Source organism: Lepidochelys kempii, chromosome 6 (assembly GCF_965140265.1).
Source record: "Lepidochelys kempii isolate rLepKem1 chromosome 6, rLepKem1.hap2, whole genome shotgun sequence".
NCBI lineage: Eukaryota > Metazoa > Chordata > Testudines > Cheloniidae > Lepidochelys > Lepidochelys kempii.
In genome coordinates, this window is record NC_133261.1 from 74,158,280 (window position 1) to 74,301,999 (window position 143,720).

Sequence of the window (143,720 nt, forward strand, 5' to 3'; positions counted from 1 at the left end):
CCTCAGGGGTCTGTCCTTGGTTCCCTTCTCTTCTCCCTCTACGCCTTAACTCTGAGTAATCTCATCCACAAAAACCAATTCAACTACCATCTCTATGCTGACAACAGACAGATCTATTCTCTCTACTCCAAATTTGTCTCCTTCCATGCTAAGATTTTGGCCTGTGTCTCTGACATTTTGTGGATGTCTACCCATCGATTCAAACTTAACATGGCTAAAACTTCCCCCTATGCCCTCACTGCTACCTGCTTTCGCAATCACAGAGGACAACAGCATCATCCTTCCTGGCACTCAGGCCCTAACCCAGCTGCAGGCTGAATAGATTTAAATCCCAGTGATTTAAATCACCAATTTTAATTATGATTTAAATCAGCAAGCAGGAAACCTTAGTTTAAACAATCAATTTTAACTGTGTTTTCATGGGTACTTTTTTTAGTTATATTCCTAAACGTAAGTTGATTCTCATTGGTTGGTAATCATTAAAACATGTTGATTTGCAACTAAATAGAGCCTTTACACTAAATTTGGTGCTTCTTTTGGATAACCAGGCAGATTCACTCTAGCTGTACACATTTATATAAGTGATTATTATATAACTTAATTTACATTTATTCACAGTTTTAATTTTTGCATTTTATTGTTCGAAAATGAATGATACACTTCTTATTTACTAGAGGATTATTAATTCTTTACTTCAGACTTGTGTCATGCTCAATTTGATGAAAATTCAAATTCAATTAACAATGCACAAAACAGCATTTTAAAATGGCTTTTTATTAGTTAAATAAAATCCAAAATGTGCTGGAGACATATGAAAAGACGTTTATCAGTAAGTTTATCAAAACATGTTTTGCATTTAAAACTAATTTATCAAACAAAGGAAGTATTATCCATAATTAATTAATTGTAGATGTCACCCTCTCACACCGAGTTTTTATTCATTAATTGGAAGAGGAAAACAAGCTTTTCTGCATTTTCAGCTCTCATTGGTCTTTTTATCGTTGAATAAGTTAGTAATTGAACTGGGGAAGTCCTATGGCTTGTGTCAGACAGGAGGCCAAACTAAATGATCACAAGGCCCCATCTGACCTTGGAATCTATGAGTAAACTGACATGAAGAAAATATTCTCTCTGTGCCTGCAGAAGAGGCTACTGCTGTCAGAAGCTGGCTCCAGGTGCTTTGCCCACGACTTCCAGCAGTTTAGAGGGTTGCCTTTCTTTAAAACTTGGCAGTCAACATGTACTGCTTAATATGTTTTTAATTTACTTTAAATTATTTTAATAGATTATACTAAGATTAGATCTTGACTCTTGACATAGGTTGTCATAATTTCAAATTTAATTTTAAATAGGTTTATTTAAAAAAATAAAGCTGTATTTCATTTAAATTACAAAACCCATTTGTTTTTATTTAAAAGAAAAATCATTGCTTTTTAGCCATCCTGCCAGGGTGTCATCATCTGCTGAGAGATCTTTTTAGGTCTTCACATCCAGGCTCTGTCTAAATCTTGCCAATTCTTTCTGCAGAACATCTCTACATTATGGGCTTTCCTATCCATCCACAGAGCTAAAACTCTCATCATCTCGCATCTTGATTACTGCCACATCTTCCTCTGTAGTGTTGACAAATGCAGTTTTGCCCTGCTCATATCCAAGCAGAATGCTGCTGTAAAGGTCATTTTCTGAGCCCATTGTTGTGACCATGTGTGATGCATGGCTAGAAAGGGTTAAACATCCTGCAAAATAAATAACCCTCATAAGACTGGGGAGATAATGTTTGTGTTTTTGTATATTTACATATGTATGAGTAGGGTCAACAATGTAATCAATAGTCCCTGTCTAAGCTGTATTCTGATAATTCAGAGGTCACAGAGAGAACATCCTATCATTTAAATTAATTGTAAACACGGGATATCTCGGTAGTCATCTCTCTTTGAAATGTACTGGGAATGGTGGAGGAACAAGCAAATGGCCTTATGTTAATTTGTATAGCCAAGTACTGGTGATGGACCTCCTTCAGTCACCCTAATTACCTTTTGTTCCCCGAGGAAATCCCAACTTGTCAAAGAGAACATGAAATTGTATAAAAGATCCTTGGGTCCTGATTCTTGTCATCTCAGATCTGCTTAGGCTTCATCAGGGGAAGTTTGAGTCACAAGACTGAGGTCCCAGTTATGCTGGTATGCCCTGAATATGATATTTGGACATTGGACTATAACCTATGAACTATTTCTGAAAGAACTCTTTGCAACTACAAAGCTCACCATCTATACTATGAATCCGAACCTCAATGAATCGAACTCATGTCTGTATGTATATTGATCTTTTAACCATACTCTCTCTCTTTTGTTTTTTAATAAATTTTAGTTTAGTTAATAAGAATTGACTGTAGCGTGTATTTGGGTAAGATCTGAAACATTCATTAACTTGGGAGGTAATGTGTCCGATCCTTTGGGATTGGTAAATCCTTTTCTTTTATATGATGAAATAAGATTTACAGAAATTTTCATCATATTTGACGTGGTTACCTGGATGGAGTCCTGAGGCTGGATCACTTTAAGGGAAGTGGTTTCAGAGTGGTAGCCGTGTTAGTCTGTATCAGCAAAAATAACAAGGAGTTCTTGTGGCACCTTAGAGACTAACAAATTTATTTGGGCATAAGCTTTTGTGGGCTAGAATCCACTTCAACTTCTGAGTACCCGTAAGGCAATAAAGAAGCTGTTTTATGCTGGATTGGTGAATTTAAGTATTGGAATATGCACCAGCCGTATGGGGATGTCTGCCCCATTCTTTGCAGTCCCACTTGGACCCCGGTCACACCACATGACCCCTCTCTTTTCATCCCTCCACTGGCTCTCCCTTCTCCATCACATCAGACATAAGCTGCTTGTCTTCACTTTCAAGGCCCTTTATGCCTATCCCACCCTACCAATTATCTTTCATTTGCTATCAAGATGTCAACTACCACTTCATGCCAGCCACCATCACCCTCTTGTTAAATTTTCAAACAATGCCTTCATGCTTTCTCCCATGTTGCCCCTCACACTTGGGAGAAACTGCCCATAAACATCTGCAAAACTTACCTCTTAATCCTCTGTAAAACTCTCCTCTGCCATGATGCCTACAAAAAAAAATTGACAAGCGGCTGCTGCTGTGCTGAGACCACTGCCAGTCATGCTGATCAGTAGTGTCTCATTGTTTCCTTGTGCTCCATCTGTCTGCAGTCATCTGTTGTCTCTTGTCTTATGCTTAGATTGTAGGCTTCTTGGGGCAGGGACTGTCTTTTAGTTTTTTGTTTGTACAGCACCTAGCACAATGGGTCCTGCTCCATGACTAGGGCTCCTAGGTGCTATGGTAATACAAATAGTAATAATAATAGCCAAGTCTGGCATTTTTTGTGTATATTTAGTAAACATGGTGATTTGGGAATCAGCTGTGCTCCTGTGGTTTCTTTGCTTTTGTTGTGTAAAGAGCAAAACACACAACACCCATTACAACATAGGGCTTTCTTGAGCACCCATGACAACCTGTCTCTCTATGCACATGTGATGGCAATCAGGTTGGCCAGAAACACAGGGGACTGAACCAGGGACTTCCAGAGCTAAATGCTTAAGTCAAGTCTTTACAATTTTCACTGAAAAGCCATGCTCTCAAGCAGCGGTAAAAGACCCACACCCTCTGTGGATCAGGCACAGATGGAGATACGTAACACTGTACACATGCTCACCAGGGGGTTACACACACCCTTCAGTGGCCTCACTTTACAGTGGAGATGAGGAACTGGGTATTGGCTTGCTTGTTTTTTGCATATTTTTGTATGGCACTGTTTTTCTTTAAGTGGGTGATAGGAACCCTTGAGTTCAGGAGGAGGAAAAAAAGAAAGGAGTGAGGGGTGGGCACACAGCTTTGGTTAGGAATGAATTCATCACTCGTTTGATGCTAATTATAAAGGCAATGCATGCAGTTTCCTAGTAAATCCACTAGAGGTCAATATTTCATATCACAAAACATAATTATAAAGGGACAATTCTGATAGTGATTTGTTATTGACTTCAGTGAAGTTTTGCCTGCTTTAACCAGGGCTGAATTTGTTTCTGTATTGCCACATGACCTCCTGGAGTATAGAAGATGTTCAGTCAGTAGTTTAATAGACAGGATGGCTTAAAACCATTGCCTTCATACCCTGTCATGCAAAATCTCCAAAGGTTAAGTACTGCCCATTTTGTGTATTAAAATCTGTATACATGGCAAGGCAGAGGTTGACCAGCAGGACAGGGGGAGGACAGGCATAAAGATGAGGTCACTGACAGGGACTAGAAAAGTTTTAGAGACATGGGCTCTTACAAAGGAGGAACAGGTGTGAAGAGAAGGGCCCCGACACAGAGAAGCAAAGGCATGGGGATTTCGAATGATATGGGTAAGGGATGGGCACAGACAGAAAGAGGGATCTTGCAGTAGAATGACCGACATGGGCATGGAAACACTGTAAAATTGTTCTTTAAAACAGTTTAGTTCATAGCAGATTTGATGGATTCAGACATTTTGTGTTTCAGTCCTTTATAAATATCTAGCCTCTCTGAGCTTTACAACAGAGCAGCCATTCCACTGAGACCAGGCAAGAAAGGGGAAACATCCCCAGAAATCCTCTAGGAGCTGAAAGGGGGTTGTGTACCATAAAGAAGATTTCACAAGGGTGAAACTCACCCCTGGGCAGAGTTCCAGAGAGCCTCAGTGGAACTGACGTGCTGCATAGGGTGATGCTGGCACGCTGCATGGAGTCAGGGAATTTCACCACAAAGGAGCAAAAGCTAGTAGGACATGAGTGCTTCGGCTAAAATAAGAAAACTTTCCCCCAAACTCAAACCAAACCCTGCTTGCGGCTAGAAGGTCTGTTGATTTTCCTTCAGCCTCTGCACTTCCTTCTTCTGCTACAACAGGGAAATGACAAAGCATCTTGTGAGCGCCTGTTCCCATGCAACCAGTGGAGCAGAGATTTGGAATGGCTGAGCAATCTAACACATGGGTGTACTAGGGAAAGCTACCCATTTGTCTGCGGGAATGTGTTGTGTCCCTCCCCCTCGAAGGCCCATGTGCAGCACAGTGTCAACATTAATGATTCTAAATCTCTTCATTTACTCCAGGCACTCACACCAAGGATTCCCTTCTGGCTCTGTTCCAACTCCTGCTTCTAGTCCTGTCTTGTTTACTGCTCCCCTCCTCCTGTCTGTGAACTCACACTTCCTTCCGGGATTTTGTGTTCTTTTGTTTCCTTGTGTTACTTTTTTCTCAGGCCAGGGCTACACTTTCATTTAAATTGGTATAGCTATGTTGCTCAACAGTGTGAAAAGTTATACACCCTTGAGTGACGTATCTGTGCTGGCCTAACCCTGATGTAGATGCAGCTGTGTCAGTGGAAGCATTCTTCCCTCAACCTAGCTACCTCCGCTCAGGGAGGTGGAGTTACTAAAGCAATGGGAAAACCCCTTCCATTGCTTTAGTGTGTGTAAGTACATAAGAACAACCATACTGGGTCAGACCAATGGTCCATCCAGCTCTGTATCCTGTCTTCCGACAGTGGCCAATGCCAGGTGCCCCAGAGAGAATGAACAGAACAAGTAATCATCAAGTGATCCATACCCTCTCACCCATTTCCAGCTTCTGGCAAACAGCTAATAGCCATCGATGACCTATCCTCCAGGAACTTATCTAGTTCTTTTTTGAACCCTGTTATAGTCTTGACCTTCACAACATCCTCCGGTGAAGAGTTTCACAGTTGACTGGGCATTGTGTGAAGAAATACTTCCTTCACTATGGGGTTACTGCAGCCACTGTAGTGTAGACAAGCCCTCCGTCTGTTGTTCCTCACTCAAGCTGAGCTTACTGCAAGTCGGTGCTGCCCCAGGCTGGAAAGATTTTTGAAATGTTTCCTTTTCCTCTTTCTTTCACCTTTCCTGTAACATCTCCTTATCCTAATTCTCTGCTCCCTCTCTCCCCATCTTGTTTCCAATAACCGAGAGACTGGGGCACCCTCTCAAAGTCAGGGCCTTCTACCAGCCAATACAGACCTCCCTTTAGCATTAGCCAGTAGTGCTCCTAGTCAGGTGTCTCTACTGAATGAGACAAGGCACAGTCTGGAGGGAGCAGAGTGTGTCACTCTCCCAGTGCATCCACTCCTCAGGAGCTAGCCCAGAAAGCCAGAGATCAAGTCTTGAGATTTGAACTTGAGTCTCTTCTTTGGCTTTTTATTTTGTAACCACAGCAGGCCCACCCTACAGGAACATACTCTGTGAACCATAACAGAGGAAAGGAAGTTTGGGGTAAATTATGCTCGAAAGACAACTACTGAGCTGTTGAAACAGGCCTTTTGCTTTAGTTTGCCACTGATCCATCAGCCATGTTTTCATGCAAGGGGAAGGAAGGCTCCATGTACAACAGGGAGTGCGAAACTAAAGATAAGATTTGGGTTTTGCAAGAGGAAGTGAGGCTAGAGTTTCTGGTCATCTCCACACAGATGGGGATTTTAGCAGAAAGCAGGTTGAACGGCTAACACGTAATACATCCTCCTAAGATAGTTTCCAACTCAGTCACATTTTTTATTCGGCAAGAAAAACTGAAACACTATGGGGTGTTCTCACATTATGTTGGGGCAGTCATAGCACAGTGAAAGAGAGGAGATGCTTGGGGCAAGGTCTTTGGGGAGAATGGAACTATCTGGCTGGCAGCAGGAAAAGGTGCTCTCACTAGGGTAGGTGGAGAGTGGTGCATGGACAGGACAGAGGGAAAGCAGCCACATCTCTAGGGTTAAGTGTGTAGAGGATGGAAGTGTCTTTGGCACTAGCAAGAGGCAGACACTCTCACAGTGAGGCACCCTCACTGCACAGGACATAGATGTTGCCAGAACTATGAATGGGATGAAAAATTGGAACTGCCTTTTTGCATGCAGAAGGTCTCCAGCTGCAAGCCCCCAGCTTTTCACTGCCTGTAGGTGGCAAAGCTAATCTCAGTTTTCCTTTTTTTGAAAAGTATGGATCAGCTCTTCAAACCTTGCCCCTGTCGTTTAGCACTCCTTCCACTGCACAACGGGCAGCCGGGGGGATTCCCAGGGAATCCCACCTCCTTCCAAACCTTCCGTCATAACACACTGTGCTCCGGAAAATCTGATCAGGTAAAATGCCCCTTAAGGAGCCATTACTGCCAGCATAAGCTACAGCAGCCCTGAGACCGCTCTGACTTATGCAGGTGATCAGGTGAGAGCAAGAAGGACTTTAAGCCATCATTGCATCCCTCCCACTGCTCCTGCCCTTAGCATAGCTCACCTAGACCTAAAGATCTGGTCCTGTGTTTCTAGCCTCTTGCAAGGTTAGCCTTGAAAATGTAACCCCAATCACTAGTGCTGAATGTTTGTTACTGTGATTTTTCCCTAAAAGTCCCAGGTTGTTAATGATGTCCCTTATACTCATCCGATTCTGGCCTTTGGGATCTGTGCAGTCACAGGTGTCTTGATTTGGGAGAGGATGACACTGCACTAGTAAAGGAAACGCTGCCTAAACTGGTTTCAGAGTAACAGCCGTGTTAGTCTGTATTCGCAAAAAGAAAAGGAGTACTTGTGGCACCTTAGAGACTAACCAATTTATTTGAGCATGAGCTTTCGATGAAGTGAGCTGTAGCTCACGAAAGCTCATGCTCAAATAAATTGGTTAGTCTCTAAGGTGCCACAAGTACTCCTTTTCTTTTTGCTGCCTAAACTGTTGCCAGTGGGGCCAGGAACATCACAAGTTGCTTCCCAGGTGGCTGCCTGAAGCTCAGCAGCTAGTGTGACCTCTGAACATAATGTGGGAGAAGCTCAGTAGCATGACAGACTGAGTGGGCTACTTACGGGGCCAGAAGTGAGGGACTGCTGTGATCTAACCCCAGCTCTGACATGCGAATACAGACTAACACGGCTGTTACTCTGAGCTCTGACATGGAGGATCTCGATAGCTCTGGCAAGTCACATCATTTCCCTGCCTTAGTTTCCCCAGCTGTACAACAGGGATAATAACAGGCATCTTGGCTGACTAATTAAAGGAATGTTTGGAAAGCACTATGTACAGCTAAAATGTACTAGAATATGCTCAAAGCCCAGTTGTGGCTGGAGGTCTAGACTCCCAACTTGCAGGAAGAGTTGACCCTTGGAACGTGCTTTTAAAAGATGTTAACTTTGTTCAGACTGCTCTGCTTTCACTGTGGGAACCTGTCTGAATATTGCTCCCATCCTTGCTTTTCATTATAGCTGGAGCACTAGCTACAGCTCAAATTAATGGCACCTAACAGTTTCCAGAAAAAATGAATCAGCAAAACGTGAGCATGCCCCACAGAAATGTCCGACTGACCTTCCCCAGAATTTTCGTCTGGCTCTGTGCATAGTGGCGGGATGACCAGGTAGGGGTAGGTTAGGTTTGGGAAGGCAGAGACGAAAATTTTGCATCAGGCCCACTTCAAAATGCTGAGGCTGCCTCCGTGACCAACAGGAATGTCAACATAGCCATTTTTATCACCTACCCTTTTCAGAGAAACTTTACTTCCTTTTATATTCTTCTCTTCTGCCCTTCCGTGAACAATTTCCGTGAACAATGGCTGTGCTAGGTATAGCTCACAACCACAATTGCTACAGCTTGATTTTCATAGAAGGGAACTGTTATGAAATCCCAGCTCACATATGGAAATCCTGTTAGATGGGGAGTCTGTTGCAGTAAACCTGCCATTTATTTGATTCAAAAAAGGCTAAATGCCTTCAGTCCCATCTATTTCAATCTGTGTGCCCGTCTCCTCAGCCGCCAATGCTTCTGCACCTGCCCAGGGAGATGTCCCTCCTTGCCTGCAATTAGCAAACAGACAGTTCTGCCCTCTGTGCACTCAACTGTGTTTGGGGGTGGCGGGCTCCTTTTGTACAATGGTGTCAATGTACTTGTACCCCAGTCTGGTGAGAGCAGCCCCTGCCGTTAACAGAAAGAGTGTTATCTTTACCCCCTGTCTTATGTATCTCCCAGACACAGCGCTCTTCTCTGGAGCCACGAGAAACTTGGAGGTTTTGCCTTTTAGACGCTCTGGCAGATCTTTCCTTTGGTTTCGATCTATGGTGTTTGCATCTACTCTATAAATCTTGCTCTAAGCTTAAAGTTCAAAAACCCCTCAAAACACAAAGTAAAACTCCATGAAAGTTGTCTTGCTGTCCCTGATTCTGCATCAAACCCATGAATTTCACATGCTTTGGATTCAAATCTGGGGCCCAGGTCGGCATGAAAGGTTAATGAACCTTAATGAATCTTCCACTCAACCTGCTCTGAGGTTTTGTCTATACTTGGGATTCAGCCATTGGTGACCAGAAGCTGGGGCAACTGCAATGGTGCAGCCCCCCTAGTATAGATAAAGAAAGTTGGGATTTGCACCAGTGACACTTATCCCTGCTTGAAAGTGAAGTAACCTGAACTAGGGAAGGATGACCTAGAGAATAAGGGTCATCCTAAGGACTCAGATGAGTTTAATTCCTGGTTCAACCACAGATTTCCTATATGACCTTGGCAAGTCATTAAATGTAACCTGTCTCAGGTTCCTCCCTCTGTAAAATGGGTATAATATTTCTTTACATCACGGGGATATTGTGGGGATAATTCCATTAAAGATTTGAAGTGTTCAGATGCTCCAGTGATGTGGACTATATAGGTAGAATATGCACTGTAAAATAAATGCATTCCTTGTAGATGGTAGATGGTTCTGTAGTGTTGAGGGGGCTGATCATGTGTGGCCAGGCTCACTGGTGTTTTGTGCTGGTGTCTGTTGAAATTGATAAATGACTGGGTGGTTCACTGGCAGATACTGCACTTGTTCTAAAGAAAAAAATTTAAGGAAGTTCTGTCCGGAAGTGTCTGCTGAACATTGCACTTCAGTAGTGCAGAGTTCTAAGGAGTAGATCTCTCCTAGAGTGTGTGCATGCGTGTGTTTCTCTCAGCCCATCCCAGGCTTTCCTCTTGCATAAGCTTCATCTTCTCCTCCCTGTGCTGGGACCCACCTGCTTGTTTGGAGAACCACTGATTTACAATGCAGATGAGCGGCTCCTCACTTGTCTGTGCTAGTCGTCCCTAATTTTACCTGGCATATAAGAGGTTGTTTGGTGCCTGATGCCAAGGGCAGCAGTGGCAGAGAACACCATGTGAGAGGCAGAGATCAAGAAGAGGGGGGCCAAGAAAGAGTGAGCCCTGCAGCTGCCCTGTTGGCTGAGGGGCAGATCTGTGGGACAGAATGTCGATGTTCACACCCATCCTGACGCCCCCCGAGGTGAAGGAGTATCTCTCCAAGGGCGAGCGCTTCATCAAGTGGGACGATGTGAGTACCTGGGCTTTCACTGCATGTGCTGGGGGCACGGAGGAGGCCGAAGTCCTGCTGGAGGGCTGGGAGTGCTTGCTCATGTGTGCATGTGTGTGTGGGCAGCCTGTATGTGAGAAAGTAGGAGAGGGCAATGGGAAAATGTATGTCTGCTGTATGTGTGGGCACCTGATGCATGGAGAGGGATGGGTGGATGAGGGGGATGCTGAGCGAGTGCATGTGTGTATGGATATGAGGGGTGGGTGATGTGGGCCTGCGTGTGTGTGTGAGGTGATGGCAATGCACTCTGACCCCCACGGGCGCAGGCAGTTGTGTCCTAGTTCCATGAAAGAGTTCTCTGGTGGCATGATCAGGGCCCCCCTTCTGTCCCATGGGTCAGCCTAGGGAAAGATGGAGAGTCAGTGCAGCTCCCCTCCTCCTCCCCAAGACAAAGGAAATGTGTCCTTGATGCTGTAGGTCTCCCGGAGCCGACAGGGTCACTCCCTGCACTCAGAGATCTCCAGCGAGGTTGGGCAGGATATGGGTCTCAAGCAGAAGGGCTCTTCAGTTTTGCAGAGGGAGGGGAAAAAAATCAGATCAGAAGTTGCTTCCCCTTCTGGACCCATTGCTGGAGGGAGTAAGGGGTGTGGCGGTGAGCTGTTTGTTTCCTTCTCTCCCAGCCCTGTTCGCAAACAGGGAAGATGTGGTTAGCCTGTGAGCTACAGAACTTGCATGGGATATAGGGGCCCAAGCAGCTGCTCAGTTCATGCTTTCACCAGTGTTAGGAAGGTGGCTCAGGTACAGGCTTATTTTCCCACCATTCTGGGTTGGGCTCAAGGGCCTGCTTTGGTTGGTTTTTAGCTGAGGACTGTGAAGAGCTGCTCGCTCATCCTTCTTCTTGTGTCTGCAAAGTGACTGGTTTGAGTTATCCATTGAGTATCCATCACAGGCCAGGAGAAGGGGTTTGGAACAGGAGCAAAGGAGGAAATTCATTTGCTAAATATTCCTTTGAATCTAAGAATCTGTGCTCTTGTCTCCCAGGAAGGCCTCCAGCATTCCCCCAAGCAGGGATATGGGGCAGCTGTCCATCTCTTTATTTTAGAGCCAGATCTCTGTGCCTTTTAAGATTTACTCATCACCAGAGGTAAGAGTCAATAGACCAGAGGGGAGCTATGGATATATGATAGTTTGCCTGGATCTGGGGGAAGCTTTTACACAATATGGCAAAAGAGACACATTTTAAAGGTCCATAAGTGGCTACGTAGTGGGTGGCTGTGAGCTACTCAAGTGGATGCAGAACTAGTTTGAAGACAAAGGGCCCTCCTTTGTAGAAGCAGTATGGGACGAAGGAGGCGACTGGGGACATGCAGTAATCAATGATCTGCGAGGATAATCTAGCAGCGTTCAAGCCAGTAGGTGATGTAGCGTGCAGATAGCAGAAATGGATGGCGCTAAGTAATACAGGTCAAAATGACACTGGTAGCTCAGCAACATGGGCAGATGCTCCTCCTGACTTGTATAATTCTCTGTAGAAAATAAGTGAATGAGGCCAGAGCTAAGTGGAACACAGATATATCTATCTTTAATCATGATTGCTGCTAACAGGGTTCTAATGTGGCTTTCTTGGTATTTTGTTTCTGAGAACAATGTTGGCCAAACACGCATAGTCTAAAGCCGGCATTTTCGTGTGGCCACCGATTTTCTGTCCCTGTTTTTGGGTGCCCACCTTAAGACAACTTGAATCTGATTTTTAAAGGCCTTCCCTTGGAAATACTGGGTGCTCAGAACCTCTAAAATCCAAGATGTCTCAAACTGATCATCTAAGAATTAAACCCTCCCCTCTCCCCCCAAAAAATACTGGCCACTGCTGAAAATGCTGGCCTTAGTCCTTAGGTAGTCGACAGCATGCTCTCCAGCAAAACATATCCCTAATCAGGATTTGGTTATTCCATTCACATTTCTCCATCTTGTCAGGCTTCCTGTCCCACGTGTGTGGGGTGGGGGGAGGGGCAGGAGCGGCAGGCAGGGGTGCTGCAAAGGGAAATGGTGAGACATCCTGGGCTGCAGTGTTATCAGTGGGCTGGCAAGACTCGGCTCTTCTTTTCCCTCTCATTGAATTGGATTTTGGGATCCCTCTGCTTTCTCAGCACCTGACCAGATTTGGATCCTGAAGAAAGCTAGCTGCTTTAAACGGTATCCAGATTAGGTGCTGTTGGCGGGCAGGGGGAAACGTTTTGATGAAATGAAGGAGATTACGTCTGCTTCCTCTGGCAAGGGGTATTTCCTTTGCAGTCTCAGAGTTGTACTGGAACCACCACTGTTTTTGGATTCCCAGGGAGCAGCAGTGGCCTACCAGGCCTTTTAGCACCTTCAGCTGGCCTAGCAATTGGAGCTTTCCCTCTAACGGAGGACATACTACTCTAGGCTGACTTATATTAATGTATTTTATTTAATTAGATTGCAACTTCTATGGGGCAGGGATCATCTTTACTCTGTGTTTGTACAGTGCCCAGTTCAAAGGAGGTGCCATCCAAAATAGGGAGTCTGAGTGTTACTGTAATACAGATGATACCTAATCATTATAGCCACTTTGAAGTCCACTCCAAAGCCTCAGCTAATGCAGAATGTGCTTGGCCATCTCTTAAGTGTGGCAAGCAGATGTGAATATAACAAGTGGGATATATTACCCACCACCTGACCAGGATGGTGATAGTGACTGTGAAATGCTCAGGGAGATTAGAGAGGCTATACAAATAAAAAAACTTCAATAATAATGGGGGATTTCAACTATCCCCATATTGACTGGGTACATGTCACCTCAGGATGGGATGCAGAGATAAAGTTTCTTGACACCTTAAATAACTCCTTCTTGGAGCAGCTAGTCCTGGAACCCACAAGAGGAGAGACAATTCTTGATTTAGTCCTAAGTGGAGCACAGGATCTGGTTCAAGAGATGAATATAACTGGACTGCTTGGTAACAGTGACCATAATATAATTAAATTTAACATCCCTGGGGCAGGGAAAACACCACAGCAGTCCAACACTGTAACATTTAATTTCAGAGAGGGGGACTATACAAAAATAAGGAAGTTAGTTAAACAGAAATTAAAAGGTACAGTGCCAAAAATGACATCCCTGCAAGCCACATGGAAACTTTTAAAAGACATTATAATAGAGGCTCAACTTAAATGTGTACCCCAAATTAAAAAACAGAGTCAGAGAACCTAAAAAGTCCCACCGTGGCTAAACAACAAGGTAAAAGAAGCAGTGAGAGGCAAAAAGGCATCTTTTAAAAAGTGGAAGTTAAATCCTAGTGAGGAAAATGGAAAGGAGCATAAAGTCTGGCAAATGAAGTGTAAAAATATAATTAGGAAGGCCAAAAAAGAATTTGAAGAACAGCTAGACAAAGACTCAAAAAGTAATAGCAAAAAAATTTTTTAAGTACATCAGAAGCAAGAAGCCTGCTAAACAACCAGTAGGGCCACTGGACGATCAAGATGCTAAAGGAGCACTCAAAGACGATAAGGCCATAGAGGAGAAGCTAAATGAATTCTTTGCATCGGTCTTCACAGCTGAGGATATGAGAAAGATTCCCACACCTGAGCCATTCATTTTAGATGACAAATATGAGAAGCTGTCCCAGATTGAGGTGTCATTAGAGGAGGTTTTGGAACAAATTGATAAACTAAACAGTAATAAGTTACCAGGACCAGATGGTATTCACCCAAGAGTTCTGAAGGAATTCAAATGTGAAATTGCAGAACTACTAACTCTAGTCTGTAACTTATTGTTTAATTCAGCTTCTGTACCAAATGATTGGAGGATAGCTAATGTGATGCCAATTTTTAAAAAGGGCTCCAGAGGTGATCCCAGCAATTACAGGCTGGTAAGCCTGACTTCAGTACCAGGGGAACTGGTTGAAACTATGGTAAAGAACAAAATTGTCAGACATATAGATGAACATAATTTGTTGGGAAAGCGTCAACATGGTTTTTGTAAAGGGAAATCATGCCTCACTAATCTACTAGAATTCTTTGAGAGGGTCAACAAACATGTGGACAAGGGGAATCCAGTGGATATAGTGTACTTAGATTTCCAGAAAGCCTTTGACACGTTCCCTCACCAAAGGCGCTTACGTAAATTAAGTTGTCATGGGATAAGAGGGAAAATCCTTTCATGGATTGGTAACTGGTTAAAAGACAGGGAACAAAGGGTAGGAATAAATGGTAAATTTTCAGAATGGAGAGAGGTAAATAGTGGTGTTCCCCAGGGATCTGTTCTGGGCCCAGTCTCATTTAACATATTCATAAATGATCTAGAAAAAGGGGTAAACAGTGAGGTGGCAAAGTTTGTTGACAATACTAAACTGCTCAAGATAGTTAAGACAAAAGCAGACTGTGAAGAATGTCAAAAAGATCTCACAAAACTAAGTGATTGGGCAACAAAATGGCAAATGAAATTTAATGTGGATAAAAGTAAAGTAATGCACATTAGAAAAAATAACCCCAGCTATACATACAATATGATGGGGGCTAATTTAGCTAATCAGGAACTATAAACAACGAATCAGGAAAGAGATCTTGGAGTCATCATGGATAGTTCTCTAAAGGTGGCCACGCAGTTTGCAGCGGCAGTCAAAAAAGCGAACAGGACGTTAAGAATCATTAAAAAAGGGATAGAGAATAACACGGAGAATATCTTATTGCCCTTATATAAATCCATGGTATGCCCACATCTTGAATACTGCATACAGATGTGGTCTCCTCATCTCTAAAAAGATATACTGGCATTAGAAAAGGTTCACAGAGGGGCAACTAAAAGAATTAGGGGTTTGGAATGGTTCCCATATAAGGAGAGATTAAAGAGACTAGGACTTTTCATCTTGGAAAAGAGGAGACTAAGGGAGGATATGATAGAGGTATATAAAATCATGAGTGGTGTGGAGAAAGTGAACAAGGAAAAGTTATTTACTTGTTCCATAATATAAGAACTCGGGGCCACCAAATGAAATTAATGGGCAGCAGGTTTAAAAGAAATAACAGGAAGTTCTTCTTCACACAGCACACAGTCAACCTGTGGAACTCCTTGCCTGAGGAGATTGTGAAGGCTAAGACTAAAACAGGGTTTAAAAGAGAGCTAGATAAATTCATGGAGGTTAAGTCCATTAATTGCTATTAGCCAGGATGGGTAAGGAATGGTGTCCCTAGCCTCTGTTTGTCAGAGGGTGGAGATGGATGGCAGGAGAGAGACCACTTGATCATTACCTGTTAGGTTCACTCCCTCTGGGGCACCTGGCAATGGCCTCTGTCGGCAGACAGGATACTGAGCTGGATGGATCTTTGGTCTGACCCAGTATGGCCATTCTTATGTTCTTATGTTATGTTCTTCTCATAACACAAGAACTCAGTGTCACCAAATGAAATTAATAGGCAGTGGGTTTAAAACAAACAAAAGGAAGTATTTCTTCACACAACACACAAGCAGTCTGTGGAACGCTTTGCCAGAGGATGTTGTGAAGGCCAAGACTATAACAGGGTTCAAAAAAGAACTAGATAAGTTCATAGAGGAGAGGTCCATTGATGGCTATTAGCCAGGATGGGCAGGGATAGTGTCGCTAGTCTCTGTTTGCCAGAAACTGGGAATGGGCGACAGGGGATGGATCACTTGATGGTAACCTGTCCTGATCATTCCCTCTGGGGCATCTGGCATTGGCCACTGTCAGAAGACAGGATGGACTAGATGGACCTAGATGGACCTTTGGTCTGGGCTAGATGGACCTTTGGTCTGACCCAGAATGGTCGTTCTTATCTTCTAAATGTGGCCCGATTCAGTTTTAAACATATTTCTACTGAGAACAAATTATAAGCATCTTGAATGTACAATCCTTACTGTCTTTGGCAAGTTCACGCAAGTAGCTCCATTCACTTTAGCACATTGTGACCCATGGAACATACGTAAGAGGTCATAAAGCCCCTGTGTGGGCTACTCCCATCGCAGACCACAGTGCAGGGATTAAATAGCCTTCATGGAGCCACATATTGTGTCTTGGAGTGTGCAGGGCCTTAACTCCTTCCATACAAAGCAGCAGCCAGCCAGCACAGAGTGTAAAGTAAGCTGTGCCAAGTAAAGGGATAGAACAAGTTACTTTCTCCCTGGAGCAATGAAAAACCAGACACCAAACTGTGACTCTCTACATCACAATTATGTCCCAGGGCCGGTGCAGAGCAGCAAAGCTACAAGCTGTCCCTTACAGAAGGGAACTCCTCAATTGATCCCTAAGTGATTATTGGAAATGGATCCCTTGAACAGGAAATAGGATTTCGTAATCTTCGAAGGTGAAATTCTGGCCCCCTTGGAGTCAATAAGAGTTTTGCTATTGATTTCAGTAGGGTCAGAAATTCACCCCAGTGATGTTTTGATTTTTGCATTTCTCTGCATATATTAGGGGGCAAAGTTAAGGGGGAGGCAGTATGAGTCAAGGGAAGTCATGGTGAATGAGAAAGGGTTATTCAACAAAGGAGAACAGCCTGGCTCCCCTAGCTGTTCATTTCCAGACATTTTGGGATTTGGGGTTTCTTCTTATTTAAAGTATTGAATTTTTGCAAAGAAAGTACTATAGGTTTGGGGTGTGAGATTAAATTAATTGAAACATACTTGTAATTTATGATCACAAACCTTATATAATCCGTGCTCTGCACTGGCTCCCAATCCACCCCTTTGTTATCATCTACAAAGCTCTGAATGGCCTGGGTTCCCACATCCATCTCATCTGCTATGCCACATTGCAGCAGTTGTGTTCCACAAGACAGCTCTTGCTCTCAGTCCTTGGAGTTGAACTCCAGGGCATGGGCAGCAGGACATTCTGATGAAGAATCCTCATCTCTGGAATTCACTCCCTCCTGCAGTCTCTCATAGGCCAGCCTTGTTGCATGTGTTTTAGGATGCGTGTGCTCAGTCTGTCTTTTTCTTCATGTGGGCCTATAGCCAAAGGGGAGAAGCTGTTAAGAAAAGAAGGAGATAAAGAGATGATCATGGTTTGTGCCACTTTTTAGTAAGAGTTCATGATAATTTATGCAACATCTAAGATCTCACAATGTTGGGTGGTTGAATAAACTCTGTTTGAACCCAGTTGTAGCTAGCATGGATCTGTTCCTCATATGGACAGGTAGGAAAGAGGTCCTTCTGGGCTTTTCCACACTGAAGACTCTGCTTGGTTTTAAAAAGCTTGGTTTGATGGGAGAGTGTGGGAAATCTAGAAATGTGGTCAATGGGGTCCTCATTTGCACATCAATGTCCAGAATGCTCTTCTAGCTCACAGCAGTGAGCTCAGGGAACTACCTGAGAACTATGGGGACATGGGTAGGCATATGTGTCTTCATGAGCTTTCTGCCTATTGCAGAAGAGGAGAGAGTGGGAGTGAAAGGAGGGAGTGGAATGATGAGAGGGAGAGCATGGCAGACAGATGGTTATTGTAGTGTTCAGTGCTCATGGAAGGCGCCAACCCTGGAGATTAAAGTCCCTTGGATACTCATAGGGGAGGTAAAGGACACAGTGACAGCATATCCTTCCTTAACACTTCGCTGCCAATGTGTCTTGGCTCAGCATTGATCTGGAGGCAGGACCCACCATTAGGGGTAGCAGCAGTATAGGTTAGCCTCCATAACCCTTGGCTCTCACTTGCTGGAGCTGAACTCAAACTAACCAACTGCTTTATACAGACCACAGAATAGTCAGAAGGTGATTCACCAAGTCTGGGCTGCAGGGGAAATTACATTCCCTTACAGATTCTCCAACGCTTTAAACCTTCTTTCTCCTGGTTTTGTCAGGACACAACGAATGCTTCGCCTGTGATTCTCCGGGTAGATCCAAAGGGCTTTTACTTATATTGGACATATCAGAATAAGGTAAGTGTTGAGCTTCCCAGCCGTGTCTCTGAATTGGAGTTTGTAAAAGTACCCAGAGCAAAGAGGCTTGGTCAGCCGCTAGACAGCAGCTAGAACACATCCCATCTTAGAAGAAAGCACCACACAAGGGCCTGGGGACTGCCACTTGTTCAGTGACAGGTGCCCCTACAGGAATTTCCTGGGCAATTCCAGGAAAAAGCAGGGAGTCAGAGGAACTAGACTACATGTGCCGATGGGAAATGAGCACTTCCTTTTTTGTCACAGGTTTTGTTTGCACTGTATAGCTCGTTAGTTCCATGCCTCTCCGAGCACTTCACAAAGGTGAGCAAGCATTAATAGTCCCATTTACCAGACAGGCTGAGTGAATTGTCCAGAATGAGCAAATGGCAGAGCTGGAGCTACACCCCAGGACTGGCGAGCGAGAGCCCCCTGCACAGCCTACTAAGCCAAAAGCTACAACTCTTACATGTCTCAAACAGGAATGGACTATGCTTGTAGCTAAGTAGTGTGCTGATGTTTCCAGGAGCTATGTATGAAGTTTATCCAGGTGTGAGCTGAAAAAAGGGAGGAAGGAAGAAGGTGGAAGACAGCACACCTCAGGTCCAGAGGGAGATATTGGTTCCTCCAGTGCTAAGCTGGAACACACAGTTGTATATCTACATTTGAGCTGGGCAGTGTGATTCCCAGCTTGCCTAGATGTGCGTGCACTAACTTGCTAAAAATAGCAGTGTCGCCAGGGTAGCATGGGGAGCGGCTCATGCTAGCCGCCCAAGTACATAGCCACTTGGATCCCTGGGTACGTACTTGGGTGGCTAGCCCAAGCAGCTGCCTCTGCGCCCTTGACACATTGCTATTTTTAATGTGCTTGCTTAAGCATAGCTAGTGCAGGTCCACACAAGCTGGGAATCACACCTCCCAGCTCAAATGTAGACGTACCCAGCAAGGGATAGGCAGACTGGAGCATGCAGGCTGGAGTGAGGGGTGGAGAGGAGCAGGGGTGCTGGAACAGTTTGTGTAGTGGGGTTGCTGAGAGCCATTGAACCAAACTGTAAACCCTGCATATAATGGAAACCACTTCAAGCCCAGGTATGAGGCAGTATCCCTAGTTCCAGCATCTATGCAGGGGAGACGCAGTGGGAAAGGAGAAAAAATCCAGTTCCCCAAGAGGCAGAGAGTGCTGGGAGATGGCAGGTGGGAGGCTGGGCCTACATACTTCCGCTTTCTAGTCCACTGTGGTTCAGCTTCACTTCCTCCTCATGACCCACATACTGACGCATGGCAGATAAAGAGACAGCAGCAGTACATTGCACAGTAGTACTAGCTGGGACTATTTGGGCGCTATTAGTGACATCTTCGCAATGACTGTTTCCTCGTAACAGTGATTGCCAGTGCCAGCTGGGGCTCCAGCATGGTGAACTCCCTCACAGCGGTGCCACAATAACGCTTGTCGGCACAGCAGTGGTGTGAGATAAGGAGCTGTTAGCAGCAGCATCTTATGCCCAGTATATTCCCCTGAAATGTCTGCATTCCCTTCAGCTGTGTGTCTCCTCCTGAAACATTTGGCATTCTGCTCAAGGGCGCTCCAGATCTACTCCTCATGGTTGCGGGTTTGGAGCTATAGGGAACGCAAGAGGGTGTCTGCTTCCTCCTGCAACACAGCAGAACAAGTGGGCAGCTCTGTGGGCAGGAGAAACACTGTTTTTTGTAAACCTGACAGACACTGTGACCGCCCCCTCCCTTCTCCCTAAAGTAGCAGATGTTCAGGGTATGTAACTGGTGCAAGGGGTTCAGAGCTGGGGAAGGAAATGGGGACAAGACCTGCTGCTCTTTGGGCAAAGAATGCTGATTCTGCGGAAGGGTGTTAGCAGCAGGCCTGGTACTGGAATTGTGGTGTTGTGGGGAGCAGGCCTGCTGCTGTAGGAGGAGACATAGGTCAGTGCCTAGTTATACTGGGAAATGCAGTACTAGTTGATTAGCACCTAGTACAAACTGTAAGCAAATCTGAGAGCCACATGGCGCATCTGCTGGCTTTACATCCTGGGAGAAGTTTCAGAGTAGCAGCCGTGTTAGTCTGTATTCACAAAAAGAAAAGGAGGATTTGTGGCACCTTAGAGACTAACCAATTTATTTGAGCAAAAGCTTTCGTGAGCTACAGCTCACTTCATCAGATGCATTCATTTGTCTGGCACCTTTCCCACTCTGAGAGAGTCTCTGGGCGTTGAGTGAGCTGACAACAGCTGCTGGGTGTAGCTGATAGGCAGGCTGCTGGCTGCTGGCAGTATGGGTTGGCATGGGCCATGGGTTGGCCAGTCTGGAGAGTGTGGCCATGGCAACGAGTGGGCGGATGCAGCCACAGAACAGGCAGACCACAGTAGATTATGCGGGTGACATGGGTGATTAGCAAAATGACACTGCTGGGGGCAATAGGCAGGTTGATGACATGGGTAACAGGTGAGGGACTGGGGTGAACTGTGGACTGTCACAGGCTACTTTCCGTGGCTGGGCTGGTAGCTGATTCAGTTGCATTGCACGCACACCATATTGCTGATCCCAGGTCCAGTGATAACTGCTTGGCCCTGACAGGCCTTGAGGGCACCCGTATGGGAGCAACATGTTATGTTATTAGGAGAGGAGTTGTGTTAATTATTGTATTAAACCTTTCAGTCTGCCATTGTGAACTAGATGTTTCCGCAAGTGTGAGCAGACTTGGCCGGAGCTGAGTGCTTGTTCAGTTGGTATAAGTGCTGTTCCCTTCCCTCCTGAGCGCTTACTAAGCATTACACATCCTGCCAGATGTTTCCAGGATTCTATGCAGAGTCCCTGTTTTCACTTCAGAGATACCACCCTGTCTGATTAATTGGGCTTTACTGAACAGCAATCCACCCTTGCTACAACCTCTCGCCCGCCTCCTTCTTAGTGCAAGTTTGTGGCATGCCCTTTGATGGGTGTGCAAGGTGCTCTCCCACAGGGCAGGAGCTTGACGGAATTGCAGCCCTTGTGCTCTGTTGCCCCCAGAAACTGTTCCCTGCCAGGACCTCCACCCCAAAAAGGAAGGAGGTGGAACCACATATCACTGTCCCTCTGCACTGGCCAGGGGAGCAGTCGGCTTACACAATGTTGCAGCAAAAAGAAAAGGAGTACTTGTGGCAGCTTAGAGACTAACCAATTTATTTGAGCATAAGCTTTCGTGAGCTACAGCTCACTTCATCGTATGCATCCGATGAAGTGAGTTGTAGCTCACGAAAGCTTATGCTCAGATAAATTGGTTAGTCTCTAAGGTGCCACAAGTACTCCTTTTCTTTTTGCGAATACAGACTAACACGGCTGTTACTCTGAAACCTGAAGAATGTTGCAGCAGGTGCTGTCTCTGTGTGGCTGGGAGTTGTGCCATTGTTCCTGCTCTGGAAGTGCAGCTCCACACTGACCCCAATGCAGGGCTGTGAGTGAGAGCCACCAGAGAGCCTTGCCATTCCCTTTCTAACCCTTCACTCTCTTGCTGTCCTTGCCCTTCCTCCTCCAAGTGCCACCCTCCTCCCTATTTTTATTCTTTTTCAGGAAATGGAATTTTTGGATATAACCAGCATCCGAGACACCCGAGTAGGAAAATTTGCCAAAATCCCCAAGGTGAGTCTGTGGCCCTTTTCTGTCCACGGTTGAGTCCTTGCTTGAGCCACGTGTTTGCATAGATGGTGTCTTTCATACTGCCCTCAAGGTATCTCAGAGCACTACACAGAGCTCTCTCTAACCAATGGATTAGAAACTAGCAAAGCAGTGACTGTGGAACCAGTATCGCACTTCTCATGCAGGTAACCAAACATCTCAGATGAAGAGTGCCATATCTTAACAGTCCTAATGCTACGTTGCATATGAGCACAAACCTTGGACTAGGACTTGAACCACCTGTCATTTTCAGGCTTGGAAACAAGAGTGCTACCACACTGGGCTGTATGGGCACTTGTATATGGGAGAGGGTGAGAAGCAAGCATGGGTCCATAGCCTGTAAATTCATGCAGGCTTAAATTGCTGAATGAGAGATTTAGGTTAGACATTAGGAAAAAAATTTTTAACTGTGCGAGTAGTTACGTACTGGAACAAATTACCTAGGGAGACTGTGGAATCTCTGTCGTAGGTATTTAAGAACAAGATAGACAAACACCTGTTAGGGATGATCTAGATGATACTTAGTCCTGCCTCAGTGCAGGGGACTGCTCTAGATGACCTATTGAGGTCCTTTCCAGTCCTACAGTTCTGTGATTTCCAAATACTAGGGGAGGAAGCAGGCAGGGAAAGGCTCAGTGCTTGGTGGGGGTGGCTGTTTGGCACCCTGGGGCACAAAGCTGTCTGGTCCCCACTCCTGTAATGGTTAGTTTTATTTAGGAATTGAATTTTATACTAAAATGGCTAAAATTACTGGGGGCAATGGGGCAGAATCCTCCATTAAAATCCGTAAATTCTAGTTTGGCCACACATCAGGAAGGTGTGCCCCATTCATCTGTATCCCACTGTGTTCCCAACTCCCCCATGGTCCAAGTGACTCTTTCCCATGGGCAACAGCAAGAGCCGAGGGAACTTCATTTGGATAACTCCTCTCCCCCAATTCCCTGGTAGCTACCTGTGCTGCTCAGAGTGATGGGGTCTTAAATCTTGTGAGGATTGGGTGCTGTGGAGCCCTCCATGCACATGTCAGCAGAATGGCCCTCACCATCATGAGACTTAGAGAATTCTCAGCAGTAAGCCGTCCCAATGTCGAGGGATAGGGCAAGGCTAATAAGAAAGTGAGCGTTACATCTTACTATTGGGCTTAGATTTTCCTTAGACATGTTCAGCGAACATACTCGCTGCCATATTATGGAGCTGCTGCCTTATAACTACTCCATCATGTTGCCAGCATGTAGCACTGGAGTAAAAGCTGATTACCATTCAGTTGCCACAGCTTTGTGATGTTGGCATTGCGTTTGAGGGTGAGGAAAGGCTGCTTTCTCTCCAACTCTAGCAGTCTGCATGGTTCTTTGCCTATATTTGCATAAGAGAGTTTGTTTCCCTGGCTTCTGACTCTGGTTTGTTCAAGTGAGGCTACTAGGGAAATCAGGGAAGTGGGAAAAGAGTGGAGAGCTGAGATTAAAGCTGAATCACTGGGTTGCTGGTTTATAAAGTTCCATTTTGGCTGGGGCATGAATTATAGGGCTGGGGCATGAATTAACCTCTCCTGCTTTTTAATGATATCATACCTGTTTTTACCTGGCAATCTCATGTAAAATGGCACTGTGTCTGATTGTGTTGTGAAATTGCAGCATGATGTGAGGAAACTGTCATGATATAATAAGGGACTGTGGTCTGAGCTTTAGGCTGGGAGCTAGAATTCGTGGGTTCTATCTGCAGCTCTGACTCTGTGGGGTGGTGCAAACAACCTTTATGTATGGCAACCATTTGGCCTCCTTCACCACAGTATCTGAGCACCTCACAAACATGATTGAATTTATCCTCACAACACCCCCCTGAGTACGGTCATTCCCATTTAACAGATAAGAAATGGAGGCACACAGAGAGTATGTGACTTGTCCAAGGTCACATGTGAAGTCTATGTCTGGGAGATAAAGCCAGTCCAGGGCCTTAACTGAAAGACCGTCCTTCTTCCCTATTTAAAGCTTTTCCGTGCCTCAATTTCCCTATCTGTGAAATGGGGATAACAATTAATTTTACTGGAGTGTTGTGAGGCTTACTTAGTTCATGTTTATAAAGTGCTTTGAGGATAAAAAGCTGCAAACATGATGTTATGTCATGGTGAGATGACAGTATCAAGATATTGCCAGTACTGAATTTGATGAGTTTGTCTAGCAGAACAAACTCAAAGGTAGCAGTTCTAGATGACAGCTTTCAGACTGTCAAGACTCAACTGTGAACAACAAAGGGACTTACCTGCATGATAAGCAACACCAAATAACAGAAAAGGAAGGGGAGGAGGAGACAGCTTCTAACAAATACAGGAAACTTCTTCAACATAAACCACAATTTCTCTATTGTCTCAGTTTCATGGTATAGTATGTGGGAGGTAAATAATTTGGACAACAGCCAGCAGGTCTGTAGCATGAAGTTAAATTCAAGACTAAAATCATATGACATGAAGGCTTTTGTAATGAGGATCAGTAGGGTTGCCAACTTTCTAATCACACAAAACTGAACACCCCTTTCCTGAGGCCCTGACCCTTCTCTGAGGCCCCGCCCCCACTCATTCCATCCCCCCTCTCTCCAACACTTGCTCTCCCCCACCCTCACTCATTTTCACTGGGCTGGGCAGGGGGTTGGGTTGAGGGCTCCAGTCGGGCGGTGCTTACCTCAGGCGACTCCCAGTCGGCAGCACAGCAGGGCTAAGGCAGGCTCCGTGCCTGCCTAGCTCCAAACGGCTCCCGGAAGCAGCCGGCATGTCCGGCTTCTAGGCGGAGGAGGGGCCAAGGGACTCTGCGCACTGCCCACACCCGCAGGTGCTGCCCCCGCAGCTCCCATTAGCCGTGGTTCCCAGCCAATGGGAGCTGCAGTGGATGCGCTGTGGAGGTGGGGGCAGCTTGCGGAGCTTCCCTGATTGCCACTCTGCCTAGGGGCCGCAGGGACATGCTGGCCGCTTCTGGGAGCCGTGCAGAGCCTTGGGAGGCAGGGAGCCTGCCTTCGTCCCACTGCGTCACTGACCAGACTTTTAACAGCGACCGGAGCCGCCAGGTTCCCTTTTTGACCGGGCATTCCGGTCGAAAACCAGACTCCTGGCAACACTAAGGATCAGTGAAGTCTGACCTGATCATACCAAGGGCCTTGCTGCATAGGCAGAGGCAGAAAGGGAAGTATGTACTATACACATACTATACACATACAATTTTTTTAAAAGTCTCTGTTCCAGTCTTTCCCCTCCCCTCCCCATATTTCAAATGCATTCATGTTATGTTGGCTGTTGGAATCACCCTATGGGAGAAGGCACTTTGCTCTTGGAAGACACAGATGCTAGTTTGATAGTCTTGGGGTGGTATCTACCTTTTCCTAAAGGTAGATGTTTATCACAGACTCAACTAGCATTGAACTCTATAAAAATATAATAGAAAATGCCTGAAAAATAAAACCTTATAATTTACAGCATGCCTTTGGGTGTCCATTGCATTTTACAAGCACATAAGAAGTTCTGGGTGCTGAGCTGTTTTGAAAATCTGGCCATTTACAATCCAAATGTGACCAGAAAACTCAATGACAGGAAAGGAAGAGCTGGGATTTGAATTGTAATAGAATACAAGCATGTATTTGCATGTGTTTAACAAGGATATATCTTTACTGCAGAGTTAGCCCAGCTGATAACCCAGGTGTTGCCCGTGCTCCCTTTCTCTCCACGTGTAAGGGTACTGTTGGCCCCATACTAAAACTTAGTGGGGGTTTTTGGTTGGCCATCTCCCAGTACTAAAAGGGGAAGGGTCGATGAGAAATCAGGACTCTGAGACTGACAGTCCGCAAGAACAATGGGGAGAGGCCAATGCTCCAGGTCAGCCTGATTGGCAGGTGGGCAGGCTAATGAGGGAACAGACTACAGACAGAGTGGGGCTGAGCTAAGGAGAAAGCAGGAGCCTGAGCTGAGCTGGGGGGCAGGGTCATGCTGGCCAGAGAGAACCAGAGAAGCAGCCCCGAGAGCAGACCTGTGTTGGGAGGAGATCTGCAGCAACCAGAGCCAGAGGGGCCAGAGAAGCAGCCCAGGGGGCGGGAGGCAGAGTGGAGCTGGGGCTGGGGCTGGAGCAGTCCGGAGCCGGGTGCGGGGAGCAGCTTGGAGTGGTGAGCGGGCAGCGGGATCAGCGCAGGGAGGTGCCCCAGCTAAGAGGCCTTGCGGGCCGGACTTGGAGGGGGATCATAACCCCAACAGGGGGGCTGGCTCTGGGAAGAAAGGTCCTGCCACCTAGAGCCTGAAGGTGTGTGGCCACCGCCAGAGCATGTCTGACCTGCAGCATCCCTGCAGCACAACCAGGGCCTGGGCAGGAGGCCTGGGACGTGTGAGGAACAGACTGTGAACTTCCCTTACATTCCAGAGATGCTAGTTCTAATGTTCCCGTCCCTCAGAGTGGGGTTATGTGTTTTCCTTAACCATTTTCCTTATTTTTTCAAAATTAATTGCTGTTTAATAAATTGTATTTGCTTTGGACTGTGTGGAATGATCAGTAGATCAGGGAAGCATCCAGAGCAGAGAGAGCACCCCAGAGTGGGGACATGCTAGACCCTGACCTAAGTGACCACAACAAGGTTGGGGGTTTGAGCCCCAGAAATCCTGGGCCCAGCCTTGTTGGGGTTACGAGGACTCTGCCACACAGGAGAGTGGAAGGGGAGCCCTCTGGATAAAAGAGGTGGGAGCAAGGACTCAGATCCTTTCGCTAGCCCGTTTTACCAGGGTAGTGTATAAGCCAGGAAGGTTCCCCACAATAGCGGGACCATTCCCCTGCTTACACACGCACAAAAATCTCTAACCCTGGTTAAGAAGGTGCTTTAAGCCTGAGCTAGCAAGCACAGCTGAGGGCATAGTCTTGATCTTGGGTTTTGCTTCAGCCTGGGCCAGCAGCCCACCCTACTTTGTGGTGAAAAGGCAGGATAATCAAGCACTGGTGCTGGTAGACCTCCAATCCTATCCCACAGCTCTACCTGGGATGTACTTTCTGGTCTAACTTCTCTCTTCTTCTGCACTGGCTTTTTGACCTCCTGTTTGCCTGCTTCATTTCTGCTGCACTTACACAGCATTTGAATGGAGGTGCTGTCCAAGAAGCCCTCCTCTTGGGCTGCCAGTTGGCCAGAAGGTGTGATGTCTGTAAGACCCATAATTTGGGGGAATTTGTATGCTTAGTGGACAAGAAAGAGAGAGAGAAAGAGCAGTCCCAGTCAGTTGCACTACAAATCACTTTGAGGTTTGCAGACTGAATTCCTTAATGACATTCTCATTAAAAATTCTTGCAGCCAAATGCTGTTTTCTTTTGTCTTCAGAGCTGTCTGCAGTAATAAGGAGTATTTCCCCTTGGAAATTATTTACCTAAAGCATTGTTCTCATGTTCTTCCTACAGACAGCAGCTCCATGCTAGGTAAGAGAGAGCACCAGGCAAATGAATTAATAGAGTGGTCCAGTTTAATGCATCACTAAGAACTATAGGATAGCACCCCAGAAATTCATCCCAGCACGTAGGCTAGTACAGCACCAGTGTGGATGCAATTACTTGGGTAGCACTTAGCATGGATGGAGCATCCCCACTGCAAAGCTACCTACACCAGGCTAGGCTAGCTTGGGCTTACTGTGAGTTGAAGACATAGAATCATAGAATCATAGGACTGGAAGGGACCTCGAGAGGTCATCTAGTCCAGTCCCCTGCATTCATGGCAGGACTAAGTATTATCTAGACCACACCTGACAGGTGTTTGTCTAACCTGCTCTTAAAAATCTCCAATGATGGAGATTCCACAACCTCCTAGGCAATTTATTCCAGTGCTTAACCACCCTGACAGTTAGGAAGTTTTTCCTAATGTCCAACCTAAACCTCCCTTGCTGCAATTTAAACCCAATGCTTCTCGTCCTATCCTCAGAGGTTAAGAAGAACAATTCTTCTCCCTCTTCCTTTTAACAACCTTTTATGTACTTGGAAACTGTTATCATGTCCCCTCTTAGTCTTCTCTTTTCCAGACTAAACAAACCCAATTTTCTCAATCTTCCCTCATAGGTCATGTTTTCTAGACCTTTAATCATTTTTGTTGCTCTTCTCTGGACTTTCTCCAGTTTGTCCACATCTTTCCTGAAATGTGGCACCCAGAACTGGACACAATACTCCAGCTGAGGCCTAATCAGCATGGAATACAGCGGAAGAATTACCTCTCATGTCTTGCTTACAACACTCCTGTTAATACATCCCAGAATGATGCTAGCTTTTTTTGTAACAGTGTTACACTGTTGACTCATATTTAGCTTGTGGTCCACTATGACCCCCAGATCCCTTTCCGCAGTACTCTTTCCTAGGCAGTCACTTCCCATTTTGTATGTGAGCAACTGATTGTACTTTACTTGGGCCAAATTCAGAGGTGAGTGAAAGAGATTCTAAGAGACTGCCACTCACACTTTCCTCAACTTGTAAGTTACACTACTGTAGACTCAGTCTCCCTTGTACCTACACCCACTAGACATCACCTCTGAATCTGGGCCACTACGTTTATGGTAGCAGTTTAGAACTTTAGCTGCACATATGCAGCTAGAAGTCGGGCCTGCTTCTGCTCCCACCGAAGTCAATGGCAATTTTGCTATTGACTTCAAGAGGGGCAGGATCAGGCCGTTCGTTTGGTTTTGGCTGGAGGATTACATTTATATAGTGAATTTAATGCACTTCTTTCATGATTTGTGAATGTTACTTATTTCATTGTAAATTGTGGTGCCCTGCACCGCAGCACCTTACATTTGGGAGATTTTACGTGGTGATGAAGAAAATTAATGAAAAATAATTCTACAAAGATTCTGTAAAAATTGACATGTATTATCCTTAACGTGATCCAGTAATGAAATACATATTACACTAATCAGAGAAGGTCTGTACTTGTCCAACTCAGGCTCTGGCGGGTCACAAATGTGAGGTGGGATGGAGGGGAGACAGGTTCCAGAAGTGAGGGGCTCTGACACTCATTTTACAGAGGGACCAACTCCAGGAACTGGCAGCAAGCATGACTCAAGCGATCACAACTACTGGCACAAGACACAGGGAGAGAGTCCATCTCTCAGATAACCGGGTCCTAGACCATGGAGGGCTTTAAAGATCATAACTAACACTCCAACTGCATTGGGAAGAGATAATGTTATGGTGATGTTGGAGTAAGGAGTACTGCAGTAATCCAGCCTTAAGACTATTGTGTGATGCTGATAAACAGCTTGTTTGTAATAAACTCAGGAACCCTGCTTCAGTAGTGTCTGTCACCTTATTCCATACATTACAATATCGGCAACGTCAGCAAATTTGGACTGGAGATAGGGTTGCCAGGGGTTCGGTTTTCGATTGGAACACCCAGTCAAAAAGGGACCCTGGCAGCTCCAGTCAGCACTGCTGACCGGGCCGTTAAAAGTCCAGTTGGCGTGGGGCTGGCAGGCTCCCTACCCAGCTCCACATGGCTCCCAGGAAGCAGTCAGCATGTCCCTCTGGCTCCTAGGCATAGGGGCAGCCACGGGGACTCCGCGCACTGCCCCTGCCCTGAGCACTGGCTCCGCAGCTCCCGTTGGCCAGGAACCACGGCCAATGGGAGCTGCCAGGGTGGTACCTGTGGGCAGGGGCAGCGCACAGAGACGCTTGGCCGTGCCTTCACCTAGGAGCTGGAGAGACATGCCAGCTGCTTCCCCAGAGCTGCCTGAGCTAAGCACCGCCTGGAGCCCACACCCTGAATTCCCTCCTGCACCCGAACCCCCTGCCCCAGCCCTGAGCACCCTCCCGCACCCAAACTCCCTCCCAGAGCCCATGCACTGAACCCCCTCCTGCACTTCAAACCTGTGCCCCAGCCCTGAGCCTCCTCCCACACTCCAAACCCCTCATTTCTGGCTCCACCCCAGAGCCCGCACTCCCAGCCAAGAGCCTGTACCCCCTCCCACATCCCAGCCCCCTGCCTCAGCCTGGAGCCCCCTCCCACACCCCAAACCCATAATCCCAGGCTCCACCCCAGAGTCTACACCCCCAGCCAGAGCCCTCACTCCCACCCTCTGCACCCCAACCTCCAGCCCAGAGCCCCCTCCTACACCCCAAATCCATCATCCCTGGCCCCACCCCAGAGCCCACATCCCCAGCTGGCGCCCTCACCCTTCCTGCACCCCAGCCCTCTGCCCCAGCCCAGGGCCCCCTCCCGCACCCTGAACCCCTCATTTCTGGCTCCACCCCAGAGCCTGCACCCCCAACCCAGAGTCTGTATCCCCTCCCGCACCCCAACCCCCTGCCCCAGCTTGGTGAAAATGAGCAAGTGAGGGTGGGGGAGAGCAAGCGATGGAGGGAGGCGGGATAAAATTAGCAGGGGCGGGGGAGCGGGAGGGGTAGGGTTTTGGGGAAGGGGTGAGGCAAGACTGTTTAGTTTTTTGAGATTAGACAATTGGCAACCGTCACTGGAGATCTCTCAAGAAGAAAGTTTCTTCTGAGATCTCTTGGTCAGATCAGAAATGCCAGGCTGCTCTAGTACCTCTTCACATTCCCACTGGACCCAGGAAGTACAGAGGCCCACAGTGAAAATGAATAATATAAAAAGTTTTCTAAAAACTTTTTCCAGCTTCCATAAGGGTTCAGTGCAAATTTGGGTAAAGGTTTGGGTTGGGTCTTGTTTTCTGGTGTCAGTTTACCCATCCCCCTTCATTTTTACCTTGTTTCCCTTTGCAGAGCCAGAAGCTCCGAGAGGTTTTTAACTTAGATTTCCCAGACAACAACTTCCTGCTCAAGACTCTGACTGTTGTGACCGGCCCCGATATGGTGGATCTCACTTTCCACAACTTTGTCTCCTACAAAGAGAGTGTTGGCAAGGTATCTGAGACCTCAGGGGAATGGACCACCAGGGATGTCCAGGAATGGTAGTATTAGTGGAAAGTGGGAGGGTGGGAATTCTAAATCCCCTGTTTCTTGAGCATGACTGACAAGCTTGCCAGCTGCAAGGGACAGGAATCCCGTTCCAAAAGAGAGGGGGGTACAGTGCCCTTGAGCTCCAGCCTGGAGCCCCTGCAAGCAGAAGGAAGGAATTAATGTGCTGCTGCTGTTCACTTCATCATCCTCCTTCCTGCAGTTAAAGTGGACAAAGCAAAGGATAGGAGGGTAAGTTCAAGGTCCTACTGTAAGCAGGTGTAGAAACAGGGGCTCAAGACTAGGCAGGTGGCAGGGACCAGAGGGTGCGCACTGCTCCTCAGGCTGTGAGGACGGGATGGGAGGTCAGCACCATTCAGAGTGCAGATGCCATGTCCTGATTGGTGCCATTTTTCTAACCTCTGATTGCATTTGTTTTGTTGCCAGAGCTGGGCTGAGGATATCATGGCCATCGTTAGAAATCCACTGACATCCAATGCATCTCGCTACACCTTCCTGGAGAAAATGTAAGTGGCTTCCAATTAATGTTACTCTTTAAAACTCCAACCCATTGCTCTTCCTGCCTGTCTCCGTAGAGAATGATGCCAGGGTGGGCTCCTTGGGAGCAAAGGGCTTCTGCAATTCAGCAACAAACCTTGTTTGAACTCAGTTGCCCATAACAACAGGTGCAATGTGGTATCTAGGCTGTATGTCACTTTGGGTGCATGTACACTGTACCCTTCTTTTGGCGGCATGTAGGGTGTATACCGGCGTAGTCTCCGTAGAATGGGTATAAATAACAGTGTAAACGGTGAAGCCTGGCTTAGACGAGCACAGTAAAGACATGCTTGAAGGGTGTGGGACATACCTGAGTACATGCCCTAGACAGTTCTCTACTCACCCAAGCCATGCCTACCCATTTACACTGCTAATTTTTAGCAATGTAGCATCCTGCTGCCTCCCCATTTCTGGAGCCCTTCCCCACACTGAAGGAAAGACTCTGGCAATGGTGAAAGGGTGTCCATTACTTGCAATGATTGGTTGTGGTCAGTTTGGAATCCTTGAGTCGTCTTCTTTTGCTTGTGCATCTGCCATCTGTAGTTTGCTCTGTTGATTGTTCTTTCTGAGAAACAAGCTGTAGATGTTGATGGTTTCTGTTGAAGTCTCCACTGTTGGTCTCAATCACATATGATCTGGGTGCTGAATTCTTTTTCTTTATGGCAGCTGGCATTATCCATTCTTTTTCCTCATCCAGTTTGACGTGAACATAGTCTCTAGACCTGGCAGTTTTCTAACTGAGTGACATCTGTTGTAAAAGTGTTCATAAGCTTTGTTAGCCTTTTTATCCCATTTGGCTATTCTCTTCATTCCTGGCCACTTTGGAAATAGATTCTTTTCCAAAGATGGAATAGTAGTTCTGAGTTGTCTTCCCATCAGGATTTGTGCTGAACTATATCCAGTAGCTGCTATTGGTGTTGATCTGTAACACAGAAGAGCAAGGAAAGGATCTTCCTACTGTAAGATTTTCTTAGCCTTCTCTACAGCTCTTTCAGCCTCTCCATTTGCTTCTGGGTAAAAGGGGCTGCTAGTAAATATGGTCAAAATCATATTTTGTTTGGAATGACTTAAATTCTGCTGCAGTGAATTGTGGTCCGTTGCCCATCAGTAGTTGTTCTGGAATACCAAACTGAGCAAAAATGGACTTCAGTTTCTCAATAACACTGTGGCATATTATGTCTTTCAAATACACTATTTCTTCGTATGTGGAAAAATAGTCCATGAAGACCAGGTAATGATGGCCTCTGAATTCACATAAATCTTCAGTGAGTCTCTTCCAAGGTCCGTCTGGTAGAGGTGCTGTTATTAAGGGTTCCTTGTGTTGTGTTGGTCTGTTAGTTCTGCAATGTTCATGTGCAGATGCTTTATTCTTTATCTCCTTGCTGATGCCTGGCCACCTGGTTGGCCCGTTCACAGCATTTAATTAATCCTTGATGTCCTTCATGGATGAGGTTTAGGATTTCTCCACTCATTTGTCTGGAATTACGATGCAAATTGCCTTTAATCACAAGTCCATTTGACTCATTCAATTGTCCACGCACCACAAAGTAGTCTCTTATCACTTCCTTAGTGTCCTTTAGATACTCGAGTCAGCCGCCTCAAATGTAACTTGAACTTCTTGAAGTTGAGTGTCTGTCAAGGTTGGGTTTTTTTAGCTGGAGGAATCCCTTTTCTGACACTGGTCTGTATGCAGCCACAGTATCCACATTTGCCATTATGTCATCTTCAAGCTCACAGGTAGCTGAGTGTGATGCTGGGCTCTGTGATAGAGTGTCTGCTATCACCAGATTTTTCCTAGGAACATATTTAGCAACTGGGTTAAATTTCATTAACCTTAGCAGTAGATGTTGGCATCTGAGCAGTGCTTGATCCAGGTCTTTTCCACTGATGAGGTTTACAAGCTATTTATTGTCTGTTACCAGTCCACACAGATCTCTGTAGAAGTTCTCACATGCCCATATGCTTGCCAGGCACTCTTTTTCAATCTATGCATATCAGTTTTGTGCTCCTGTAAGGGAGCAAGAGCTAAATGCAACTGGCCCCCACTCAGAGCCATGTTGTTGCAACAATGCCCCACCTAGGTTATGCTCCTTACATCTGCACTGACCCTTGTGGGTTTGTTCACATTACAGTACTGGAGAAATGGAGCAGCTGAGATCAATCCTTTTACCTTTTTGAAGAAAATGTCTTGATTTGGGCCCCATAGCCAAGATGTGTTCGACTTTAAGGGTATGTCTACACTGCAACTAAACACCTGTAGCTGGCCTGTGACAGCTGACTCAGACGCAGGCTGCGGGGTTGTTTAAGCAATGTAGACATTTGGGCTTGGGCTGGAGCCTGGGCTCTGGGACCCTCTCCCCTCACGGGGTCGCAGAGTCTGGTCTTCAGCCTGTGCCTGAATATCTACACAACAATTTAACAGCCATGCAGCCCAAGCTCCATGAGCCCAAGTCAGGTGACATGGGCCAGCCATGGGTATTTAGTTGCACTGTAGATATACTCCAACAATTCATTCAGTGGTTTTATCACTGTAGAAAGGTCTTGTAGGCATTGACCAAGGTAATTTACTAGCTCAGTATATATGTATCAGTTCTGACAGGTTTCAGAGTAGCAGCCGTGTTAGTCTGTATTCGCAAAAAGAAAAGGAGTACTTGTGGCATCTTAGAGACTAACCAATTTATTTGAGCATAAGCTTTCGTGAGCAACAGCTCACTTCATCGGATGCATAAAAGTGGAAAATGCAGTGAGGATATTTTTATACACACAGACCATGAAAAAATGGGTGTTTATCACTTCAAAAGGTTTTCTCTCCCCCCACCCCACTCTCCTGCTGATAATAGCTTATCTAAAGTGATCACTCTCCTTACAATGTGTATGATAATCAAGGTGGGCCATTTCCAGCACAAATCCAGGTTTTCTCTCCCCCCACTCCACTCTCATGCTGGTAATAGCTTATCTACGGTGATCACTCTCCTTACAATGTGTATGATAATCAAGGTGGGCCATTTCCAGCATAAATCCAGGGTTTAACAAGAACTTCTGAGGAATTGGGGGGTAGGGGGAATAAGGAAAAAACAAGGGGAAATAGGTTACCTTGCATAATGACTTAGCCACTCCCAGTCTCTATTCAAGCCTCCCCCCCCCCCCCCGTTCCTCAGACATTCTTGTTAAACCCTGGATTTATGCTGGAAATGGCCCACCTTGATTATCATACACATTGTAAGGAGAGTGATCACTTTAGATAAGCTATTACCAGCAGGAGAGTGGGGTGGGGGGAGAGAAAACCTTTTGAAGTGATAAAAACCCATTTTTTCATGGTCTGTGTGTATAAAAATGTCCTCACTGCATTTTCCACTTTTATGCATCCGATGAAGTGAGCTGTAGCTCACGAAAGCTTATGCTCAAATAAATTGGTTAGTCTCTAAGGTGCCACAAGTACTCCTATATCAGTTCTGGTTCATTAGTTGGTGCATTCCATTCTCAAATTGCTTTTACTTTCTCAGGGCTAGGACTGATTCCATCTCTGTTTATGGTCTGTCTCAAAAACAAAATTTGGGGTAGGCGGAAATGCATTTTTCCTTGTTTAGCATCAGTCCAGACTGATTAGGCTTAGGACTTCATTGAGTGGTTTGTTGTGTTGAAGAACCATATATCAGAATATCATCTACGAAAACTATAACTTCATTTGTGCTCATTAACAATTCTGCCATCTTTCTTTGGATAACTTCAGGTGCACTGGTAATCCCAAAAGGTAATCTTTGAAAGCAAAATCTCCCAAAGGGTGTGATAAATGTAGCACTTGCTTTAGCTAAAGAAATTGTTTAGATATCCGGCTGAGGCATCCCTTTCACTTTGGGGAGGAAGTCTTCCAGTGTTGGGAGGATATATTTTTCTCTCACAACTGCTTCATATAGTCTTTTAAGATCTACAGAGTCACATTTTTCCATTTTTCTTTATAACTGGTACTATTGGCACACACCAGGCTGTTGGCTCAGAAATTTTCTTCTAATATGTGAATCCACTCCCTTCTCTTTAACTCGGTTTCCACTTTATGATGTAATGAGGTAGGAATCCTTCGAGGTGTATGTATGTATGGTTCAGTATTGTCTCTTAAGGTTATTTGTACTGGATTGCCTTTCAGAAGTCCAATATGACCTAATATTCCATCAAGTTCTTCCACTTGTCTCACTAGGCCCATCGTGGCTGCCACACTGCAGCTGAGAAGGCTGTTGGTCTGTAGCCCATAGATCACATACAAAGACAAAAGCGATGCATCCAGATCGTAAGTTATTTCTGTAGTGGACTGGCCCATGCAGGTCAGAATACTGTCAGAGCTGTCTCAGGTAACTTCAGCTTTGGAAAGGGTTGAAGGTGATTGTAAGTCCTTCTGAGATGACTGTGAGGTCAACTCCTGAGTCAATTATAAAGGCAATAGTCTTTCCATGTTTCAGAGGAACAGCCGTGTTAGTCTGTATTCGCAAAAAGAAAAGGAGTACTTGTGGCACCTTAGAGACTAACCAATTTATTTGAGCATGAGCTTTCGTGAGCTACAGCTCACTTCATCAGATGTTTACCGTGGAAACTGCAGCAGACTTTATATACACACAGAAATCATGAAACAATACCTCCTCCCACCCCACTGTCCTGCTGGTAATAGCTTATCTAAAGTGATCAACAGGTGGTTGATCCATGAATATTCAGTTTCACTCTCCAGGAAGGCTCTCTGTCATCACAAGTGATAGATCCCAGAAATAATGGCTCTTGATTGTCTGTAATGTGAGTCAACTCCCTGATTGTTTTGGTGCAGCAAACAGCTGCAAAATGTCCATATTTCATGCACACATTATGCTGTTTGCCTGTGACTGGACATGCAGCACCCACTGTGCATGTAGGCTGGAATTTGTCTCTCAGGGTATGTCTCCACTGCCCATGTTACAGTGTGGCCACGGCAGCGCTGTAACATGGGCAATGTAGACACGCTTTATCGCCGGGGGTGAGCTCTCCTGGCGATAAAAAAGCCCCACCCCGAATGAGCGGTGGCAGCTTTATTACTGGGAGTGCTGTCTATACTGGCGCTTTTCAGCGCTAAAACTTTGTCGTGCGGGGGGTGGGGGGTTCACACCCCTGAACAACTAAAGTTTTAGCGCTGAAAGTGACAGTGTAGACACAGCTTTAGCCTCAGAGTTCTTTCTCCTTGCCTCAGGGGTTTTATGACAATGACTTTTAACACTCAAGTGTCTGTTTATAGCTTAGTGAGTTTCAGTTTTAGTGAGCTCTCTTTCAAATTGCTCCTGCCTTTTGTTATATTGTTTGACTAATTCTGACTCTTTTGCTATCTGCATAGCTGTCGCTAGTGTTAAACCTCTCTTCAGTTGTAGCTGCTGTGAAAGGTTTTTATCTGCTAACCCACTAACTACTAGCCTGTCTCTGATGCTTTCATGATTTGCATTGCCAAAAATCAGTTTTCAGCCAATGTATGCAGAGCTCTTATAAAACATTCATTATTTTCCCCCTGGTTCTTGAAGTCTCTGGTGAAAACATGCTCTTTCATAAACCACATTTCTGAGCTATAAAGAATGCATCTAACATAGCCAGAACCCTTTCATAGTGATCTCCATGACTTTCTTCAGTAAAGTCAAAGGATTTAAAGATATGCTCTGCCAACTTCCCCATAGCATATATTAGCGAAGATCGCTGTATATCTCCAGTTTCTTTGTGGAGTTTTTTGCAATTCAAAATCTTGCAAAATACTGCTTTCTTTCTGTCCACTGGAAAGGTTTGTCAAAGCTGAAGTTCTCTGGGGCACTGAAGAGTGGCATATTGATGAGATCCTGCAACCTTTGTTGCTGTTCCTTTTGTCTGCAACATCTGTTGCTGTTTTCCTTTTGTGTCTGTTCTTAATTTACTACTGACACCATGTCATGCTCCTGTACCAGATGTGGACTGGTCCCAGAACTTGCTTATACATACCAGCTATGTTCATCATAAGATCCTTTAATGCTCTGCGTGGTGTGATTGAGGGTTGTTAAAAAAGGGATTTTTATGCGCAGTGCCACCTAGTGGCTGAACGGCATAACACAATTTAATTTAGCATGCCCATTACAGCGGGGAAAGGCTCTGCCCATTTACTGGCAGCGGGGAAAGGCTCCAGCAGCAGGGAAAGACTCAGATGTGGTGTGCTTTTCACTGCAACATGCAACTACACCTACACAACATGCCACTGCCAGTGGTGTGTAGTGTAGACATAGCCATAATGAGAATGACTGAAACCAAAGTACACAGTGAGCCAGTTAAGCATATGCTTGGTATTATACAAAAGCAATTAAATCAAGAGCCCCAAGAGTTATATCCAGGGAAGATTCCCTCCAGGATCACATTAGCCCTGACACATACTGAGTCTTTCTTTCCAGGACTGTGTCATATTATTTAACTGACCACAGGGATCATGGTAGAGCAACAAATAAAACCACCTCTCTTAGGTGTTTCTCATTTCTCACTGTGGTACAGAAGTATTTATATACTGTGCTGACTACCTATCTTTGTCTGCCTCCTTCCCAAAGAGTAGGACCAAACCTCTACTGGTGGGTAGCATCTCAAAATCTGCCAGACCTAAAGAAGAGCTCTGTGTAGCTTGAAAGCGTGTCTCTCTCACAAAACAGAATTTGGTCTAATCAAAGATATGACCACCTCACCCACCTTGTCTCTCTCATATCCTGGGACCAATGCGACTACAGCAATGCCGCAGACAGGACTCTATTTGGCAGTTAACATCTGAGTTTCTTTCCCTCTCCCTGAATCCTGGTATGTGGGGTCTGGAAAGGTTATACAAGCATGTTCTTGTCTAATCTGCTCTTTTTCACAGCCTGGTGAAGCTGAAGATGCAACTCAATGCTGAAGGAAAAATTCCTGTCAGGAAGTGAGTACAGGCATTTATATCTCATTGTGCACCCAGTCAGGCTGAAAACAGAGCAGGTGGGTGAAGGGACGAGAACCCAACCTGGCTTTGTCTGCCTTGCTGCACCCGGAGGAAGACATTACCTCTTAGGGATTCTGGTCCTTCCCCCAAGAAGAGGGAAAGGGACTTCTGTCTCTTCTGGCTGTCCCCAGAAGGGGGTTAGGCCATGGGGGGATATGCCTTGGGAGATCCCACTAGCAGGGGCTACCCTTTAATGCAGTAAGAAGAACCCTGGGATTAGCCCTCTGATCTCAATTAGAGTAGAGATCAACAACCAGGTCTGGTCTGGGTTGTATAAAGCCTCATTTGTTGGGGTTTTGTTTTGCAAAACCAAGGCTGGGTAAGATCCAAATCTCATTTTAACCACCCTCCAGAAGCTTAAGGGGTTCTGGTCCTGGTCCATCTCTAAATGAGCTGTCTGCTGGCTGGCAGCAGTGCTGGGACGCCTGTGTTTCTTACTGCCCTCTGGGAATTCTGAGCTGATGTGTTCTTTAATTGCTTTCCCGTTATCTGTGTATAAAATCTTTGGGCCTTCTCCCCAGTTTATCCCAGTTTAATACCAGTGTATCTCCACTGATTTCAGCAGTTACTCTGGATTTACGCCAATGCAAGTGAGAGCAGAATCGGGCTTGAGGCCCTGTTCCCCCCGTGTCTGAGCTTGTGCTGGTGCAGTGACGGAGGAGGTGGTTCGCACTGCCCTTCTCCAGAGCAGGGCTACTTTAGCTCCTGGTGCACACCTGGGCAGCCATTGCAGTAGTGTAGAAATGCTGGGACACAGGACTCTCCTGACTGTGCCCCCAACCCCTCCGTGGCTCCCTTTACACGCTTCAATGGGCCCTCTGCCTCTTAGAAAGGGTCTCTTATGCTAGAGATATTCCTCGCGGGCCTGATGACCCCTTTGTATTGGTTTAACTGGTGCAATGTAAAGGGGCTCTAACACAGGGTTGATTTTCCCCAATGATGTATAAATTCTCTTCTATATTAAGAGTAAGGGGCCTCATGGACACTTTCTAAGAAGTTTAAAACTGCCCTGAATGTACAACTGGGGCAGGGTGTTGGGGTGTGGGAAGGATTGTGGGGTGTGGGAGGGGATGCAGTGTGCAGGAAGGGGCTCAGGGCAAGGGTTTGGAGTGCAGGAGGGGTGCGGGGTACAGGAGGGGGCTCAGGGCAGCGGGCTGGGGTGCGGGGTGCAGGAAGAGTGCGGCCGGGAGTTCAGGGCAGGTGGCTAGGGGGTTCAGGGCAGTGGGTTGGGGTGCGGGGTGCAGGAGAGGTTCGGGGTACGGGCTCCGGCCTGGTGCCGCTTACCTCGACGGGCTCCAGGGTGGCAGTGATGCGCAGCAGGGCTAAGGCAGGCTCCCTGCCTGCCCTGGCCCTTGCCACTCCCGAAAATGGCTGGCATGTCCGGCAGTGGCTCCTGGATGTGGGGTGGGGCAGGAGGCTCCACCACGCACTGCCCTCGACTGTGGGTACCACCCCCAAAGCTCCCATTGGCTGCGGTTCCCCATTCCCGGCCAATGGGAGCTGCGGTGGGCTGTGCACGGAACCCTCTGTCCCCCCTCCCCCAGGGGCCTCAGGGACGTGATGCTCCCCTGGGAGCGGCACAGGGCTAGGGCAGGCAGGGATTAGCCCCGCTATGCCATGGGGCTGGCAATCCCGTGGGCCGGATTGAAAGCCTTGACGGGCCAGATCGAACCCATGGGCTGTAGTTTGCCCTCCCTTGTCCTATAGGGTCCCCAGCAGAAACTAAAGTTGGCCTTGGTTGGGGAAACCTCTGAATTGAAGCAGCAGTGGAAATACCTCCTGTAAAATATTAAGTCCAGGTCCTCATAGGTATTTATGTATTGATATCAATGGGAGTTAGGCCCCTAAATACCTTTAAGCATTTTGTACATAACATCTCACCATGTATCTATTCTTTTTCTCTCTGTGAACCAGTTTTACATTTACCCTTTTGTCCCTCTCTCTGATTGTAGCTCCCCACTACCCCACCCCATCTTATCCCACCCTCTGACTGCACCTGCCAGCAGCCCCAACCTCTGCTCTCTCTCACGGCTCTTCACAAATTGTCATTTTGCAGGCTCTAACTGCCCTTCTCTCTCTCAGTATTTTTCAGATGTTTCCTGCAGACAGGAAGAGGGTAGAAGCTGCATTACATGCTTGTCACCTTCCAAAGGGCAAGGTGAGTGACTTCTTGGCATATTCAGAGGTATCCAGAGCTACAGGACAATACCTTCCCTGGCCCTGACCTCTTGACCATGATGTTGCTATCCCTAAAACAGCCCCAAAGAGGTAGACTTCCCAGACCAACACTCTAAATTACTGTGAAACTCTATAGTCTGTACCATGTTGTAGCTTTACCCCGTCCCCAGCCATGATGACATCAATTATTATTATTTCTATTACAGTGTCACTGAGGGCCCCAAAGAGCTGACAGTCTCAATAGATAAGGTAGACAAAAGGGAAAAAGAGGCACAGAGACTTGGCCAAAGTCACTCAGCAAGTCAATAGTGGAGTCAAGAATATACCCCAGATATTCTGAATCCCAGGCCACTGCTTTATCCACGCAACAACTGCGCCTTCCCAAGGGACACCAGGGACAACTCACAAACTACCCCATTGAAATAGCTTCCCCCAATCCATCACAAATTACTTGCCCTGTTCCTCTAAGCAACGTCTGATGCTCTGTGTGCTAATTCACATGACCACAAACAGGGATACTCCAGGTACTATGGAGCAGGGCAATAGGAATATGGGCAACTGGCTCTAATAAGGAAGTGACGGCAGACATGGGTTTGCAATACTTGCGAGCTGCGGTTTCATTTTCAGAATGATGCGATCAATCCAGAGGACTTCCCTGAGAAAGTGTATAAAACCTTCCTGATGAACCTGTGCCCCCGTCCGGAGATCGATGAGATATTCACCTCTCTGTGAGTCTTCCTCATGCTCCAGGGGCAGGCTTTGTTTCATGAGGGGAAAAGACAGGCAAATGGGGGACAATAAAGGAGGAAGATACAGTACAACTGAAGCAAGATGACTGGGGTGTATGAAGTGACTTCATTCTCAGTCCTGCTCCTAATGTGCAGGTGTCCGCGTCACCAATGGAATTGACATGCTTACTGACAGCCTCAAAAGAGAGGGCAAGGCCTGGCAGGGGTATGGAGACTGATCTACCCTCTTCATTGCTAGAGGTGGTCACAGGTCAAGGCTGAATCAAATGGGTGGGAAGTGTGCACTGCCAGTTTCTGCACTTGAACCTGTGCAGTGGACAGGTAAAGAACTTTAGACCATGATTTTCAGAAGTGACCAATGATTTTGGGTCCCTCTGTGTGCAGGTGGCCAAGCTGGTGAAGGCTTAAATGGGTTTGATTTTCAAAGGTAAGTGCTCAGCTCTTCTGAAAATCAGGCCCCTTGATAGTTTCTCAAGTTGGGCACCCAAAACTTGAGGCACCAAAAACCATTGATCACTTCTGAAAACCTTGGCCTTGGTCTCCAATCTGTGTAACCTTTAACCAGCACTAAATACGCATAGTACAGAAATAAGATACAAAGAAGAGGAAAGGGTGCTGCAAGGTAGAGGAAGTGAGAGAGAGCTGGAGCCTTCAGAGAAAAGAAGGCCTTCTAGGAAATGGTGGGAGTCCAGAGAGATGGGCATGCACAGCCAGCTGCAGGAAGGGTTAGCTTGCGTCTCACTGCTGTAAAAGAGGTTTTCCAGTAATACTTAAATACATTCCCTCTTCCATTCCTCTCTGATTCTCTGCCCTTAGCCATTCGAAAGCCAAGCCCTACATGACCAAAGAGCACTTGGCAAAGTTTATCAACAAGAAACAGCGAGATTCCCGCCTCAATGACATGCTTTTCCCTCCTGCCAAACCAGAGCAGGTGCAGGGCCTGATAGAGAAGTACGAACCTAGTGGGATTAACATCCAGAGAGGTGAGTCTTGTTCAGCACACTGCCTCTCTATCATTCCAGTGCTATGGAATCATCTCACACTGCACATTACACTGATGCTTAGCAGAGTGTCTGGAGCAGCCAGTCTAACTCCTGCAGGCCCCTGTGTTTCAGCATTACCCACCTGCAAGGGAGCCAGGCCTCTTCGTTTCACTTCTGTTTATAGCAGAGGTGGGCAAACTATGGCCCGCGGGCCGACCATCCTGCCCGGCCCTTGAGCTCCTGGCTGGGGAGGCTAGCTCCTGGCCTCTCCCTGCTGTCCTGCCTCCCCCCACAGCGATGCCGCCTTGTGGTCAGCAGGGCTGCAAGCTCCTGCCGCTCTGAGTGGCATGGTAAGGGGGTGGCAGTGGCGCACGTGCGGCAGTGGGGGGTTGGGTAGGGGGTCTTGGGGGGCAGTCAGGGGACAGGGAGCGGTTGGATGGGGCGGAGGTTCTGGGGCGGTCGGGGAACGGGGGGGTTGGATAGCGCGTGGGAGTCCCGGGGGGGCCTGTCGGGTGGACAAGGGGTGAATAGGGCCAGGGGGGCAGTCAGGGGATAGGGAGCAGGGGGGGTTGGATGGGGGTGGGGTCCCAGGGGGTGGGTTTGGAGCAGGGGGTCCTGGGAGGGGGCGGTCAGGGGATAAGGAGCAGGGGGGATTGGATGGGTTGGGAATTCTGAGGGGGGCAGTCAGGGGGCAGGAAGTGGGAGGGGGCAGATAGGGGTTGGGGGCCAGGCTGTTTCGGGGGCACAGCCTTCCCTACCTTGCCCTCCATACAGTTTTGTAGCCCGATGTGGCCCTTGGGCCAAAAAGTTTGCCAACCCCTGGTTTATAGCTTTGTTTTCCCTGCAGGGCAGTTGTCGCCAGAGGGGATGGTCTGGTTCCTCTGTGGCCCTGAAAACAATATTGTATCACTGGACAAAGTGGTGCTGTACCAGGACATGACCCAGCCACTCTCACATTACTTCATCAACTCATCACACAACACCTACTTGACAGGTATCTCTCCACTGGATGAAACACCTATACCAGGGATCTTCCCCTAGCTTCAAAGCAGGTGTGTTGCACCAAGCACATGTACCGACACTGAAGATGGGTTTTGCCCCATGTGCCATGTATGCTGGGCAGCAATCGGGCAGTTTGTAAGGAATCGACCCATTGGTAGGGATTTGAAAAGAAAAAGCATACTCTGCTCTTCCGTAGAAAGGGCAGGCCTGGGTGACGCCAAGCAAGGCAAAAGTACTAGGGAGATCAGCGTAAACACTCAAGCCAGTGAGTCACAGTCTCCTTGTGTCTGATGGATTCTTTTTTGGGATGGCCTGTAGCTGGGGTGTGATAGGGCACGTATAACATTTCCAGTGTAGGAAGGGTGAGCAATTCTTTGTCCTCAAGCTCATAGCCAGGGTCTTTTCCCATCACCAACTCCATCTCAGTGCAAGGTTGTGGCTTCATCATCTGTCCATATAGACAGGCACGGGTATTCTTGGGATGTGAGGGCAGGTTCCTGTCTCTCCTAAACATCTGGCCAGGTGTGTGTCTCTCTCAGGAGTCCCTAGGCTGAGCAGATGTGTGCCACTCTTCACTGGTTGGGCATGTGCCTATCTTTGGGTGGAGGTATTACCCTACAAGGCAGGTATATATGCTTTAAGATTTCAAGGAGAAGCAGGTGTCCTGCCTAAGCAGCCGAGCAGATGTATAACCCCATAGACTTGAAGGCAGATCCATACCCCTTCCCAACAGCTGGGCAGGTGTAGATCCCTCAGGAATTCAAGAGCAGGTAGTTGTGTGTCCCTCCCAACTGACTGGGCAGGTGTCTCCCCGGGGGGTTGGTGGTAGGTGGATACCGTCACACCTCATCCCTCAATGTGCAAACGGTAAACACACTGGTATAGGCCATGCTTTGAGGGAGGAAGAAGTGTTAGGTAGGGCTCCACTGCCCACTTACCTAAAATCTCTCTGACGTGTGGAGTGCATGCTTGCCCCGGGTGTGCACAGAGCTGTTTCCCCTTCTTATTGCTCTCCATGCAGAATGCACTCACATGAATAAGTGGCAAACCAGAGTCTCTTCTTCTCCTCCTGCCCCTCTCCAGCTGGCCAGTTTTCTGGCATCTCATCTCCTGAAATGTATCGTCAGAGCCTGCTATCTGGCTGCCGTTGTGTGGAGCTGGACTGCTGGAAGGGTCGTCCCCCAGATGAGGAGCCCATCATCACCCATGGATTCACCATGACAACTGAGATTCTCTTCAAAGTGAGGGATTGTCTCCACAGATTAATTGTCCTGATTTTGTACTTATTTCTGTGTACCGAGAGTGAATAGATGAAGAATGGGCAGGGGGACACAGGTGTATGGATAGACGAGCTTATATTCAACAGGGTGGCCCGATGTGTAGGTTAATTGGGGGAAAGTAGATAGATAAGGGGAAAGTAGCGGGGCTGTTGTATGGATGGGTCTGAATAGATGAGGTGAAATATTTGTGAATTGTCAGATAGGGAATCAGAGAGGTGGCTGGGGGGATGGAGAGGTGTATGGTTGAATGGATGAGTGCCTAGTGGTTGGAGGGTTGTGTAGGTGGATGGATGTGTGTGTGAATGAATAGCTGTGTGAGTTCAGACAAATGACAAGCACCAGGCATCTTTTCAGAAGTCCACGAGGGTTAAGAGAGAGCCTTTTTGTCTTCTACAGGTTGATGTCTACAGCAGGTTTGTAATGTTAAATATTGGCACTGTGGGGGTAATTCCTTTTGTCACGACCATGCCATGGGAGTACACGATATGCATCCAGCAGAGCAGCAGCCATCTGGGATGTTGGTCGTACAGCTTCCCTGACTATTCACTCAAAGGCTCTACGGGGAAAAAGAGCCAGCCCAGGGTCATGCTCCATTGCCTGGTGAACTTGCTGTTCACGCTGAAGGATTTTGTTTTAGTGTATTTAACCGCATAAATTACAAAAACGGTGCATGGTAAAAGTCACAAGACTACACTCACTTCCCCTCAGTCCACTCGGGCAAAGCCCAGATCCCACCAGACAGAAGCCAATTGTTAACAGCTCTCTTGTACTTAGTCTGTGTTTCCCCCACTCCCACACCCCGCATTCCTGCACTTCATTATTACCAAGACATATGAAAAAAAAAACTTTCTCCTTCACTGCTCAGGTACCTTGACCTGTCTGTAATAGTTAGTGCTGGCAATTTCCCAGGCTACCTCTTTTGGTATCATGGGGTTGCTTTTGCATAGCAGTTCACTACAGATAGGGCAAATAATAGCACAATTATGTATTATGGAAGCTATAATTGCACAGAGGGGTTCTGCTAAACCATGTGAATGAACCTTAAATTGGAATTATAGCCTGTTAACACAGCATGAGCCCAGTTTTTAGTTTATATAATACACAGATCCCCCATCTCCAACCCCGTCCGTCTAATAGCATCTTTTGCACCCTCTCCTCCTCTGAACTTGTAGCAGCTGCCTTTGAAATGCCGCTTAAGTGGCCCCCTGAAGTGGCACTGGAGCCGCCTTCCTTAGAGAGAAACCGCTTGTTGAATCAGGGTTTTGGGGTTGCGGGGCAGGGGTTGCATAGATTGAAGTCATTGGGCCATATTCATCCCTGGCATTATGCCACTGTCTTCCTGAAGCTTACACCAGAGCTGAATTTGGCCCAGTGGAATGAACTCTGCAGTCCATGTACTATAATGCGGTATACAATGGATTGTATGATATCACTGAATGAATGGAGCAGGAGTAAGTGCGGGCAGATAATTACAAAGGAAAAAAACTATGCTCCTGGAACCTGCCAGTTAGCAACAATGGGAAAGAAAATAGAGAAAAGTTCATGGCAGTTTAATAGGGGCCTGGGGAAAATATTATTTTAAAAAAGAAATCAATATTGTTGAGAACAGTTCCATGGCAACAGCATCTGGAATGTTAGTTACTGCTGGTTGCTGAACATTTCCATTTGCTGTGCTTTTAGTCAGGATCAAGAAGGATTTTACAGGTAAGTAAAATGACAGACAAATGGACAAATTCAGAGGAAGTATGTGTTGCAGTATCCCCCTCAGTGAATCTTACACCAAATTTAGTCTCCCTTTAGATATATTTACTTTTAATCATACCCATGTAACAAGATCTACACTGGCCCTCCTATGCCTTCTGCATCACCTCTGAATGTGAAGTATTGAGTATAAAAGAAGGGAATCCAGGTTGTACGTCACATGCTGAGAGACCGGACGAGAGGAGTGTGTGAAAAGGAAGTTTAGTCATGCCTGGAAGAGTTGCTGGAAGAGATCAACTCAGAGATGTGAAAGCTGGGTGACTACCTGTCTCAGGACACTATAGTAATGCTCTGTCTGTCTGTCTCTTCTTGTTTAGGATGTCATTGAGGCCATTGCAGAAAGTGCTTTCAAAACCTCTCTCTACCCGGTTATCCTGTCCTTTGAGAACCATGTTGACTCGTGAGTATCCAGTAGTTGCTGGTGGGCTCACATCTGGGGAACTCATGTGAAAGAATTAACTTTTTGCTGTCTGAGAGGGGAGGTAGAAGCAAGCACAACCTCTCCAGCTGCCTTACACATAGTTGTGATTTCCTGGGTGTCTGAGCCTGGGGGTAGCAAGGTGAAGCATTGGAGTTGCAGTGTTAGAAGTTTTTCTTGGAGGGATCAGAGGTGGTTGATGCCGAAAGATGAGATGATCAAACCAGTGAATCCCATCTTGCCACTCCCATTCAACCTCCCCCAAAATGCCTAATGCTGGGGAGGTGATAGAGCAGGGCAGATGCTGTTAGTCCTGGACAGGGGTTTCAGAGAGCCTGTGTGAGAGATCAGGATGAGGGGAAGTTAGGGTTAACTCTTTGGGCGGGGTAGCAGGGGTGGGTTTTGGGGGAAGGTGCATGGTGGAGGAGGGTTGCTTATGCTCTTTTCCAGACTCCATAGGTTCATGTCTCTTGTTTTATTGCATTATTCTTTAGGCCCAGACAGCAGGCTAAGATGGCTGAGTACTGCAGGACCATATTTGGGGACACGCTTCTGACAGAGCCGCTAGAAAAATATCCAGTAAGTGGAAGATGGGGGAGAACTTTTATTGGGGAGAGGGCATCATACACACAGGGATCACTCCTTGGTGCTGCCTGGTTCTGCCACCTGTGTGGTAATTTGGGGGATCCTTTGTGGCAAGTGGGAGGAGGCTTATAAAGGCATTACAGTCAGTGAGCCTGGAGACAGAGGCAGTGAGGGCAGACAGCTGGAAATGGGGCTGGGTGCTGAGCAACTTGGAGAATGAAGGGTGAACTTTTCAACTTCAGGGCCAGATTTTTTGAAACTAGAGGCCTGATTCTGCTCTAAGTTACACCTATGTGACTCCTTCGACTTTAGAATCAGACCCCATATGAGTTGTGCATGTGAAATACATATGTACAGGCATAGTCAGATAAGTAACATATGCAGCTGCATGCACTGAACAGTAGATAAGTGATTGCACATGCAGCCCCCCAGTTTGCATGTACAAATGCATATTACCTTTGTGTAACCCCCATGCACATTACTACTGCTGTGCCATAGATATACATGGTGTTTTGCAGAAAAATAAAAAGACAACATCGATCTGCCAAAGTGCTTACAGACCACAGTACATCAAGGAATAATAAAGGATGGCATGTGGGGTGTTGGAGGATGGACAAGGTTTACAGCAATAGACAGGTTTCAGAGGAGCAGCTGTGTTAGTCTGTATCCGTAAAAAGAAAAGGAGTACTTGTGGCACCTTAGAGACTAACAAATTTATTAGAGCATAAGCTTTCGTGAGCTACAGCTCACTTCATCGGATGGATGAAGAGAGTGATTAGGAAAGGTGAGCTATTACCAGCAGGAGAGCGGGGGTAATAGCTCACCTTTCCTTATCACTCTTGCTACAGTCTGTATGGTAACACCCATTGTTTCATGTTCTCTGTGTATATAAAATTTCCCCAAGATATTTTCCACTGTATCCATCCAATGAAGTAAGCTGTAGCTCACGAAAGCTTATGCTCTAATAAATTGGTTAGTCTCTAAGGTGCCACAAGTCCTCCTTTTCTTTTTACAGCAATAGAAACACACACACATGCAGTGCCTCCTGGGAAGAATCATGGTAGGCAGACAAGGTAGAGCACCTGAAAACCATATGTTAGTTGGATGGATACAGAAGGATATTTGGGTGGTCCTTTGAATGGTGCTGGATGTAGGCAGATGTGTGGCTGGAAACACAGCATGGCACAAGCAGGCACAAAGGTGGAAAAAGTGTGGGCTGTAGATAGAGAAAGATATAAAAATAGTGTAGGATGCCAATGTAAAATTGGCAGCCAGATGGCCGGGATACAGGATGTGGATGGCACTGTAAGCAGACAGGTGGTTACAGGTACAGCCAGGTGGATGGAGATGTTGAAGGATGCAGATGGTGCAGTGTGAAGGCAGACATGTGGATGGAGATGTTCACAGATACAGATGGACAGCTGAGTGTATGAGCTCTGACTCTTTGTAGGGAAAATTCAATAAGGACTTTTCTCTGTTGCAGCTGAAACCAGGTGTTCCCTTGCCAAGCCCTCAGGATCTCTTAGGGAAAATTCTGATTAAGAACAAAAAGAAACAATCTGCATCTGAAGAGAGGCAGGACTCTCTGAAGAAAGAGAGGAATGAAGCTACTGACCAGCCTTTCACTGTGGATGGTATTGATACTGGTACAATACGGAGTTGGGGAGGGCACTCATTCCACTCAGATGGGGTGGCCTGGCCCTTTGGAGAAAGTCCAAACTGGCCTGGTGTTATTTAAGATCTAATATACATAAGTTCAGGCACTTCAGAGTGGAGGATGAGGGGGATCAGCTTTTCAGAATAGAATTGTTTTCAGACACTTTATAGCAGTAATAGTGATACCAGAGCCTTAAAAGATCATGTTCCCAATACATTGCCTGGTTATCTGCCAACCATTCTGCTTCTCCTGAGATGCACTGCTGCATATACTGGCTGTTGATCTGATGTGTGCATGGATAGGCTATATTGCCCTTGATTCCTGTCCTGCATTGTCACTGAGTAGCTCCATGGCATCCAACAAATACATCATGACGTATTTCCTAACCATAAACGTTTTGAAGGCCTGTACAACGTGCAGCTCCCCCAGATCTTTCATCTCTTTTGCATCTTACATTTGGAGACCCCAAGACAGAACAAGAGAGATTTCAGCCCATGGACCCCAAGACAGAACAAGTGAGATTTCAGCCCTATATCCTAATAAGGAGGAAAGGATGGAAAATGATAAAATACAGGGAGGATCTGATGAGAAACAGTCAATTATGTTGAAAAAAAAGTCCCATTCAATTATGTCATGCAATAGGGGACAGCCAAAAAATGACAAGTTTTTAAAATGCTTATATACCAATGCTAGAAGTCTAAATAATAAGATGGGTGAACTAGAGTGCCTAGTATTAAATGAGGATATTGATATAATACACATCACAGAAACCTGGTGGAATGACGATAATCAATGGGACACAGTAATACCAGGGTACAAAATATATCGGAAGGACAGAACAGGTCGTGCTGGTGGGGGAGTGGCACTATATATGAAAGAAAGCATAGAATCAAATGAAGTAAAAATCTTAAATGAACTAAAATTGTACTATAGAATCTCTTTGGATAGTAATTCCATGCTTGAAAAATAAGAATATAGCAGTAAGGCTATATTACAGACCACCTGACCAGGATGGTGTTAGTGACTCTGAAATGCTCAGGAAGATTAGAGATGTTATTAAAATAAAAAACTCAATAACAATAATGGGGGATTTCAACTACCCCCATATTGACTGGGTACATGTCACCTCAGGATGGGATGCAGAGAAATAAAGTTTCTTGACCCCTTAAATGACTGCTTCTTGGAGCAGCTGGTCCTGGAACCCACAAGAGGAGAGACAATTCTTGATTTAGTCCTAACTGGAGCACAGGATCAGGTCCAAGAGGTGAATATAGCTGGACTGCTTGGTAATAGTGACCATAATATAATTAAATTTAACATCCCTGTGATGGGGAAAACTCCACAGCAGCCCAACACTCTAGCATTTAATTTCAGAAAGGGGAACTACATAAAAATGAGGAGGTTAGTGAAACAGAAATTAAAAGGTACAGGACCAAAAGTAAAATCCCTGCAAGCTGCGTGGAAACTTTTTAAAGACACCATAATAGAGGCTCAACTTAAATGTATACCCCAACTTAAAAAACATAGAGAACCAAAAAAGAGCCACCGGGGTTAAACAACAAAGTAAAAGAAGCAGTAAGAGGCAAAAAGGCATCCTTTAAAAAGTGGAAGATAAATCCTAATGAGGAAAATAGAAAAGGGCATTTGGCAAATGAAGTGTAAAAATATAATTAGGAAGGCCAAAAAAGAATTTGAAGAACAGCTAGACAAAGACTCAAAAAGTAATAGCAAAAAAATGTGTAAGTACGTCAGAAGCAAGAAGCCTGCTAAACAACCAGTGGGGCCACTGGACTATCGAGATGCTAAAGGAGCACTCAAAGACGATAAGGCCATAGCGGAGAAGCTAAAAGAATTCTTTGCATTGGTCTTCACAGCTGAGGATGTGAGGGAGATTCCCACACCTGAGCAATTCTTTTTAGATGACAAATATGAGAAGCTGTCCCAGATTGAGGTGTCATTAGAGGAGGTTTTGGAACAAATTGATAAACTAAACAGTAATAAGTTACAAGGACCAGATGGTATTCACCCAAGAGTTCTGAAGGAATTCAAATGTGAAATTGCAGAACTACTAACTCTAGTCTGTAACTTATCGTTTAAATCAGCTTCTCTACCAAACAATTGGAGGATAGCTAATGTGACGCCAATTTTTAAAGAGGGCTCCAGGGGTGATCCCAGCAGTTACAGGCCGGTAAGCCTGACTTCAGTACCAGGGGAACTGGTTGAAACTATGGTAAAGAACAAAATTGTCAGACACATAGATGAACATAATTTGTTGGGAAAGAGTCAACATGGTTTTTGTAAAGGGAAATCATGCCTCACCAATCTACTAGAATTCTTTGAGAGGGTCAACAAGTATGTGGACAAAGGTGATCCAGTGTATTTAGATTTTCAGAAAGCCTTTGACAAGGTCCCTCACCAAAGGCTCTTAAGCAAAATAAGCAGTCATGGGATAAGAGGGAAGGTTCTCTCATGGATTGGTAATTGGTTAAAAGATAGGAAACAAAGGGTAGGAATAAATGGTAAGTTTTCAGAATGGAGAGAGGTAAATAGTGGTGTCCCCCAGGGATCTGTTCTGGGCCCAGTCCCATTTAACATATTCATAAACGATCTGGAAAAAGGGGTAAACAGTGAGGTGGTAAAATTTACAGATGATACAAAACTACTCAAGATAGTTAAGTCCCAGGCAGACTGTGAAGAGCCAGAAAAGGATCTCACAAAACTGTGTGATTGGGCAACAGAATGGCAGATGAAATTTAATGTTGGTAAATGCAAAGTAATGCACATTGGAAAACATAATCCTAACTAGACATATACAATGATGAGGGTCTAAATTAGCTTTGTTACCACTCAAGAAAGAGATCTTGGAGTCACTGTGAATAGTTCTCTGAAATCATCCACTCAATGTGCAGTGGTGGTCAAAAAAGCGTACAGAATGTTGGGAATCATCAAGAAAGGGAGAGATAATAAGACAGAAAATATCATATTCCCTCTATATAAATCCATGGTACGCCCATACCTTGAATAGTGCGTGCAGATGTGGTCGCCCCATCTCAAAAAAGATATATTGGAATTGGAAAAGGTTCAGAAAAGGGCAACAAAAATTATTAGGGGTATAAAACGGCTTCCGTATGAGGAGAGATTAATACTTTTCATCTTGGAAAAGAGGCGACTAAGGGGGGATATGATAGAGGTCTATAAAATCATGAGTGGTATAGAGAAAGTAAATAAGGAAGTGTTATTTACTCCTTCTCATAATACAAGAACAAGGGGCCACCAAATGAAGTTAATAGGTAGCAGGTTTAAAACAAACACAAGAAAGTATTTTTTTCACGCAATGCACTGTCAACCTCTGGAACTCCTTGCCATAGGGTGTTGTGAAGGCCAATACTATAACGGGGTTCAAAAGGGAGCTAGATAGATTCCTGGAAGATATGGCCATCAATGGCTATTAGCCAGGATGGGCAGGAATGGTGTCCCTAGCCTCTGTTTGCCAGAAGCTGGGACTGGGTGACAGGGCATGGATCAGTTGATAATAACCTGTCTGTTCATTGCCTTTGGGACACCTGCCAAGGCCACTGTCAGAGGACAGGATATGGGGCTTGATGGACGTTTGGTCTGACCCAGTACGGCCGTTCTTATTTTCTTATGGAGTCTCCATGCTCCTGTCACAGAAGGCACACAGAGCGCTATGAGAATGCAGGAACAGCTCCTCTGTAAAATAGCCAGGAATCAGGATCTAAAGTAAATCCACTCCCAGATTTGTCCCATTAGGTATGACCCTTGGTGGGGGAAGTGGGCCTACAGCCCACTCCTCATGGGAGAAGCCTATGAAGGGAGGCTGGAGGCTTTGGGGATACAGCAAACTTAGAGCCTGTTACTGTATTTGGGGCTTAGGACACTGGCAAAAGGAAGAACTGAATTACTTGAGTGCACCAGCCCAGAGCGGTGCCTCTCCATATTTGGATGCAGCCATTAGAGCAATATCGTACCCCTTTCGTGTTCCCACATTTACACTGGGAGGGATTTCAATTCAGATAAGTGGCATGTTTCCCTTGCTAGTGGAGGAGCATTAGAGGACATGTCGGCAATCCTTCATGCTGTCCTGTCTAAATGTGCTGCTGGTGCACACTGTGTATGCTTAGTCTGGGCAGGTGATGTGACCGAAGAGGACCCAGAGGAAGAGGAGGAGGAATCTGGAAACTTGGATGAAGAACAGATTAAAAAGATGCAGTCAGATGAGGTAATGCGCTGCCCTTTCCTCTCTTGGCCCATTTGCTTCTTCTGGACAGTGATCCTATCACAGCTTGTTATGGGGTCCCATCGTTCTATTTAATCTAAAGCCCCCTCTCCTCTGTCCCCCCCCCAGGCTTGAGCGCCCAAGCTCTACCCCAAGCCGCAACCTCAAAGCAACATCTACAGAGCTATTCTTAACGTACTTGTGTGAGCCCTGCTAGCACAAGTCTAGACCCGGACTGGGACGCTTGCTTCCAGATCTAGTGTAGCCTTAGAGACCCAACTGTGAGTGTGTTGTTTTTTTGGGGTGTCTCTTCATCTGTCCAGTCTCGTTTTGCTTAGGGCACTGCTGGCTTGGAAGTGACAGCTTACGAGGAAATGTCCAGCCTGGTTAATTACATCCAGCCCATCAAACTTGACTCCTTTGATATCTCAACAGGTAGGAAGAATTCTTGTCTTTTCACTATTCTAAATGTTTTCATTGAAACAGCTGGTATGAACTTGCACGTATTGACACTCTCCAGCTATTCTGACTGCAGCTGTATTTGCAGATACTCTGTTGCCCCATGCCATCTTCTTTTACCCTCCTTGCTCTCTCTTACAATAGCAAACATGGACATCCCTCTTTGTAGTCACTGGGTCAAATTCTGATATCATTTATACTAGTGAAAATCAGCAATACCACCACTGCAATCCATGGAGTTATTCTGGTCTTACACTGGTGTAAATGAGAGCAGAATTTAGCCCAGCCTGACTGGTCTTTTTCTTCAGTAGGGATTCCCCCTGCTGGGTGATGGAGAAAGCTGTACACCTGTAACCAAGTGAAATGCACCTGCTTTCATCAAACACACCAAGTTCATCAGATTCTCAAACCTGGGCCAATTTTCAGTGAACTGGGTTGATGCATGGTGTCAGTGAAAAACCTGGTAAAATGCAGAACTTTTCATTGAGCTTTGCTGTCAGTGTTTGGGTTCACTTGAACCTACAACTCAAACTAAGGGGAAACAAGACAACTCCTGCACTGACACCAAAGAAACAATTTACGTTGCACACATCACTGCCATGTGAGCCCTTCTCTGTCTGTGAGATTATAATGTATGGTTTGGAACAAAATGAAGGGCTGTAACTGTTGCTATATGTTTTCTATAAAAGAAAAGGTGAACTTCACACACACACACACACACACACCTCTCTTTGCAAGCTGATCCTCTGGATGTGTTCATTTGCCTGTCCCAGGTAAACCCAACGCAAATCCCAACAGCTCAAATAAACCTTTATGAGTCCTCCTCCAATCCCATTTCAGAGGGCCAAGCAAAATGTCTTGATCTGATCATGGGGTCCGTAGGGAAAGAAACAGGCTGGGTGTTGGTCTGAGGCCCAGCATGAATGTGTCATGCTTTGATCATGGCACTTGGCAGAGTATGAGATGGGTGCTGGGCATGCCTGTCTTTTAAACATTTCCCTCTTCCGTATTCCCAGAGCAGAACCGAAGTTATGTCATCTCCTCCTTTACCGAAATGAAGGCTTATGATCTACTGACCAAATCCCCTGTGCAGTTTGTAGAGTATCCTTTTTGCTAGATGAACTCTTACGCAGCATTGTCCTGTGTACCTGGGTGATGCATTTTAAGTGGAATATGAAAGCATTACTCCCTGTCATATAGTATAATTCTGGTAAACTGTACAACAATGCACAGTCCTGTGAGTATTTGCATGGCTCCTGGGGTAAGGTAAAGACAGCACAACTTGCTTCGGGTGGTCAGAACCTTATTAGCTCCTACTCACAATCCATGAAAAGTACCAAGTACACAGAGGACTCAGACAAGGTACTATTATCTGGGGAACATGTAGGTCATACTGGTCACAGGGCTTCCTGATAGGATGCCTGTTGTCCTCTAGCAGGTGCAGTCAGGACTACCAAATGCTTGTTGCTAAGCATGGAGCACATCATGTTATATAGGGATGCAGGAAATGGGTCTCGCTTTGATACCGTATCTTACAGCCTCTGGTGTTTATAACATAGGATGTTACCAAGCATCCAGCAGCCATTTCAGACCTAAAGAAGCTCATATAATCTGGAACTGGGAGCTAGTCCCAGGGCACATATGCAGCAATAGGCCACTCCAGACCTGTTTCCTATGGAGTATCTGCAGATATAACAAGCGACAGATGAGCCGGATTTACCCTAAGGGCACCCGGATGGACTCATCCAACTACTTGCCTCAGATGTTCTGGAACGTCGGCTGTCAAATGGTGGCCTTAAACTTCCAGACAATGGGTGAGTTGCAGGCTGTCCCATGCTTCTCAATGGGTGGGGTTGTGTTCACACCCGCGCTTATTTCCCCTCTTTCCCTCACTGGGATTTTCTGGTATTACCAGGTGCCGCTGAACATGTGTGCTGTTTGCTTTGCCCTTGTCTTGTCAGAGTTTATCTACCCATGGATATCTCTCGGTCTCCTACTGAGCCTCTCTCTCTCTCGCAAACCGAGCCTTTCTCAGCAGCACGGACAGGGTTAGCCCTGCATGACTATACCTTTGAACTCCATCCTCCCACATACTATCTCTACAGTCCAGCATCCACAGAAATCATCTTAGGCCAGCCTAATTTCATTCTTCAGATGGTGTGGAGAGTGTAGGGGTTAACACAGGCTGTTGAGAAGCATGGTTACACCTAAGCCACACATGCTGTTGTAGGCAGCATGCACAATGAGGCACCTGCCATGCAGAGGAGCTTCTCTCCACCGCACTCTAGCACTTTCCCTCCCCACTATTGTTTCCAGTGTTGCTGATCTGGGGTGGGCAGAAAGGGGCTCCAGGGCTCCCCCTTCCCATGTCCACTTCAGGTACTGCATGCCCAGAGTGAGAAGGCGGGGAAGAAAGGCCTTGTCTCTCTCACACACACGTGCGTGTGAGTGTAGAAGAGATAGAGGCTGGAAGTTGAAGCTAGACAAATTCAGACCGGAAATAAAGTGCAGATTTAGAACAGTGAGGATAATTAACCCTTGGAACTGTTTACCAAGGGTTCAGGTGGATTCTCCATCACTCGCAAATGTTCATGATTAGGTGTTTTTTCTAAAAGATGCGCTGTGGTTGAAACAAATTATTTGGGAGAAGGTCTCTGGCCTGTGTTGTACAGGAGGTTGGACTAGATAATCACAATGGTCCCTTCTGGCCTTGGAATTGATAGGTGGGCTGGGGAGAGGGAAAGTGGGAGAGAGGGGAAGGAAAAGTGAAAATCGGAGAGACTGGTGGAGAGGGGATTGTATTGTATATGGGGCATAGAAAGAATAAGGAGCAAAGTGAGTGAATGGCGAAGGAAGGAGGAGAGGGCAAACATTAATAGCGGAGCAGACAAATTGAGAAGGGCTAGAGCAGTGGTCTCCAACCTTTTTACGCACGAGATCACTTTTTGAATTTAAGATCAACCCAGGATTTACCCCGCCCCTTCCCCAAGACCCCACTCACTCCATTCCCCCCTCCCTCCGTCGCTCGCTCTCCACAATTCTCACTCACTTTCACCAGGCTGGCGCAGAGGGTTGGAGTGCAGGAGGGGGTGCAGTCTCTGGGCTGGGGCCGAGGGGCTCGGAATGTGGGAGGGGGCTCCGGGCTGAGCCTGGGGCAGGGTGTTGGGGTGCAGGAGTGAGGGGGTGCGAGCTTTGGGAGGGAGTTTGGGTGCAGGGATCATATGGTTACACTGCACCTAATCTCATAGAATCCACTGGACATTTCATGAATTTTACTTTTTATTAGTGTCGTTTCTGGTTTAGAGATCCAAAACCCTTTAGGGATTGTCACAAATCAGTGTAACATTCTCAACTGCGGGGTGTGCATTGGCTGAACCTGGGGCAGGAGGTTGGGGTGCAGGAGTGCGGGCTGCAAGCTCTGGAGTTGAGTTTCGGTGCAGGAGGGGGCTCCAGGATGGGACAGAGTGTTGGGGTGCAAGAAGGAGTGAGGGGTTTGGGAGGGAGTTGGGTGCAGGAGAGGGCTCCGGGCTGGGGCAAGGGGTTGGGGTGCAGGAGGGGGTGAGGGGTCTGGGAGGGAGTTTGGGTGCAGGAGGAGGCTCCGGGCTGGGGCAGGGGGTTGGGGTGCAGGAGGGGGTGAGGGGTCTGGGAGGGAGTTTGGGTGCAGGAGGGGCTCTGGGCTGGGGCAGGGGTGCAGGAGGGGTGTGAGGGGTCTGGGAGGGAGTTTGGGTGCAGGAGGGGCTCTGGGCTGGGGCAGGGGTGCAGGAGGGGTGTGAGGGGTCTGGGAGGGAGTTTGGGTGCAGGAGGGGCTCCGGGCTGGGGCAGGGGTGCAGGAGCGGGTGAGGGGTCTGGGAGGGAGTTTGGGTGCAGGAGGGGCTCCGGGCTGGGGCAGGGGTGCAGGAGCGGGTGAGGGGTCTGGGAGGGAGTTTGGGTGCAGGAGGGGCTCCGGGCTGGGGCAGGGGGTTGTGGTGCAGGAGCGGGTGAGGGGTCTGGGAGGGAGTTTGGGTGCAGGAGGGGCTCCGGGCTGGGGCAGGGGTGCAGGAGGGGTGTGAGGTGCAGGCTACAGAAGTTCAGTCACTACAGCTCCTTGATACGTACAGACCTTGCTGCTGCACTCTCGCAAAAGTTCCTGTCTCTGTGTCCCGCTGTCTCTCTCCCTCAGATGTCCCCATGCAACAGAATATGGCCCTCTTTGAGTTCAACGGCCAGAGCGGCTACCTTCTGAAACACGAATTCATGCGGCGTCCAGACAAGCAGTTCGACCCTTTCTCTGTGGACTGCATTGATGTGGTGGTAGCAAGCACCCTCTCAATAACGGCAAGTACAAGCCCCTGTGCTGTTTCTCTCCTGACAGAGCTGCACACTCGCACCAGGGAGATAACTGGCACCTACAGCGCCTCTATTTACCACCCAGGAGGGCTCTGAATGGCAAATGAACCCGTAACTTCCTGCCGGAGAGTGTTACTATGGCAACTCGCAGGCCTTTCAGTGTTTAAAATTAATCATATTCATATGAAAATAGAAAATTAGCATCTGCCACATGGAATAATCCCTGGCTCTGGTGAGGGGGAGGGAAGATGACGGGGGAAACACTAAAGCAAGGAGCACAGGGGAAGGGAAAGAGGAATGAGACAGGCATGTTATAGGGAATGAATGGGCTGGATGACAGCAGTGACCAAGTCAAGAGAGGAGATGGGCAACAGAAGAAGTGGCTTGGGTGTTATACCAATAAAATAAAAACCAGCAGGATCTTATTAAAGGGGAAAAGGCAAAATACCACATTTATTGTGAATATAGAAAGAATCATAGTAAGCAGTTAGTTACAGTTATAACATTCCATTCAATCTCATATTTATTCACACATTCATTCATACACACACATACAGGTTCTGCAAGGTTGTTATTATAGTTACCAGCCTTAGAGTTGCTCATGCCAAGCCACTGGCCAGGTGGCCTGGACATGAGGAGGGAGCAGGGCCTTGTCAGATGCTCATCGGATGCTCCTGGAAGTTGGTTTGCAGAATCAGACCCCAAAGTTCTCACTTTCTAGAGTCTATTTTTATAGGAATTTCTTCCTATGCCAGTCTATGGGAATTGCTTCATCATGCTGTTGCTGAATCAATCAGCAGATGGCACATTCCTGACGGCTCCATGCTGCCAGATGTTATCCTGTTCTTTGGTTCTCCCATTCTTGAGGCTGTTGGGTGGATTCCAGTCTGCCCTCTGGGGGTCCTCTGGTTGTTTACACTTGACGCCTTCTTCAGCCGATGAGCTGTAGCTCACGAAAGCTCATGCTCAAATAAATTGGTTAGTCTCTAAGGTGCCACAAGTACTCCTTTTCTTTTTGGATTCTTAGGCTGGCACTTCCCTGATCATTCAGTTATTATCCACACCAAGCATCCATCCACATACATCCTCTATCTCTATTTTAATCACAATTGTTAATACAACAAAAGGGCGGGGAGTCTCTGGGTGCTGTTTCTGTTGTTACAGAGTATTGCTTTGAGTCTCTCTCTGTGTGAATTGCTTTGAGAACAGACTCTGTCTTAGAATGTACTAACGCAATTAGCAGCTTGCAAGTTTCACACACAGAGGGAGAGAAACAGTACCAAAAACCAAGAGACCTCTTAATTAGTAATACCCTGGAATTTAAACTATGGGGAATCAAACTCATTTGTAATTTTAATACAGAACTTCTTTAATATGATCCAACATCGGGGCAAGAGAGGACTTTACTAGCTGTTACTAGTTTTGTTTCTATTTGTTCTTAGATCCTTTCTGGCCAGTTCCTCTCGGAGCGCAGCGTGAAGTCGTATGTAGAAGTGGAACTGTTTGGTTTGCCAGGGGACCCAAAACGTAAATACAGAACCAAGCTGACATCAAGTGCCAATTCCCTCAACCCTGTATGGAAGGAGGAGGCTTTTGTTTTTGAAAAGGTAACAACACTTCACGGTAACTCAGATAAAGGGCCCCTAAAGAGCTCAGTGCCTATGGGCATTTTCCTTGGGGATTCCAGGGCCTCATGAAAGACTCCTTAGACCCATAAAGATCTTTTGTGGGGATTCCAAGGGCCAGAGATTCGAACAACCACAAGTTCCTCTATTGGTGAAGGATCATTGGGGACCCTTTCTGGACATCCCAGAGACCAAAACACTCCTCTCTGAGCATTTCAAACTGAATGTGCTAATCAAATGAGCCTTGGGAATCTCCAGCCATGAGGAAGCAGAAAAGATGAGAGTAAATTTACCCATGTGGTTGTGTCACGGAGTCCCTGGGCAATGCTCTGGAACTGCTCCCCATGAAGCTAGTCAGGACTCTGGGGAGGTCTCCTTTCTGTGAGCAGCCTATCTTCAGGACACACAGCTCACACAGCTTCCACCTTCCTGGGTCTGACCTCGGAGCATTCAGCATCCTCTGCCCCTCCGTGCGCTTCCCCCAGCAAGTCCGCCCAGGAGGGGTCTTGGGGAAGCCAGAGGGTCCTGCACCCCAACTCCGCAGTCAGACGTGACTCTCAGCCAGCCAGTAAAACAGAGGTTTATTAGACGACAGGAACATGGTCTAACACAGAGCTTGTAGGTGCAGAGAACAGGACCCCTCAGCTGGGTCCATTTTGGGGGGCAGTGAGCCAGACAACCATGTCTGCACTTCACTTCTCGTCCCCAGCCAGCTCCAAACTGAAACTCTCTCCAGCCCCTCCTCCTCTGGGCTTTGTCCCTTTCCTGGGCCAGGAGGTCACCTGATTCCTTCATTCTCCAACCCTTTAGCTCTCACCTTGCAGGGGGGAGGGGCCAGGCCATCAGCTGCCAGGAAACAGGGTGTTGGCCATTCTCTGGGTCCAGACCCCTGCAACACCTGCCCTCTAGGGCTCTGCAGCGATCATACACCCTTATCCCACCACCTATATACTTAAGAACTGCATAGGGGAAACTGAGGCACCCCCACAATATTCAGAGGAAACATTAAGAACAGTCCCGCTTCGTCACAGGTTGCATTACAGAATGAGAGGCGCTGTTTTAAGGAGAAATGGTAGAATAGTGAGAAAGGCTCATGTGAGTCAGATCATAGGATCGAAGAACTGATTTGCTTGTTGCTACTATTCCAGGTGTGGGGCTAGGGGACATAACAGCAACAGAATAATAATGCTTAGCACTTATATACTGCTTTACATGTTCACATTCACAACACTCTTGGGAAAGCAGGGGAAGCTTTCACCAGCTCATGAGGTGATGTGGGTATTATCTCCATTTTAGATAATGGTTCTGAAACACAGACATGTGTAGTGACTAGCCCAAACCCAGGGTTAAACCTCAGAAATGCCTGATTCCCAACCTGGAGCTCATTCTTGTAAACTTTGGGGTCACAAAGCAGCTCTTACTGGGCAGCGTGTGGGGGGGAAGATTTTCTTCTTGGGTTTACATTTTTAATTAGTGACACCAATACCCTGTTAGGAGTCATAGTAAGGCACCTGGGGCTTGAGCTCTTACGTTTTTCTCTCCAGATTATGATGCCAGAGTTGGCTTCTCTCAGAATTGTGGCTTTGGAGGAAGGAGGAAAGTTCATTGGTCAACGTATCATTCCCGTTATTGCTGTGCATTCAGGTAAAGTCAGGCCTTTCTGTGGAAGCTCCGTCTGTGTCCTTCATTGCTGTCCTTTGCTGTCCTGTGATCAGTTTGCTGTGCAGTACAATCTTAACCTGAGCTATGCTAGGGGTTGGTGTTAAGGAGGTGACCCCATGTGCTGATGCGAGTAGTAGTGCTAGAAACTGCGGTCCAAAGTGCAGTGGTGCTCTCTCTGGGGACGAGGGGAGATGTCGTGTTGTCCTCTCTTGAGCACAGGAGATCAGTCATTGTTGCATTCCTTTGTGTTGTGTTTGAGGGATTCAAGCAGCAGAGACCCTCCAAACTCATTGCAATGGAACCTTTGTGTAACCCACAATGCCCGAATATGAGTGCCTTCCCTTTCTCCTCCACGTCACTCACAGACTGCTGTGTTTCCTGTTGGGACATTGGGGGGGGCGGATGCCTTCACTCATTCTCTCCTGTTTTCTGTCATCAGGCTATCACCACGTTTGCCTTCGCAGTGAGAGTAATATGCCACTCACTATGCCCTCCCTCTTTGTGTACCTGGAGATGAAGGACTATGTCCCTGACACTTGGGCAGGTAATGTACTTGGAGTGCCTGACGTGGAATGTCCTTCCCTGACTCTAAACTGCTGGTATACTGAAATGGCCAGAAAAGATGAGCTACTCTCTCTGTCTGTGGGTTGGGATGGTTTTATTTACCAAGGAGAAAATTACCCTAGTGTGTGAGGCTGGAAATCTCACCCAGTGAGGTGATGGTGGGGCTCTCCTCAGTTTAGAGGTGAATTGCACACAGAGCACAGAAGAGGAGTGTGACTGGCAGTCTCTCCAAGCACACCTTCTATTTGTCTGCCGTTCTGGTTCCGCCACAGCCTACAGATCCCACCAGTCACTACTTAAGCAGTTGTTTCAATTCAAAATACCACCTACCCCAGTCAGGGTGCTTTTATTGGTCCTTTTATCAGCCTTAGTCTGAGCATCATATTTGGGAACGTCACATGGTTTTTCACCTCATTGCCAACATTTTGCACAGCTCTAGTTAGGGCTGAGGTACAGTGAGAGACAAGTGGGAAAACAGCATTCCCAGGAACAGAGTAGGCAGAATGGCAGTGTCTCCCTGTAACTTGTCGGGTGTGCTCTCACCAAGATGAGGTTGAGATGAAAAGACAGTGGGGTGGGAGAGGACCCATCCGAGAGAGGGCTGATGGCAGGGAGAATGGAAACGCATTCTAATACTAGGAAAGGGAGCAAGGGATTTATTCAGGCTGCAGTACATCCCTCAGGCAGTTAGTGTGGAGAATGGCTATTCCCAGAAATAAAATCTGAGTGGCAGGGAAAGGGGAAATCTGATGAGTCCACTGATAATCTGGATCTGCTCTTTGTTTCCAGATCTGACTGTTGCTCTCTCCAACCCCATTAAGTTCTTTAATAATCAGGACAAGAGATCAGTGAAGCTCAAGCAAGGCTCTGCAGAGGTGAGTGTTTCTACACATTCTGCAACATGCTTTGTGGGTTCAGTCTGAAATTATGCAGGGTGCTTGTCCTGATGCTTCCTCACCCTGCCAGGAGCAAGGACAGTGTAGCAGTAGCTCAGTCTTTGAAGGGTAAGTGGGGATTCAGTGTCTATTTCAGAAAGCCTTGTCTAATTCCTTGAGGCTGTGGATAACTCCTGGTTCAGTGACTGTATAGATAACAAAAACCACCAAAGGGGAGCCTGCCTGGTGTCTGGAAAGTCATGCCCACAGATTGCAAAATTAAGCAGACAATGGTGTTAAGCTCTTGGGAGACTCCATTGTCTCAAATGGGAAAGCATTGTACTGTTTCCCTCACTGGCTTTGCTAGGATTTATGCTTATATTGATTGGTCTATCGGTCGCCACATATATTTCTTGGGTCTGTTTTGCTATAGCGTTGATTCACGTCTGATCTTTGTTTTAGAAGCCTGACATGCAGAAGAAGCTTACAGCAGCTCAAACCAACGGGATACCAAATTCCACCAGGACCTTTAGTTTCCATTCTTCAAATGGACCTGCAGGTAAAGCTGTAGATGTGAGTGGGACTAAAAGAATGAGGAGGAAGAAGTACATTGCTCAAACAGTGAAAGAAGGGGGTGTTGGATAGCCCTAGAGATTAGTAATGGGACAGGAGCCTTTCACCTCTAGGTCACTTGCTTAAATTCTGGCCTCGTTCAATACTGAACAAAAGTTGTTACCATCCAGTTACTCTTTAGGTGTGTGTGTGAATGAGTGGGTGATTTCACTCCATTTCCAAGGGTACAACATTATAAAAATCACCATCACAATTAGCACAGTTGATAATCTCAGTAGATAAACCAAAGGTTCAATGAGCATGGAAACAGAACTATCTTCTTACCCCTAGAGGTGGTTGCTCCAGGTCAGAGTTGGGACATAATAGGTGCAGCAGTATGGATGAAGATTACATTGCCATTGCTTACGCTGAACTGTTCCTGTCCTGTGGATAAATAGGGGAGGTCACTTCCCAACATTGACAATGCAGCACCTTTCACCAGCACTAAAGTCACAAGAATATAACATTTTGGAAAGGAGCAGAGATATGGTTAAAAGAGAAACACATAACTGAGGGTGAGATAGTTCATGTTGTAAATTACCAGCAGGCGCTAAAGAAATTTCTGTAAATTAACAAATTGAGCACCAGCCTTCATACCCTTTCCTCCTTACAGTCAGACATCCAGACCTGGGGAAGGGTCTCCAGATTAAAGCTATTTCTTTATAACTTCAAGCCTATGGCACCAGAATTTGTGTGCCATGTGCCATGGATGTATAGGTCCCAACCCCAGTCATCTAAAATGATGAGTCCCACAATGACCGAATCAATACAAGGATGTAGAATCTTTTTCTCTCAGAAATATATACACACTAAGCTAATTCTCTCCTTTCCTCTATTTTCACATTGGTCTAAGAAGCCCACTGACTTCAACTGGATTACTCCTGATTATGCTAGTGGTATGAGGGGAGGTCAAGGCTATCCAAATCCTCACCAACTTTGGAGGCAGGAAATGTAGCTTGATGGATTTAGTGGATGACTTGGTTCTCATCAATAACATCTCACTGTTCCTTACCTATATCTTATTTTTCTAAGCCTAATTTTGTGAGGTCCTGATTGTCTCTTTCAAAATTCTGGGTCCCTCAAATCCCATTGAAGCCACGTTGAAGGCAGTCCACACCTGGCAAGTCTGATCTTACTGAAGTTCTGTTCCATTGTATCTGTTGAGTGCTGATGAATGTTAGACACTCTGTTGGTCAGCTGAGCTGATCCCTGAGTTCCTTCTGAGACTTGTTGCAGCTTCTGGGTATAATGTTTCTCCCCAAACAGCAAAAATGGCAGCAAGGGTATTTGATGCAGGAATATATACACAGCATCCCTTACACCAGCGTAACCACCTCAGCAAGAGTGGGAATGTAGCGAAGCCCCAGCTCTCCATTCTCCACTGCTCCATTTTCAGCCCAGAGGTAGGGTATGAACAAGAATCTCTTCTGTGGTTTTAGGAGCTATGATCCTGGAGAAGGAAGAAACTATAAAAGAAGTTGCAAAAGAAGTTGCAGGTAATTACACTGATATTACTCTAAAGGGCTCAGGGAGAAGGGATACAAAGATAGCTTTAAGCCACCTTTGTGACTCCCCTATCCTGAGCCAAATGGGGCCCATTTAGCCATCCTGCATAATTTAGAGTAGCTTCAGGACTGCTCTAATTTGTGCTCTGCTGCCTGTGGCCCCAAGGGGACATTGCAGCAGCTGTGAATGTGCACAGCAGCACTTTAGCCATGTTCTAATGCCTCCCAGCTTGCCCTCAACACACACACTGTACCAGGGCCTCCTGTAGGAGGCAGCAGAGAGCCAGCATCGCCAGTAACCCAGCCAGAGAATCTCCTATGTTAAAGAAATTCCACAGTGGCCAGATCTGCTGGCTTTAAGGCCCCTTTACACTGTCAGAAGCAGTACGAAGAGGGCAACGGGGCAGCTTAAGCCCCCCAGAGGACTGAGCCCTCCATCTGTTGATTTAAATAATTTATTATTTGCCTATTTGTCTGCATCATAATGCTGTGTGATAAAACCATTACACAACATTAACATCAAAATAAAAATCCAACATGCCGGAATATACCACCCACCAAACAGGGCACAAGGATGAATCCACCTGCCCTCAGTCAAACTACCCCACTGGGATCAATTGCCAAATAACTGCCATCCATCTGCTGCAAATTTGCACACATCACAGTTATGAATATATTACTCAACAAATAAAGGATATTCATAAATTAAAAAAAACATTGTTAGGATGGAGTTATGGTTGTATAAAGATAGTTGTTAATATAGCAAGTATCTGAGTCATTACATTAGAAGGTGATAGTTCAAAAAGCCTAATTTCCTGACTCAAACATTTGTGTTTGCACTTTCTCCCTGAATTTCCTCACTTTCATATGTTCACTAGAACTAAAGTTCGGTACATTCTTACAGATTCCCAAGCACAAACCATTATTTTCCTTAGCACCCCAATAACCTTTTAACCACAGATACCAGTGACTTGCTAGTGACTTGTTGCCCAAAGATAATGGAGTCTCTGTAACATTTCCCTTGCACCCTTCCCCATAATCCTTCATCTCCCCTAAAAGCCACTAGAAAACTCTTTCCTGACACCGTGGAAGGGATGTCATATATTAGAACTAGAGGCCATTATTCCCCAGACAAGAGTATACTGATCATAATTAGGGCCCTACCAAATTCATGGTCCATTTTGGTCAATATCATGGTCATAGAATGTTAAAAATAGTAAATTTCATGATTGCAGCTATTTCAATCTGAAATGTCACCGTGGTGTAATTGTTGGGGTCCTGACCCAAAAAGGAGTTGGGGGGGGTCCGCAAGGTTATTGTACAGGGGGGTTGCTGTGCTGCAACAAGTCTCAGCAGTTGCCCTCTACCTGCCCAGCTCTCAAGTCAGCACAGAAGTAAGGGTGGCAATACTGGGACCCCCCCCTAAAATAACTTTGCGACTCTATCCATATATTTTCCAACTAAAATTTGTCCTGGCTTTTGGGACGCTTAATTTTGTGAATTTGTCTTGTGCCTCACGACATCCCGATGTGTCCCAACTCAATTAGGTTGACCATCAGAACAAACTACAGAAAACTGGCAGCTCCCACGGGCATGTACCCAGACCATGAATCAACCTGTTGCTTATTGACCTTGCAGTTACCCCGATGAAAGGGAGGAGGTGCTGGAGGCAGTGCTGAAAAACAGCCGGAAACAAAAGGGAATTAGAGTATGGCAAGAATGTCTGCATGAGAGAGAGGTAGGTAGGTGGGTTAGACAGACAGACAGGACTCTTTTTATACTGTATTTTAGAGCTCCAAACGGCCAGCCTTGAGGAGCTGCAGAAGATGAAGCTTTTTATGAAGCTGCTGAAGAAACAGGAGAAGGAGCTGAAGGAGCTGGAACGAAAGGGAAGCAAGCGCAGGGAAGAGCTGCTGCAGAGATATTCAGCCCTGTTCTCCGAGTTGGTCACCCAGTGTGGCAGGAAGAAGATCACATGCCCTCGGAAAACCCAGAAAAAGAAAAGGTAAAATACAGCATAAGAAATCTCCAGATGTGCTGCACAGCACTCAGGAGGCCTTGTTGCCTGCACGCACAAGCGGCGCTAAGTGCTTCCCTCAGAGAAACACACATGAGCCACACACTTCCCTGTCTTCATGCCCATCCTCCAAAAAAGAGGCATGAAGGGGGTTGCCTATCACATATTTCCATAGCTGTGCACGGAGCTGCACATTCCTTTCTAAGAGGTGTACGGAAGGACGCTTTGATATGGTGCAGTAGGTGGAATGGATTATCTTCTGTGCTGCAGTAAGCATTCCTCCTGTATTCCTCCTGTTAACAGCAGTTTGACTGTAGAGGAGGTCATTGCAGGAGGGAATCCAGCAGAGATGGCAGAGAATGCTGACAGCCGAGTCTTGGAGCTGAAGGAGAAGCTGGAAATGCACCTGATGCAACTGTGGGAAGAGCAGTATGATGGGATTCGGAAAAAGAAAAAGCAGCATGCCACAGAGGTATGGACTGCATGTGTACTCCACCTGGGCACTCACAGACTGGGGGTGACCCACAGAAAGTGTCACCAGCCAGGTTACACCTTCACTGACTGCTACCATTAGAGCATTGCAGATGCAGCCAGGCACAGGAATGCCCACCAACACAGCCCTAGTCACCAACATTGCTGTATCCTTGCAGATGACATGTTGGACTAAAGCCGCTCCAGCAGATTTCATGCCAGCCATAATCAAAGCAATGCATATAGATGCAATGCCCACACACAGCATGTCCCCCAGGCTGAGAGCTACTCACGGGGCCTGATCTTGTTCCTGTTGGAATCAGCATATTTTCTGCATCTGACTTCAGTGGAACGAAGATCAGGTCTATATACATGGTGCCATCAGACACAACATATCCCACTGAATGCCTTTGGTAGACACAGTGCCCTCGGTAGACACAGTGCCCTCAGATGCATCACCACTCACAGGGAGAGTGACAGCCAGAGAGACAATACCTGAAGATAGGTCACTGCCCAAATCTAGTAATAGCCAAGGAGTCACCCAGCTCAGTGACTGCCCACCAGTACAGTGCAACCCAAAGCCCCAGTGTAACCGAGGCACTTGTATCTGCCCACACAAACTAAAGGGTAGGAACATACACACATGGTATACCCTACAAATATATGCTATGACCCAAAGGGACAGCTCCACCAATGGTGACCTGATGCAATCTACCAACACAGCTTGGCCCACATACACAAATCACAATTTTCAGACACAGTGTCATATTTCCAAACCCATGTAGATTAATTGACTGTTGTAAGTAAATGGAGGATGAGGTCAATGGCAGGAGAGAGAAACCTGAATCAGTTAGATCCTGACTGTGTACTCTTGTTTGGGTTGTTTTTTTTGTTGTTGTTTTTTTGGATCCCTTCAACAGCAAATTGCCAGACTAATAGAAGTAGCAAGGGAGAAGCAGGCAGCTGAGCTGAAGGCACTGAAAGAATCGTCAGAAAGGTAAATTCTGATCATTTGAATAACAAAGTAATACTAGTATAGCACTTCATTGGTAGATCACAACGTGCTGCACTGAGCTGGGTAAGCATCACTCTCTATCATACAAATAGGCGAACTGTGTGACTTACCCAAGGTCGTGCTATGAGTCAGTGGCAGAGATGAGAGGACAACTCTGGTCCCCTGACTTCCAGAATGGCGCTCTATGTTGCACCTCAGAGCACAGTAGCAATGAAGTTAGAGCTGATCTAGCTGGCCAACACCCTATTTTATATGGATAGCAGCTTGGAATATTGTACAGCAGGTAAAATTGTTTGTAAGATGATTGCAGTTTGTGGATCTAGGCATATGTGCATTGCCATACCGGACCAGACCAGTGACCTCCTAGTCGAGTGTTCTTTCTCTGACAGTGTCCAGTGTCAAATGCATGAGAGGAAGATGCAGGAAATGCTACAATGGACATTTATAATTTTTAACTGTGAGGGTAATTAACCATTAGAACAATTTGCCAAGGGTTGTGATGGATTCTCCATTATTGGCAATTTTTAAATCTAGATTAAAAAGATCTGCTTTACTTCAGAATGAATTATTTTGGGAAGTCCTCTGGCCTGTGTTATACATGACATCTGACTAGATGATCACAATGGTCCCTTCTGGCCTTGAGATCTATGAATTTATGGAGTAAGATGCTCTGAGGGGAAATTTCTTCCTACCCCAGGCAGGCTTATGTCCTGAAACATGAAGATTTATAGACCTTATATTTTATCCTGTTTAGTGTAATTGACAATATTTTCATTGTCAATATAAATGTCTGACTCCTACTAAGTTCTTAGCTAGGATAGTATCTTGTAGAAATGAATTTCATAGGTTGATAATTACATGCTGTGTAAAAAGTGTTTTTATTTATTGGGTTTAAATTTACTGCCTTTACGTTTCACAGAAAGATATCCAGATCTTTTTCCTGAGTGGTTATGGTTAAATTAGAACCCAATAATGTGTACGAGTAATTCAAATGATTACTTCCACTGTGCATTATCTCACGTTTTTCAACACTAAACTGTATTTGCTCTCTGAAGTTCTTTAGTCTTTTTTAATTTTGACTAATACATCATTTTGTGTCATGTGCAAATGTTGCCAACTAACTATTCAACATATTTTCCAGATCATTAATAAATATATTAAACAACATTCATTCTAGTACAGAACATTGGGGCACCCAATTCTTAATCTTTTGCCATGTTGAACATTAACTGTTTATTCTTGTTATTTTCTATCTCTTAGTTAGTTTCTAATTCAGTTGCCTCTCACCCTATAACTACACCGTTTCTTTAATAGTCTTTTTGAGTGACTTTGTTAAAGCTTTTCGAAAGTTCAAATAATATCAACCAGTTCTCCTTTATCCACTATTTTGCTGACATACTAAAAGAATTCTAGTAAATTAGAGAACAGTTTTCCTATGCAGTAGCCATGTACATCTAGATGTTTTATATTTCTGCTTTTAATTAAACTTTCCAATTAATTTTCCTAGAACTAAAGTAATGCTCACTGGCCTCTAATTCCCAACATCACCCCCGTGCTTTTTTAAAAGATGGGCATGCTATTTGTTATCCTCAAGACCTCCAATATAGTAGCTGAGTTTAATGGGAAATTGCATCTTTTTGTGACTAGCTCAGCCATTTCATTCATTTTAAAGGTCCTTTGTCCCTCTTGGACAAATACCATCCTGACCTGGAGAATTTCTGCTTTTTTAGCAATTTATTCCCTAGTGGGCCTGCTAGACCCATCGATTCACGTGCATGTTTCCTATTTCTGATATACTTAAAGAATTTCCTGTTATTTGTTTTTGTCTTTGCTATTTGCTCTTAAATTCCCTAAGGCTTCCTAATTTCCATTTCATATGTTATCTGCTATAGGTTGCACTCCTTTCTATTAACTTCATATGGGCTGGATTTCTGTTTTTTCATGAACACTGGTTTGGCTCAAATATCCTCTTTTAACTTTCCCATGTAATCATACAAAGCCTTCCTGCTTCTTTTTACTTAGGGTTATGAGTACTTTCTGTGTCTCTTATCAATAGTCTAGCGGAGACAAGTGTAGCAAAGTGTTAAGAGTGTTCAGAATGGATTTGCATGATGTAACCCAAGTATAATGTCCATGTGTATTTTGTCCTAGCTCCTAGGATCACTCACCTCAGGTAAGGAACATTTTAAATCCAGTAAACAAAGGGTCTTATTTTAGATCTCTTCTGAAATTTTCCCTTGCTACCAGGTTTGCCATTCTTGTATGAAAAGCTCTCCAAGACAGGTGTTTAAAGAAACCAGTTGTTCATATATAGTGTCTGAGGGTTGTTGGTCCTGTCATTCATGACATCTTCATCTCTGCAGTGATACTAAAGAGATAAAGAAGAAGCTGGAGGCAAAGAGACTGGACCGAATCCAAGCCATGACCAAGAGTACCATTGACAAGACTGCTCAGGAGAGGTACTGGTTGGACAGCCTAGGGCTTGGTCTGCACAGAACAGAGAACGATCCCAGGCAGGGAACTCCATTGCACTGTGGTCTTCATCACCACTAGGCAGTTAGTAACCGTCACCAAATTGGACATGGAAGGCAAACCCATATACCTCACTCCCTTATCAGCCTAATTTCAGGTACCCTCAAAGGATGGTATTGCTCCAGCTTTGGTCTGTCTTCCTGTGGGCTGGATTTCCATCCCTCCCCCTGTTGCCATCACCATCTGGTAAACAGGCACATATGCTCTGAGAGGCCAAATTTCTAGACACAGTAGTAAGGGCACTGCTCTGCAGTGCCTTCCATACACATAGTGTTATAGGGGAAGATCAGCTCCACGTAGTACAACCTTAAATGGTTTGATCCTGAAAGGAGCTGACCACCTGCAATTCCCTTTGAAGTTAGCAGGAGCTGTGAGTGCTCAACATCTCTCAGAATCAGACCCAAAGAGTCCGTATGAAAACCCCCTGAGGTCATTACAAATGGATGAAGGCGTTCTGCTGTAGTTCTTAAGGCTAGATCAGTGTGCTTGCATGGAGAAGAATCTCCCTGTGGGACTTACCACAAGTTGGTATGGTCGGTACCTTCGTTTTGGTGTTTTCCACTATCCTAGAGGCTCTGCTCTCTTGTTTATCTTAGTCTCTTACTCATGAAGGTAGCAAAGAAGCCTCAATATCTTCCAGCCATTTCAATTTTTCAGATGAAGGCTGGGAATGCAGCCTTTTCCTAACACTCCTTACCTACACTACACCTTGGTGGAGATGGATCTCAGATTAAGCTAAAAAGAAGCTCCTCCATAAAGCCTCTCTTTAGAGACTATTTATGAGCATCTATTATTAGCCTCAGTTAAGATCCAAATACAACTTTTGAGACTCGTAACCTTAGTAAGGTACTTTGGATGCTTATTAGCTTGGAACATATAATGTTATATGCCACCTTCCTTTGTACTGTATATCAGGGGTCGGCAACCTTTCAGAAGTGGTGTGCCGAGTCTTCATTTATTCACTCTAATTTAAGGTTTCGCGTGCCAAAGTAATACATTTTAACATTTCTAGAAGGTCTCTTTCCACAAGTCTATCATATCTAACTAAACTATTGTTGTATGTAAAGTAAATAAGGTTTTTAAAATGTTTAAGAAGGTTCATTTAAAATTAAATTAAAATGCCGAGCCCTCTGCACCGGTGGCCAGGACCCGGGCAGTGTGAGTGCCACTGAAAATCAGCTCCCGTGCCGCCTTCGGCATGCGTGCCATAGGTTGTCTACCCCTGCTGTACATGTTACAATAATTTTCTATGTTTTTTTATTTGCCCGTGCCTCAAATTGGTACTTCCATTAGCACATTTATATACAATGTAATATCCTTCCTGGTTATAAATGCAGTTCGGTCTTTCTGTATGGACACGAGCAGCCCTAGCTTAAGCATGAGAATTTGTGGTAATTTTACTGACATTTGGCTAACTGGTGACTTGGATAAAGATAATAGATAAACAGGATTTATTTTTAATAATAGCTGCTGTGGTTGTGTTTTTAAAGATTAAAGAGAGAAATTAATCATTCACACATTCAGGAAGTGGTGCAGATGATCAAACTGGTAAGTGTCTCTATGGAAACCTTCTGCAGCATCTTTGTTCTCACCCAGGTGGTGTTGTCTTGTGTATGTACTGTGTGCGCTTCACTGTTTTGTGCAAACATTGAGTTCTCTTAGGTATATAGTCCTACTGCACTGGATCCTCAAGATATATGCAGATCCAAATCTTTAGTGACTATGCTTTCTGTGATAGTGTGAAGACAGCTACAATCTTGCTAAGGATTGTAGGTCCTGCCAGCTGGAGATAAAAGAGATTTCTCCAGGTTTCTGCAAATCCACCTAGCAGGCTGCTGCAGGGAAAGAATTTTCTAGCATGGCTATTCAGCGACATGGCTTTATGTCCCACTATCACTGCGATTATTCATGTGCTTAAAGTTAAGCATGTATGAAAATCTTTGCAAACATGGGGCCCTACTGAGCACAGTTTCTACAGTACGTGGAGGAGCCACTGTTGTGATGAGCAGATGCAGCCATGGTATACATTGTGTGTTCATGCAATGATCTCCCCATCACTATAGGTAATCACCAGCTTTTGAACACAGCACCTTGAACACTAAAGGAGTAACTCCATTAGCTGGCAGAAATAGTAGGGCTAGAGGGGGATGTGACACGCACTTTATAAGCATGTTACATACAGCTTTGGCCATACAGAACTTTCTCTGCAATGTTTATACAGCTCTGTTGAAAAATGTCTCTTTTAAAACTTAAATTTGTTTTTTTTATTCCTTGAAGGTGACAGAAAAGATGGCCAAGTACCAAGAGAAACTGGAAGAGAAGCAGGCAGATTGTTTAGAAAAGATCAAGGAGAAAGAAAGCCAGGTAAAGGCAAAGAAGAATCCAGGATTTAATGTGGTTACTCAGTACAGTAAATCCAGGACTTAATGTGAGAGCCAGTCCTCTTTATGAACTCTCTTCTGATAACACCACCCTATATAGTCGCAATTCCACGTACACATATCGCATATGATTAGTTCCCACTTCAGACACATCCCATACAAGTTACACAGAAATGGTATGATTTGGAGAACATGGAGCTCATCTCTAGGTCACTGCATCAACTCCAACCTATACAAGTTGATAGAGACCAAAAATTGTTACCATCTGGAATGCTTCTTGATGGCCTATGTGAAATGAGTTAGTGATCACAGTTCAATCTTCAACAGACTATGGTACAAATATAAAAAATACAATTAACTGGCACCCCTATTACAGTCCTCACCAGAGAAGCCAAGGTTGCCTCAGCTATGGACAATAAATTGCCCTCTCCCCTCATGAGATGAGCCTCCCAAAACAGGATTGAGACATGGTGGGGTTCTGATGAGAAGTTTACACGGTCACTGCCTTGATGTATGTGTTCTGTGGGTAAAGAATTTCAGCCTCCACTGCTAAAACCCAGTCCTTTCACCAGCACTAAATTCACTTTTCAAATTAAGAATTCTATAAAAACCCAGTTTGGAATGAACTTTACATTGCTTCTCCTGTGTTCTGAGAGTGACACCAGGACACACGCCTCTCATTTACTAAGTGACTGATTTTTTTCCCTATTTGCAGCTCCAGAAGGAGGCCTTGGCAGAGTATGAGGAGAAAGTGAAAACCCTTAGCATGGAGGTACAAGATTTGGCAAGGAACTGTGTGAAAATCTGCTTCCCTCTGGAGGCTAATATCAAGAAGGAAGAAGCCCTGAATGCCAGCAGTGAAGGAAAACAAGGGTCTAAGGACCAACCAGAAGGAAAGATACCTGGAGCTGAGATATCATGGCTTGAGACATCCATGGCTGAGACCTCCATAGCTCAGACTCAAAAAGTTGAGTTGTCTGAACAAAATCAGGAAAGCAGATTATGAGAGATGCTTCTCCTAATCCTTATTCTGCTTCTGGAAGCTCATTTCAAACAATTAATAGGGTCTACAGTAAAGTTACGCACATGAAATAAACTTAATCTACTCAGAAGACCATCCTTCCCAGCCAGGGAGTTGTATGGGTTGCTGAAGTTCACCAGAAACTTCCTACTTTCTTCTCTGTCCTTCAGAATGTGGAAGAGAAGAGATTTTAGGGGATCACCTGTAGCTGAGAGGTTTGGTCTGTAGGAAACACCTTTTCTTCCACTCCGGCTTAGCAGCAGGTATTTCAGGAGCATGAGTGACTTCATGACTGGCAATTCTGACACAACTAGCTTGTCTTCATTATCTCAGACTTCATCCAATTTATTCTGTTTATAGAAGACCCTTCCACAGACTAGAAGAGAGATGGAATGTCACTTTAAGGAACCTCATGCCATCAGTGCACCATTTTCCCTCTCTCAAACAGAATAGTGCTGGCTCCATGGATTTCTCCTATTGGTGGAGGAAAAAAGAATCTCAAAGAGAATTATGCTGGTGTTCACACACCATTTTAGATAAATTGCAGTGGAAAAAAAAACCCTAGGAAATGGAAGGAGAGTACTCTATGATCAGTTTCCTAGATTATTTTTTTTAAATGTCTTCTTTTTCCTAGTGACTGTTTTTCATTTCTGCTGTATCTTTTGGAAGCTAGTGGTTCTACAGACAGATTTTGTGGGACCAATTTAGACTTGGGTTGACCCCTCATAAAATGTATAGACAGAAAATCTGTAAGGGCTCTCTAATACTCACCTGTAGAAATTATGCAGAGAAATGAGCCATTTCTCCCACCTATTACTGCAAAGTAATCTAGAGAACTCCTGTGGACATTCCATAAAGTTTTCTAAAGAACTCCATCAAGATTCTCCAATGAAGCCATGATAACTCCACATTTAGGGCCCTTTTGGAAGCATACAGTCACAATTTTGAAAACTTTTAATTTATTTTAAGGGTAAATAAACATAGTTTCCTTAAATGTTCCTCATACTGTAAGGACACCTGTTTGATTGGCTTGCCTACCAAAAAGTACAGCAATTTGTTTCAAAACCTGCCTCAAAATGCTTTGCGCAAGCTAAAACCTCCTATTCACTATGCTTCTGTATCAATTTATTACAACAAAAGATCAGCAAATTCTCCAGCAGGCGGTGCAGTCTGAAGAAGTACAGTGTGGGAGGAATCAGGGAAGAGACGCTCCTTCAGTACATACGCTACACAGGAGGTTTGTGGCGTTTATCTCAGCTTGCTAGGGGCTCAAGGAGGTTTGTATGCAGTTTACCCTTTGGCACACATGCTGCCATGCAGTGTGTGTAACAGAGCAGTACGTAGCCTCTTCCCTACAGTATATTCAGATTTCTGACTGCCTCAGTAGTTATTTCTAGCTGTAATTGCAGACTGACGGGCATAATACACATGTTCAATTACACAGCTTAGTTTTGAGGTACGTTAGTCCTGACCTTAAGCCTTTCTGCATGTTTTGACTGCAGATGGGAGGATGTGACCCTTAGATTGTCTGAGACCTGGTGTCCATTTGCTGCTACTGCTGCTCTTGGGTAAGACAAAGCTTTCTAGCGTAAGGTGAACAAAACCAAATATCAGGGGGCAATATTCCTAGTTACTCATTTCTGCACGTGGGGCAGGAAGAGAGTGGGGTGTGTGTGTGTGTGGAAAGTGACGTTGTGGGGGGATGTGTGGAAAGTGACCTTTGCATGCCCTATATTCTACGATTGTTCAAGGCTCTGCCTGGTCCCCAGTGTAAATTCTAGCAATCTCCTCAGCCTCTGGAAGCTGGAAAGCAGAGAATAGCACAGTTCAGGTCACTCTGGTTGTGCCCCCTCTTTGCCCTGACACAGCCCCTACACCAGGGACTGGGACAGGCTTAGCAAATAACCCTAATGCCAGTTCTACAATGGCTGTTTCCAGGACTTTTGCATGCTTGTCCGCAACTCTTTTCCTGGTCAGTACAGCAATGAATTGGGATTTATGCACTGATTTGCTGATTTGATACACGTTAACTTGTGCAAGCAGTGCAGTTAATATTATTGGAAGCAATAATCTTTACATTATTACATGATAACATGTGTTAATGCTATTGCATTTCTCTCTCGATAAATCATTCAGCCCTGTGAGTCATTCATTTGGAAACAGCGAGACTTAATGAAAGGAAGTGGGACAAGCATGCACTTTGGCATACTGTTTCTGTAGGACTGCATGATAACGACACCATTCAAAGATCCAGTCTCAGCATGAAATAGAGCAACCTTACCACTGCTATAATATATGCCCATTCCCAATAGCCCCAAAGGGCCATGCCAGCAGCGAAGCATTCCCTGGGTTGAGGGAATCCTCCCGTGCTTGGATCTGCCAGCTTTGTGGTGCTGGAGCCATGGCACACTGGAGAATTGGGGTCATTATCTCTGTAAAAGTTTTATCCTCTTTAAACTCCCTTTAGCATATTCTAGTAATAGAGGAACTAGTGAGAGAGTGTGATTTACAGTGCGATTTGAAATGCTTCTTTTATCCTCTGATTATTGGAGCCTTTGACCTTAACTTGATAGACAACACTAGAGCAAAGGAAGAGGTGTTCCTGACCAGAAAGATGCTACTTTTCCCCATGTTCTGTTTTTTTATGACACCAAGCGCCACCCCCCAACAAAGTATTCACCGTTGTAGAAATGTTCTCTACGGGTCTGTATCTTGTTTGGAGCGGCAGGGAGCAGCAGGCTTAGTTTTAGTGGTTCTACAAAAAATGGTGGTTATTATACTGGATACTACCGTGATGAATGCATTACAAAATGTAGATAGACATGAAATTAGCTCAGGTTTGATACTACAGAGAAGTCTTAAATCTGGTTTAATGGCTGGGTAAAGGAGATAATGTACCTCCTCTGTAGCATTGCATTTGCATGAGATATGCATTGATTTTATTAAAATACAGGAGTGGGATTGTGTATTGTAAATTTGTGACATATTTATTTCTGGAAAATAAAACACATTTCTATAAAACTTCTGACACACTTCTTTCTTGAGTGTGGGGCAGGCTAGTGGGAATGGAATAGACTACAGTACAGGTGTGTGACAACAAGAACATTAAGCTTCCATTGTTCTGAGTTATCTATGTTCTCAGCTCTGTTACTTTCCATAGTGCTGGCTGCAGATGTTGACCCCACTGTGCATTTCTTAAATAAAGTTTTAGTTAGGTGAAATGATATTCTTAATGTAGTATGTTTCTCACGCATGTACAGTAACTCCTCACTTAACGTTGTAGTTATATTCCTGAAAAATGCGACTTTAAGCAAAACGAGGTTAAGCAAATCCAATTTCCCCATAAGAATTAATGTCAATGGGGGGCGGGGTAGGGGTTAGGTTCCAGAGAATTTTTTTTTGCCAGACAAAACACTCTCTCTCTCTCTCTCTCTATATATATACACACACACACAGTATAAGTTTTAAACAAATTTAATACTGTACACAGCGATGATAATTGTGAAGCTTGGTTGAGGTGGTGGAGTCAGGGGGTGGGATATTTCCCAGGGAATGGCTTACTGCTAAATGATGAACTAGCAATTGGCTGAGCCCTCAAGGGTTAACTCATTGATGTTACTGTAGCCTCACACTCTACAGGGCAGCAGGAATGGAGGGAGGGGAGACAGCATGGCAGACAGAGACAGGCACACACAGTCTGTGTGTGAGAGAGAGAGATGCGCATTTCCCCTTCAAGTATGCTGACCCCACTCAGTGTACCCCAAGTACACTACCTTCTTAAGTTAATCAGCAAGCTGAGACCACAGCAGCTGCTGCCAGGAAGCTCCCTCCGTCCTGAGCCCTGTCCTGTGTCCCCCTACTCTATGGAGATGGGGTAAGCAGGGTGCAGGAGCAGCACACGGCAGTGGGCGGAGGGACAGCTGAACTGCCAGCAATTGATAGCCTGCTGGGCGACTGCTGCACAAGGAACTTAGGGGAGTTGATAGGGGGCTGCCGGTCCACCCTGGTTCCAAGCCCTCACTGGCTCGCTGCAACGGGCTGCTCTTCCTGCAAGCAGTGGACAAAGCAGATGGCTACCAAACGACATTATAAGCGAGCATGTTCTCTAATTGATCAGCAATGTAACAACGGTAAGTGAGGAGTTACTGTACTCCTTCCCAGATAGCAGTGCTCCACTGACTTACATATTCTATTGATAATTCTGTTTACATCAAAGCAATTTATACCACTAGAATGTCATTCCTGACCCTTAAATCAAGGGTACAGGGTTATCCTCACCTACTCTTTTTCAGTGTGGTGCCTTCTTCCTTCCTTCTCATGAGCCTGAGTTATGAGAGAATTCCAACAAAGACACACAGTTCCATTTAATTTAAAAATGCAGTTCCAGCTGGAGAGGGCATCCCAGAATTTGGAGGATTTTCATTATCTGGATCCAAATTATGTCTCTTGGGTTCATCTCTAGTTATACCAAAAAAAGGGAGTCCCAAGAGACAGAAGGATGTTTCTGTTGATATGCCTACAGAAATGACTGGCAGCAATATTAATCATGGGTGAATCTGGAAATGTGCTGCAGTTGGCCAATACCAAAGCCTAACAAAATTGAACTCCGTTTACTTCGTCACAGTTTGTGTCAAACAGAAGTAGACTGAAGGAGTTAGAAAAAAAGTTGGCATAAACTATGCTGAAATCACCCCTGTTTCCCATGTTCACTACCAGCTACTTGATGTATGTGTGCGCGTTATGTACATGTACAGCTACCATCAGCTCAGCAGTAGCAAAAACCAACCCTTGTTTACAGTCTTCGTAGTCCCTTCCCTGGATCACAGCCAGGCCTGCTCAGAACCAGCTCCCATGCACATGCAGGAACTGCCCCTAACTGAAATCACCTAAAAATGCAGCTGCATCTCTGGCCAAAATCATCCTTTTTTTAAACACTAAATCGTGCTAGACTGCAAATATGTCCATTGCATGGTCCAGTTCATGAACTGCAACAGCCCTCAAGCCAAAGTGGACTGTGGAAGGCAGATTTTTTTGGTTTGCAGGACCAAATATGTAGAAAAAAATTGTCTGGTCTATTAAAACAGGCTTTGTGCCATAGCGAAACATCTCAGCCAACTAATATAATTGCACCACTCTAAGACTTCACTGTACTGATATTTTGAATAAACCAATTAAATTAATTCTGACTTACTTTATTGGCTTGTAAAGATGCCATAATTATTGTTCTTTCTTGCATCAGCTTCTCTTAGCTAATGTAGCCTTAGTTTCAGAATGGAAGTCTTCTAACAGAATTATAATTAATAAACAGTTTAATAAATCATGAGATAGGTTATCCATAAAAGTTATGGGTATTAAAAAAATTATACTTATGTCAATAACAGAGACATGGCTACTTTTAAATCAGATACACTGACAAAATCTGCAATGTGCACAAACCCCAAACCTTCCTACCCTTTTTCCAATAGTAATAGGTATTTGTTAGTAGCATCTCATTTACATGTATATATTTTAACTTATAATACTAATTGCTGGCTGCTCATTAGATCTATATACTAAATGTGTAAGTCAACATGTAATTGTAAACTTGTGCTTACTTTTTAAAAATGTTTTCAAATAAAAACAACCAGGCCCCAACATTGTCTGATTTTTAAGAAACTCTTTATTTATTAACCAAAGGAGTTTTGTCATTATGACTACAACTTACATATGACTAACCAGCGTTTTCTGTTGTCTTAAATCGATGGTCCTGCATTGCACTGTTAGATATCAAAATATGGTGCGGTGGGGCATTCTCAAAATGTGCATCTTATTCAGCTATCCAAACGAACAAAGTTTTAAATACTTTTATACACGTTAAACTGCGCACCCCCTAACTAATATACATACACTCTGGGGGTAACAAGAAGTTCTGAGGGGCTAAGATAACTGAGGCCTATTCTCTGACAGCGTGTGTGAGAGAGGGGCCTCCTGTTCTCTCAAATGTAATAATTGCACAGCTAAACACAGGTATGTTGAAGCTAAATGAAGTGGCAGATCCTACTATGCTAACCCCAGTCTGTGTCTTCCTATACTTCATACACATACAAATACAATTCATAGACTAACCTTCTTTGGGAATACTAAAAACAGATTGCTCTTTTATGCTGATTGGAGCACTCCAGAGAACTGCGCCAATAAAACATTGACCTGGTGAAGATGAATTTTCTATCAGAATGAGCATTGGGAATCCACCTATGACTGCATTGTCATAGGGAGCTGTGCACCTGGGTCACAGCTATTCAGTAAGGGAGTTCCCAAAAGACACGTTTTCGCTGATTCTTTATATTGGAACATTGATTATCAACACTGTGCCAATAAACTCAGTATTTTTACTCCATTTTCTCTGCTTTACCCTAACATTCTCTGCATCACTAGTTCAGAGGAATAGCTGCTGGGAAAGACTGGAATTGGATTTTTCTGTTGCTGCCTTCCCACTCATCTCCCCTTGAATTACAAAGCACATCTGATGCCAGTGTAGGTATGTAACACATATTTGTCATCCTTTCATGCTTCATCATATTGACTTAGCAGACTCTGCCATCCGAGTGGACCTCCAGGCACTACTGCAATACAAGTAATAATAATAATAGCTCTACCTCTCCTGAGACCAGTGCTTTACACAGTCCATGTTTGATACCTCATGTTAATATAAAGAAAGCAGTAACATCCTCATTGCTTTCCAGTCAGACCAATTCCTTTGCTTGTCTGGAACAATTTCCCTCTCATCCGCTGGAATTTAACTCAAATTAAACTGATGGAGCTGATTTAAAATTTAACTGATGCCTGAGGACCTAAAACACCTCAGTGGGGTGGAGCTAGAATCAGGAAGCAGTTTATTGTTTTCACTCAAAAATCAGCTCAATCTGAGAGCATCAGTTGTTTTGCAATTAGGAACATGTTAATTAGTCCTCTGCCCTCTACACCTGGGACTAGACATGGAGATGGAGAATCGCATCGATAAACAATGGGACTGCCACAAGAGAGAGGCCAGCTTTACTAAGGATGCCACAGATTAGCAGTTTTACTTCAGAGCTCTCTCTCCTGTACCATTCATGAGATGGAAGAACAGAGGATAATAAATCCACATCTATAGACACACACGAGTGAGAAGCCAGGACTGGGACATTGGCCCTTCAATTGCCAAAACACAGGCTTCTACCCCATGAGCTAAAGGAGAACTAATTGCTGAGCTAGCAGAAGCAATAGGTCACTTGTCCTCTGTATGGGCCAATATCACTCACATACACAAAGAGCCAGGACTAGTATAGGAGAGGCAGAAACTCTTCTTTTTTGTCTTCCAAGACAAAAGCGGATAAAACAAAACAGAACTACCTGCTGGTCCCTGAGAGACTTTCCATTCTCTTCACCATCAGTCCCAGGGATCTTTCCAACTATGCTGACAGTGTTCCCCAACCACATCTTATCATTAGTACTGTTCCCACAATACTATTCACATGGAGCCCTGAAATTGGCTGCAAGATTTCTGAGGGTAAAGTTGCATGGTCAAAACATGTAGCTCATACTCTCCTCTGCTTTTCTTTTAGTTCCATTAGCCATCATCTCCAAGTTGCTTATTAATTCCTTGTCAAGTTGACACAAGGCTGGAGATGACATTCTGTTGGGGTGGCTACACTAGGGAAAATGACAAATGTTCTTTGGTGTTATTCCACTCCTTGCCACACCCTGTCTCACTGAGGTTTCTTGAAGGAGGAGCTATCTGCCTTTCCAAACAATCAAGGCTGAACGAGGACGTGCCTGCTCAGTGATATTTGAGAAAGTAATTTTAGGACTTATGATTAATGTTATGGGATACAAATAGCACTTTTTAAAAGCAGAGAAAAAACAAGAACATGACTCATGTCACGGCACTGCATACGTTTCTACTATGCAGCTTCTGTCATAAAATGAAGCAGCAGCATTGTTTCCCTGACAGCCTATACAGAGAGCTGGACGAAACACAGGGAATGCGTTTAACGTACAGTTGCACCCCTCTTCCAAAAAGATCCAAATGCGCTTTGCAGACTGTATATATTAGGCTCACTCGCTGACTATTAAAATGAAACTACAGCTGAGGCAGAATGCAAATACACTCTGCATCAGCAACACCATATAACAGTTCTTAGGGAGAAAAGTAAAGCAACCTAGCTACCATAGTGACGAGCCATTTATAATATTCTATCTGGGAATGTGTCTCCAGTTGAAATTAGATGGAATTTAGGCAGCATGTAATTAGCCAAAGTGGGATGCAACCAGGACACGGGCTAATAGATCTACTCACGCAAATAGTGCTATGCAAGCTTTAATGATTACAAGTGAGAAGGAATTTTCTTTTATGCCCTCTCTGAGAGGTGATACTGTTAGCAGCACAGGGTCCCATAACATCACACCAGGACACTGTTTCAAAAGATTCTGTGGAAAGAATACCACCTTCTGAATTGCTAGCATCACTTATTCCTGCAGCATTCTTGCAGCTCTAGCCAAGTATACTGACCAGCCCAGACCCTGCATAGTGTACACAGGATCTCAGGACACTTTTTTGGTGCCCTCAAAGTGTGGCCACCAACTTTTGCTGATGGCCACTCTCCCACTTTTTCCTAAAATATGTAATTAGCTTTAGGAAAAACAAATAAATATGCACAGGTCCAAACCATTGTAACTGATTTATTGCTAGCTAGTAAGTCTGTTGTGAAAGTGATATTAACAAACACACAAGTATCATTTTTCACAGCAGACTTACTCAGCCCTGCCAAGACTGGAGACAAATTAAGCCCTGGATGGGAGGTCAGGGGAGGCAGCGGGGGTCTGGAGCCCAAAGCCCTTCAGCCAAAGCCCAAAGCTCTGCAGCTAGAGCCTGTGCCCCGCCACCCCAGGGCTGAAGCCCAAAGCCTGAGCCCCACCATCCCTGGGAAGGTGGGGAACGCACTGGCTGCCTGCTCCTCAAGGTTGTGCCCCATGTGTCTCCAGAGAGGGGTAGGGCCCAACCCTTGCTGGCGGACTCAGCAATCAACACTAAGCTGGAGCATCCATGAGCAAGGGAAAGGAGGACAGGTGACTACTTCCTCTCCCCCTCGCCCGCCATCACAGCCCAGATTGCTGTGGCGGCAAGAAAAGCCCCTGGTGCCCACATTTGAGAAATGCTGGTGTAAGATATCTGATGAGATTATAACACAAGGTAGAATGGCAAATGGCTTTCTTGAGGCTGGTAATGGAAAAAGAAAAATTAATGATAACCAAGATAAGCCTATTTTACATAGTATATGGCGGGTCTTTATCTTTAGAAAAACTTTAGATTCTCTCCATGCTCACATTCTTTTGCTACTCTGTGCAAGGGACCAGAATATGGACTTTTTCAAAAGGAGACTTCTAAACAAGTGATACAGTGTGGGGGCTTGTCTCCGAGTCTCCAGTTTTCCTATGCAGGCTCCCTAGTGGCAGTTCAGCATTGACGTGCAGGAGAAAACTGCCCAATAAGGATGACTCCTTCAGGTGGGAGGCTTGGCCCAAGATCCGTCTTTCCCTGTACTCTGTTCAGAGAAGGAGCTAGAGGTTGGTCGGCGCCTTCCTTTCCCACCCAAGAGCTGGCTGGGAAGGAGCAGCACCCCTTGCAGTGCACTGGTATTGTTATCTTTATTATCTGCACTGCCACTTCACATTTTCAAAACACTTTACAGACATTAGCTAGAAGCTTGAAGCTAATCAGCTTCCTTTAGCAACAACCATCACTGTGATAAAGAAAAGGAGTACTTGTGGCACCTTAGAGACTAACCAATTTATTTGAGCATGAGCTTTCATGAGCTACAGCTCACTTCATCGGATGCATCCGATGAAGTGAGCTGTAGCTCACGAAAGCTCATGCTCAAATAAATTGGTTAGTCTCTAAGGTGCCACAAGTACTCCTTTTCTTTTTGCGAATACAGACTAACACGGCTGTTACTCTGAAACCTGTGATAAAGAGATACACATACTTATGCATATGCAGTCAATCAAGCATACTGAAGCAAATACTGAAAAAATGCATGTAATTTGCTGATTTAGCCTTATTTCTGTTGTCATTCTCTATTATTGTCAACTCGGTGTTAAAAGAATGTTTTGCTTTAATACTTGAATTACATTAATACCTCACATTATTACACATACAATGCCAAATATGACGCTAACTTAGTTGCTTACAACCTCAAACCTTACTCCCAATACACATTCCAATAAATTTTATTCTGTAAAAACAATACATTTTTTGTTTTGTTTTTTACAGTAAACTTGTCAACTACAAACCTTGAATACGCAAAAGATGTTCCAAGGACAAGCATAACAAGGATTGATAAAACCAGACTAAATATGTTTTCACAATAAAAGCTGGCATAAAAATAAATAAAATTCTCTATTATCACAATAGCAACAATAATGTACACAGAATAATGGTTTTGGAATGCTTACTCCCTAGTCTAGATCTATTTCCAAAATTAAAAACAAAAAACAAAAACAGAAGAATGACAGGATCCTTTTTTTAAGCCTTTCAATAGTGAAAATTCGATGTTTTGGTTTGGTTTCATAAGGTTTCTGTATCACAATAAGCTTAGAAATGGAAAGCATTCTCTAAGCAGGCAGTGACTTATTGAAAACTGCCCACGGATAACTAGGCCGAGAAATCCTGCTCTCTGTACCCTTTTGTGCAATTATTTGTATGCAAAATGTTGCCTTCAGGATTCAGTGACTATGTCCATCCCCATATTGGCAGAAGTCAGCTCTAAAAGAAGCTACAAACTAGGTTCAGTTGAGAGCCAAAATTTCATAGGCTTTTTCCAGCAATAGCTGAACCATCCAAACCTCCTAAGTCTGCATCATTGGGTTGGAAATCTTAATACCACAGCCTCTCAGCAAAAAGTTCTCCTCTCAGGCATGCCAGAATAGATCAGGAGGAACTCCACTGAAGGCAACAGTCACTCTGGTATAAGGATCAGGCCCAAGGTATGCAGCATTGTGGGCTTAGCAGAAGGGCCAGCAACGCTAGGCAAACATCCTTTATCATAGTATTTCTGCACTGGGGGATTGGCTCCCCAGCTGGATGACTTCTCTGAACATTTCAGAGCCTCACAGGCTACGTCTACACATTTCCGAGAGGGGGAAGAACAGGGGTTACTTTACCTATATGAGTTGGCCCATCCCTGCTGCACAGGCCAAGCCCCAACTGGAGTGGGCAGCACAGGGTGCATCCCCCAGTACTGGGATGGGGAGATCAGTCCCAAGAATCAGTTTCCCTTCAGTTCCCATTGGAAGGACCCGCTCCTGGCAGATCAGGCAGAGGGGGGCACAGGAGTGAGTCGGGCTGAGGTAGGGTTGCCAAGCCTCCAGGATTGTCCTGGAGTCTCCAGAAATTAAAGATTAATTTTAATTAAAGATTTACACAATGCACAGTCAACCTGTGGAATGCCTTGCCAGAGGATGTTGTGAAGGCCAAGACTCACAGGGCTCAAAAAAGAACTAGATAAATTCATGGAGGATAGGTCCATCAATCGCTTTTAACCAAGATGGGCAGGGATGGTGTCCCTACCCTCTGTTTGCCAGAAGCTGGGATGGGCAATGGGATGGATCACTTGATGATTACCTGTTCATTCCCTCTAGGGCACCTGGCATTGGCCACTGCCAGAAGTTGCAGTGGGGGAGGTTTAGGTTGGATATTAGGAAAAACTTTTTCACTATGAGGGTGGTGAAACACTGGAATGCGTTACCTAGGGAGGTGGTAGAATCTCCTTCCTTAGAGGTTTTTAAGGTCAGGCTTGACAAAGCCCTGGCTGGGATGATTTAACTGGGAATTGGTCCTGCTTCGAGCAGGGGGTTGGACTAGATGACCTTCTGGGGTCCCTTCCAACCCTGATATTCTATGATTCTATGACAGGCTACTGGGCTAGATGGACCTTTGGTCTGACCCAGTATGGCCGTTCTTATGTTCTTATTATGTCATGTAATGAAACCTCCAGGAATATGTCCAACCAAAATTGGCAACCCTAGGCTCTGGGGGTTGGAGGCATAAGCTAAGCATAAGCAAACTAAGCAATTGCTTACAGTCCCAAGCAGCTCCATGGACCACGGTTCCCTCTAAGCTGTGCGCATGTGCACGCGCACACAGATCCTAAACCCCACACACACAGCAAAACACCGCACACACAAAAATTTGCACAGAAGCACAACAATTTGCACAGAAGAAATTTTTTGCGCACACAACCTGTCAAAAATTTGCACAGAAAATTTTTTTTGCATGCTCAGCCTGTCAAAAATTAGAGGGAACATTGCCATGGACCCCCTATTAATTATTAGTATGTGGTATGTGTGGTGGGGGGAGAGGGGGCAAAATATCCTTCTTTAGGGCCCCCAGTGGGCTAGCACCAGCACTGGTCAGAGGGACTCCTGGGTGGCTGAGCTAGGGGAAGGTGTGGGGGGGAGGGCGGGACTCCTGGCAGGGTCAGTTCCCAGGGGGATGGTAGGACTTTGGCCTGGCATCACCCACCCAGGGAACAGGATTACCATACTTCATGTTCCCCAAAAGAGGACACTGGGTAGAAGGGAGCAGGGAGGCGCTGGAAGGGTGTGTACTACTGGGAGGATTACCGGGGGGAGGGGGTCCTGTATGGTACCTGTGGTGGGGATACTCACTGGAGGTGAGGGGCAGTGTCACTCCCTCTCACAGTGGCACGCACAAGCCAAGGACCCAGTGCCAGCCGTCCGTCAGTGCCTCCCTGCGGGACCCCCTTCCCAGGATTGGAACCGGGGTTGCAGGGGAATGGACCAATCGGCTGCTGCAGACGCAGGGGAGGGACCAATCGGGGCTCTTTCTGAGCTGCAACTGTCTGCTGCAAAAAAAGGAGTGGAGCTCGCTTTTAAATTGTTGTGATTCTCAGAACGCTGGGCGCAACTGACTGCGGGAGGAATCACGCGGAGCCTAAAACCAGCCCCTTGACCTATTCAGCCAGCCCCGCCCACTCTCTAGCTGCAGGGCAGGCCAGGCCAGGCAGCCAGAGCGAGAGGATGGAAGCTGGAGAGAGAGCCGGGAAAAGGCAAGTCTCCTTGGGCAAGGCAGCCTGCATCCTCACTGGGGCATCCCGGGGCTTCGGCCGGTGCCTGGCACTGCTGCTGGCCCCGCGGCTGGAGACTGGCTCCGTCCTGATCCCAGTGGCCCGATCCCAGGGGGGCTTGGCCGAGCTGGAGGCTGAGCTGCGGTCCACTTTCCCCAGCTTGAACGTGCATTCCGTGCAGGCCGACCTGAGCACGGAGGACGGGCTACAGCTGGTGCTCCGAGCAGTCCAGGACAAGCTGCCTGCAGTGGCTAATCTGGAGCGGCTCCTCATCATCAACAATGCAGGATCACTTGGAGACATTTCCAAATCCTTTGTGGACTTCACCAGCCCAGCCGAAGTCAACAGCTACTTTGCCCTCAATGTCACCTCGGCTCTCTGCCTCACATCCTCCATCCTGAAGGCCTTCCCAGGGCACCCTGGCTTGTGCAAGACTGTTGTGAACATCTCTTCACTGTGTGCCCTGAAGCCCTTCAAGAGCTGGACGTTGTACTGCACGGGGAAGGCCTCGCGGGACATGATGTTCCAGGTGCTGGCACTTGAGAAGCCGGACGTCCGCGTTCTCAGCTATGCCCCAGGGCCTCTGGACACGGAAATGCAGCAGCTGGCCCGCACGAAGTCCGGAGACCCGGAAGTGCGGGAGCAGTTCCTCCGCATGAAGCAGGGCGGGCAGCTGCTGGACTGCAGCGTGTCCGCCCGAAAGCTAGTGACGCTGCTGCTGGAGGACACCTTCGCCTCTGGGGCGCACCTGGACTTCTATGAAGTCTAACCCGCCACGCTTCCCCCCACCCCACACACGCCTCCGCGTCCGCGGCTGTGACCGAGCTGCCTATAAAATGGCCGCGGCTTGTGACTCTCCGTTCTACGCCCACCGGGCGGAGAGCGGACCGCCAGGAAGAGGGGCCCTGCCCGGGGAGCTGTGGGAGCCCTGGGGTTGCCGAGCCGGCACTCCCCGGACAGGTCACAGGGGCAGCAGCCAGGCCGGCCTGGAAGAAGCAGAGGGGGCAGCAGCACGGGCTGGGGGGGGCCCACAAACCGCGCGGCCACCCTGGCAACCCCCGCCGCCCAGGGCGCCCCCAACTCTCAGCTGCCGGCCGGGCCGCGCGTCTCCGCCGCCTACGCGGCTCGGGCCCCGGGCTGCCCCTCCCCCATCCACCTCACCCCGCGCCGTTGCCCCCTCCCCGTGGCTCGCCGCGCGCCGGGAAGGCAGTTGCCGCCGATGGTACCGCGCATGCTCCAGTGTCCGGCCTCTGCCCGCCCCAGTCGCGGCGAGGTGGCTCATCCCCGGGGCGGGGGGTTGAGGTGCCCCAGGGTCTCGGGCGTGGCGGCCGCCGGTAGCGCGGGGCAGGGCCCTCCCGAGGCCGCAGCGCTCCTCAGGCCGGGCCTCCGCCGCGGTGACCGCTGAGCCACCCCCCAGCCCGCTAAGGCGTTGGCTCGCCTTGGCAGAGCCCGGGGTCCCCCCCGCCCCCCGGGACCGGCTTTCCCTCCCCGGGCGCCCCCCTCGGACTCCGCCATGGGGCCCGGCCCGGCCCCTGACTCTGCTCTCCCGCCTCAGTGCTCCTCTCGGGGCGGGCCGCGGCTCGGCAGCGCGCACGTGGGAGCAGGAGCCGTTCCGCCTCCAGCAGGGACACTGGCCGCAAGGAGAAGTCGTGAAATCAAAGTAACAGGAGTTCCCTTAATACACCGGCCAGTGATGGCAGGGGCTGGCAGGACAGTTAAGGGCAGCCTTGCAAAACGTTTCACCCACTTCCTCAGAAAGAGGAGTTGTTTAAAGGGGCAAGTGAAATGTCATTATTAATTATTGTTATTTTATCAATCATTATGGTAAAGGATGAGCAAGTATGTTTTTATGGCTGGGCTGGGCAATTTTCATGACCGTATGCAGGTCTGGTTAACCCTGAAGCATTTTTAAGAAGGTGGAAAGTTGACTGTCCATTCCTGTGACATCAACTTTGTACATCTTTGAAACAGGACACACCCCAGGACTCTGAGGCTTGCAAGTGAATACCTGCTAAAAGATATACATATGGTATAAGCCACAAAATTGTGTTTCTTCTGGCTAAGCTATTACCCATTCCTTAGACTGTTATTGCTGTTCAGGGTAGGGACTATATGTTATGTTTGTACATCACCCAGCCCACAATGAAGCTAGAGCATGTAGATGCTTCTGCAATACAAATTTAGTAAGTCTGCTTATCATGGAGGTGGGGGGTGCTTGGTCCTTCGGGCTTGATGCCTTATTCCTGGGAAAATTGGTATTATACCCAGAGACTATGATTTTAAGTTTTTACAAACTGGAATAGAATTTTGAAATTATATTGTGCTTCTCATATTCCTAGTATCTCACCTACTTTACAAAGCAATGAATGGGATGCATATGTGCAAGAACAGTGTAAATAAACAAGAATCAGATGCTCACAGTGCCTTGAGTATTGGAACTTGTGGTTTTGTTGTGTTTTAGGAAGGAAACTGGAATTTGTCTTTTCAAATAGTGCAATGAGTGCTTTGATTTCATGTCCCATCAAAGTGTGGCCCTACTAAGGGTATGTCTACACTACGAAATTAGATCGATCTTATAGAAGTCAATTTTTAGGAATCGATTTTATACAGTTGATTGCGTATATCCAGACTAAGCGCATTAAGTCAGCAGAGTGCATCCTCGCTACCGTGGCTAGCATAGACTTTCGGAGCATTGCACGGTGGGTAGCTATCCCACAGTCTCCGCTGCCCACTGGAATTCTGGGTTGAGCTCCCAGTACCTGTCTGGGGAAAAAACATAGTCGTGGGTGGTTTTAGATACATGTAGTCTGTCTCCCTCCGTGAAAGCAGCAGCAGAGAATCGTTTCATGCCTTTTTTCCGTGAAGACGCCATACTGCTGTCAGCACACAGTGCAGTAGGACTGCTAATAATCATAGTCATCCACAGCTTCCGCTGCAACTCTGCTCTCACGCAGATGCCATACTATGGCAAACATGGAGCCCACTCAGCTCACCGCTGCTGTTGTGAGCACTGCAAACTCCTCCTGCATTATCTTGCAGTATGTGCAGAACCTGCAAAAGCAAGCGAGGAGGCAACGACAGCACGATCACCATAGTGATGAAGACATGAACAGAGACTTCTTTCAAAGCACAGGCCCTGGCAATTTGGACATCATGGTGGTAATGGAGCAGGTTCCTGCTATGAAATGCCGATTCTGGGCCCGGGAAACAAGCACAGACTGGTGGGACTGCATAGTGTTCCAGGTATGGGATGATTCCCAGTGGCTGTGAGACTTTCACATGCGTAAGGGCACTTTCATGGAACTTTGACTTGCTTTCCCCTGCCCTGAAGCATAAGAATACCAAGATAAGAGCAGCCCTCACAGTTCACAAGCGAGTGGCGATAGCCCTCTGGAAGCTCGCAACGCCAGACAGCTACTGGTCAGTCAGGAATCAATTTGGAGTGGAAAGAAAAGGAGTACTAGTGGCACCTTAGAGACTAACCAATTTATTTGAGCATAAGCTTTTGTGAGCTACAGCTCACTTCATCGGATGCAACTGTGGTGGGATGGAAGGCATATCCCTATCTTGGGACCAGACCACCTTGGCAGCCAGTACGTAAACCACTAGGGGTACTCTTCAGTGGTGCTGAAAGCACTGGTGGATCACAAGGGATGTTCTACCAACATCAGTGTGGGATGGCTGGAAGGGTGCATGATGCTCGCATCTTCAGGATCTGTGGTCTGTTTGAACAACTGCAGGAAGGAACTTACTTCCCAGACCAGAAAATTACCATTGGGGATGTTGAAATGCCTGTAGTCATCCTTGGGGACCCAGCCTACCCCTTAATGCCATGGCTCATGAAGCCATACACAAGCACCCTGGACAGTAGTAAGGAGCAGTTCAACTATAGGCTGAGCAAGTGCAGAATGCTGGTAGAATGCGCATTTGGACGTTTAAAAGCTTGCTGGCACAGTTTACTGACTAGGTTAGACCTCAGCAAAACCAATATTCTGTAGCTCACGAAAGCTCATGCTCAAATAAATTGGTTAGTCTCTAAGGTGCCACAAGTACTCCTTTTCTTTTTGCGAATACAGACTAACACGGCTGTTACTCTGAAATATTCTCATTGTTATTGCTGCTTGCTGTGCACTCCACAATATCTGTGAGAGTAAGGGGGAGACATTTATGGCAGGGTGGGAGGTTGAGGCAAATCGCCTGGCGGCTGATTACGCAGAGCCAGACACCAGGGCAATTAGAATAAGACAGCTGGGCGCCCTGTGCATCAGAGAAGCTTTGAAAACCAGTTTGATGACTGGCCAGGCTACAGTGTGACAGTTCTGTTTGTTTCTCCTTGATGAAAACCCACTGCCTTGGTTGACTCTACTTCCCTGTAAGCCAACCAGCCTCCCCCCTTCGATCACCGCTTTCAGAGGCAATAAAGTCATTATTGTTTCAAAATCATGCATTCTTTATTAATTCATCACACAAATTGCGGGAAAACTCACAAGGTAGCCCGGGAGGGGTGGGTGAGGAGGGAAGCACCGAGTGGGGTGCTGGATGAGGGGAGGCAGGAAGGACAAGGCCACACTACAGTTGAAAACTTATTGAATGCCAGCCTGCTGTTGCTTGGGCAATCCTCTGGGGTGGAGTGGCTGGGTGCCCGTAGCCTCTCCCCCACCCCCCATTTTCTTGGGAGTCTGGGTGAGGGGGATATGGAACTTGGGGAAGAGGGCAGGTGGTTATACAGGGGCTGCAGTGGCGTTGTGCTCCTGTTGCCTTTCCTGCAGCTCCACCAGACGCCTGCGCATGTCACTTTGCTCCCCCATTAGCCTCAGCATTGCATCCTGCCTCCTCTCATCGCGCTCCTCCCTCCTCTCATCACGTTCATTTAATGCTTTCCTGGACTCTGCCATTGTTTGCCTCCACACGTTCTGCTGAGCTCTTTCAGTGCAGAAGGACTGCATAAGCTCTGAGAACATTTCATTGCGAGAGAGTTTTTTTCACCTTCTAATCTGTGCTCGCCTCTGGGACGGAGATGATGGGGGAGTGTAGAAACATTTTCAGCTGCGGGAGGAAAAAAAGGGAGAGTAGTATTTGAAAAGATCCCTTTGTTCTCTAAAATGTAAGACTATTTCACACTGAATCAAGCGATTCACATTGCATAGCACATGTGCTTTTGGTACAAGGTCGCATTTTGTCTCTTATACTGAGTGCCTGCCGGTTTGGTGTGAGACATCACACACACTCGGTTGGGCAACAGAATTCGGCTTGCAGGCAGCCATGGTAAGGCAAAGAGTTTCAGCTTCTTCAACCTTCATAACGTGTGGGAACGGTTTCAAACAGCAGTGCCCTCCTTTCCCATACCAAGCAAAACCCTTGGGTTGGCCATTTAAAAGGAGGGGCTGTGGTTTTAGGGTGAATGTGCAGCACAACCCAACCCAACCCCCCCACCACCACCACCCAATTCTCTGGGATGATCGCCTCACCACCACATGGCTAGTATCAGGGAAGATCCCTGTCAGCCAAACACGAACAGCTGCGGGACTCCCCACACCATGTGGCTAACAGCAGGGATGATTTCTTTTCAGCCAAAGGCAAACGGCCCAGCAGGAACAGGCACCTCTGAATGTCCCCTTAAACAGATTTGCTGTATTGCATCCAGGTGACCATGAATGTTATCAGTCTCCTGAGGCTAACACAGAGAGTACCTCCAGGAGATCTTCATGGAGATGTCCCTGAAGGATTTCCACTCCGTCCCCAGACACGTTAACAGGCTTTTCCAGTAGCTATACTTGCTGTGAATGCATCCCAAGTCTTCAGGGCAAATTAACTATTATATTAATTAATAATTATATTAATCATTAAACACACTTGCTTTTAAACCCTGTATTATATTTACAAAGGTACACTCACCAGAGGTGCCTTCTCCAGCTTCATGGTTCGGGAGCCCGCCTTGGGAGGGTTGGGAGGATATTGGCTCCAGGATGATGAACAGTTCCTGGCTGCCGGGGAAAAGGGATTCTCCGCTTGCCTGCTGTGCACTATCCTCAACCACCTCCTCCTCCTCCTCCTCATCCATAAAATCCTAATCCCTGTTGCGTGAGACTCCTCCCTTGCAGGTGTCCATGGACAGTGGTGGGGAAGTGGTAGGGGCTCCTCCTAGAATTGCATGCAGCTCATCATAGAAGCGGCGTATATAGGGCTCTGACCCAGAGCGACCGTTTGCATCCTTTGTTTTTTGGTAGGCTTGCCTCAGCTCCTTTACTTTCACAGGACACTGCAGTGTGTCCCTGTTGTAGCCTCTGTCCATCATGCCCTTGGAGATTTTGGCAAATATATTGGCATTTTGTCTTTTGGAACGGAGTTCTGCCTGCACAGATTCTTCTCCCCAATACAGCGATCAGATCCAGTATCTCCCGTTCAGTCCATGCTGGAGCTCTTTTTCAATTCTGGGACTCCATGGTCACCTGTGCTGATGAGCTCTGCATAGTCACCTGTGCTGATGAGCTCGCCACACTGGCCAAACAGGAAATGAAATTCAAAAGTTCCTGGAACTTTTCCTGTCTACCTGGTCAGTGCATCTGAGTTGAGAGTGCTGTCCAGAGCGGTCATAATGCAGCACTCTGGGATAGCTCTTGGAGGCCAATACCATCGAATTGCATCCACACTACCCCAAATTCAACCCAGCAAGGTTGATTTTAGCGCTACTCCCCTCGCCAGGGAGGAGTACAGAAATCAATTTTAAGAGCCCTTTAAGTTGACAAAACAGGCTTGGTCGTGTAGACAGATGCAGGGTTAAATCGACCCTATGCTGCTAAATTCGACCTAAATTCGTAGTATAGACCAGGGCTCAGAGTTTAGCCTCCCTTCCCCTCTACCTTTTTTAGACAGCATTGGGCTGAAGCTCAAATCCTACTGTTGAATTTGAACTCTCCAACCTGTGTCCAATCAAGCCCTCCTTTCAAGGTTCAGTTTTCTTGCTGTGGTACCCCTAGTTATGAAATCATCCCCTCTGAAGTAGGTGAGTGTATTAGAACAGACTTGTGGCTCGCTCACTTACCCACTTCCTTCCATCTCAAAACTGTAACCACATTTTAAAAGATCTCAAAAGTGCAACTGCTTAATGAATAGATCAAGATCTACTTTAATTTAAAACACAAGTGCAACCAATTCACAAACAGACAGTGTTTCAAATTATAGGCCTCTTTAAAAAGGCTCTGCTCTTTTGCATAAAAAGACAGGATACTTGGAAATACAGAAATTTTTTGCATCAAAGTTTCATCCAGGCGGCTAGATGATTTCATGTTATTTATTACAGCTAAAAGTCTATTGCAAAATCTGTAACAGGGAAGGTGGTAGAGGGAAAGAGGAGGATAAAAAACATCCTAAAGAAAATTCAATAATTAGGTTTTTTTTTTGGGTAGTTGGGGTGCCCTAAAAAAATCCAAATTTCTATGATCTTTATAATTTGGCTGCAAAATGATATCCCAGTTTCACAGATAAGACTAAGTTCCAGATATCTGCATGACTTTAAACACATTACTGTACATGTTAAAACCTGACCTAGGAGTCAAAGTGACCATGACTATCTCACTGATCAATGAGCTTGTACAAAAACTCTAAATTTACTTTAAAAAAGATTGAAGCAGCTCCTTACACAAACAGAAACCTTCAGACATTTCAAGGATGGTGGACATGCCAATTACAAACTACACACAACCGCTCCCTCCCCTCATCACCCTTCACTGTAACAAAACATGGGAGGTGGAAGCCAAACTTTCTCACCAAGAAAACAAACATCTTCCAATGGGATAGACAGGACATCTTCAATTTTTTATTGAGCCTGTTACAGAATTCACAATGGTACAAAGTCCTACCTAACAGCTGTTTCAAGGCAGCATTTCTTGATATAAATCCAATGTACCCAGGGGGATCTAGATCCTGGGACAAGCTTTCTTAAAACCTTCCTGCTGAGAACACCATTTTGCCTCCCATTCAAGTCAGTGTTGGAAAAGGTAGTGGTGTCACATGTTATGAAGCTTCAGCCATAGGATTCTGGTGGCAGGCAGTACTTTCTCTATAGAGCAGAGAGAGAGAGAGACACTTAGAGAAGGCCTTTGCCAAGGATCATCATCCCTCCACATATCTAAGATCATGCGGTCGAGTCAAGACAGACCACCTTTTTGTCTTGTTAAACCACATATATTCTCCATAGAAATGAAGCAGTTTGATGCAAAGGAGGAAGTTGGAAAGCAACCAAACATATATTACATCTGCCCTCCAGGTAGCTCTTTTCCAGGCCCAATGATGTTCACACTTGTGGAATGAGATAAAATAATAAGAGAAAAGTCTCAAAAAAGTGTTGAAATCCTTGTGCATTGTTTAAGATAGGATTTTTTAGAACGTTGGTGCCTCAAAATGCATCTCTTTTGGGTCAGCTCAGGACTCGGTGTACAACTAGCATTAAAAAACAAAGATCACATTTTTGTTTGGGGAATACAGTTCCAATTTGATAGCCAGGAGTTAAAATTTTCCAGAGTTTGCAGACACTTCAATATACAAATTCAAACATCTTTAAAATGCCATTCTTGTAAGAGAAATACAAGATTCCAGAAGCCATGTCATGCCTCTGTTTTGTTCTTGAAAGATATTGGGTCTGACTTGATTGTCTTCAGCAAAAGGGAAGCAGCTAAAGGTCTTGGGGGAATTTTCACATTCATCCTTTAAAAAAAAAAAAAAATACTGACAAGTTCTAAGCACTGTTCGCAGAGTGACACTGCTTGAGTTCTTGGTCAAGTACAACCAGTGTTTCCAGAAGAGAACTTGAATTTCCAGTGCTGGGATACTGGCTTTTCCCCATGCTCAGAGTCAGCAGGTGGAGGTGCGCTTCCTGTACTGCTGAATAAGGGGGACCAGGCACTCTGGAAGTCCAGTCTGGAGCAAGAAGGGGTGATCCAGAAGCTCTTGTGCTGTTGCTCTTTCTAGGGGATCTCGTGTCAACATCCGTTCCAAGAAGTCTCTCAGAACTGGAGAAGTCTGTGGAAAAAGAACCAATCAGGTCAAGCAACTTATGGAATCAGGTCTAAGTTTACATAATAGTGGGTTTAAAAAAAAAAAGAAGATTCCTGCATCTGATTAACTCTAGGTGAAAAATCAGGTGTTCCCAAACAAAAATTTAAGAGGGGAAGGATCCCTTATGGATATTCTGCAGTACTTCATGTTAACACTAGGTGCTATATTTTCACATTTGTGTAGGTCATGATTTTTATGGAGTTGGCAAATGGGGAGTATGGGATTGTCTCTCATTGTCCCCAGATTTATGTTAGTTTTTGCCCCTCTGTTCTTTGCTCTATTGTGTGTGGATTGCAAGGAAAAACTCATTAGAACTCTTGTTTTCTGAAGTGACAATATATATCCCTTCAGAAATTAGGATTTTAGTAAATTAAGCCTTGTTCCTGCTGGTCACAGAGAGGAACTGGGGGAAATGGCACAAGATAGCAAATTTGAAAACAATTCAGAATCTGGAGTGGAAATCTGATACAGCTGGTATTTGAAGATGAATACATCTGCACACACTTAAAAACATTAGATCTGAACACCATTGCAATGTTTTAATCATTTCTAATAGGGGGACATGTTGATATGTACAATTCCCATTAACAACAGGAGCTGGATGTCTAATGTCACATGTTGGACATTTACTTCTCTATATCAACATCAAAAGTAGGTAACAAGTAATCACAACTTACACATCTATTTTAATGTCACTAATTAAATTTGTTTTCATATAGGGATACGTTTTCACAGTTTGAGTTCACTTACAGCCAGATTCTGCCAACCCTGTTCGCATTAAGTAGTACTTTACTGCATGAGTAATTTCACGGACTTAATTGGGGCTACTTGAGGGGTGAGGCATTACTTAACTAAATACGGGTGGCAAAATCTGGCCCTTAGTACTTAGTCTATAAAGCTGTCTGTTTTGAAAGAAGAGGTGAATTCTGCTTAATCTGGTCAACTCAGTACTGCACTAGTTGATCATAGTAACAATTAATTGTAGTAATGGCAGGTTTCAGAGTAACAGCCGTGTTAGTCTGTATTCGCAAAAAGAAAAGGAGTACTTGTGGCACCTTAGAGACTAACCAATTTATTTGAGCATAAGCTTCCGTGAGCTACAGCTCACTTCATCTGATGAAGTGAGGTGTAGCTCACGACAGCTTATGCTCAAATAAATTGGTTAGTCTCTAAGGTGCCACAAGTACTCCTTTTCTTTTTGTAGTAATGGAGCACTGAATCCTCAGTTACAACTGAGCTCCACTCACATGGCTGGAGGGAGTCCTGATCATAGGTATTTTTATGGTCCGCGTTTTGGTCCCAAGGTCTCCTGTAAATCAGTTCACTCCCCTGTCCCAAGACAATTTAGAGAACTCAAAGGCTATAAATTGTGCTGGTTGGTAATTGCCCCCAAGGGGTCACTCTTGAGGGAGAAGTGCGTGCACAGAGGGAGGAGGCCAGAACTGGCTGTATGTCACCTAAGGATTCTCTGATGCCAAAATCTGGTCCTGATTTTTTAATATTAGTGTTGCAAAGGCAAAAAACTAACACAGCAATTTAACTCGTGACTGAAGAGGAAATCACTATTTCTGAACATTAGTGCTAATTTTCTATAAGTAATGATCAAGTTAGGTTAATTATCAGAGTGGCTGCAGTTCATTGCATGAGCCATCATTTACCTAGAACCATTCCTTTCTTTTAAACATGAGGTGGCTTTACAGCTGAGAGTGCCATTAAAATGGAAGATTTCAAAACACCAGGTGCAAGGACCCTCACATTCGCTACTGTGATGACTTGGCCCTGTTGAATTCAGCAGTATTTTGCTCTTGACTTTGCCAGGACCAGGATTTGATCTAATCATATAAGGCAAGCAGCGTTACAGTAACCAAAGGTATTTTACTAGGGATAGGTTTCAGAGTGGTAGCCGTGTTAATCTGTATCAGCAAAAAAGGAGTCCTTGAGGCACCTTAGAGACTTCCCAAATAAATTCCTTAGTCTCTAAGGTGCCACAAGGACTCCTCGTTGTTTTTACTAGGGGTAGTAGTCACTAGGTGTCAGTGTCACTAGGTGTCACTACTTACCATGGCATTGAGATCTGAAAGAGACCGTTGAGTAGTGTCTATTGAGCTGGGCAGAAGCACGGAGATAAATCCATCAGCCTGTGGCCTCCATCGAACAGGAATGAAAGTGCCTCCCAAGAAACAATGTCCTGGTGGGATTGGGATTCCATAGCCAGATGTGATATATTAATAAACAGTCTATCTGGACCTCAGCTACTCAGTCCCCACATGGCAATCAGGGATTTATCAGATTGCAAAGTGCCTGCAGACATACTGACCTTGTGAGAATTTTTCAGTTTGGGAGGAGAACTGTCACGGAGTCTCTTCATTGCTTGGACTGGGGAGTCACTGAAATAGGGGGGTTCTCCATCCACCATCTCTATCACCATGATCCCTAGAGACCAGATATCCACCTGCAGCAGCAGAGTATTACATCTGTGAACACAGTCAATAACAACAGCCTACTCTCTATTCTTGATCTCTTTGCGGGTGAAGAAAAGGTTGTATCTCTAAAGCAAGTGCTATAACATCTCAGACAGCTCTCTGATCTTATTGAAAAAGTGAAATATTAACTCAGATTAGCACTAACTGGACCCCTTGCATACTGTTTTAGCATAGATTGTTAAGACTGAATGGACTATGGAGACTGGCCCTCCCAAGAGGCTGCTCCTCCCAGGCTGGGACTGAGCCACAATGATGATGTAGTTTGGAGATAACTGCATAGTCATTGCTCAGACTATCTGTTCCATGGATAAATAACGGCTTATCAGTTTGGAATCTGTCACCTGCAGTGCTGTTTCATAAAACATGCGTGTGCATGTTTGTGCATGTTCCCTTTCCCTCATCTCTCCTGGAAAATAGGATAAATTAATTCAGTGATTCCAATTCATGTCCCAAGCTTCTCCTTGCTAGAGTCTGTCCACACATGCAGGGTTGTAGCAAGTTTCAGTAACAGTTAAAATTTAGTTACACCCTGTTTACATTACCAGACTGAACTATGTTTTAACCATGTCAGGGAATAACTATGTTGTAACCAAGTTTTCTGTCATAGTTGTTTATGTTGGTATGGGCCCTAACTGTCTCCTGAGAAGAGGAATAGATTGTTATCTCAGGTTTCAAAGTAGCAGCCGTGTTAGTCTGTATTCGCAAAAAGAAAAGGAGTACTTGTGGCACCTTAGATGGCATCCGATGAAGTGAGCTGTAGCTCACGAAAGCTTATGCTCAAATAAATTTGTTAGTCTCTAAGGTGCCACAAGTACTCCTTTTCTTATTGTTATCTCAGTGAGTCCCTGTAATATCTCAGACTGTTATTTACTAGCTCTTGCATTAGGAAAGCGGTAGATTACCTCAGTAGTGTATGGAGCCCTTGAAATAACCTCTGGAGCCATCCAGTATGGAGTTCCTACCAAGGACTTCCTTTTTGGTACATCTTTACTGATCTGAGCACAGAAGCCAAAATCTGAGAGTTTCACCTGTGAGAGAGGGGGAAGAAGGAAGATCACTGGAATCTTTAAACAAAGGAGGGAGTTGATGATGGGACAAAGATAAAGACCAAGTGGACAGAGAGAAGATGACTGGATAAGACAAAGAGAAAAGCAAAAGAGTAGAAAAACAGTAAGAAGGGTAGGAGACTAAATAAGTTTACAGCAGCAGAAGATAAAAGAGAAGGTGAGACTAGGAAAAGACGAGAAAGGGAAGGAGAGGCTGATGGGAAAGGTCAAAGGAAAGAACCTGGGTGAGTTGGACACTGAGGAAGTTAAACACAGGAAGCCTACCCTTCCATCAAGGGTCAGGAGAATGGAGTCGCTCTTAATGTCTCTGTGAATCACACCCTGGGAATGCAAGTATCCAAGGGCTTGCAGCACCGACTCACACACTGTTGCAATTTGTTCCTCGTTTAGCCTGAAATAAAACCCAGAATTGTAAAGCTGCCTCACATTTGACCACACAGGTTAAATCAATGAAAATCTCCTAGAAGTGCAGTGTGACCCTTCAATCAACTTCCCTTTCTGTTATCAGTAATTTTTCAAGATGTTTACTTTTAGTTCACAATGAGCAAGTGTCCATATCACAAAAAACATGAGCGCGATCGGAAGTGGTACTGTTGTGGGTAATTTTTTGAAGAGAAAAAAAAAAAAAAAAAGCCAAGAAGCAGATGAGCCTGAAGCTTGAACTACTTTATAATTTCACCCCTATCTGGTTCCTCCAGCTCAGGGTTGAAGCAGGGCAATGTGGAAAAGCTAGTACTACCACTGCCCTGTGAATCCCTTTTGTATTGATAAGTAGATTTTTTGTCTCAAGGGCTGTCAATTCAGAATCTTTCACAAGCATTAAATTCAGACAAATCATGTTTGTAAAACAGATTTTAGATTTAAACAAGAGCCATGTCCCCAAATTCATATTCCAAGCTGGTACGCTAAGCCAATTGTTCTCAACCTGTGGCCCAGTCAGAACACAGCTGCGGCCCAGGCAACATCCTCAGTGTGTATACACACACACACACACACACGCACGCGCGTGCACACAGAAAATTTCCTTACCTTGTCAAATCTTTTTTTAAAACTTTCCCTTTATTTTTTTAGTTGTTTATGTTTAACATAGTACTGTACAGCATTTGTTTTTTTTGTCTCTGCTGCCTGATTGCTTACTTCCAGTTCCAAATGAGGTGTGTGGTTGACTAGTCAGTTTGCAACTCTGAGGTTCTACTATATTACATTCAAATCTAATTAAAACACACAGTTTTTTTATTTGCAATATTTCAAATACTGGGTCACCAGCAGAGACAGCTTTGGGTCTTATGAACCTAGGTGCTTCCCACTTCCTAGATCAGAGGAACCACCACTTATTTCAAAAGAATTGGTGGCTTCAGTTATAAAATTTTATAATTATAAGGCATTGCAATCATGATCAGAACAAAAAATAAGTTCTCCAAATGAATTTCATGACACAGGCCTTACAGTCATGCTATTGCCCATCGGGTAGCATTCTTTTCTTTGTACTTCATACCTGATTTGAGACACAATGTCTGTGAGGGCTCCTCCCTGCAAAAATTCCATGAGCACCCAGAGTTCCTCTCCCACCAGGTAACTTTTATACATCTCCACCACATTGATGTGCTGATAGTCTCTCATTATCACCACCTGAGAAAGTAGGAAATATGTTTCACCACACAACTACATCACCCATAACCATAAAGCAAAAACCTCCCCCAAAGATCTAGGTGGGCTCCATTTGTCTTTCTGTCTCACATGTGATGTAGGCTCACTGAAGCACTCTTATGCCCCCTCTCATTCTTATTACCAGACTCACTTCATTAAAAAGGAAGATGGTCCTTCTCTTTCCTCCTTTTACTATCCTCATCTCCTTACCATTTTCCCTCCATGAAAAATAAAAGATGAGCCTATCGCTGTCCTTGCTTCATTACAGAAAGAACAGTCCACCGCTCACCTGTTACCATCCTCACCTCATTAAAAAGAAGTTCCCGTCGCTGCTGCTTTCTCAGATCCATCATCTTTACTGCCACCTGTCGCCCAGAGTGCTTCTCACGAGCGATGCAGACAATGCCTGTGGACCCTTCACCAATCTTCACATAGTTCTCCAGCAATGTCCGGGGATCACCCTGGTCCACAACCATTCTGAGGGCGGCCTTGAACTGCTCATGAGTCACGACCACAGGGTCCTCACTGGCCAACTGTCCTTTAGCAGAAGAGTCTTGGGACAGGTGAAGGTTGCTGGAACTGGTCTGAGTGTGTCTGTTTCGGGGGGATCCTGCTGGTGATGGCCTGCCCTGTGGCAATGTAGTTGCCTTCTCAGTTGTTGGGCTCTTCTGGGGGGTACCAGCTTCTGAAATTATCCTGGTTAAATCTGGTGCTGGCTGGTCAGGCGGAAGAGACTGGGCTTTGTTTGCAGGACTGCGTGGAGAACCCCACTGCTGGGGCCTGCAGAAAGCATTAGACTGAGAAGAGTGGATTAAAAAAATGTTGATTAGATTAGTATGTTATGCCAGTGTGGTCCAGTGGATAGTGCACCAGACTAGGAGTCAGGAGAGCGGGGTACTATTCCCTGTTCTGCCATTGACCTATGGGATGACTTGGGACAAGTCACACAGGCCAATAATTTCAAAAGTAACTAGGGATTTGGGTGTCCATCTTGAGACACCTTCAAGGGGCTGACTTCAAGAGGGTAGGAGCTTAAGCACATTCTGAAAAAACTCAGGTGCCTAGAAAGTGTCTCAAATTGGACACCCAAATATGGAGGCGCCCAAAATCATGAGGCACTTTTGAAAAATATGGTTTGCTCTGGGCCTCATTTTTTTCAGTCTGTAAAAATGGGGGATAATGAATCGTACATACATTGTAAATCACTTGAGGTAGATAGATAAAAAGTGCTCTGTAAGTATTCAGTTACAGGTGCAGGGAGAGTTTTAAGTAGGCAGAATGTAATTCCCCAAAGTGGAATTTGGCCAAGACATCAGAGTTAACTCGCTTTGTTTTGGGAAAAGTGCCATGGGATTTTTAATAGTGTAAATGGGCAGTGTCTTATTGGAAAGGTCAGACCCCCAGCAGCACAGAGTCATGTGACACCTTACTATGCCACTGGCTCAGGTCTGATTCAAAAGGAATCTGAATTACCAACACTCTTTGCTGCAGTACTCAGGGCTCTCTCTGGAGACCTCCCACTCAAGTACTAAACAGGCACAACCCTATTCAGGTTATGAGAGCTAATAAGATCACAGCTTGCAGTGATATGGCTTAAGAATACACACACTCTCACTCACACTAATAAAATGGATAGATCTCCAGAAAAGATAAATTCTATAGGATTTAAGATGTCTAAGCATCAGCGGTCGCCCAGGCGATGTTGACTAATTGAAATTCAACATAAAGTGTGGTCAGCTGCAAAATGAGAGAGCCTGTTCCAGCTATACTTCACAGTATCAGCTTCACCGGAAAGTGCTTAATCAAAACACTTTCCATTGCCCATCAATAGCAAATCAATCATTTATAATTTATAGGTAAACAAATATTCAGTGGCAACAAACCTTTATCTGTCATTATTTAGATGGAGAGTTGAAAGCTGATAGTGCAGGCGTAGAGGGAAAGGCAGATAATAGTTACCGCTATAGAGAGAATTCTTCACTTTTAGAAATCTTCTTAAGACACTCAGAGAGAGACTAAACTAGACCTTAACTATATAAGCCTGAATTTTTATTAAGGATTTCTGTTGATAATAAAAACTACAGAAGTGTAACCTCTCCATTCGCTCACTCATTTTCAGGCATTCATATACAGACACCCATGTGTGCAACCATGGCTGTGAAGTCACTGGCACACAGAGAGCACAAATACACACAGAAGTAACTGCCTGTTAGCAATGACTTCCTGCTCCCATAGCAGCTCTACCCCTGCATTCCAGCACAGACATGCTCCTGACAGGAAGGTATTTATTTCTGAACTCTTGTTTTATTACACAAGAATAGGGGTGGGGTTTTTTTATAACCTAAAGCACACAAAAGACCTTTATATGCACATAGGCTCATACATGTCTGTCTAACCACATGCACATACATTTCCTGCTCCAGCCTTCTATCACCTCATGTATACACACATTCCTAGGTTGGTAACTGTGGGTGTTCCCTGGGTCCATCTATCTGGAGGCTCACAAGCCCACACTGTTCCATCCTTACATTTTGTTCCCTGTCTGTCTGTCTAGGCATACCCATTCCCATTTTTATCCAGCTGTATTCCCATGTCAATCTGTCCACAGTTACACATTTCCCTAGATGTACATGTTATTTTTCCCCACTTCCACACACACTTACACTTCTGTGAGAATATAGAGCAAGGTATCTCAGACAGGTCCTTTTTCCTTCTACAGGGGCGGGCAGAGATGATCATTCCTTACAGTGGCTTAGAGCCAGATCTTCAGCTGATGTAAATCAGCATAGTTCTATTTACTTCAGTGGAGCTAGGTTGACTTACGCCAGGTGAGGATCTGTTTTTCTTTCAGTGCCACTCACAGACAGGCAGATAGATTTGTGCACAAAATGAGAAAGAAAACAGGCCCAGAGAGAGAGTGAGTTCTGTAAAGAGACAGAGTGAGGGACAGAGAAAGCAAGAGACACAGAGCTGTATTTGAAAATTAAGTGTCCATTCTTTAAGAAAATGGAAGAACATTCCTGTGATTGTTCTCATTTGATTGAAGGGCACCACCGTCCAGCATGTTATAGCAAATCAGTTCTGCTGGGTCAGAGATTCCAGTCCCCATCTGCCTTTGTCACCTTCCTCAGAATAAAGGAACATAGCAATAACTCAGAACTGACCTGCAGGGAACCAACCCATCTTACAGAAGGCACCAAACAGTTATTAGATGGTAATGACCTCAGTTGAATTGACAACAGCGATCCAGAGGTTTTCTATTCTATATCCATTATCAGTGCCTTGAGCCATCGCACCAGTTGCTTTTTATTCTAGTCATACACTCAAAACAAAGAGGCTTCCAGGGAATGGAATAGTTGTAAATCATCCCATCCCCATCAACAGTAGTGATTAAATAGATTAAATAGATTAAAGTCAGAGTTTAAAGTCAGAAGACACCACTAAATCTTCCAGTCTGACCTCCTGTCTATCAAAGGGCACCAACACTATCCAGCACCCACACACTAAACCCAGCAATGGAAATGAGACCAAAGTAAGAGAGACCCACAGGTGACTAGACTATTATGTGCCACAGGCAGAGAACTGGAGGGACCAAGGTGCACCAGTGCCTAAGGCCCCTGTAAGGGCAGGGAGATGATTAAATGACATATACCATATAATCCTGGTAAGTGACCCACACCCTCCAGAGGAAGGTGAAAACCCCCCAAGCTCACTGCCAATTTGACACCAGGGAAAATTCCTTCCGGACCCCACATATAGCCATCAGTTGGAATCTGAGGAAGGGACACCAACCAGCCAAGCACCTGAGAGAATGTTTGGTGCCACCTCAGAACCCTGGCCCACCACATCCAGTGTCCCATCTCCAGCCATGGCCATCACTGATTCTTCAGAGGAAGGAGATTAAAAAAACCACCCAGAATACACTGCGGGGGAATCCCTTCCTGACCCCTTGTGGTGGCTGGCTGACACCCTGAAACCTGAACTTCAGGAACAAAAGATATGAACCTGATGTGAGCCCCAGCCCTGCCCAATTCTCTTGCCGGAAAGGGTCAGTGTGCATCTGTAGGCCTAGTCTACGTTTATGGTTTGTCTATATCAACCGTGTGTGAAAAAGCTGGGGTGTAAATCTACCTTGCATTAGTCTGCTGTGCACAAGTGGCCCCTACTGCCATGTGCTAAAAGTTCCCTAGTGTGCTTTGATCTACTCCCATTTCAAAATGGAGTAAATTAAAGCACACTAGAGAACTTCCAGTATGTGGTAGCAGGGTCCACTCGGACACTGGTGGGCACACTAGTGCAAGGTTGATTTACACCCCAGCTTCCTGCACACTAACTGTTCAATTAGACAAGCCCTGAGAAAAGGTTTGCCAGTATAGATATACCAACACAGCTATCCCAGTCAGTCCTCCTTGTAGATACAGCTCCCAGGAGAGTGCTTTTGCCAGTATAAGTTATGCCCCATCAAACTGAGCTATACTGAGCAAATGCACTTTATACCTGGCTGTCACTTTGAGTGATGCTCAGCAGCCTATTTTGTGAGGAACATCATCATCTGTCTTTGCATGGACTAAGCTCTCCTTCCACTTTGGTTCTGTATTTTTGGCCAGGACTTCTTTGACTCCATCATTAACCTAACGGGAGGGATGTTGTTTTTCTTCAGAATTGTTTGAATGTGAAAGTAAACTGCAGCACGATAAAAAGTCATCAGTGTATTTAGGTTTAAGCAGTAAATAAATGTACCTTTATCTGCAGGGTGGGACCTGACTTATTTGAGTCGCCAGATGAGGGCAACACACTTCGTAACAGCCTCCGTTTCAAGCTGTTTTCCCTCGATTTGGGGCAAGGGCTTCCCGCCCCAGAAGGCCTGGGATTCACTTGTGCCACCAGGCAAGGCTGGGGCCAGCATTCTGAGCTGCTTCTTTCTGCCTTGTCACTCTTCCCAGCCAGAACATAGGTGCGCTGTTGGTGCTGCAAAACTGAAGTGAGCTGGATGCAGCGCCCACCCTCACCTTGGAATTCTGAAGGCCCAAGGGACTTTGCTTTCATTACCATACCATTGGGATGAGATTGCCCATTTGTCCTGGGTTTATAATCTGGCCACATAGTCTGCCTTCGGGCTGCTTTGCTTCCACCATTGCAGTTGAGATAGTTTCCATATTTGTCTTCCCAGTTGACCTCGGGGCTCTGAAGATACATGTCTGGGAACCTGTCTTCTCCCAAAAGTCCAAGTGACTGGGCTCTCTTCCTGCTGGTCGGGCTCTTTCCCCTTAGAGTGTTGGAACTGATGACAGAAAGCTTCTGAATATCATTCAGTATCCCAGAGATATATCCCTCCACTTCGATGCTGCTGCCCCTCACAACAGTCTGTCAAACACACAAACAAAAGGCAAAGTTAGAGCTTTAACCCCTGAGGCTCAGGACGTGAAGGGCAGGGGTTGAACTTTGTGTCTGGCTCGTCACTGAAGTTCAGGGTAGGGGGGAATGGTTGGCTTCTCCTTTGTTTTTACTTTCTTAAAGTTTGATGAACTATATATTGCTGTGATAAAGAGTGGCACTAGCTAAAATAACAGAGCAGGGAGGCACTGTGTTCCTCACACTGCTTTTCTAATGCATCTCAATCCTGACTTGCCACACTCCTACTAGTTCCAGGAGTGGGCACCTACTTCAGTCCTGAATTTTCTATTCCTGCTGCTATTCTGGGCTCCACTTCATTCTGTAACCACACCTCACTTGTGAACTTCAGCCAAAGAAGCTATGAACACACACACACTTTTAAAATTTTGCATTGAACTAGCAATTAGTCCTGAGAGTTGGGTGTTAAGAACTTTGATTTTGAATGCACTGGACAAAAGTTTCCTCTTTATTTATTGGGGCACTACTTCCAAAACTGAGTCTCAACAAATCTCAGTGCATTTTAATCTCTACCTACAAATCTTTTTTCTGTTCCAGTACAAGGTCCTCCTCTTCTCGTACAGGTCTGTCAGTGCACACATAGCTTAGCACCCACCAGCAGCCAAGCTGCCCCCCTGCCCAGCACCTCCTGCCTGCCAGCGGCCCCGCCGATTAGCTCCTCTCCCTCCCTCCCAGTGCCTCCCGCCCACTGCAGATCAGCTGTTCTGCAGCATGCAGGAGGTGCTGGAAGAGAGGTAAAGGAGTGGGGATGGTGCGCATTCAGGGGAGGGGACAGGGAAGAGGCGGAGCAGGGGCGGGAAGAGGCGGGGCGGGGATGGGGCTTTGGGGGAAGGGCTGGGGGGTGGAGCAGAGTGGGAAGAGGTGGGGTGGGGTGGGGGTTTGGGTGGAGTGAGCGTGGGGCCTGGGGCTGAGCAGGGGTTGAGCGCCCCCGGGAAAAATTGGAAGCTGGCGCCTGTGAATGCACATTCAAAATCCTGCCTTTCTTAGTCTGCTTCTAATTCTGGTTCCTCACAATTTTTGCCGATGTTACTTAATCCTGACCTGTAAAACCCATGCTGTTCTATCTCTGGGTCCCTCCTCTGTTCTGCCAAGCCACTGCAATTATAAATGGTGAACACACTACTGGAAATAAAAGGATTGCAGCAGTTCATAACTGCCTTGTAGGCAAATGAAGAAGGATAAGGCATCCATCCAAACAACCACCCATACTGTATGAGTGGCACGCCCTATACGCTCAATACAGCAGCCTAGCCAACTTGTTTATTTTGGAAGTAAAAAGCTTAAGTGCTAGGAACTCAAACCATCTATTCTCCACAAGAAGACACAGTATAATATCACTCCTACCCCTTGTGTGAATCTCAGTCTGTATGAGGAAATCTTCCCATGGAGTGAGAGGTAATCTCCTGTTTGTTATCTCAACTTGGGTTCCTCCAACCATGCTGAATTAATTACACTGGGCCAGATCTTCAGCTGGTGTAAACTGACACTGCTCCAATGGAGCAACACTGACTTGCACCAGCTGAGAAACAGGCTCGCTGCGAGTTAAGGAAGGAAATACAGGAGAGAAAGATCCTATCAATTACAGGCGAGTTGAGGCCACTCAGACTCATTTAATTGTGTGTCCAATAGCTCAGACGCAGGCAAATTCATCTCTCCACTCCCTGCTGTGGTAATACATCTTCTCGCGTGTACATGCATCTCTTGTTCTGCCTTCAGTTTGAACTGCTCTGTCAATCACCACTTGGATTGGGACATTGACTGCAAACTGGTTCCACCACCTTTACACAAAAGTAAGGAAAAGGAAAAGCCGCACCTCCACGCCAAAAAAAAAAAAAAAGGTCAGGAACCCGGCTCCAGGAGTCTATTCAGTAGGGTGAATAAGCCTAAATTACCATTTTAGTTCACTCCTAAACCTCAGCAGTCTGTGTTTATAGTTTACCTCAGCAATGCAAACTTGGGTAATAGTAATGGTTTCTAAATGATCCACTAGCTTAAGCTGTGGTCAATGTAACCTCACCTCCTCCTCCTGACTGAAGCACAGGGAGGACAGTACAAACTCATCACTCAGGCTTGCAAATGGGGCAGTAAGATATGGGACTTGCTCTTTCATCCCTTTCAGATGCACAGGTGGTTCACTAATTTGTTAGGCCAAACCTAGGATCATATGCCCTATGGATATGCTGGGAGCTCTCCAAGGTCCATTTCTTACGGAAGGGTAGTTGAATGACTGGTTCAGTGGTTCTCAAACTTTTTGTATTGGCGACACTTTTCACACAGCAAGCCCCTGAGTGTGACCCCACTTATAATTATATTAAAAACCACATTTTTTATATTTAAATGCTAAATTTATAACCCTATTGTTATAAATGAATTTACTTTTTCTCACCGCTTTTAAATTAAGACTAAAACACATTTATCAAATTATTGTTATAAACAGAAAAGATTTTTTTAAATAGTTACTGATTAATACTGGGAGAGGGGGCGAAGAAACTTTGTCAATATCACTGTTCACAGCAGACTTAGCGCCCCATTGCCACCCTTACCTCTGTGCTGCTGCTGGCGGCAGGTGCTGCTTTCAGAGCTGGGTGGCCAGAGAGCCGGGGCTGCTGGCTGGGCGCCCAGGTCTGGAGACAGTGCTGCCACCACCAGCAGTGCAGAACTGCAGAAGTAAGGGTGGCAATGCTATACCATGCCACCCTTTTGTCTCTGTAATGTTTGCCCTTTGTACTGGGAGGGGGAGCTAAGGCAAATTTTGGGGTACCTATAGCCCCTGCAAGCCTCCCCCAGTGCCATTCCAGCCTGTGTGTCTGACTATTAAATTATAAATTACATGTTTATGTTTGCCAGTCTCAGTGTTCTGATGGATCTGCAGTTCAATGTAGCTCTTCAGCTGCTGAACAATCAAGCCCTCTAATGTTGTCTCAGTCCAAGGAATGGCCTTAGGGAAAATGGCACTCTGGGCGAACTTCTATTTTGTCACCCTTCCTTTGGGGCCAGAGACCTGCCATGCGCGGGGCTGACAGCCTGTGACCGCCACATAATATCCTCATGACCCCCAATCTGAGAACCCCTGGGTTAGTTTAACTGCAGTAGTGTAGTTGTTTTAGTTATCGCTGAGGTTCTACTGCTGACCCTGTTTTTTCTTTAAAACAAGAGAGGTTTTACTCTGCCTTCACAGAAGATAAAACTTGATCAAAACCTATACCTTGACCTTCCCTGGTCTCCTTACAGATCACCCTGTAACATTAATAGGACATTTTTATTCTGAAGAACATAGGAGGCATTGCTTCACTTGGGCTGCACTGCATTTGAGAGAATGGGAAGGATTAACTTTCCTCTTTCACCTTCATAGGTTGAAGCTGCATCCTGGTGATTCTTGAAGGGTCTACGACTGGCTTTGGGCGTTTCAGGGTGTCGAGAATGTTCTGCCATTGAGGGGGCAGGCCAATGAATTTACCCTCTTTTGGATCGAACGAGGTGTGGACCCGATGCTGGAAGTTCTGCGGAGCAGAGATCTCCGGTCGTTTCTTCTTCTTTTTGCGGAACATGATGCCTGAATCAGAGAGATCAAATGCATTAGATCTAGTCATTTATATGGTCTTCACAGTAGTTATTGTACGGCTCCAGTTAGGGTCGCTAATTGTGGTTGGACATATTCCTGGAGGTTTCATCACACGATATAATCTTTAATTCCTGGAAACTCCAGGACAATCCCGGAGGCTTGGCAACCAAACCTACAGTTATAGCTACATTCGAATTTCCAGTCTAACCCTTCTTTTTCCATTGCTCGTACAAATTCCTATTCACCTGAGGTTTTCCAGCCTTGGTCTTTTAGCCTAAATAGCTGAGCTTACACTAGGATCCATAAATCACTACTGATGTAGCTACCCTGTTGGGAGTAATGGGGGAGAATGTAGATAGCCGTTTTTATGACTTTGCATTTCAATCTACTCAGAATGAGGTTAGATAACAGAGAAAAAGAGCCTGAGCCCCATCTATAGCTGCCTCCACTGCCATCACCAGAGGAGCTGCATCGGCAGCGAGTTATTGCTCCTACTCTCCCGAGAGCAGAGAAGAGCAAAGAGTTTTTTTTTTTTTTTTTTAATTTAAGCAATGTAAGTTGAGCCAAATTTTTATCGGCAGGTAACTTTAAAAGTTGAGATAAAACTGAGCTTTTGGTTCAGGCCTATCTGTACTTTTAAAGGGGCTTTTTCTGGATGTGGGGAGGTAGGGTATTAAATCCAGAGCTGGATTTGATTTTTGTGAATGGCCCCTATTTTTATAATAGGCTGAGAATAAAGCCACAAGTCCAATACTTTTGAACTTTGAGGTGTTCAAAAGCTGAATCCCAAACTTGCAACTCCTGACCACCTCAATACAAATAGCTAGCAAGGTCAAACTTGCTGAGGAGATTTTATCAAGTCTGGAAAAAATTAGTGGAAAATTGGTTCTTTGGTTTCAAAGTTACAAATGTTTAAAGTCAGCAATTTCATGTATCCGACCTAGAGTGTTTTCTATTTGGGGCTTTAAGGGCATGTTTAGCAGGGACACTTTACAGTCCTCCTAAAGCTGCTTGAGCCTGTAAATTCTATAAATCAAGTATCTCCAGTTCAAGAAAGTTACAAACTGTCAAGAATGCCACTGTTAGAATTATAATATTAGAAATGCAGCTTGTGAAAGGTCATGAGGAGAGAAACAGCCAGGGAGCCTTCAGCAGAGGCCTCGCATTTTAGATAGCTCAGTCTAGGTAAAATGCTTCAGCAGAGGCTCAGTGCTAAAGCTCTGTAGCATAAGCTGAGCAGCCCTAGTTTAAGCAATTTATAATCTCCACTGAAGAAAATCCCTGTTTTTTGTGCCCCTTCCTGTAACCTCTGTCTACTTGGCTATCTGTCCTTAAATTGTGAGTTCTTTGGGGGCAGGGACCGTCACTTCCTGAATGTCTAAAAAAGGCCTTGCACACAGTAGACTCTGTCATGAACAAATAATAAATGGGTGAAATTCCTGACGGGTTCCTCAACAAAGTTCCTGAGGGTTACTCACCAAAACACAAACTTGAGCCTAAACTTTCTCCCCAAGCTTCACTGTCCCTAGGGTTTCCTTGCAAGACTTCCTCTGTCCTGGTCCTCTGCCTTTTTCCCCTCAGAAAGACACCCCGATCACTCTTGTATCCCATTTAGAGCGAACAAGCATGAGTCAGAAGTAATTACTCTGTTCCTTTATTCAAGGTATTAACGCCTGAAGTTAGGGTGCCTCAGCAAAGGAACACTGCATTCTGATGCTGGGTTCTAGAAACCGACACACAATTACAGTTTCCTAGGCCAAAGAACTCCAGATGTAGTTATTTTATTAGCTCTTCATTTTTCTAAATTAAAAGGAAAAAATAGTGCTAATACTATGTTAAGGTGGAAAAATCAAGCACTCAAAAGGACGTCAGTCCTGCAAATTAAAGTTATTCCCAGAAGTTGATTATGTTGCATACATAGAATTATCTTTATCTCTTTCTCTTGTTCAATTTAAACCTTAACATATTATTGTTTGTTGATAATACATACAGGAAATACATAGGATGGGCAGTTACCATCTTTTACTTATGTGTTTGTATAGTGCCTAGCACGTGACTCGGGCACCTAGATGCTACTGAATTACAATAAATAAATAAATATTATTATTAACATTGTGGGAGAAAGTAGAGATTCTGGATTTTCCTAAATTTGCGGTTCAATTTCCCAACCTTAATATTACATTAGTGCTGGATGCACTATTGTATTATCTGTACAGAACCACTGGTGTACATAGACACTTCCTGATCTTTCCCTCTATCCAACAGCAGATTTTGGACCCCCACCAAGCTCTTACACTTCAGAAAGATCTTTCTCCCTTCCCAGTACCTCAGCTTTAGATTATTTTGAGGGAAAAGTATTTCATGGGTCAAAGACAACAGTGAATATAGAGAAAATAATTTGTTTCACAGTAGAGACACAAACATTTCTGGTGATATTTTCCTTACATGCTATACACTTCAATATCATGCTCTCTTAATGGTATAATGCTGTACATAATTCACATTGTTACATTTAGAGCTACAGTTTAAAGCAGTGTACAGTGGTTAAAAAGTGATTATTTAACATACTGCTGTATTTCCTGTACTTAGGGCCTGGAGCCTGCAAAAACGTATGCACATGCTTAACTTTACTACCATGCACAGTTCCCTTGAAACAGTAGGGAGGGGATGGAATCAATCAACTTACGGTAGTAAAGTTAATCATGTGCATTAAGCATTTGCAGGATCGGGGCCTTACACTGTATATCACAGCAGGGCATTTATACGGACTTTTCAAATGCAAACACAGCATTACTGTGCTGCATCAAAATGCTCACAAGAGACCCCAGACTTATTATTCCATCTGAAAAACAGAGAAGCAATGTAGAGAAAAGCCAGCCAAATAAAAGCCCATTTAGAGAAGCACTGTGAGACCACACTTCTGCACCTGAGAGGGTGCGCTGCCAGAACCCTCTTTGCTTTGGAGGTAATTCCAATGGCACCCAGGGCACATATGCTCTAATGGTGAGCTCACTGGGGCAGTGATGGTTTTTGTTCTGTATCTGTATAGAGCCCAGCACAGTGGGGTCCTGGTCCATGACTGGGGCTCCTAAATACTACTGCAATTCAGATAATAAATAATGAGAAATAAATCTGGAGACAATTCTTGAAGGAGAAGAACTACAGAAGATTTCCTGGAAAAGGGAAGTGACCTGCTAGCTACTCGTTTTGGCACTGTTCAGAGGACAGGTGGGGCTACTAGAGAGGCTCCACAGCATTTGACATAAATCAGGAAGTGGGAAGGACTGGATAAAGTGCTCTAAATCTCAACTCTCTGCTGGGACAAGAAGTGTGTCAATAATTATTAAATAAAACCTCTTCACTGAGCCATGGGGAAGGAAACGTACATTCCTAAACTGAGTAACCAAGTGATCGTATTGTTTTAACCCTTGTTCTTCCTCATCTACCCCCTCCCTACTCTTTGTAGCCTCCCTCATTGCATCCCATACATAATTATACTTTGGACTCTACCAAATTCACAGCTGAAAAACGTGTCACGGACCTTGAAATCTGATCTTGTGTGTGCTTTTACCCTGTACTATACAGATTTCACAGGGGAGACCAGTGTTTCTCAAATTGGGGGTCCTGACCCAAAAGGGAGTTGCAGGGGAGGTCACAAGGTTATTTAGGGGGGTTTCAATATTGCCACCCTTACTTCTCCACTGCCTTCAGAACTGGGTGGCCGGAGAGTGGCAGCCGTTCAGCAGGCACCCAGCTCTGAAGGCAGCGCCGCCGTCAGCAGCAGTGCAGAAGTAAGGGTAGCAGTACTGCAACCCCCCCTACAATAACCTTGCAAACCCCCCCACCCCCTCCACACACACATTATTCCTTTTTGGGCCAGGATCCCAACAATTATAACATCATGAAATTTCAGATTTAAATAGCTGAAATCATGAAATTTACTATTTTTTAAATCCTTATGACTGTGAAATTGACCAAAATGGGCGGTGAATTTGGTAGATCGTGAATTATACTGTAAGATCTACAGGGCAAGGACAATGGCTTTCTATTTGTTTGTAAAGCCCCTAGCACACTTTGTGGTGCTGTAAAAATAAATCCATAAATAATAACTAGTTGCATTCCTTTATGATTCAGTATGATTGGATTTTATGTGTGAATTACTGAATTAAAATGTTCACTTTTCCATTTGGGGCCAAATTTTCAACCAGGTTTCAAAAGTAGATCTACCCCAGCATATCACTTTGCATGTACATAAACAAAACATTGGTGCATTCACATTAGATAATTGTGCCTGCAAATCACCCTTTTGAAAGAACTTACTGCATTGGTATAGACAAAAGTATGGTTCACATATGCAGAAATATGTATCCATTAAGTTCATGGTCACATTTACAGCAGCTGTCTGAAAATTGGCCTTTGTGTCTTTTTGGCTAGTAGTAAGAGTATCATAATGATAAAATGCATCCAACCCTGGAAACCTACGTGTACCTCTGGGTTTCCAATTACATTTGCTTTACATTGATTGCTTTGATTATAAATACAGTCTGATATTGGACAGGTGGTTGTAGTTTAAATGAACACGGTCAGGATAAAAAAATCATATTAAAAATAGGTATCTAAATTCCCATCATCTTTAATAATCCTTTAGGTTTTCCATTTTACTCAGCTTGGGCAGTGAAATGAGAGTGGTCAGTTACACTTGTTCTTCTGTATTGGCTAGAATATTTGAGTTTCCATCAGGAGAATGTTTAAATAAAAACTAAAACATGCCCTTTGTTATCCAAAAACAAATTAATAAGAATATTTTTATCATATAAAACTTAGATTTTGTAAATAAACACAAAACCTATACTTTAGCCTTAAACTATTAGACAACATCCCCTTAATCTGCCATACATATCCTAGGACACTGACACCATAGTAATCTACTAGACTCTAGTCTTTTCATTCACTCCTGATAGTCCTACTGGTAGAAATGTCATAAACATAAATAATAAAAGTCACTACCCTGAGACAAAAGCAGCTGGAGATTTAAATTCTCTCAGTGATCCATTTCTGCTGCCTAGGAAACCACGTCAGATTTTTTAACTCCAGATATAGCTTTTCACAGATAATATAGTTCCAAAAGCTGTCACATCTGCTAGCGAGCAGGAGAAAAAAATCACAGACGGCAGATTCAGAGCAGTGGGAGGGATCAGCTGGAAAGGAGGGGCAAGCAGAGAGAAGGGTTAGGCTCGGATGAGAGGAAGGGGGAATTAGGTTGGAAGAAGGAAAGGAAATCAGAGTTGGAAGGAGGGATTGGGAGACAACAGAGAAACAGAGGGGCATAGAAAATGATCAGCTGGTCAGAAGAAAGAAGGAAGTAAATGGTAGCAGGAATTGTTCCTTGTTATCACACAGTATTTCAGATACTAAAGCAAATTTGCTCTTGTGCTTTGTTATTTCATCAGCTTCCCTGATATAATTATAGTTTCACTGGTGCATAGGGCAGGTATATAAACTATGACTGTCATTGTGTGTGTGCGTACGTGTATACACACACACTTGCTCGCTCTCTCTCAATCTCTCAACGTGAATGAGAGAAATAGGTAGCAGGGTGTCTGATGCTTACTTGATTATTTTTTATTTAGAACAATTTCTTACAGCAACTGAAACACCGTTTTGCTGAGAAGTTCTACCCTATGGGCATCACCATTCTGCTACCAAGCTTGGTGGGTCATGCCCTCCCTGGACCAAGAACACAGAACTCTTAGATACTGGATGGGGAAAAGTATCAATCCAGTGTCCCCAAGAGACTCCTCAGTTGTTGCTCTGAAAAGTGTTGAAGGACTACAAAGAGGGGCTGCGGGAGTTCATCCAGTCCAGCCAGGCTGCAGGCAGAGTCACTGTGATGGGCGGGAGGGGGGAGTTGAAGTTGGAGTCAGAGAGCACAGGGAGGGATCCCAGAGAACCCCCCAAACAAAAGGAAAACCCCATTAAAACTCACTGAGATGCAAGTCACAACAGTGTAATACATTTCAAGTATGGTGTATGCTAACAAGATAATTACCCATGTGTTTGGGTATGTATAATACACACAAAGTATTTTATTGCATTCCAAGCCCTATAGAATCCTAATGTTTACTGACCTGACATGATCTTTATTTACTCCATGTCATAGACGTTCATAGCACTTTGCAGACAAACAAAACTGTCAGTTTCCTTCCCTAAGAGTTTTCAAATCTAAATGAAACTTTATACAGCCAGGGCTAACAACCAGTAAAGAGTGGGTGGAGGGGAAAAAAGGTGGGGGCTAATGGCAGGAGGCCAGACAGCCTCTCGATGTCACTTCCCACCCTACATCTCTATGATTCTATATTTGAAATGGGATCTCAGAGTGCGGTGTCCTGCCGTGATCCCTCTCTGCACCTTGATCTGAGGCCCTGGGCTTTGGAAATGTTGGTTTAGGTGCTTTGCTTCCCTAAAGGAAGAGATTACGTTTGCTGCTGCACTATAACTTTCAGTGTTTCAAGTCCTACATTTTTTTCTGATAATAAAGCTGTATGTCTGGCAAGATGGGTGCACCATGCAACCTAACAGCACTGCAGACTGATGTAATGCTCTAAATCCTGTGTGAACACATACCCAGGCGTACAGATTAATATTCTGTTAGAAATAAGATTAGGAGAGATTTATCTGTTATGTTGCTGGGTTTATTTTGTGACAGATGAGAAAGGAAATGCAAACTCCCAACATTTGATACATGGCTTTTACCAAAAGGATGGGAAGGACCATGAAACTAAATTGTTGGTTTTTTTCTTTTCTTGTCTCATCTATTAAGAGCAAAATAGGCCACCTAATAAATATGTCTTTCCTGAGCTTATTGTGAACAGTATTTATTGTCATGCTCCTCTGTGGTTTTTAGACATACTGGGCCAAATTTACATCTGATGACATAAAAGCTCTTTGAAAGGAAGGAGCTTTTGTACTGTGCAAATCTAATACTATCACAACCCAAACGTTAGCCAGCTTCTTTCTTTATGAAATAATAAGGCTGTATTTGACTGACAAAAGTTGGGAGGAGGGGAACTACTATCATCTTCAGGTACAGATGAGACAGAGATTAAATGACTTATTCAAGTTCACACAGGAAGCCTGTAGCACAGCCAGAGACTGAACTTTGATCTCCTGAGTCACAGCCCAGTACTTTAGCTGCAAGATCTAGAAGAGTAGCCTCACTGGGTACACCTACACAGGGATAGAAGACCTGCATTGGCGCAGGTCAGCTGACTCGGGCTGGAAGAGCTTGGGCTGCAAGGCTACAAATCACTATGGAGACCTTTGAGCTCAGGCTCTCGCTGCAGGGCTAAACATCACGATGTAGATGTAGACGTTCAGGCTCAGGCTGGAGCTGAGTTCTGGGACTCTCAACCCTTGCATCTACACAGTGACTTTTTAGCCCCTAAGCCCGAGCACCGCGAGCCCAGTCAGCTGACCCAGGCCGGCCACAGGTTTTTTATCCCTGTGTAGACGTAGCCTTTCTGTTCCTCTTATTAGATCGACTGGAGGATTAGGGTTAGCAAATACCAATGTAACACCAGCACTGCTTTTCCCAGCCTCAGAGATCAATCCACAGGACTCACTCTCAATTAGCTCTGCTGAGAGGGGGGCACCTTTCAGCCACCTTTCTCACTTGCCTTGAATCACAGATGGACACTTCCCTACATTCACAGTCCCATTCCATTCACAGTGGACACTCCAGGCACCACACAGCCCACCTGCAGATTCCCTGAGGTACATCCAAAAATGAAGATGGATTGTTTTCATTTTTAAAAAATCATGTTTTTTCACATGCTCTCCACTGGCCATCATAACAGACTGCTCATTAATTCAAGACACTGTGGAGACATTTGCTAAGCTTGCCCTTCCTTGGGACTCACTATATAAGGGCAGGAAGATCCCAAGCCCTGATTCTCCATTTGTCCTGCACCTTGCAAAGTCATCTACATCTGTGCAAAGGGTGCTACCAAATCAAAATGGTAGCATTTTACACTCACTGTGCCCAGATGTAACTGCCCACGCAATGAAGACTCAGGCCTCAGGATGCGTGCCTTAGCAATGTGGTGGAAATGTGCTGAGATGGCAGGAGCATGCCACCTGATCATGATGACACCAATAGCTAGGCTAGCAAGGTTTTGGAGACAATTTTAACGACTTCCAAACAATAATAAAGACAAGTTGATTCCCCACTTGTCATAATGTAGGTAATAACACATTGCTTTGCAGTCACGCAGTTCAAAGTGCTTTATGAAAACACTAAACCTGCCACCAGCCTGTGACACTGGTCAATTGTATTATCCCCATTTTACAGATGGAGAACTGAGGCACAGAGCTGTAAAGTGACTTACCCCAAACCTAGGGTGACCAGGTGTCTGGTTTTTGACTGGCATGCCCCGTAGAAAAGGGACCCTGGTGGCTCTGGTCAGCACCACCGACCAGACAGTTAAAAGTCCGGTCAGCGGTGCTGCGGCGCTAAGGCAGGTTAGTCCCTACCTGTCCTGGCTGAAACCGCACTGCGCCCCAGAAGCAGTCAGCAGGTCTGTCTCCTAGGTGGGGGAGTCCACAGGCCCCCCTCCGCCCCTGAGCACTGGCTCCGCACTCTCATTGGCCAGTGGGAGCTGGGGTGGTGGTGATCCCTGCGGGTGAGAGCAGTGCGTGGAGCCTCCTGCCCGTGCCCACTCCCCTCCGCCTAGGACCCGGACCTGCTGGCTGCTTCTGGAGCACGCACAGTGTGGTGCCAGGACAGGCAGGCAGTCTGCCTTAGCCCCCGCACTGTACCACTGACTGGGAGCCGCCCGAGGTAAGCCCACGCCCCAACCCCAAGCCCCAACCTCCTGCCTCAAACTGCAGCCCCCTCCCGCACTCCAAATCCCCCTGCTCCACCCCCCAACCTGGAGCCTCCTCCTGCACCCCAAACCCCTCATTTCTGGCCCCACCCCAGAACCCACACCCCCAGCTGGAGTCCTCACCCCGCTCCTGCACCCCAACCCCTGCCCTAGCCCAGCGAAAGTGAGTGAGGGTGGAGGAGAGGGAGCCACCGAGGGAGAGGGAATGTAGTGAGTGGGGGACGGGGGCCTTAGGGAAGGGGCGGGTCTAGGATTTTTTTTGTGTGACTAGAAAATTGGCAATCCTACCCAAACCATACAGTGAGTCATATAAACTGATCTTAGAACCTAGACCCTGACTGATCCCCAGCCCCCTGCTGTACCCACTACACTAAAATGACCCTGCAGCCACAATTCAGACCACACCTCCTCTCAGGTATCGGTTATTTTGTCACCCAGCTCTTAGACTACAGAAGGGATGGGAATGGGAGGAGCCTCTGATTTGTAAGGGCAACAACATCATCATATATAGGGTGAAGACACATTTCTTATAAAGGGTTTTGAAGGGACCAGGAGCCTGGATTTTTATTTTATCCAACTATGTTAATGTTTGACTCTTATGTAAGACCAAGGCAATCAATCTAAAAACAAAAGTAATATCAATACTGCTCAAGGGTTAATTCAGCAAGGTAGCAGCACAAACCTGCTGCCACCCAGGAACCCGAGTTTGCCCTTTAGATACCGTGCAGGAGCTACGTTAAATGGATATGGCCCGATTCTCCCCTCCAGTGCACCTGGTTTACACTGTAACCAAAAGGATAGTTTGGATTAAGAAGCGAAGGAGATGTTAGGCTAACGGGGGTCCAAACCCTCGGTGTAGAGGAGTAGGGGAAATTGAAGTTGCTACTGTGAGAAAAGGCAAAGATAAGTTGGAGACAGTGTGTTATGGGAAAGTAAGAGTGAGCAAGGACGTGACCCAGGGCTTTGTTACCATTATGTTTGGATTATAACTGGTTTAAGCAACGTTTTTAATAAATGTTTATGAAAATTGTGAATGGTTTATTAAAATGTTATCTATATTGCTAGTATGCGAAGGACATTGGTGCAGATGTCAATTTAAATAATGTGCAGTGTAAAGAGCCAATAAGAAGGTGGAAGCAATAGAATTATGGTAAAGGACAGTTTAATGTTAATGAGTACTATAATACAGTATAAAAGGAGCAGTTTTGCTAAATTGGAAGGGAGAGCTGCAGTTGGCATCCAAAGGATACCATTATGCCAGCAGTGAGTGGAGGGGGTGTCCAGTGGCCGACGATGGGGGTGGGTGTGCAAGGCTGGTGGCGGGGTGAAGATGCAGCACACAGGGTCGGCCGCTCCTCATGCTGGTCCATCAGTGCAGCCCCCACCCCAAGCAGCTCTCAGGCCCTGCCCTGCATCCTGTTTCTGGCCAGCACTGGCTGCACACTGCGAGCTCTGGTGGCTGGTGAGAATGGGCAGGTGCCAGGCAGCAGCCATTACGTGTTGCCTCTGTAGCCCACCCATCAGCCCTTTACGTGCTCCCCCTCTTGCTGTCCTCTCCCTGCTTTGCTCCTTCGCCCCTACACCCCAGCCCCGCTGTTCCTTCATAACCCCCTGGCGGGGCGTGTCCCGCTCCCAGAGCTGTGCAGGGAACCAGCCTCTGGTCAGAGCGCTCAGCTCACCAGCAGCCTGGCTGGCAGGCTCCTTCCTTCCCCCACTGCCTCTGGCTGGGCCGGCACCCTGGGAAAGCCCAAGACCCTCCGGCCTGGGATGTTGGCCAGGAGGAGCCAAGCCTTGCATGTGCCAAAGCCCCACACAGCGCTGGTACGGGGAAGCCTCTCCGCCCTTCAGCTAAGCTCTGGAGTGGGGCGGGGGAAGTGATTTCCAGCCTGTTCACACCCCGAACCTGCTGACTCCACGGCAGCCCTGGGGCAGGAGCTTAGCCCCCCTCTTCACCCCCCTTCCCCTGCCCTGGGTCCTGCCCAAGGGAGCGCAGGGCTGCTCCATCCCCTAGGCACCCTTCCCTACTGAGCCACCTCTCTGGCCCATTTTCTGAAGTTCCTGCAGCCAGGTTCCCTGAGCCCTGGTGCACAATGCAGCCTTAGGGCTTAACCCCTTCCTGCCCCTTCCTTCCTTCCTGTAGCCAGTGGGGAGGTGGTGGCAACAGGAGGCAGCTGGGTTATGTCGGTGGCCAGCAGCAGCCTGGAGGTGTTAGCTGCCTTTCGACACTGTATGGGCAGGAAGGAACAAGCTGTTTCCAGCCGGAGGGGGACAGCGGAGAAGAAGAGATGAGCTCTGCAAAGACACAAGCCAGGTCATCCCTTCCTCCTCTCCTCCTCCCCTGCGGCTGGAAGCAGCTCCCATCCCTTCCCTCCTGAACAGTGCCAAAAGGCTGCTGCTGGCCACATTCTGGTGTAAACGCTGGTAGAATTTGGGGGCCTTCATTCCCCCCCCCCACCACGTTGCCTTGGGAAGGTGCAATGCCATGTACCAGGAGAGGCAGGTCCATCCCAGGGGCCCAGCCAGGCATGGAGGGCAGAGAGCGCTGGCAGAGAAGTTCGGGTTGGTGACCCCCCCGTGTGAGAGAGGTGTACGGGAGTGTGTGTGTGTGTCACCTCTCCCCATGGAGGGGGAGGAGGTGTGTGTGTCACCCCTCCCTATGTGAACCCTAAAGCCTTAAAGATAAGAAGGTAAATAAAAAGAATTTAACTATGCAGTATTTCTTTTTAATGGGGGCTCAGTCAACTTCATGTTAATTTTAACATTTGTACTGCATAGTTCTGATTGATGGCCGTTGAACTCACTTGAATACGAGTAATTTTACCAGGTGTCCCATATTCAGCAGAGGGAAATATGGTCACCCTATTTTTTAATAAAGTTTGGTTGTATCATTCAAAGTGTTGCCTAGTGATCCTACTAAACAGTTTTTCTGAAACGAACCTAGAAGCTTGAATCTGAAAACCAAGCTGGGTTTTCTTGGACCTTTATGTTTAACAACTCAGTATTAATTGGGAACATTTCAGCATAAAGGTTAACAAATGTTGACAGCATTGGTATAACCCATTCATATCAACAGAGATGCACAGGAGCAAAAGTGATGTGATAGAGTGGAAAATTGGTCCCATGGTTTAGATCCTGATCTGGCAGGGTCTGAGATTGGTGTGATGATAAATGTGCTCTCCCCTAACCTCTGGGGCTGAGGAGGGTAGCATCTTATGTTAACCACCAGAGATTCTGTCACTGACTGAAGAGGAGTGTTAACTGGATTCCCAGAGCATTATGTCTGAGCCAGACCAACGGAGCATTATGGTGACATGGGGCCTTAGATACCATCCTTCTACAAAGATAGATAAACCTTGATTATCAGGAACAAAAATCATGGAGTCTAGGTCTGAAAATAAAATATTGTATGATCCAGGGGAATGGGATGTATGTAGTTAAATGCATTTTTACTTACAATTAGAGCTAATCTGTCTAATTGTTTCAAACAGTTTACTCGACATATTTAGCCTTTTCTCGCTGCTCATGAATTGTCTTTGAACCGATTGTGATTTTTACGAACACATCAAATAGTTTTGACAAACATGTTTGACCTGTGGGTTGTTCACAAACTGTTCACAGCAAATATCCAGTTAGGAACGGATACTGAGAATTCGTTATTTGACGTTTGGGACTGGTCACCCAGCTCGCATGCTGTTGTTTCTGTTCCATGATAGGATGCTGAACTTTTACCAAGTACATACACTTTCCTCTGTAAGGAATTTTGTTTAGTCACAAAACAAAATTTTGTTTCTCAGTTAACTGACTCTCACCTACTGGGCCCCAGATTCTCTCTCATGAATGTTCTTACACACAAAATGTTTTTCACATGAATGTTCACAGGCAGCACACCACAGAGGGGCACTTACAGGCTGCTTTGAAGCCCAGTTGCTAATATCACAAACAGGTCTTTATACTAGTTGACCAGCCTATTTACTAATAGCTTATTTATAAGCCATTGTTCATACATATCAATATGCTGCACAATGTGAGCATCAATACACAGTCTTACCACATGATTAATGACTTGACTGCTTCGGGGAGAGAGAATTTATACAATGCCAGTATAGCAGCACCCCTTTCACAAGCAGCAATTTAGGGATTCAGCTGCACTGGGCATTGTCTTAGGATGGGCTTCAAAAGGGGGATTGGCCTTTTATCTTTTCAGCAAATGCCTCATTTTGTACATATTCCCAAGCCCCACCTTTGAGTACTCACTTACCAGCTATGTGCTTCTCTTCTTCTTCTCAGACTACTTCACTGTTCGGTCCTCCAGTACATTAAGTCACTTAATATCCTGGCAAACAAGAGGAGAAATGGATCAGTAAATATTACTGGACAATTGCCACACAGACCTACCTTCTCCATGTGTGTGTGCATAGGTGTATGAGTGTGTGTGTGTGTGTGTGTGTGAGAGAGATCACTTGGTTAAAAGAGATTGTGTGTACATTGCCAATGTAAATCTGACAAATGGTTTTCAAATAGTATGAAATTAGCCAGTTTCCTGATACTTCAGATATACAACACAATATGTCAGCAGCTGTGCTGAAAGGGTCTTAGCTGACATAGCAAAGAAGAAATGCAGGGATATGGGCATGAGGGGTTTTAGCTGGTGAATCAATAAGTATCTCTGATAGGTATGGTGAGGGTCCCTGCAGATATAAGGGGCTCCCTGGAGATATTGTTACATCTTGCATACAGAGAGCCAGTAGGCATGTTCCTGACATGGGCTGTCTGCTTTCCCAAGCATCATCAGGGGTGACTTTAACCTTCCTCACCAACTGCCAAGTCCAGCAAGGCATTTTCTTTCCATGCTCCACGTTGTTGACAGCTTACACTAACAGGTCCCAAATGCCACGTCCCCGTAAGAGACACACATTCTTGCTTGTCTAAAGGGGATGGGGAGGTGAAAGAAAGGAGATCTCACTGACTGTCCCACTGTGAGAATGCCAGTAGAGGACAATTCTGAGTAGAAAAAGGGCTGCAGGGAAACTACCACTGCCATCCAGCAAACCCGATTGGTGGACGGTGTTGCTGGGCTATAGGAGTAAAGATGGAGTAAATTCCTTCCCAAAGGAGCCCAGGTCCCAGTTTTCTTTCCCTTCCAGAACCAGATCTGAAGGGAAAAGCTCCACAAACCCCACTGCTCTCCTCTCACATTGCCCTAAAGTGGTATTGCCAACACACAAGAGCTCAGCACATGCATTCCTGGCACTGCTAAGATTGAAAATGCAGCTCCAAAGAGAAGGGGTTAACCCATAGAAGCACAGCCACTGAGAGGTTAGTTTAAACTGACAAACCTAGTCCTCTGTAAACAGAGGAAACAAATCACATGAAACCGCAGCCATTAGAATGTTGTTGTTTTAAATACAAAAAGCAAACCCAGTGACCGTCCCCAGACCTGCGATCTGAAGCTTACCCCAGATTTCTCACTGCTCCGGAACCAGTGGTGAGGTGGAAATATTCTCACGCTGGAATCCGTTGACTCTCCGAGAAACTTGAGAGAGAAAGGAGAAGGCAAGAGAGAGCGGGAGAGAAGGGGGCGGAGGCAGCTCTGACATGTTTGTACAGTGCCTGGTTCACCTAGCTGTGAATTTGATTTCAGGGTGTGGTGGTAGATGAGACACAGAAATGTTCAGCGCTGGAAAGTTTCAGGCTCTCATTGCAAAGAGCATGATGAATGTTGACACTGGGGCCTCATGAGATCCTCCTTCCTCCTCCTCATCACCATCTCCCTTTGGACTCTGGAAGGGACAGAAGAGAGAAGGTGCTCAGAGTCGTACTAGAGCAATGAGGTTTGCTGGGTCTCAGACAAAAACCTCTGCAAGGTCGCCACCTTGCAGCCCTCCTCACTGGCTGACCTATTAATGCTCCAACTTGCCGTTACCGCACTTCGCTCATTTCCACTGCCTTGGGGCCTAGAGCTGCTGCAGTTCCTAATGAATCCCGACGTCTCCTGCTGTGTTGTGAATTTCAGGACCTGCCGCAAATTCCTAGTCATTCCTGGCAGGTGGAGCTTTGATCATTTGATATGTGTCTGGATAGATGATAATTAATTTGCATTGCAGATGTGCAGCACATGACCTGGTGCCAATACTTTCCCTCTGTAGCTTGCCACAAGTCAGTGCTGTGTGATTTACTGTTTAGTATCACCCTATGACCCTGTTGCTTTGATTGTGCTGTGGCTTGGGGCTTATTGACTCCTGGAAATGTACATTTCTGCGTCAGTGACTTCTGTCTGCTGGAACATCAGCCAGCAGAGGGGGAGGGGAAGAGGTGGAACATGGATGAGGAACAGGAGGAGGTCAGAGTTCATGTCTGCCAAAGCCATCAACAGCTCTTTCCCTAGAGCAAATAAAGGGGACTCTTGCCTTATTGCAACAGTCTATTGCAAACAATGCCAGTCTAAACACCAAGATGATTAGGTCCAAAGAGCAAAGATAAAAATACCCTCAGCCCTCACTGTGTAATTTACTCCCTTTTGTGTGTGTGTGTGTGTGTGTGTTTTGCTAACATGGTATTAAATTTAAAAAAAAAAAAATCCATGATGTAAGTAACCCTGATTAATTAAACTGACATGGGCACCACGGACAGATATCATGGCCCAGTGAATGGGGCAGAGAAGGAGCAGAATGGGGCAGAGAAGGGGACCTCAGGAGACCTGGGTCCGAATTCTGACCCTGCCACCGACTGGCTGCGTCCCCTCGGGTAAGTCACCTCCAAGTGCCTCAGTTTCCCCTCCCACTACTTCACTTGTCTATTTAGATTACAAGCTCTTCAGGACAAGGTGTCTTTTACTATGTATATGTACAGTGCCCAGCACAATGGGCCCAGGATCTCAGCTGGGATCTATAGGAACGACTGTAGTACAGAGAATCATGAGGATAATACCGAGGGCAGGTCTACACTGGAAACGCTACATTGGCGCAGCTGCATCAATGCAGCTGTGCCGCTGCAGCGTGTCTGGTGAAGACACTCTATGCCGACAGGAGAGCGCTCTCCCGTCGGCATAATTACTCCCCCTCCATGAGAGGCAGAAGTTCTGTTGGCAGGAGAGCATCTCTGCTGATATAGCACGGGTATGGACAGCGCTTAGGTCGCTGTAACTCATATCGCTCAGGGGGGTGTCTTTTTTCACACCCCTGAGCAATGTAAGTTAGATCAACTAAAGTGGTAGCATAGACCTGCCCTTAGACAGAGTGAGGATGTGTACGTAGGGACAGTGGCCTGTACTGGAATAAAGTTTGATGTTGTGTTACAATGACTGGGATCAATATTCTCTCCTCGGCTTTTCACAGCTTCTGGCAGTCTGCCAAGAACTCACAAGGAGGTTTTCTGCTGGAGACAGGAAGTGCAGTCACTGCTTCCCTACATTATCTACAGGTCCTTGTCTGCTGAGGCCTGCCGAGGAGATTTCCTACTGGTTCGCTCCAGCAGCCTCTTTGGTGTCTAGGAAGTGAAGTTAGCCAAGACCCTTTCTATTTGCGGATTAGCCTGCCTGCTCTTATTGGGGCATGTAAAGTTGGGAGTCCCATGAGCCGTTGTATCCAAGAAAGGGAACATTTTTATTAGTGATGGCAAACACCAAACAGGGCTCAGAAGAGAGAAGGGCCAGCATTAGCCTCCCAGCAGCTCTCCCTTCAGAAGATAATAGCTCATCTTAATTACTTAGCCTTTTACAGTTTGTATGGCAAATTCCACCTTCTCTATATGTATATATATATCTGTCTTCTTACTATATGTTCCATTCAATGCATCCGATGAAGTGGCTGTAGCCCACAAAAGCTTATGCTCTAATAAATTGGTTAGTCTCTAAGGTGCCACAAGTACTCCTGGGTTTTTTTCAGAAGACTGCAATTTGAGCTGCAAAGTGCTGCCATGTGGAGGATCAGAGCACGATCCCTTGTTTGCCAGGTTGGCAAGGGATGTGCCTGCTGCTGAGATGTGTCTGTTACACTCTTGCATACTGTCAATAGCATCTGCTACTTCTATGCATCTCCACTGTGCCAGGCCGTGAGTGTTGGTCTATATGGGTAAGTTTGGGAGAGTAGCACAAAGAAATCTCACTTATACTATACAGGGAGTCACCCAGGTTTGGGACTGCCTTTAAATCTACACAAGACTGATCCCCCACGGCTTTAAGTGTTTCGGGAGCATTGCACAAAGCCCTCTAAAACAAGAGGTACATCTTAGTCATGGAGACAAGCTTTGCCACAGACGGAAGAGCCTGGCTTTACTTGCCAGAATGAGGACTTTGGATGGAGCCAAAGACAAGCCTGCTGACAGCAATTCTGGGCCCCCACACACGCACAAGCCACGCCCATGCAGCTGCGGTCCGCCTGACATTTGGGCGGTGCTGTGCCTCTGCTGGCTGGTGTCCAACAAGCTGCCAGCTGCGCTGCTGGGCGCACTCTTCCCGCACAGCCAGGGCTTCCACAAGCCTGCCCAGTACGGTTACCAACTGCCTAATCATGCAAACCCATAGACCCTTGCCCCGAGACCACGCCCCTGTCCCACCCCTTCTTTGAGACCCCACCCCCTGCTCACTCCATCCCCACTTCCTCCTCCATTGCTCACTCTCCCGCACCCTCACTCACTTTCACCAGACTGAGGCAGAGGGTTGGGGTGCAGGTTCTGGGAGGGAGTTTGGGTGAGGGCTCTGGACTGGGACAGGGGTGCAGGAGTGGGGCAGGGGGTCAGTGCTTACCTCAGGCGGCTCCCACAAACAACTGGCACACCCCTCTGGCAGCAGCTCCTAGGCGGAGGGCCCAGAGGGTCTCCGCGCGCTGCTGCCTGCGGGCACTGCCCCCGCAGCTCCCATTGGCCAGTGCGGAGTCAGCACTCAGGGCAGGTGCAGCGCACGGAGACTCCCTCCCTATGGGCCACAGGGACATGCCGGCCGCTTCCAGGAGCGGTGTGGAGCAAGAGCGGGCAGGAAGCCTTTTAAATCACCCAGGCCCCTGGCCAATTGCCCTCTTTGCCCTCCCCTGTCGGCAGGCCCGGAGCCAGAGCAGCTCAAAGCCTGACGTGAACCTCAGTAGTCTTGGATCTTAAATAAAGACCAGGAGCGTCATTTAGGGTGGGCAGGGGGCGGCTCTAGCCCCCCTCTGAGTTTTGTACCCAAGGTCTCCTCACAGTGCATGCCCTACCTCAGCTGGGAGCTCTTAATTGCATCACATCTTGAGTGTGATATGTAATGAATTCTGTACTGCTCCCAGCTTCCGCCTTTGGGGCAGGGAGTTTGTTTATAAACAGAAGCAGGGTGATTAAGATAACAAAAGCCTTGTCATTAAATTAAGGATTGTTAGATGATCCTGAAAGCATTGCCAGGCACTCCAGTTAAAAGATAGGAAACAAAGGGTAGGAATAAATGGTTAGAGTAGAGAGAGGTAAATAGTGGTATCCCACAGAGCTCTGTACTGGGACTGGTGCTGTTCAACATATTCATAAATGATCTGGAAAAAAGGGTAAACAGTGAGGTAGTAAAATTTACAGAGGATACAAAACTACTCAAGATAGTTAAGTCCAAAGCAGGCTGAAAATGGTTACAAAGAGAGCTCACAAAATTGGGTGACTGGGCAACACAATGGCAGATGAAATTCAGTGTTGACAAATGCAAAGTAATGCACATGGCAAAATATAATACCAACTATGCATACAAAATGATGGAGTCTAAATTAGCTGTTGCCCATCAAGAAAGAGATCTTGGAGTCATTGTGGATAGTTCTCTGAAAACATCCACTCAATGTGCATTGACAATCAAAAAAGCTAACAGAATAGTGGGAATCATTAGGAAGGGGATAGATAATAAGATGGAAAATATATCACCTCTATATAAATCCATGGTACGCTCATTGAATACTGCATGCAGATTTGGTCACCCCATCTCAAAAAAAGATGTATTGGATTTGGAAAAGGTACAGAGAAGAGCAACAGAAATGATGAGGGGTCTGGAACACCTACCGTATAGAGAGAGATTAAAAAGACTGGGACTTTTCAGCTTGGAAAAGAGATGACAAAGGGGGAATATGATAGAGGTCTATAAAATCATGAATGGTGTGAAAAAATTGAATAAGGAAATGTTATTTACTCCGTCACATAACACAAGAACTAGGGGTCACCCAATGAAATTTATAGGCAGCAGATTTAAAACAAATAAAATAACATATTTCTTTCACTGTGGAACTCTTTGCCAGGGGTGTTGTGAAGACCAAAACTATAACAGGGTTCCAATAAGAGCTAGATAAGTTCATGGAGGATAGGTCCATCAATGGCTATTAGCCAGGATGGGCAGGAGTCCAACACCATATTCTGCATGTCCCTAGCTTCTGTTTGCCAGAAGTTGGGAGTGGATGACAGGGGACAGATCACTTGATGATTGCCTGTTCTGTTCATTCCCTCTGCAGTACCTGGCATTGGCCACAGTCAGAAGACAAGATACTGGGCTAGATGGACCATTGGTCTTATGCAGCATGGCAGAATGGCCATTCTAATGTTCTTGTAAAGAACCCAGATGTATCTGCCCCCCGCTGTAACCCACTAGACCCCACTCCTCTCCCAGAGCACAGGAGTCCTGATGGGGGTCTCTCTCTCTCCACAGAGTTAGTAGCAAAGTAAGTTAGTCTTTAAGATGCCACTGGACTCCTCATTGTTTCTGTGGATACAGACTAACACGGCTACCCCTCTGATACTTGGGAAAGTAAGAATACACATTAAAATTTTAAACCTTACCAGTGTCCCTTAAGTGACTTGCTACAAGATGTCAGAACATGTTAGTATTAAAGCTGAGTGGGTCTAATATTTATTTAATTTTCTTTCTTTTATGTAGGAATTAGATATAATGCGCCCGTCAGCTAATTGTTAGGTTATCTGCCAAAAAAACTACAGTTTTCAAGCGCCTAAGGAGCCCCTGGAATCATGGTTAAGGTTGCCCCGCCCCCACACCAAAATCTGAAGTGGTGCCCCTGATGAAGACTAGGACATTTTCCAGGTTTTTTAGGTATGACTTGGATTCCTAGCATCCCATGCACTTTTGAAAATAGACTTTCGCTTGGATTGAAGTTATCTATATTTTCCCTCCAATTACAATTTGTCCCTTTGCCTCTGATCACTCTTCCCAGTTGCTCTTTCAGACTGCTTCTCCCAACCCCAGGACTGCCTCCCCTATGGCAGCCATAACTGGGGAACAAGACAGCAGGGTGTAATGGTTACCCTCACTGGCTCAGCCTGGTTATTTGATTTATAAATACAGCAAATTATCTGAACCACCTCACACCATGTCTCCAAAAGGGAGAAACTTGTTGCCTTATTTCAATCGGCTGCTGTGGGTCTCCTTTCTATCTCTCTCCCACATAGCCCAGCACAAAACCCAGCACCAGTACTCACCACCTGCTGCCGCCCCCTCGCTCTCATCTTTGGTGGATCAGACTCAAGGAGCTTTCTATTGCAGCAGGCCCCAGATATGTGCTGGAGACTGGGAGCGGCAATCCAGCAGCAGGTTTGGAGCTCAGGTGCAATTTAGATAAGCATTCTAAAGTTGAGGTGCTTACCCAAGGCTTATCTGAACCATGCAGACCTTGAGTCTGTACAGCTGGCAGGGAATCTCACAAGAAGAGCCTCTCACCGTGTTCTCATTTATTTTACTTAATTATATTATTTTTTACACGTTTGCTTTCAGTTTCAGCTAGAAATAGTGTAAGAACAGCCTCTCCTAAACTATTTCAGCACTTGCATCTAGCTAAGCAAGACCATCCACATCTAATTCTTTACTATTTGTATTACAGTAGTGCCCTGGAGTCCCAAGTAGGACAGGGCCCTATTTGTGCTTGGTGCAGTAAAAACACACAGAACAAGGCAGGGACTGTGGCAAAGAGTTTACACTTTAATCCTGCTTCCATTTCTTGAAATGCAGAAGGATGGAAGGATGGGGATTGTTTTAGCCTAGCAGAGTTTGCTCATCCCTGTTGGAGAACTGAGTTCTGTCTAGAGACCACAAGACATCCACATTCAGCAGCCTCATTGGCTGGGGGCCCCCCAAGGTTATTTACAGAGGAGCTGGAGCACCTGACTACTGAAAGTACAAGGGCCCAAGCCTGAATAACAGACACAGCAGGACTCCCATCAGGAACACAAAGCATTTAGATAAGGAGACAGATTTGCTTCAGAAGGGACAAGAAAGTAACCAGCTTCACTTTAGAGCCTTTTACTCCATCCAGCCTGGACATGACACTCAAGCAAAAGCTTGAGACCATCACTAGGACAGCATACATGGCATTTTGCTATTGGTAAAATGCCAGTAGCTCAGCAAATGGTTCCTGTACATAATATTGCCCCAGTTTGGTTCTAAATCACTTCCATGCACTTGTTCAACATCTTTTCCCTTAAAATAAACTCTCAGGCTGGTTGAATTGCAAAAGAAATAAAGACAGGTTTCAGAGTAGCAGCCGTGTTAGTCTGTAGTCGCAAAAAGAAAAGGAGGACTTGTGGCACCTTAGAGACTAACCAATTTATTTGAGCATAAGCTTTCCTGAGCTACAGCTCACTTCATCGGATGCAATAGAAATAATGTAACGTTTAGTCCCAAAAATGTTCCAATAGGTTTAACCACATCAGTGCTGCCTTACATGCCAGATATGGGTGGCAGGAGCTACACTAAAGGCATATCTGATGCTTCCCCCAACTACCAGGTAAATCATCCCTTCACTGCCAAAGTTACTACAGAGAGTCAGTACGTTCTAGCTCTCCCATAGTCTCATTGTGCCACCTTGAGCAAATCCCTTCTACTCTGTTGCTCAGTGTGCAGATCTGTAAAATGATTCTATTAACACCTACCCCACCCAGATACTAGACTTCATGTTAATTCATGTTGAATTCATGTTTCTTGAAGTGCTTTGAGATCCTTAAAGATGCTACAGAAGTACAGGCTGAAATCTTTCGCAGAGGAAACAGGGACACAGATTATAGTAACCTCTGTTCAGAACATCTATTCTAGGTCAATCATCTGAAGTAGAGATATTAATCAAATTCAGATACAGTATAATCTATCTACTTTATTAGCCAGCAAAATGGTAACAGTCTGCTAATAGCTATAACATATTAGTTTTATTATTCAACCTCCAGCTTCAACTTCTACTTAAACCTTAATTTCTTCGTTGCTTTTTAACACTCATCTGAGAGTTTTTGCTCATGTATACGATTGGCCTACACCTTTCCCTAGTACATATAAAATATTACATGGGCTGCTAGACAGTTACATCTGCTTATGAAATATTCCTGCTGGCCATATTTCAAACATCTACATTCAACGTTTAATGCCAAGTCAACCCCACTCTGTCTCTCTCTTAGGGCACCACTACACTGGCAGAGTGACAGCGCCACTCAGAGAGCACAGAAGGGAAACCGTTGTGCGTTCACACTGACAGCTGCCTGCGCAATAGCGTGTTCACACTTGTGGCACTTGCAGTGGTATTCGGAGCGGTGCACTCTGAGCAGCTATCCCACAGAGCACCTCTTTCTCTTCTGCCACAGAGACTTGTGGCAAAGTGGGGGAGTGGGGGTTGTGGGGCATCCTGGGTCCTGACCCAATGCCCCGTGATGCGTTGCTTTACATCCCAGCAAACCCTGTGCTTCCATCTGCATTTGGTACCATCTGTCAATGGTTTGTGCACTGTGTGCCCGGCCTCTTTCAGGCTGCAGGAATGGATCCTGAACTGCTGACTAGTACGCTGCTCACTCTGAGAACACATCATGAGTGGCAGTCAAGTTATTCCTTAAACTACAAAGTCAAGAGGAGCGCAACTTTGATCTCACCACGCATAGTGGCTATGACACGAGATCGCTTGTGGCTTCCATGGAGGTGCTGACCACAGTGGAACGCCGCTTTTGGGCTTGGGAAACAAGCACTGAGTGGTGGGATCACATCACGATGCACGTCTGGGATCACGAGCAGTGGCTGCAGAACTTTTTCATGAGGAAAGCCACATTCATGGGACTGTGTGATGAGCTCACCCCAGCCCTGTGGCGCAAGGACACGAGAGTGAGCACTGCCCTGTCACTGGAAAAGCGCGTGGCGATTGCACTGTGGAAACTGGGTACTCCAGGCTGCTACCAGTTGGTTGCAAACCAGTTTGGAGTGTGAAAGTCGACCGTTGGAGTTGTGTTGATGGAAGCGTGCAGGACCATTAATCGCATCCTGCTCCGAAAGACCATGACTCTGGGCAACATGCATGACACTGTGGATGGCTTTGCACAAATGGGCTTCCCTAACTAATGACGTGATCGGAATAACAGAGACTTGGTGGGATAACTCACATGACTGGAGTACTGTCATGGATGGTTATAAACTGTTCAGGAAGGACAGGCAGGGCAGAAAAGGTGGGGGAGTAGCACTGTATGTAAGGGAGCAGTATGACTGCTCAGAGCTCCGGTACGAAACTGCAGAAAAACCTGAGTGTCTCTGGATTAAGTTTAGAAGTGTGTGCAACAAGAGTGATATAGTGGTGGGAGTCTGCTATAGACCACCGGACCAGGGGGATGAGGTAGATGAGGCTTTCTTCCGGCAGCTCACGGAAGCTACTAGATCGCATGCCCTGATTCTCATGGGTGACTTTAATTTTCCTGCTGGGAGAGCAATACAGCGGTGCATAGACAATCCAGGAAGTTTTTGGAAAGCGTAGGGGACAATTTCCTGGCGCAAGTGCTAGAGGAGCCAACTAGGGGGGGCGCTTTTCTTGACCTGCTGCTCACAAACCGGGTAGAATTAGTGGGGGAAGCAAAAGTGGATGGGAATCTGGGAGGCAGTGACCATGAGTTGGTTGAGTTCAGGATCCTGACGCAGGGAAGAAAGGTAAGCAGCAGGATACGGACCCTGGACTTCAGGAAAGCAGACTTCAACTCCCTTAGGGAACGGATGGCCAGGATCCCCTGGGGGACTAACTTGAAGGGGAAAGGAGTCCAGGAGAGCTGGCTGTATTTCAAGGAATCCCTGTTGAGGTTACAGGGACAAACCATCCCAATGAGTCGAAAGAATAGTAAATATGGCAGGCGACCAGCTTGGCTTAATGGTGAAATCCTAGCGGATCTTAAACATAAAAAAGAAGCTTACAAGAAGTGGAAGGTTGGACATATGACCAGGGAAGAGTATAAAAATATTGCTCGGGCATGTAGGAATGTTATCAGGAGGGCCAAATCGCACCTGGAGCTGCAGCTAGCCAGAGATGTCAAGAGTAACAAGAAGGGTTTCTTCAGGTATGTTGGCAACAAGAAGAAAGCCAAGGAATGTGTGGGCCCCTTACTGAATGAGGGAGGCAACCTAGTGACAGAGGATGTGGAAAAAGCTAATGTACTCAATGCTTTTTTTGCCTCTGTTTTCACTAACAAGGTCAGCTCCCAGACTGCTGCGCTGGGCATCACAAAATGGGGAAGAGATGGCCAGCCCTCTGTGGAGATAGAGGTGGTTAGGGACTATTTAGAAAAGCTGGATGTGCACAAGTCCATGGGGCCGGACGAGTTGCATCCGAGAGTGCTGAAGGAATTGGCGGCTGTGATTGCAGAGCCATTGGCCATTATCTTTGAAAACTCGTGGCGAACCGGGGAAGTCCCGGATGACTGGAAAAAGGCTAATGTAGTGCCAATCTTTAAAAAAGGGAAGAAGGAGGATCCTGGGAACTACAGGCCAGTCAGCTTCACTTCAGTCCCTGGAAAAATCATGGAGCAGGTCCTCAAAGAATCAATCCTGAAGCACTTGCACGAGAGGAAAGTGATCAGGAACAGCCAGCATGGATTCACCAAGGGAAGGTCATGCCTGACTAATCTAATCGCCTTTTATGATGAGATTACTGGTTCTGTGGATGAAGGGAAAGCAGTGGATGTATTGTTTCTTGACTTTAGCAAAGCTTTTGACACGGTCTCCCACAGTATTCTTGTCAGCAAGTTAAGGAAGTATGGGCTAGATGAATGCACTACAAGGTGGGTAGAAAGCTGGCTAGATTGTCGGGCTCAACGGGTAGTGATCAATGGCTCCATATCTAGTTGGCAGCCGGTATCAAGTGGAGTACCCCAAGGGTTGGTCCTGGGGCCGGTTTTGTTCAATATCTTCATAAATGATCTGGAGGATGGTGTGGATTGCACTCTCAGCAAATTTGCGGATGATACTAAACTGGGAGGAGTGGTAGATACGCTGGAGGGGAGGGATAGGATACAGAAAGACCTAGACAAATTGGAGGATTGGGCCAAAAGAAATCTGATGAGGTTCAATAAGGATAAGTGCAGGGTCCTGCACTTAGGACGGAAGAACCCAATGCACAGCTACAGACTAGGGACCGAATGGCTAGGCAGCAGTTCTGCGGAAAAGGACCTAGGGGTGACAGTGGACGAGAAGCTGGATATGAGTCAGCAGTGTGCCCTTGTTGCCAAGAAGGCCAATGGCATTTTGGGATGTATAAGTAGGGGCATAGCGAGCAGATCGAAGGACGTGATCGTCCCCCTCTATTTGACATTGGTGAGGCCTCATCTGGAGTACTGTGTCCAGTTTTGGGCCCCACACTTCAAGAAGGATGTGGATAAATTGGAGAGAGTCCAGCGAAGGGCAACAAAAATGATTAGGGGACTGGAACACATGAGTTATGAGGAGAGGCTGAGGGAGCTGGGATTGTTTAGCCTGCAGAAGAGAAGAATGAGGGGGGATTTGATAGCTGCTTTCAACTACCTGAAAGGGGGTTCCAAAGAGGATGGCTCTAGACTGTTCTCAATGGTAGCAGATGACAGAACGAGGAGTAATGGTCTCAAGTTGCAGTGGGGGAGGTTTAGATTGGATATTAGGAAAAACTTTTTCACTAAGAGGGTGGTGAAACACTGGAAAGCGTTACCTAGGGAGGTGGTAGAATCTCCTTCCTTAGAGGTTTTTAAGGTCAGGCTTGACAAAGCCCTGGCTGGGATGATTTAACTGGGAATTGGTCCTGCTTTGAGCAGTGGGTTGGACTAGATGACCTTCTGGGGTCCCTTCCAACCCTGATATTCTATGATTCTATGATTCTAACTGCAGAGGGGTGACAGATGTTCCAATTCTGGCACCAGACCACCTACCCACCGACTACATTAATCGCAAGGGGTATTTCTCAATGGTTCTCCAGGCACTTGTGGATCACCATGGGAATTTCACAGACATTAACACAGGCTGATCCAGAAAGGTGCATGATGCAGACATCTTTCAGAACACTGGCCTGTTCAAGAAGCTGCAAGCAGGGACTTTCTTCCCAGACCAGAAGATCACCGTAGGGGAAGTCGAAATGCCCATTGTGATCCCGGGAGACCTCGCCTATCCCTTAATGCCGTGGCCATGCACGGGGCAACTTGACAGCAGCAAGGAGTGGTTCAACAACAAACAGGCTGAGCAAGTGCAGAATGACTGTTGAGTGTGCAGTTGGCCGTTTAAAAGCCCACTGGCGATGCCTGTATGGGAAGCTGGACCTTGCCGATGACAATATTCCTATGCTTATAGCTGCGTGCTGCACGCTCCATAATATTTGTGAAGGGAAGGGTGAAAGCTACTCAGGGCTGGACGGCAGAGGCTCAGCACCTGGAGCCTGCATTTGAACAGCCAGAGACCAGGACTATTAGAGGGCACCGCGCAGGGCCATAAGGATCAGGGATGCCTTGAGGCATCAACTTGAAGCTGAAAGCCACTAATATTGGTTGCTATGCTCAGGATTGCAGTGCTTGTAATGCTAGGAGGTGATTGGTGCACACAATGCAAGCAAGAGCCTTAACATAATTGTATGTTGCTTTGCAGTGCTCTTTTTGCTTTCACTTAATAGAATAAAGATTGCTTTCAAACCAACACAATTCTTTTATTAAAAGACAACCCCTGGAGGAGAGAGTCAAACGAAAAAATTCATCAGTAGGGAGGGGAATGAGAGAAGGGGGAAGGGAAGGTCTCAAGAGGAGGAGGGGTTCCAGGACAGCTACAGATTTGTGTAGGTCCAGGGATCATACCCAATCTTCTCCTTTGGAGGACAGTGCAGAAGGTGCTGTACTTCAGTAGGGCCAAATTGCAGAGGGATGGTGTTGAGTGCAGTGGGTAGTGAGAGTTCACAGTGCTGGACTATGAAGAGGGAGGAGTGGAATGCTGTGGGTAGAGAGTGGAGCCAGGAGGTTGATAAGAGTGTGTTGGGGGTGCATGGAGAGCGCATGGGAAAATTTTCTGACAGCAGCTGCAGGGGAGGGCAGGTGTGGAGCTGCTCGGTTTGAAGAGCTAGTATCGCCTGGAGCAAGCCCACTTGGCACTCCATAACGTTTAAGAGCCACGTCGTGGCTTCTTTCTGGTGTGCCACATTCTCCTTTCGGTCCCTCTTCTCGCTATCCTGCCACTCCTTCAATTCCTGTTTCTCAGTGGCAGAGTGCATCATAACCTCACAGAGAAAGTCCTCCGTAGTTCTTCGTGGCTGCTTTCTAATTCTGCGCAGCCATTCTGCTGCTGATAACAAAGAGGGAGGCTGGGCTTTCAAGGTCATCTCTGGGAAGTTTAAATGCAACATTTTACAGAAGCAGTATTGTTTGCAACACAGACAACACTGATTCAATGCTTCAAAACATAGCCAGTACTCTCACACCTGTCACTAACTGGCTGACCCCAGGCAAGTACACATGAGCCACAAGACCTCCAAAATGGTGAGTAACCGCAGGGGCAGAGTAAATCACTCTTCCTGGACCCTGCTGTACACTGGGCACTTAGCTCTTGGAGAGAGCCAGCACTGTAGGGGGGGCCTGATAATCATTCCTGTCCCCGCACTTTCCATAGGATGTGATCATTATGGAAGATATCTCACTGCTGAGGGTGAACAGGGAATCCAGGGAGGGTCTTCTCCAAGCCTGCAGCTTCCGCCCTGACCCCTATGCGGCTTGCCTGTGTGCAGCAATGGTCCGTCCTGTCCCCTGGCCCATGATGGCAAAGTGCCGTGGGGAAGTTATTGTTAATGGGGCAAGAAACAAAGCAGCTCTGCCAAGGAACCTGCGGTAGCGAATTGCCCAGTATCTCCACAAGAGTTTCCAGGAGATCTCTGAGGGAGATTCCCATGAAGTGAGGGAGTCTATCAACAGCCTGTTCTGCCACTCAGAATAGGCATGCGGTAGGAGACAAGCCTGATTTCTGCACCCTCCTGCTCCCAACAACTCGCTTCAGCAATTCCCAATATCAGATCCACTTACTAGGGGCCTCCTCTCCTGTTTGCGCTTCACCAAGATCTGACTGCTGTGACTGGCTAGCCTCCTCCAGGGTAGAAAAGAGCTCCTGACTGCATGCGTCTCTGGCCTCCAAGTCATCCTCTGTCTCTGGTTCCCCCTCCTGCTCTTCATCCAAGACTTCCTCCTCCTGGTTCGGTCCACTCTCAACTGGAGAGCCAATGAAGTATCCACAGGGGCCTTCGCAACCAAGTATCGCGTCCAGCTCTTTGTAGAGCCAGCAGCTCGTAGACGCAGCACTGGCATGGCAGTTTGTCTCCCTCACCTTGTGGTAGACGTTCCGCAGCTTCTTCACTTTGACACTGCACTGCAACTTGTCCCGGTCATGGCCCCTTTCTGTCATGCATCGTGAAATCTCTCCCTAGGTATCATAATCCTTAGGACTGGAGCGCAGCTGGGACTGAACAGCCTCCTCTCCCCAAATGCTGATGCAGTCCAGCAGCTTGGCATTGCTCCAAGCAGGGGATCACCTGGTGCGTGGAGCAGGCATGGCCACCTAGAAGATGCACCGAGACTACTGTATGCATCACCGAGCAAACAGGAAGGGGACTTTCAAATTTGCAAAGGAATGTATGGGGTGGGGCTGATGACGGGTTGGTCACCTGAGGGCAGGGCAGTAGATTTCAAACTGATGACCAGAGAGGCGAGAACAGGCATTGTGGGACACCTCCCGGAGGCCCATCGCAGCACTGTAACCGCGACGTTGTCTACACTGGCACCCCAGCGCAGAAAACTCTACACCTCTCATCAGGGTGGTTTTTTCAGAGCACTACAACTGCGCAGTTTCTGCGCACTAAGTGGCTTGGCAGTGTGTACACCTCAGGAGTTACAGCACAGAAAGCTGCTTCACTGAGTAGAAACTTGCCGGTGTATTCAAGGCCTTACTCGGTTTGAGATCACTCCACATATCTCTAAGAGAATACATTTTAATTCAGTAATGGTAGGTTTGCAAAGGATGCATTGGTTGCACTCATCACTTAAAGATTTGTATATACAATTACATTTCAAGGGGCTTTTGTACACATCTTTTGTCTGCTCTGGAAACTGCTACATAAGATCTACGTAAAACCTATGTTCTTTATATGAAGTTTTGGTCCTTCCAGCAAATATTTTCTCCTCCATTGCCACTATGGATTTCTCTGTCTCACCTTGGAGCCCTGAGAATCCCTTTGCTCGCTTTTTACCCTCTCCCTTCCTTTCTTCCCCAACTCCCATCCAAGCTACCAACTGTGAAGTTTAAATCCTGGAATACAGCAAACACTGCTTGCTCCAGGGCCCATTACTTTAGCACAATACTGGTTGTTGCATAGTTGAGTTCTAACCTAACCTACGCCAAGACAAACAGAAAGACTCTCTGGCACCTTCACCTTAGGTGTATGTATTGTCAGATTCTATAGATATAGTAAGTGCATACAGGTTATACAGAGTATGTCTGGATGTTGTCCCCAGTTGGTATGGCCCAGAATAGAGTATGCGTATTCATGAGCATAGCATTCTGCTAAGCGGGACAAGACTGAATGCACCAGTGCTAGTTGTTGATTAGCTATTAGGTTGTTGCAATCACTGTTTAATGCCTTTAGTTGCTCCTTCCCCCAAGAGGCAAAGTATTCTTCCTTTGCAGCAATTCTGGACCCTGTTGGCCTACTGTGGGGAGAGAGGCTAGGTACAGGAATTGAACCAGTATCTCCTTCAGCACAGTACAGAGCATGACCACTAATCCCCTTTGGATTCTCTCCAGGTAAATATTTATATTACAAGAACATAATCAGGTTCAGAATAAATCACATTTGAAAACACCTGTGGCAGCTCTGAAAATGTCATCAGTGTGAGGTGTGAGTTGTGAATGGGAACACCTGCAACATGTTCTGCTGATCTAGAAGTTCTCATTGTGGCTAATTTGTGGCTAACTAAATACTAATTTAGTTAGGAGAGTGATAAAGTGTTTCACCTAATAAGTATGTAACCATTTTTTAAAATTCGTGTTAATTTGTATATCCTCAGTAGCACTGAATATTATAAAAATATATTCACAAAAATTGGTTTAAATTAATAACATGAATTTGCCTCAGTGGTATTTGTGACACTTTTAGATTTGTTTGTCACTGACATTCATAACAAGTGAGAGATTGTTTTTGTTCTGCAGAATGTTCATGGAAAGTGAAAATCTGGCAAATCATCATGGATTATATCCAAGTATTGAGCAAAGATTCCCTCTAGAAATATTAGGGTGGCCATCTTGAAAATTCTTTTTTAAATTTGGCAGTACCTATTTTAAAAATGTGTGTGTTAAAGTTGGAAAATTTCCCCAGTGACCGTCACAATCCAGATACTTTTCTCAGGCTATCCTGTAAACATAGTCCTAGGGCTGATTTAGGTATTTCAGGTTCCAAAGTCCCTGTAAAATTAGGCCTTGTCTACACTGCCACTTTACAGCACTGAAACTTTCTCATTCATAGGTGTGAACCCTCCTCCCCACAAGCAATGCAAGTTTCAGCGCTGTAAAGCGACAGTGTAGACAGAGCTGGGAGAGAGCTGGTGCCACTACCATGGCAGCGCTTTAACATTGGTAGTAAAGACATACCCTTACTTTATATAGATCTGTGCCAGTAAAATGTACAAAAAGACACTTCTCTGTTACTTTAGGGCTCAAATTTTCAATAGTGGCCTCTAAATTTGTGCACACCAATTTTCCATACCCACTTTTGCACGCACAAGAGCTCTGATTTGCGTGTGCGAATTACATTTGTGTGCCTAAATTGGGCAGTTTACTGAAGCAGTTAGAGCTCAGGAATGACTGTTCACACAAAGAGGTACTTCCAGCCACTGTCTGCTCTGAGGGCCTGACTCAAAGTCCATTGAAATCAATGGGAGTCTTTCCACTGACACTTCAGTGAGCATTAAAACAGGGATCTCTAGTTCAAGATGGACATGACAGGGAGGAAATCTGTCTCTAAGACCTCAGTGGGACTGTCCATGTGCTTAATATTAAACATGTGCGCATCTTTCCTGGATCAAGGCCAGGGCCACAATCTTGAAGGATCAGCTCCTATCCAGCTCTCACTGAAGTCAATGGGAAGACCACCACTGATTTTACTGGCCCAGGTAACAAGAAAACAGTACAAGGCTGTTAGCTCTTAAGTGTAGATTATTTGGATACTAAAAATAACTGAATTGCATGTAGAACCTATTGGTTAGCGTAGCTGATCCACAGGGGATCCAAGTCTGCTACAGTCCCCAATTGTTTAGCGCAAGATACAGAGACTTTTATTTTAAGTCTGGAGAGTCCGTGGTCAATCGCCAGTGTCTGCCAAGATGTCAGCCATCACGCACACACCAATGGAAGGTTTGGGGCCTGGAAAGCAAACCATGCCCACAATGTGGGAGGCTGGGTTGAGCTCCCATCCCCCTTTGAAAAATATAACCTGTTCAATCATTCTTTCTAGGCATATGCAACGTTAATAGTATCAAGCACAGATTAGAGTGGAATTTGTTCTCTTTCAACTAATTAAAAAGGCAACATAGGGTAATAAAAACAAAAAAGACTGCATATTAGGAGGCACTGTGTATCAGAGAGAGGAAAGTCTGAAAACTAGAAGATTGTCAATAAGACAACACAGATGCTACAGTCTAATTTAGTCAGATTCTGAGGAGAAAAGAAACACCCGGTTGAAAAGGGATCCTGGCAACTCCATTCAGCACCGCTGACTGGGCTGTTGACTGTCTGGTTGGCGGCACCGTGCAGCTGGACTGGCAGGCTCCCTGAGAGCTTCTGTGCCGCGCAACCTCCCAGGAGACAGCCGGCATGTCCCCTCTCCAGCTCCTATACATAGGGGCAGCCAGGGGGCACCACATGCTGCCGCCGCCCCAAGCATCGCCCCCCACAATTCCCATTGGCCACCCAGGAACCTCAGCCAATGGGAGCTGTCGGGGTGGTGCCTGCGGACAAGGCAGCGCGCAGACCCACCTGGCCGCACCTCTGCATAGGAGCCGGAGATGGGACAAGCCGCTGCTTCCAGGAACCGCCTGAGGTAAGCACCTCCCAGATCCTGCACCCCTCATCCCCTCCTGGGTCCCAACCCCCTGCCCCAGCCCTGAGCCCCTCTGCTGCCCTCCAAGCCCCTCAGTCCCAGCCTGGAGCACCTACCTACGCCTCAAATCTCTCATCCCCAGCCCAAAGCACCCTCCTACACCCCAAACCCCTCCTCCCCAGCTCCACCTGAGCCTATACCCCTAGCCGGAGCCCTCACCCACCCCCACTCCAGCCTGGAGCCCTCTCCTGTACCCTGAACCCCTCATTTCTGGCCTCACCCCAGAACCGACACCCTCAGCCCGTACCTCCTTCTACACCCCAACCCCCTACCTCAGCCCAGAGCCCCCTCCCATACTCTGAACCCCTTGACTCCACCCCCCAGCACAGAGCCTCCTCCTACATCCCAAACCCCTCATTTCTGGCCCCACCCCAGACCCCAAACCCCCAGCCGGAGCCCTCACCCCAGCCCCCTGAGCCAGCCCAGTGAAAATGAGTGAGTGAGGGTGAGGAGAGTAAGTGACAGAGGGAGGGGGGCCTCAGAGAAGGGCATGAGTGTTGGATTTTGTGCAAGTAGAAAGTTGGCAACCCTATTCTGGCCCCCAGCATAAAGGGTGTGCCTGAGAGAAAGGGGGTGTGGCATAGTGTCTCTACACGCAAGGTGCTGGCATTGCCCAGCACAAAATAGGGCATGATTATGATGATTTATTATTTGTATTACTGTAGTATCCAGAGGCCCTGTTGAGGATCCGGCCCCACTATGCTGGGTGCTGTACAGACATATAATAGGAGACAGTCCCCTCCCTGAAGAGTTTAGTCTTATAAACAGGTGGAAGGAGCACACAATAGAGAGGATGAAGGAGAAGCTGCAAGAGTAGCAACAACAGGAGCACAGGGAACATCATAAACCAACTGGTGGGAATAATTTGCAGATTTTGAGGTTATGTTTATACATT

The 143,720-nt window shown here is 45.9% G+C and overlaps 3 protein-coding genes and 1 long non-coding RNA gene across 10 annotated transcripts; 2 read left to right on the forward strand and 2 right to left on the reverse strand.

Annotated features, from left to right (window-relative positions):
* Positions 1–832: 832 nt before the first annotated feature.
* Positions 833–64,827, reverse strand: LOC140913094 (uncharacterized). The gene is made up of 4 exons (XR_012159468.1): positions 64,320–64,827; positions 63,593–63,691; positions 17,018–17,340; positions 833–1,736 (listed from the first exon to the last, which is right to left on the reverse strand). It is a non-coding gene; the product is annotated as an uncharacterized lncRNA (long non-coding RNA).
* Positions 9,867–75,374, forward strand: PLCB2 (phospholipase C beta 2). Of its 7 annotated transcripts, XM_073348796.1 has the most exons (33): positions 10,278–10,362; positions 11,383–11,485; positions 18,169–18,246; positions 21,802–21,870; positions 30,627–30,767; positions 31,248–31,327; positions 38,221–38,274; positions 40,417–40,492; positions 41,140–41,240; positions 42,078–42,244; positions 43,092–43,238; positions 44,330–44,487; positions 46,605–46,687; positions 47,200–47,284; positions 48,774–48,924; positions 53,090–53,187; positions 53,523–53,619; positions 54,660–54,744; positions 55,333–55,457; positions 57,803–57,957; positions 59,412–59,576; positions 61,139–61,238; positions 61,696–61,800; positions 62,610–62,695; positions 63,158–63,254; positions 64,747–64,803; positions 66,604–66,817; positions 67,133–67,301; positions 68,221–68,297; positions 70,679–70,774; positions 72,338–72,395; positions 73,125–73,211; positions 73,944–75,374. In XM_073348796.1, the coding sequence occupies exons 4-33, from the start codon at positions 21,805–21,807 to the stop codon at positions 74,232–74,234; spliced, it is 3,471 nt and encodes a 1,156-aa protein (XP_073204897.1). In that variant the 5' UTR covers positions 10,278–10,362; positions 11,383–11,485; positions 18,169–18,246; positions 21,802–21,804; the 3' UTR covers positions 74,235–75,374. The 7 variants fall into 7 exon arrangements, with proteins under 7 accessions (XP_073204901.1, XP_073204900.1, XP_073204899.1 ...); XM_073348794.1 differs by lacking the exon at positions 11,383–11,485 and having other exon boundaries at positions 9,873–10,362; XM_073348795.1 differs by lacking the exon at positions 11,383–11,485 and having other exon boundaries at positions 9,873–10,362; positions 67,136–67,301.
* Positions 75,375–87,163: 11,789 nt separating this feature from the next.
* Positions 87,164–91,795, forward strand: SPR (sepiapterin reductase). The gene has a single exon (XM_073348806.1). The coding sequence runs from the start codon at positions 87,309–87,311 to the stop codon at positions 88,122–88,124; it is 816 nt and encodes a 271-aa protein (XP_073204907.1). The 5' UTR covers positions 87,164–87,308; the 3' UTR covers positions 88,125–91,795.
* Positions 91,796–91,803: 8 nt separating this feature from the next.
* On the reverse strand, positions 91,804–125,153 carry PAK6 (p21 (RAC1) activated kinase 6). Its single transcript, XM_073348805.1, has 11 exons — positions 124,921–125,153; positions 123,724–123,798; positions 110,363–110,571; positions 106,347–106,970; positions 101,912–102,403; positions 101,455–101,588; positions 100,224–100,350; positions 99,795–99,920; positions 98,727–98,861; positions 93,251–96,373; positions 91,804–92,401 (listed from the first exon to the last, which is right to left on the reverse strand). The coding sequence occupies exons 3-10, from the start codon at positions 110,564–110,566 to the stop codon at positions 96,206–96,208; spliced, it is 2,010 nt and encodes a 669-aa protein (XP_073204906.1). The 5' UTR covers positions 110,567–110,571; positions 123,724–123,798; positions 124,921–125,153; the 3' UTR covers positions 91,804–92,401; positions 93,251–96,205.
* Positions 125,154–143,720: the final 18,567 nt, after the last annotated feature.

Coding starts and splice junctions, on each gene's coding strand:
- PLCB2 (XM_073348794.1), top strand. CDS start 10,279: ATGTCGATGTTCACACCCATCCTGACGCCCCCCGAGGTGAAGGAGTAT. Junction 47,285..48,773: donor AGCCGCTAGAAAAATATCCA/GTAAGTGGAAGA, acceptor TCTCTGTTGCAG/CTGAAACCAGGTGTTCCCTT. Junction 63,255..64,746: donor TTCTTCAAATGGACCTGCAG/GTAAAGCTGTAG, acceptor CTGTGGTTTTAG/GAGCTATGATCCTGGAGAAG.
- SPR (XM_073348806.1), top strand. CDS start 87,309: ATGGAAGCTGGAGAGAGAGCCGGGAAAAGGCAAGTCTCCTTGGGCAAG.
- PAK6 (XM_073348805.1), bottom strand. CDS start 110,566: ATGTTCCGCAAAAAGAAGAAGAAACGACCGGAGATCTCTGCTCCGCAG. Junction 100,351..101,454: donor GACATTGTGTCTCAAATCAG/GTATGAAGTACA, acceptor GTTTTATTTCAG/GCTAAACGAGGAACAAATTG. Junction 99,921..100,223: donor TCCTGACCCTTGATGGAAGG/GTAGGCTTCCTG, acceptor CCTCTCTCACAG/GTGAAACTCTCAGATTTTGG.